Source organism: Molothrus ater, chromosome 8, assembly GCF_012460135.2.
Source record: "Molothrus ater isolate BHLD 08-10-18 breed brown headed cowbird chromosome 8, BPBGC_Mater_1.1, whole genome shotgun sequence".
Classification (NCBI taxonomy): Eukaryota; Metazoa; Chordata; class Aves; order Passeriformes; family Icteridae; genus Molothrus; species Molothrus ater.
The window spans coordinates 16,801,297-16,945,475 of NC_050485.2; the positions used below are offsets into that span (position 1 = coordinate 16,801,297).

Below are 144,179 nucleotides of genomic sequence, written 5' to 3' on the forward strand. Positions count from 1 at the left end.
GGTTTGAGCAATTTTGGAAGATGCAGCAGTAGGTAAAGAGATCTTTGGAAGCACAATGAAGATCATGTTTTTGAAGCAAAAGGTTTTGACTTTCACTTCCTACTGCTGAGAAGATACTGCTTTGGGAGAGACAATGTATCAGGAAAGGCAACTCTTGGATAGCTGTTGGAAATATAAGGATACAGAGCAGCACAATAAGGTCAAGTGTGTGAAGTTTTCTCCCTTCTGAAGTCATGAATTGCATCACAACCCGTATTTTGGGATAGGCTCAAGGTTCTAAAGCCCTAAGGTCCATACCTCAACACATAACCACAATTCAGCCTAAGAAAAAGCTCAGAGACATCACTCAGATGCTCCTGCCCTGGGCCCAAGGGGCAAAGCTGAACAAAGTTCCTCTGTCTGCTGCTCCCGCTTCTAGATAAGTAAAACTTAATGCTCTCTACATAGCCCCCACTTTTTGCCAAAACACACATTGCCATATTTTATCTGAGCTTGCACCTTCACCCAGGCACTGACTGGGAGAATGCAGGAAAACACCTCAAGAGCTTCCTTTGAAACCAGAAATCCTGTTAACATAAGACACAATGGCCAACAGACAGCCCAGATCAGAGCAGAGCACCTGTAATGTGCTTTCTTTCTCGAATAAACCCATAAGGATGAGGGCAACACTGCAGACAAGACCACGAGGAGCAGAGTAAAGCCTGCTCCACCCTACAGAGAGACACAAATATAAAATAGCTACACAAATATAAAATAGCTACACTGACTCAGAAGAGTGACATTGTGCTGTGCCTTGCTGCATTCAAACAAAATGGCAGGAAAAACCTGCTGGAGGAAAAGTTATTCTACTCTGCACTGATAAGGGCTTAGTGATTTAAAGGCTCATCAGAAGGACAACTGCTGAGGTTTTGAATTGCCTGTTAGAAATAACTCGAGGAAGCTGTGATTTACAAAGATCCCAAAACTTGCCTGGATGGGCTTTGTTTTATTGTTTTGGTGATTTGCTCTTTTTGTTTGTTTGGCTGTGGGTTGTTTGTTTCAAGACAGTAGGAATTTAATTTCATTAGTTATTTTAAAATGCTGCTTTGAGGGTGTTTTTTTTAAGTCTGATACTTGCAGCTGCGGATTTTTTTTGTCTGTTTCTTTGATTGGGTTTATCTCACCTCCAAAAAAAAAAAATAAAAACAAGCCAGCCATACTTTATGCTTTATACAGCCTTATCTTGCAACCTAGTATTTATAGCATTTACATCCTAACCTTTTATACCAGCAACTGTTGAGTTATCTCTCTGCCCTTTACTTGACTTTATTACACACGGTGAGAACAGGGTGGATCCCAGAGGTATTGTATGCTCAGTAAAAAAAAAAAAATAAAAATCACAGGTTTTAATCTGCCATGGGTCTCATCTCACATCACATGCAATGATTTGTACATTTCTTATTTTTTGATTCAAAACTGCCTAAAGTGAATAATCCACTGACTTTGCTCCCCACTCACCCATTACCCACCACCAGGTGATTATGGTCTAATGGTTCTGATCCATGGAGCGTGGCTGCTGAGCACACTGACATTCTTCACAGGCTAAAACTGTTTCTGTGAGGTTAAATCCTGCCAGTTTAGCTCTTGGAAGCGAGCCCCACTGCACATGTAGGACAAGATTACCACCTGAGGGAAGGGGGAAAAGCTGTGCATTAGGCCAGGTGTGTAATCAATCTGCACCTCTCACAACAGCTTTATTACAGACACAGGGCCTCAGGAAGGCTCTGCTGCACCTCCTGGAAGGGCTCAGTCACTGAACTCCAGCTTCCCCCTGCTGTGGCTCAATACAGCACTTTATCTTCCATCTGAGGTGCTCACAGCCCTCAGGTGGAAGACAGCAATGTGACCAAGCAGATACTCTGAGAAGTACAAATTCTGTGGTGGTCTGACCTTGCTTATCAGCAGAACTGCTTAGGCAGATTGTGCCTGCTTGATTCCAAATGCCACCTGAAGGGGAAACCAATGGGATCCAACAGTCCCAGCCCAGCAGTAAGATTACATCTGTACATAAGCTTGAGCAGGAAAGATAACTCAGTGGGGTTTTCTTTCCAGACTTCATATGAACTTTGATTAAGCACTATTATTTTATGTTTTATTATTTCAGACATTACCTTGAAAAACTGCTAGATGGTGCTAGAATATATACATATGCAATACTATGCTAATACAGGGGTTTAAGCTGCAATCCTGGCCCCTGGAATTAGCCTTTGATGCAATTGCCTTGTGACTGCTTGTTGTGTATGAACAGAGAGCTGTGCCCAGGATGGCAGAATCTTGCTTTCTCATGCTTTGCAGGAAGTGAACATAGAGAAACACTCAGCTGGACTCACATCAGAGCCCAGGTCAAGGAGATTGACTCATCCCCACGCTGCTCAGTGAGAAAGGGCACAGTTCTGCACACATTTAACAAATATGAAGCTCTATGGATTCTGTATTCCCAAAAACAAGCCATCCTGCATAAAAAGAACATCTTCCAGAGAACACTGTGTTTCTTTCTCAATGCAAATATTCTTGGAAAAAAGAGGCAAAAGAAGGGAAAAAGAGGAAACAAAGGCAACCAACCGAACAGAAAAATAAAAAAAATCTGTTCCTAAGCATGTTTACAGCAAAGGAGAATTTGGTCAAGACACCAGTTGTCTGCAACTGGTAACTGTTTTATCAGTCTAGCTAATATTGATTTTTTGAGTGGTTTGTATGGGGAATTTTAAGCAGGACATGTCATAAATATATGGGATTATAAATGAGATATGCAGTTAAAAAGAAGTATGATAAAACAGAGGAAGTATCACTGGAGCAGTTAGGTTTACACAGTGCAGGCTTGATCCATCATTTACTAGAGTTTTCATATGGGGAAAAAACTATACAGACATTTTAAAATGGTATTAATAGACTTGATTCTTAGCATTAATGGCTAAGCATGTGGACACTGAGTGAAAAGACAGCCCCAAGCAGACTAAGACCAGCTTTAATTACTGTTAATCTACAGAGACATTCACATCAGAAATATCACCCTGGCATTTTCCTGTTTACCGGCTGTAGATCAAGCTCTGTAACATTTAATCTTTGTAAGTACTTGCCCTTTGAAAACCTCTCCTTCCCTCAGCTTTCCCCCAACAAATCACCTCCTGTTCCTGCCAGCTTCTCCTGGCTATTCCCTGCCTGGGCAGCTTTCCTTCCAAGCCCCTCTCTCTGCTCTGAACCTTTTCCTTCCTGGGAGGGGAGTATCAGCTTTCCCCTGACAAATTAAAGCCCCGGGAGCCCAGGGCACTTCTGGGCACTGGAACAGGAGCCAGAACTGACCCAGCAGAACTGCAGGGCTGCCATCAAAGACAAAGCAAGCTCACCTAAGGAGCTATTGAGATTAAAACAACACCCGGGCCAGCCTAGAAGCACAAGAGCTACTTCAGGAGATCTAGAGCTGCTTTGTTCCTAGAAAAAGGCAACATTTGCACCACCTCGACCAACAAACCTACGCTTCATCGTTGGCAAGCACCAATGACCACACTGGAGCAATGTTTACCCTTCAGGCCAGCAGCATCTGAGAAACCTAATACCTAATTCTGCCAAAATACTGCATCTAATAAGTTGTAGTGTAAATTGATTTGCTTTCAGCTTCTTATGTTTGTGTGGTTCTCCCATATGCAAGAGTTTTTCAGCAGAAAATTTCAGGCATTCCTGAAATCTTTGAGAATAAAATGTCAAATAAGAACTGAAATTCTTCAGTAAAGTGAATCCACTTCTCAGAAATCATAGTGCAAGGTTAATCCATTTGCTCCCAGAAAGTAAGTCTGTCATCACACATCCCATCTCTTGCACTCTTTCAGACCCCTAGATAACTGGACCCACTTCCAGGGGAGTGCTAGAAATTCCAGTTGTGCTTTGTGCTTTCCAAGAGGAAAATTACATGGAACCACTTTTGCTTGACCTTTCCTTTTCCAACATGTTATTTCTACATTTTTTGAAGGAGTCATGTATAATAATGGTAAGAACATCCATAAAGACTTCTTTCTATACGACTTTCAACTCAAGATTTTATAGTAGGTCTGTGTGACATTTCCAAGAAAGAAAATTACTGGCATTGAGGCACTGAATTTATCAAGTTCTTTTTGTACTTTCAACATGAAGCATAAGACAAAGTTTTCCTTTCCTGGAGGAAAAAAAATATCTTAGTTGCCATTTTGCTACTTCAGTTGAGGTAAGGATTTCTTCTTTGTACTGAATTGGAAAAAAAAAAAGGGGGAGAAATAGTCTGCAAGATTAACATACTTTATCTAAAAATCACATTAACTTTCTTGACTCTGTGATACTATTATTATCTGCAAAACACCCATTAAGAAAGATTTTAATTATTTTTCCTCTGAAAAAATAAACTCCATTTGTTCAAACAAGTGAAATTGAAGATTCAGGCAAAGCATTCCAGCACATTTCCAGCTCCTGTTCCTTACCTGTAATTGTCTATGCAGTCATGCTGTACCCACCACACCAGGCAATGGATATTTCCCATTGGCACTTTTTAGATAAATGGCTGCACCTTAGAGAAATGATCCTTCTAAAGACAACAGAGAGCTCTCCAGTACAAATAAAACATCCAAATCTGGAGAACCACAGCCCTTGAATGGCTAACAGAACTTTCCAGCTTATAAATGCCCAGGCCACACAGTTGATGAAATTAGCACTTGATTACCTGGTGCTCCAAATCAGCAGATGAGGTTCAGGTGGCAGGTGGGAGAAAATCAAGATCACCTGATGCTCATCAAATGAAGCAGCTGATTACCCAAACAGTCTTCATGTGAGGTAATTTGCCATTAATGGCATTAATGACATTCACATGTCACTCATTTTGGTCAATTCTGCCCAAAGTTACCTCATCACCTCACCATTCACTAAGCACAACTTCTCTTGCTCCTACCCCTCTGCACACCCCATGGCTACACTTTTATTCCAGATAATTAAAAATAAAATTTAAAAATTCATTTTTCCACTGCAGTCTCCCTATTCTTCTCACAGTTTCCCCTAGGAAAAAAAAAAAAAAAAAAAAAATCCAAATAAAAACCAAAAAACCAACTCTTTAACATGGATTTAACAGCATTATTAGGCTGCAAACATTATGCTCTGCAGGCATTACATTTCTGCTCTGGCTCTGCTGGCTCAGAAGCCTACTGCCTTAGAGAGGACATTTCCCAAAACAGCTCTCTCCAGATCCATCAGGAGCTGGGAGATGCTGGCTTGCAGGCAGCAGAGAACTGGCTGTATCCTGGGTGCCAGCAGTCAGTGCCTCAATGGAGCTGTGTTACCAAGAATGCTTCTCCCAGCAGCTCTGGGCCTCGCCAGAGGCTGGCACAGCCCTGTGCAAAGCAGTAATTTCCTTGTCTCTATGAACACATCAGGAGTCCTACTGATTCTGGATTCCTCCTCTTCCCCTATTCCACTTTTAATGCCACTCTCTTTTCCAGACCATGCAAAGAAACTTGCTTTCTCAGGTCACCACCTTCCAAATCCTGCCTCTCCACTGCCCCAGCAGACAGACTAGTAGCAATTACTTGTCACTGGGCAATATGTAACTACAGGTCTGTCAAATATCTGACAAAAGCTGAAATATCCACATATCAAGTTTGCTGCTCTCTTGTTTTCTTGCAAGGAAACATAATGTATTTTTCCCCTCTGACAGCAGTAAAAAGATGAGGCAAGACAGGATGTCATGTTATTTTCACTAAAATGTTCTTACCCTAGTGCTTATGCCATAAATGTTCTTACTGCCTCATCACTAAACTTTATCTTGCTGACAAAAGTTTCCATAACAGCCATAGGATTCCCAGTGGGAAGTACATGGTCTGAATGCCAGCAGCTCCCCAAGAGCTACTGAAAGGCCAAGTCACCTCCTTCAGGTACTGACTCAGAGACAAAACCTGAGCTGCAGGAGGAATGCCGGAGCAGTGGAGGAGCTCTGGGTATCAAAGGATGGCAGATGTGTGAGGGATACAGACTGAGAGACTGGAAGGGCTGAAAGCTGCTGCCAGTGACCAGGAATAATCTCCTTTGCACAGGAGGGGTCCCACAGGGGCTCTGGACTGCACCAAGGGGACAAGGCTGAGCTGCCATAGATCACCCCACCCTCAAGAGCAGGAAAACTGCCTGGGGACACAGGGACAGTGACTAGGGCAGCTGCAGGCTGGAGAGGGCCCCAGCCCAGACATTCACATTCCTTTGGGTGTCTGCAGCTCCAGCCCTTTGGTTCTCTGGCAGGAGCTTTCACACAGTGCTGGCCTTGTGACAGCTGTGTCACATCACCACCACAGAAAAGCACTGACTCACCATAAAGACCCCCTGCCACACATAGCCTCTCACTTGGGAAAGGGAAAAGAACTCATCAACACAGAAATTAATTTGACAGTAACCTTGAGAGAGTTTGGGGAATTCTGTGGCTTGCCTAATGGCTAGAGGAGGACTTTTTGCACTGGGATTTCATGTAATCTAACTGTTTGCTATTTAAACAAAAAATAATCTTTTAGAGCCTGCAGCTACCTCTGACTGAGTCCCCTTGCAATTACAAAAATGATTGTGTTTGAATAGCTGGCTTTCTCCTTCACTGCTCCGCTTCTCTCCACTCTGGTGACTTCTACAGGGAATTATTTCTTTGGACATGGTGGGTAGATGCTCCAGGCATTATTGGATTGCCCAAATCTCTCAATGCTAGTACTAGTCAGGCCAGAAGAGAATTGAGCTGTTGCAAAGCAGGGCAGTTGTTTAGACATCTCTTAGAATCTTTATGCACACTGGAAAAGTCTCTCCCTATTAGAACTCATAACTAGGAGTCACTTAACCTTTGACTGTATAACACAGTCAAATTCCATGATCTATTGGGTTGCCACTGTAGAAATAATTAAGGAAGACAGTGCAGGAAATAATAATTTACACTGGCATGTCTGCAATCCCAAGTTCTCAGCTTGTTCTACAACTGTTAATGAAAAATAGGCAAAAGAGAATGGGTTATGTGATTAATGTTACAGTTCTTCCCCGTGCAAAAGTGTCATGGAGGGAGGGCAACACTGTTCAAACCTGACAGGAGAAGGGAGAATGCCTGGGGTAACAGAATGCACCTCTCCCCCTGCTTGGTCTCATTTTAAAAAGGTGTGGGGCTGTTATAATTTCATGCAAGCTTGCAAAGTTGACTGTCCTTATAAAAGGAGCAATTATACACACACCTTAAGCACGAAGCAGCACAATAATTAAATTACTAATTACCTTCCCACTTTTAAGCTGTCATGCAATTAAACTTAATTAAACATTCTCTATACTTCACTAATCTTATACAAACAGAAGAAAGTAAGAAGGGTGTGGCAAAGAAAGGGCATTTGGCAGAAGGTTGAGCCTATTATTCTGTCTATAATAAAAAATAACACTCTACAGTCAGCTCTAGGTTCTCATGTTATTGCCTTGTTCCTGGCCAGAAGATAATCTGGTCTGAGCTGCAAGATGAGCAATACACTGAGGCAATTCCACACTGTTTATTTTGGGTGGCATTCTTCCACGTAACATTGCAAAATGCTCTTCAAAAGAAACAAGTACAAGGAAAGGGAAATGCTGGCGTTTTAGAGCAGAGGGAGTAAAGAATTCCGTACAGAAAAGCTGGTGCAAATGTGAAACAAAATCTTTAATGCAAACACAAGTCCAAGGTTTCTCTTTTCCCCAGCAGAGGAACTGTTGTAGGCACACAATAGAGGAAGGGCCAAGAAAAGACATGGGAAATTTGTTGACAAGGAGACAGAGCTATGGTGCTAGAAAAATTGTGAACTTGCTCCTATCCTGGTCTGAAATACAAATAAGCTTTGTAGAAGCACAGCCCACATATTTCTGCTAATGACTTATTCATTCCCAGAAAGCTGTATCACATCTACTGTCTCTAGTTGCATGTTATTATGTTAAATGACAAAATTAAGACAAAACACTCATTCTCTCAAGTAGTAATGATTCTGTCTTCCATTGCTCCTTGAGGCAAAGGCAAAAACAGGCAGCAAAACAGGTACATCTAAAAGCAAAACCTGACCAAACTCTGTAAATATAATGTTTAACTCCAGGTGTCCTCAGATTTTGGCCCACCCTCACAGCCCACATGTGTGCACACACCTTTCTGCTCCTTTTCTTTGCTACTGAGCCCTGATCCCAAGTGCCACAGAAACAATTTGAGCACATCACAGCAAAACGTAGCTGGGAAAGTCAGTTTTGCCCTTTTCCACCCTCATTTCTTCCAGCATGCAGAGCAGTTCCACAGAACTGAAATCTACCATTAATATTAGCAGAGGGGTCTTCACATGATTTGAAACTATCATCACAATGATGGGACAAAGGAGGCTTGAAGATAAGGTGCTATTATTAAAACAATGGAGAAAAACCCAATAACAATATTGAGCAGCTTTCCAAAATGCTGAGTGTGTCTGAATGCCGAGAAAGTGAAAAATGGATGAAAATCACCACGCTACACACCAACCCCTGCTGCCCCATACTATTTATTTACCATTGCCTGATGATAAACTGCAGCTGTGGTTAAAATGTGTCAAGAAAAGTTTTATGTTTGGTTCTCATTCCAACTCCCACAGCAAATAAAACATCACAGGCTGATAAAGTCTAAAACACAAATTGTCCAAAACACAGCTCTGTATCAGCTACTGAGAAGAAATTCACTCTATTCCAGCTGAAAACAAGACAGAAGCATTTCTTTCTGGAAGGTGATACTGGTTTTTATGCTTTGTAGACCCAAACAAATAAATGAACATGTTGAAAACATTGGCAGTGCAGTGTTTAGGAAAAGACTCTTACAGCCAGTCAGTGTCAGTTTGCAGACAGCCAGCAGCAACACTGGTTTTGGCTGCTTCGCTCCTGCTGTCAGCCCTCTGTGCCACCAGAGGTGGGCAGGGCCATGCAGCCCCTGCCAGGCACACAGTGACAGGGCCAGTGCTCCAGATCCCTTCCTCCATGGCTGATTTAGAAGCTGAGGACACTGAATCCAGTGCCAGCTACCTCACAGCTGCAGGGAGCCTTCAGGAGAGCCAGCCTCAGCTGTTCAACCCAACCTGGCAAGTTCCAAAGGATGTTTTATTTCCTGTCTGGGACATTCTATCTTTTTTGTTAACGGCCTAGAAGTCAACAGTCCTCTATAGGTGACAATGATTAAGTGCTCTGTGATTCGAATTCAGAATCAGCAACATAGAAACCATATTAAAATTATGGTTTCTGCCTTGTGATCCATTGCCCCACCCATACTAGCATGTCTAAAAAAGAAATTCCAGACCTGAACTTGTCCTCAACTAACCCTTTCTTTCCCACTTTGATTTAGGCTCTGGTTCATAATTATTGATTTTCTCTTTCCTCCCCCCTCCTCTGCTTGTTTTGTTTCCACAAATCTTTCTGTTAGATTTGGTAGTATTACCTCAAGTCCTGCTGCTTTCTGACACAGAGACAGCACGCCTCCTTCCAGCCCCACGAGTGAGACTCTCACCTGCTGCTGAGGAGCTTTGTTCAGATGGACAACTTCCATGTTACCTTCACTGTGGGAACAAAGAAAACAGTCATATAAAACTCATTTCCCAATAGGAATGCTCAAGGAAAACAGTCATATAAAACTCATTTCCCACTCAAGTTCCCCCATTACTGTGGGACAGCAATGTCAACTCACCCACACTATCCTGCTCTGGCTGACATACCCAGCCCAGGCTAGTTTTAGCAGATCCAGAAAGCATGTGATTGTTTCTGTGCCACAACTTTCTTTTTGCATGGTTTCCATGATGGTCCTGACATATTTTACTGCACATCTGCAAAAAACAGAAAGCTCCCCTCTCCTGGATTTACAGTGTGCAGGGAGTGAGGGCACAGGCAGACAGGGTTGTGTTTAATGCTGGGGAAGTTGCCTCAGGGATGTGTTTAACTATGGAGGTGATTGTCTCTTACTGGTAGGGGCTAAAAATGCAGTGGGATTTGTTATTTGCTGGATTTCAAGGATTTATATCAGCCAAATTTGGAATATCACTGAAATACTTAAGGAATGAACAGCTGGGGCCTGTTCACACCAGACTCAGCATGAGGCCTCACTCTCCTGTTCCCTCAGGAGTGCTCAAAAGTCACAAGCAGCTTTCATTAAAGATATATGATTGTTTTCAACTGGGCTTTCACATTACTTCTCCAAAAGGCACAAGAACTCTCAAAATTAGAAGCAAAAAACATAGAAAAAGTAAGGACAGGAGGAATCTTGAGCTCCTCTAGGTGCAATCTCCCCCTCAACGCAAGGTGCTCTGAGGTCAGCTTAGAAGCTGAGCTTGCTCTCAGGATAATCTATTTCAACATTTCACCATCCTCATAATCCATTTTTCTTTCCCAATAACTAATGAGAATTTCCCCTACTGTAATTTGTCTCCATGCCTTTCATCCTTTCCTTAAACGCTCCCAGGAAGATGTTGGCTCTGTCCTTTGTACACTCTCCCTGCCATTACATTGCAAAATGGTCTTTTCATAACTGAGCCCACAGCAGGGCAGACTGAAAGAACCCTCAGTGCCACTTCCATCTTTACAGTGAGACGCCATCCTGCCCACCATCATCTTGTCTCTAATGCATCTCTTTTCCACTGCACATTTAGGCAAGGCCAGGTCCTTTTGACAGCTCAGACAACCTCAGGTCTTCAGGTCTAACCAGTAGAGCTACAGCTCTACATGTTATGTATGTGTGTGTGTGTGTGTATATATATATATATATAATATATATATGTGTATGTGTGTATATATGTTATATATATATTTATATATATATATTTATATATATATATATATATAAAGTTAAGTACAGGATATATATATGTATATATATTATATACATGTATGTATGTATATATATTATATACATATATGTATACAATATATATATATTTTATATATATATATATATATATATATATATATATAAAATATACATGACCTACCTGACATTGCAACTTCACAATTAATAACTGCACTAAACATTGAGAAAATAGACACATACGGATATGCCCTGCTGGAAACAGCCTCCCTGCCACTTTAACAAGCAGAAAAACAGAGTAATAATAACCCCCTCTAGCTTCACTCTGGTGCAGCAACAAGATTATTGGCTGTTCTCACAATCTTTGTTACTGCAACAATAAATATGGAACTGAAAATAAGAAGGAAAAAGAAAGCCACTTGGCTCAGAGGCTACTTCTTGGCAATCAATACATTTTGAATTGTGAACCAACAAAATTGTGGTCTAGAAGAGGTAGTCAAGTCTCACTGTCTACTTCCTTTAAGCACTGATGTTCATAATGGTCCCTCATTTAAAAGTGTTCGTTTCCATCGCTGCTGGAGCTCAGCTCCATTCTCTTTGCCCAAAAGAGAAGAAAAAGGGAACAGACTGAGGCAGCCTTTGACTACACACTTTCACTTACCAGGCAGTTCTTAACCTTGCCTCTCTGACGTCTCCTCTAAGCTGATTTGCAAAGATCTGGGGGTACAGAAAATGGAGCAAAACCTGTAGAATTACTCAGAGACTAACAGAGCTCAGTGAGGAGAAAAAATGTTTCACAGATCTTTCTTTTTTTTTTTTTCTTTACACCTGTAAATTGCTATAGGGAAGAGTTCTTTCTTTGCAAGTCAATGCAACTGGATCGTGAACTTTCATACTTCAAACCCAGCTCAGGATATTAGGACAGAAAAGCACGAACCCAAAAATATTTCAGAATAAAACCTAGGGAGATTTACCTTTTATAAACATGCATCCAGAACTCTTTTGTTGGACAGTGTTTTTCCTGTGGAGAAAAAAATGCCCCCTTACTAGCCAAAACAAGGAGATGCAAGTGGGTAAAACACTGTCAGCACAGTCAGTCCTAGCACAGGTTAAGATATGCTCTAAATCTTCATGCAAAGCATGAGACAAGGCTTGTGAAAGCTGTTTCATACTACCCAGAAACAGAGAGCTCTGGTTTGTATACTGCACTTCTAACTCCCCCCAAGTGCTCTCCTGTATAACATATTAGGCTGTAGGAGATAGTTTCAGACATGCTGAGGGTCACTCCCTTCCACACATTGAACCTGAACCTTCACTCCACAAGGCCAGCTCTCCCAGAGCACTCCCTCCAGTCCTCCAGCCATAGCCCTGGGCACAGATTTCTCATCTCTTTTGGCAGTGCCTCCCACAGAGCCCCATTACCAAAGCTATGAAAGAAAGCAGCTCTAAGCTCCTGCACAAAGCTCTCCAGCAAACTCAGAACTGCCCTGCAGAGTTCCTCACCAGGGCCATCAGCCTACAGCAGGAGTCAGAAAGCACCCCCAGGCACAGAGCAGCTTCAGAGCCTCTCAAAGCACCTCACAAACACAGAGGCCATTGCTGGATGTGTGCCCATGCCAGCTGAAAGTGCTTCAAGGAAGGCACAACAAAGGAAGGCTGGAGAGTCAGCTCAAGGCAAGGAGAAAGAATACTTTGAGAAGCTTCCAACAAAAAGCTGTAGACAAGCAGAACTCCCTCATGCCTCCTGTGGCTGCTGGGATCTTAAGTGACTCTTCTCTCCACCCTTTGAAGGAGTGTGGGCGTCTGTGGACAATGAATGCTCATTAACATTGATTAATTAACTTAGAATTAAGGATGTTGTCCATCACAGCAGCATAAATGCTACAGACTGAGAGATGTTCTGCATTAGGCAGCAATTGTACTGATCAGAAAGACAGGTTTAAACTGCAAACACCTGTCCATGACAGGACTGGCACAGGTGATAGATCAGCATGTGGACTCAGGCCTCATGCAGCAAAACACATTCATGAGTGACCCAGGCTCAGTTCATAACCACTTAGGGTAGGAATCTAAAGGTGGCAAGTTTGGTGTATCACATTCTAATCCTCTAAGGCAGCTAATCCACAGTTAAGATTTAAATTCAGGGGAATGGCCCAAAATGCTGTTAAGGCTTCTATTCAGTTGGCAGCTTTTCACAATCAAAAACTAATTCACAAGCCTGGGTCCCTGAGCATGATTTGGTCAATTTAGTTTGCAGAAACAAAACTTGGGGGATATAGGGAGCACTGGCTGAGGGCTGGTGAAAGGAAAGGGAAAGTAGACCCAGGCATCTGAAGCCATTTCAGACATGGGTCTGACAATGCTGTCAGCCCTGAGACACAGATCAGCCATGCAAAAGTGGCAGCAGCTGAAAGCACAGAACAGCTACTTCCCAGAGCAGAGAACAACCAATTTATTGTTCATTGGTACATTGAACCAAATCCAGGACTAAAAGCAGAGGGAAGCATAGGTAGCAGCTCACACAGAGTAAGGTACACCCAATTGTTGCACAGAGTGGCAGAGTTGTAAAGTCCAATCCTCTTGTTTGGTTGGATGCTCAGCTCTGAGTCCCTCAAGGTCAATAGCAATTGCTTCTTGTGAATGAAAGAGTGTATCATCAGCTTGCTGTTAAGGGGTGATAAAAATTAACATTTCTTGTTTTGACCCTTTAACCTTCTTCAGTCATATTACTTTGGCACACTATTAAATCTCTATCTTATTTGTGCCCACTATCAAGCTTGTAAAAGCTAAACCCAGCAGCAATACATTTTTTCTTTAAAGAAATGTGCATGATTAAAACCTAAAGAAAGCTGCTATCTCCTGTCTTATCATTCTTTATGAAAGTTCTCTTTATGATTTCAAAATGGCAAGAAATATGCAATGAAACCCAGTGATAAAATATCTGAAAATGTCTGAAATACTGGTAGTAACTAAAGTGCTTCAGCATCCTCCTCCTTTAAATATCCCCATCTATGAGGGGATATATCATCATATTTCCACTGAATTCTGTGAAGTCCATGAACAGAACAAACTGTATACACATAAAAATAACACCAAATAAGATGGACTAAGATTCTAGCACTTCTTTTTACTCCAGAACTGAGAATAATAACAAAATCAAACAAAGACTTCACTGGAAGTACCCAAGTATTCAAAATCCAAAAGGAAATGGAGTAGCTTTTGGAGATAGGAAGGTCTCACAATGTCCATCACAAGATTTGACCTGCCAATACAGAACTGACCACTGATGACTTCTACACAAACTGAAAATATTCATAATATCAATCAGAGGGAGAATCCTTTAAACACCAACTATCACTTTTCAGGCTGTTTTTATTGCCTTACATTGATAAGTACACCTCACACAGGCTTGAATTAGTTATACTGCAATTAGGATGCTGAAAGCAGCCTCTGAAATGGGCATCTATTAACTCTTTCAATAGTCTAATTAGGACTGCAAAACAAGGAATACATCACAAGGCAATACACATTTCAGCAAGTTAAAAGCAGTAAGTAGCTGAAATTGAGATAAAATTACTACTTGTAAAAACCTTGGAGAGAAATTCCACAGGAAGAGTAGAATTTAAAAGCAACTCTTTTAAAAAAAACACTTAGCAAATTAAAAAACTTAAAGACATAAATTCCTCACTAAAGTCATCTGTCTTACTTGACCCCTTACTTGACCCTTTCACATAAATTCCGAAGGGATTTATTCAAGTGCTTCTGCAATCAAGTCACTCCATGCTAATGAGGTCCAGCTTTAGCCTGTTAATATTCTTCCCCTAGTAAAGTTGTTTTCCAGCTTATACCACAAAATAGCCTCTCTGCCATTCATCCAGCAGCTGAGATCTCTCCAGTTCACCTCATATTTGGTTAAGACACTTTTCAATTAGAAAACTGACTGAAACCAAGTCCATATTCAGTTGTTTTCAGAAGGTGGTCCTTGCTAGGACCACGCCCCCCCTGATAAACTTGTGTTGAGCATTCTGTGCCCGCAGCAATGAGGTTGGGACTTTGAGCAGCACGATGACTGATGGCCCTGCTAATAGATCAGTGTCACACAGGCTTAAGGAAGGGCTCAGCAGAGGCAGCTTGTGCACTAAACACTGTCACCACTGCTCCTGCAGGCACAGGGACAACCTCGGAACACCACACACCTGGAATTTAACTGCCTTTGACCTTTTCAGGTTTTCAAGTTCAGGATTTAACTGCTTGGCTCCATTAGGAACAGCAGGAAGTGAGCAGTTAAAACCCCTAAAAAGGCTTTGAAAGCTACCTGCTAAATGTTCAGGTGTCTCTCTGCAATTCAGCAGCTGCAGGGGGGAAGGCAGGCTGAGGGATGAGGGAGCAGTTACCGTAGGAAAGGGGACAGGGGGAATAGATGAGCTAAGTTTGGCCATTGTAAAACCAGCAGCTCTAAAAAGACATTGAGGAAGAGTCTGGCAGCTCCCCCTTCATGCCTCATTACACAGGGCACTACTCTTCTGCAGGGCTTCCCAGATGTGGGAAAAGTTACTGAGGCTTCCGAAGCAGCAGTTTATTCTGCTCTTCCAAGGCAGCTTGATTTGGGCTTTTTGCAGTTTGGCTTGGGCTCTTTGCCCACTGCACCCTGCAATTTAACACTGAGCCTGTACAACTGCCCAAGCAGCTTCCAGGGCAGGCTGGATCCTCCAGGCATCTCTGGCAGGAAAGCAGCAGCTGGAAGGGCTGCAATGCATGGCATGACTAAGGCCATCCTGTGAGCTGGGTCAGGGCCACTTAGAGCAAGGAGGATGCCTTCCAATGTCACAATTCTTAAATCCTAGAGAGATGGCATGTCATTTCAGTGGGGTAATTATCTCAGTTATAGACAAGTCTATCCACTCCCATACAGTACCTGCATTCCCCCTGCCACTGCCTTGGGGCCTGATTTGTCTCTGGCCAATACAGCTCAATTATTTTCTAAACCTATTTGTAAATCAATTCTCCTGATTGATGCAGAGTTCTGCATGCTGGGAACAACGTTGTAAAATTTACATTTGTTCAAGTACAAATTCAGGTTGTTGTTGCAGCAGCAGGTTCCTGGAAAGACCACAGAAGAGACCCCACCATGGCCACTCCTGATGAAAAGGTTGGCTACTCTCTCAGTTGTTCAAGGACCACTGAGAAGGCCAGGAATGATTCCCAACACAGGAGCCATTTGAACCTACAAGCTATGGCTCCTACAAATATGTAGAATTTGTTTGTGTCTGTTGCAAAAAAGGAAGAAAGCCACCAAAATATGAAAAAATTAGGCATAATTTTCATGGTTGTTTTACAGCTTTTGGGTGTTTTTTTACAGTGATTTCTAAAGACCCTTGGCTTAGGGTCACATATATGTACCCCTTTGAGAATACAAATGGATTTTATTTGAATTACTATTTTAGTAGCTTTTCTCATTGCTAAAGGAAATACACATGTGTTTAAACCAAGGATTCCCTCCCACAAACTATATGTTCTTATATCACTAGAGTGGCAGTCTCAGATACTTACAGGTAAATGAAATGTCTGGGATAGTTAAAACCCTTAATGAGTTCAGGTTGCTCCCCCTGGTATGCCAAGACCCACTGGCTATTCACAGGGCCAGGTACAGCTGTGACCCATGAGAGCTGTAAAAGAAAACCAGCTACTTGGCAGAGTAAATCTTCACCACCAGAACAGAGCTCAAATTGACAGGTTCCAGTTGATTTCCCTCCCCAGTCCCCATTAATTAGAAGCTCTTTTAATTACTACATGCATGCAAGGGGTGGAAACAACAAGATTTAATTACCAAGCTCCCACCAAGAGTGACCCAGCTTGGGCACTGCAGCAGGAGCTCTCACAAAATGCTGCTCAATGACAGGGCAGGTCTCCAGCATGGCAGCATCATCCTCTGGCACTCAACCCAGGATTGCAGCTGCTGCTGGAAGCAGAGAGGTCTCTTTTCTGCGTGTTCCTCCTCCTGTTCAAGCAAGGGGGTGGCACAGCTGGTCACCCCACAGCTGGAACACTGCTGATGGCAAGGACAATCCTTGCAGCTTTCCAGATGGGCGATGTCCATATTGATTTTCTCTCCCCCAGTTCTCAGACTCTCTTTCCTAACTCCCCAAAAGGTAGGGTAGGAAGTTCAAACGTTCCAGGAGTGTGCTTTTCCCCTCCTGAAACACACCCATGGCTGCTGCCTGCAGGGAACTTGGGCAAGAGCAGAGACTCTGCAGGGAGCTGAGCACCCTGGAAGCATATTTGGGAGGGGGGCAGACAGGAACCCACACATCCCCAGCCATTTCACTGTAGGACATCATGCCCAGAGCCCTGAAGAAAAATGAATAGCCCTGGTGGGCCCACCTGCCCTGACTCAAAACAACCTGTAAGTATTAATAGTGGAGGAGAGGGACCATCTCAGTCCACATCAAACATAGCCAGGCATGCAGAAACCAGAAACAATGCAAACAGTGTTATTTTCACCTTTACACATGCACGTGCACACCCTGCACTCTGCAAGACCAGTCAGCAGTAACAACCCCCAAACAAAAGGCAGGATGGACTGAAACAGGACTGAAACAGGGACCCAGCACTGCTCAGCCCCTCTGAACGGTGCCTCCAGCCCAGCTGAGGTTGTGTTGAGAAAACTCTGCTGTGTAAGAGCTCCAAGTGAGCTTCAGGTAGCAGCTTTATGGGTCCCAAGCTGCAGCGTGATAAACAGCGTGTACAGAAGCCACCACAGACTATCAGGAAGGATATTAAGACCTTCTGGTAAAGAACTTCAGCACACACTTAGTCAGCTTGAATTTATGATCTGATCCTTCAATTCTTGGCTCCAGAAGTGACTCACCCTTGGCTCCTTCATACAAGATGTGCTCATTCCTGAGTATGGCTTCTGGAAAAGACAGACAGGAACTCAGCTGAGCACCAGCTCAAAACTTTCAGCTGCTGCTTTACTTAACTATTTTCTATTAATTCATTCTTTAAACAAGAAAAAAAAAAGTGTTAGCTTCCTGCATGAGCGAGGAGAAGAACCAGCAGTAAAGGCTGATAAAAGAATAATTTAGAGCTGTGAACTCAAATCAATAAATAAATTGGAGATTGTTCAGTCACCACTTCCCAGAACTGAGGAGAATTAAAAACAATTAAAAACTACACATCTGCCTCCAAATCAGTCAAATGGAAAGTGAAGGACTATTATAGGGCAATGATTGTCAAGAGAAAGTAGATCTTGCTGGACCACCTTTTATGGCTGATCACATAGCAATAAACTTACAAATAAAGTAACCCAATATTATAAACCAGTGGTTCCAGTTTTAGAAAGCAACACTCTTATTGATCAGCTCAGAACAGCTTGCATTTGATTCATGAAACTGTGCCTCAGGTTGCCAAGAACAGATCTGCTCCTTAATTAATAGTAATGAACACCAGCTCAGAAGCCTCACACTTACCAGACCCCAAAGGGGCAGCAGCTGAAGCAGGAATCTCAGTGGGCAGCTTTTATCCAGCCAGAAGCAGAAGCACAGAGATTAGTAAGAGACAGTGTTTACAAAAGATGCGTTAATGATCTTTGATGTTCTTTCATAACGTCTCTAGCACTGCCAAAAATAACATCTTTTTGGGCTTTAGCAAAGCACCACCCCTCATGAACCTGCCCAGAAGTGGCTGCATCTCTAATTTTCACAGCCACAACTCATTAATAAGATACCAGAGAGCAATGAGCAAGCTCATTGTACTTGAGAAATAAAATGCAGCTGTTTATCTGTGGCAGAACCTTCTGGAAAAAGAGGAAAAAACTGTGGCCATTCATGACTCATTAACATGATGCAAAAGCATTTACACAAATACAGACAGCAAATCCACTGCTCACATTAGGCAGGAATCATTCCACTTTGGTTTAGGACACCCAGCATCAGCTATTTGCATAGAGCAGATCACTTGCCTGCAGAATTAAATCCACTAAAGCACAAGTGATGATGTCAGGTCAGAACTTTGTCCCCAGCTTCATCCTTGGGAGTACACCAGCTAAACTCCAGGTCTACCACCGAGTCTGACATTCAGCAGCTGCTTGGCTCAAAGTGCTGGCACCCAAAGAGGGAAAAGGAGCATCTTGTAGTCAGAGCACTCACGGCAGTGAGCTCCTTGAGAGCCCATAAGGTGCTGTTCAGCTGGCAGTGAGACAAATGGAAATGTCACCTGAATGACTGATGCTGTGCAAAGTAAACAGGGACTGAACCGGCTTCCATGGAGCACCTGAGGCACCAAGACAAAAAAAGGTAAAGCATTTCCTTTTTTCAAACTGAGCAACTCTTTTCTTCAATTGCCCTATTTAGGGGGAAAAAGTAACAGCCATTTCAAAGTGCCAAGAAACCCTCTGTACCTTTCAAACCCCTCATGAATCACACCCACATACAGTAACACACATTGCTAATCCTTTCCATGAATCTGGCCCAACACCAGGTGCTCCAGCTGCAACCTTTTAGCTAAAAACCTCTGCACAGAGCACCATGCACCTCAAGACCCCAGGGCTACAGAACCTCTTCCAGAAATTTCCCCAGGCTGTTATTCACAGCCTTGTCTGCAGTGCAATGCAGGGAGTTCTCCCATGCACTTGAGAATCCTGGCGCCTGCCCCTGGGGATCACACATGTGAAATGGCCAAAGAGGAGGGAGTTGGGACCTGTCACCCACCAGTATGATGCCTGCCAATGGCAATTCCCCTTCCAGAAACCTCCAGAGATTTGGATTTTTGCACCAAAACAAGGCTGCCTTGACCTGGCTGCAATGTGCACTTCCCTCCTGGTCTAACACACTCCCAGGGCGCACAGAAATCTCAGGGCTGCCTTCAGCAAAGCCACAGCATCAGCCCCCAGACCACAAAATGAGCCAGAGAAGCACAAAATTAAGAGAGATGCTGGGCTGAGGAAGTGAGGGATTCCTTAACCCCTGGCACTGGTACTGCTGGCCACGTTGAGCATTGACACTCATCAGGTCAGTCATGACAAGTGGTCACTGTGGTCACCAGAGAGCCAAGGCATCAGTCTGCATCCAGCCCAAACTTTACAACTGTTGAACAGGCAGGTAGCAAAATCTGCAGGACATCCAGCACTGGGCAAGTGGCCAGAGATTTCCATGTACATTCCAGCATGGCAGGAAGGCACCTTAGCATTGTGCAGCTAAAAACCCAAACAAAACAACAAAAGAATCCAAGAAACCCCCAGAAAATCAACCACAGAGACCATGTCAGAATAAATGGTCCATTCTGGGAAATTGTCTTGTTTGAGCCATGGCCATTACCTTCCAAAAAAAAAAGAAAAAGACAAGGCACAACTCTGTACAGAGCTGCCAGCAGCTGGGCCAGCTGCTCTGGGAGTCAGGGCTGTGCATTTCCATCAGATCTCACTCAGGTGCCTGGCCATGGCAGCAGGCTTAGCTGCAGCCAGTCAGAACACAGGCAGGTGCCAAAGGTGTGCTGAGAGGTCAGGCATGTCTTGATGGAGCAAATTAAAGGAAGAAAACAGAGGAGGAATCCTTATCAAAGCTGCAGCTTCAAAAAGGCTTATAAAAATAGCATACTTAATATGAATCCATACAGTGTCTGCTTCATTTTTCCACATAGCCACCCAAACCTCAAAGCTGAGAATTAATTATTCCCACACTTTTGATAGCACAGAGGCTGACAATAGGGCTTTGGACAACAAAGAAACATCTCTGAGGAGCAGACTCAGGACACATCCTTGGTTCCACAAGTAAGAGGTTAATTCCCTGTCAGTCTGCTTTCTGCTGTTGAAAGGTTTGTGTTCTCTGTAGTTAGGCAATGAAAAGACAAACTCAGTAATGCCCATGGCTCACTGGGGAAGAGAGGAACAATGATGTAGCTACCAATAATCAAATCACAAAGTACAAAGACCAAATGTAATCTACAACTGACAGGAAAAGCAGACAAGGTGACATGGAGATCAAAAGCTGGCCTGAGTAAATTAGCTGCAGATTGATTTAAAGCACAGAGGAAGGGAAAAGATTCAGAATTACTTAAGTTACTGGGCTGATACAATTACAAATAAAAGGAATCCACACATGTAAGCAGCTAGAATACTGTGCAGTTGCATGACAGGAGAGTGTGGACATGTATGAAAATATCCCAGGGAAATAAAAAGAAAATTGTGTGTTTGGTTTCAGCTACTATGCATTGTCATTGAGCTGGGACAGGGATAGTTATTAACATAGTTGCTCTGCTACTGGTTTAAAAGTTACTGCAGTCTCAGGTAAGTCTGCACTGGATCCTGCTACCGTGTCCTTCCTCCAAGAGATTTTACAGGATTTGATGTTACAGCTCCTCTTACACCTCCACTAATGTAGCATCCTCCTGCCCCTCAACAACCACTGCCAAACCTACACTGCCATAAGGCAGCAGCACCTTCCTGCTCTTCAGACTGGTGGGAGATACCAGCAATAACTCATATTATGGTATCTGTGGAACATAGGAGAAAAAGCCATCATTACTTTAAAAAATGTAAAAAATATGTAAAAAAAACCCAAAACCCAAAAAAACTCCCTCTGGTGGATTCAGTATGCAAAAATAAATTATTTTACAGAATGGTACAGAGCTCAACTGCCCTGAAAGGTGACACAGATCCAGCTAAAATAAATAAAGCTCTGCTTGCTTCCTACTAAAATGAACATAAATCATCATTTAAGCATAATTTGCTTGCTATCGGTTAAAATAAGGGTTCCATCTGAATGTAGCGATGAGGAAAAATTTTTTAAATAAACATGGGAAATGGAAAATTGTATGTGAATATGGGGACAGGCTAATGTGGACTCAGTTTACCTGAAGGGTCAGAGAGACGTTTTTAAACAGTTAAACTTCAGGGGTTATTAAGAATCTTTTCATTGTGTACTGGAATAGAACAGCTAGAAAAATAAAAAAGTTGAGTCCAAGGTTTCACAGAGCTACAGCTCAAACAAAGAAGAGACTCCCAATGAAAAGATCCAGGTCTAATACATCACTAATTAAATTCCTGAAAAATTGCTTGCTTATATCTATCTCAATTCAGGTCAGTAATGTGCAATTGCTAAGTTCTTCTAACCTTAGTTCATACTTGCTCTACTTAAAGAAATCTTTTCTTTGAATTAAATCTGATCACAGCAGGTTTCATTTTTCATATGAATAAAATCCCAATAAAGTTTTGACCCCCAGCACAAGTGATCACTTCCATTGCTGAAGGTCTCAGGAGGAAGTTTTACCTACTGGATATGAAATTCAAGGAACCATATGAGCAAGTAATTATTTCTTTTTAAAAATGTAACAGAAGTATGCTCAAGAAATCAGGCTTATTTAAAACACAGTGAAAACGGGACCCAATAGTGGGACTGATTTCTACTTATTTCATCTGTTTTATGTACAGGGAATTTTATACACAATTAAACATGAAAGTAAATACACAGAGGTTCTCCTTGAGTAGTTTTCTAACAGTGACCATCAGCACAACAAATTGTGTTAGTGTAGTGAAATGATCATTTCTTCCCAGCAGGATTTGCTCTACAGGGTTTGTGCACTGAAAGAGCAGTCAAAGATTTCTACAGGGGCTTGGAGTTGCCAACACATTTGAACATTTAGTCTTTATCTCCCATCTCTCTTGTGGACTTTCCACCTGAGCAGTCAGTGAGCTGAATGATAAGTACAGCAGGCTGGAACAAGACAAGCCTGCCACAGAGACCAAGCAGGGAAAACAACCAATTTATTCCCATTCAAATTACACAGATTCCTCAGCAGAGGTTTCCAATGTCTGCTTTACCCCTCCACCTCCTGACAGTGGATTGCTTCTCTGCACTGAGCACCAAACAATAAATCAGCAGTGCTTACTTTGAGGCTGGTCCATCAGAGCAAGGAGGAGAGGCTGAGGCTGCTCACATGGTTAGAGCTCCAGCTGTGTCTGGGAAGGCGTGTGACACAGGGGACAGGAGCTGGCAGGGCTGGCTGCTTGCGTTGCACTGCCCTCTGCTGTCACAGCAGCCTGGCAGGAGCCGACTGCTGCAAACACCCGCTCGCTTTGGGCTCACCTACAGGGAAAGGGAATGCACCGCAGGATTTCTCCACGGCGTTTTCCCCACACAAAGCATTTCATCTTGCTCACTGTTATCCACCTGCCTGCTATGAATTTACAGTTAAAGTAATAATCTTCATTCTTGTCTTCTTCTGTTAGTCGAGCTCCAAGTGCTTTATCTAAAAAAGTATACTATTAGATTTTGGGGTTAACCCTTAACTGCCTAAAACATGTTTCCTAAGGCCTGGGCAGCTGGTACTGAGTTTAGAGCACTTAGCAGAACACAGAGACCCATGCCCCGACCTACTGTTTTCAGTAACAGCTGAAAAGCCCTTCTATAACATTCAATGTGTAGCCATTAGTGTGCTCCTAACACCCCTCCTCAAATTTGCTAGCTTGTTCCTGCACTAGCACACTGCAGGATGGGACACAAGAAATCATATAAAAAATTATGTTGTGTTCTTTTGTGTCAGTAATATAAGAAGTGTAATACAGTTCTGTGAAATAACCTCCATGACCCTTTTTTCCCTATAAAACAAATAAATTTCTATGAAATCAGACAATACTACTTGGCAGAATAATAACTCACCAAGATAATCCCTTGAGGAAATGAGCACCCTCAAAGCAGCTCAAAAAAGTGTCATTAGAAGAACATTTTAAAGGAAATATGTATTTTTCATGCCTAAATACAAACTCCAAATATACAGTATTTTTTCAGTGCCCTGCATGTGCCAGAAATGCCACACACACAGCTTTTAACAGCTGTGAATATAATGCTCATGCACAGATCTTAACTAATTCCTTTGAAGTTGGGAATTGAATGCTGGGGTGAAAAGCACAGGAGCACGATTGGCAGAGAGCTTGTGCATCATTAGGCTTCCTGCATGGGAACACCAGATCTGCAACAGCTTAGAAGCATATGGTTTGAACATCAGACTTGGTAGAAACATAAGCTCAGATGCTGGCAGATGAGCTCAGCCTGACACCCTTCTGTTGTGTCTTGTGGCAGTAACTGCTTCCCTGCTCCAGCAGGAGGCTGTTCCCTGTGACTGGGGGCTGCTGCCACCACCGGGGGACAGGAAACACAGCAACAACCCAGAGAAACCACACAGCAGAGAGCTGTAAACCAGGGCTGTGCTCAGAGCTGCCTGCAGCAGTCTCAGTGACATGGAATCACTTGGCCAAAGGTGGGTGGAATTAAAAAGGAAGGATCTCACAAACTCACAGCTGTTTGCATAAATGTGATGAACACCTTAAGGATCCTCCTGGAAGATGGGGCCACAGGTTCCTACCACTCCCTGAGACTGCCAGTGCTGCTTGGGATACAGATTTCTATAAGGACTTCCCTACAGAGCTTCAGAGAACTTTGCTGTGCTGCACGTAACTCACACAGAGAGACCATTCCCTCTCATTTACACTTCATGAATTCCTGCAAATAACTGCCATGGAACTCCTAAAAGATGGAAATTCACTGGATCTAATAAAAGAGTCTCAACAAGGTCCACAAAATTTGTATGCAAGGAATTTCTTAAAAAAAAAAAAAATTAAAGACTCCTGAGCAAGCAAATGCAGGAAGATTAATAAAGAGTTCAAGAAAATAAGGGTGGATTCGTTACCTCAGGGAATTTTTTTCATGCTGTCAGCATAGAATCTTGCAAGCATTGACTTTGCTAACACCAGTACAACTCTGATTTTATTTATGAGGACACTAAGGCAGAGAGATTAAAGGTAGCGTGGGATAATTAGTACAGTTTGTCAAACTGAGTAGCAATTAAAATGGAATTGTGGGAATAGCTGGATTTTTGTATTACTAAGCATTGAAACCTATCACACCAAATGATCCAAGTCTTTAAAGGCTCATAGGTTTTATATACATATGCTTCTGATATAGCTAAATTAGTATATTTAACACCCCTAGATTGACCACTGTGTACACAAAGGGTGCTCTGGTATCATGAGCAAATGAGGGAATGCACAGGCTGCTTTTCTGTAGCACCCAAGATAATGATATTACCAGGTCTCTTCAAAATAAAATCTAAATAATTGTTTTGACTGGAGAGGTGCTGAGAACCCCATGTTGCCAGAATGTGAAGCTCCACTGAAATCTAAATGCTTCTCCCAAATTGCTGCATTTCTATGGAATTTTCAGGAAAAACACTCAAACCAAACCAAAGTGAAGTAAGTGTTGGAATATCCCATGTCTACAGGTGGTTTTAAACACCTCTCATCTTGGACTATTTCAGGGGCTTGCACTGTAACAGGCTTTAAAAGCCAACCTGCGTCATGAAACACTTGAGGCAACTGAAGAGATTCTCAGAGCCTGTAATGGAGGGAAGCATTTTAAACAGCTCCGAAACTTTCAGATTGTGCTCTGGTTTGGAATAATCAAATTCAAAATTCTTCTTAAAACAGGCTTGCTGGTCAATTACTCCTGTCTTCAGCATCTTGCTAAGAACTCACTGGGTTTTCAGTGAGGACTTGGAACAAGTCTCCCCACATATTGTATGAGACTCAAGGGCCCTTACAGCCTGTGGCTTCAGAGAAATTGATCAGAAATCCTAACAGAAACCCACAGTTTCAGCTTTCAGATTGACTGATTAGCACTAAATATCTGAGCAACTAATTCTTAGAGCTGGAGCATTTATGTTCAGTGCCTTCTACTACAAGCCAATTATTATTGAAACAGCAGCTAATGCCCATAACTCATAATGGCAAGCTAATACCCATTACCCACAAGGGCAAGCAGCAACTGCACAAATCTGGTTGATGTTACAAATAGTTGGATATTAAACTTGTCTTGTGGTTCAGCTTTATTCAATGGTGCTCATGAAACCCCCAGACATTTCTGTCAAAAGGAAGGTGCCAGGGGTGTTCAGTCTGGGTTGCAGAGGAAGGGAAATGTCTGACATGCCCCACCCTCTCTCACCTTCTCCCCACATGTAACACTCTTGCCCAACAGCAATAAAGCAGCTCTGCTCCAGAGTCAGGAAACCACTGTTCTCAGTTTGGACAGCAGCAGATGGAGGAAGCCTTTGTCTCTGGAGGAGGAAGACAGGGAAGCTGTCAATCACAGCTTTTAGGGACACTACTTCCATAGTCATTGCACCAGGTGTTTAACACCTGATATCACACTGATAAGGATTAGACATCACAGTAACACAGTCTGGGCCACGAGAAACAAAGAGCACACTCACCCAGGAGGACCACAGGAGGAGGATTCATTCCCACTCCCTTTCTTCCTTCCCAGTTTGAACTTGGAAACCCTGTGCAGCTCTTTCCACCCCCAAAATCCATGCAAATTTTCAAAGGCCATCTTGAAGCTAACATCAGGTTAAAGATTACAGGTGCCCGCCTGCAGTATATTTTAAATGTTCTTACTTCAAACTACAGGATTTTCCTCCCTTTTTGATCATAATTTCAAACTTGAACTCCCATCCACTGAAATAGGTCAGATTAATTAATGGAGCAGATTTCCTTTCATCTCAAGAACAGCAAACCATTCAAACCATGGGCAAAATACTGACATGCAATTAGGACTTGCATATTTGCCCATGCTGTATTCATTTGAACTTCTGTGGGGAAATAACTCTCTCAGAGTATCCTATGATAAAGATGTTAACTCATAAAATACTTAAGAAGAGTATTCAATAGTTCTCTTAACTGCATTATAGGTGCCAGAACATACCTTTAAGAATAACCATGTCAGTCCATGTTCATCTGCAATCAACACATTAAAATGTTTAGCTCTTCTAAGACTTTTTCCCCTCCTTTTCTTTCTCCTTTTAATAACAGTCTCATGCTAAAAGCCTGCGATTTCTGCTGGAGAAAGACAATTCCAAGAAAAAAATCCATTGTAAGTGTAAGCCTAATCTCCCTGTTCCCCCAGATTTTCTGCCTACAGTTCTGTCTGCATTTTGCACAATGACTTGAAAAAACATAGACATGAATAGTCAACAGAAAGAGATACTTATTAGAATTATGACTTTTATTTTTATTCACTAGAGCAACATTGAGGAAAGAATTTTTACATACAGGTTTTTTAATCAACTTTACAAGCAAATTCCAATATACAGTATTTACTCTGGCCAGGGTTTAAAAAACCAAAAACAACAAAGCAGATAGTAAGGGTACCTCTTGTTTTAGCTAGGATTGAATTGAAGATTTTGCTACACGGGAATTATGTTGGTTTTATGGTGGTGCTTTTACAATCAGTAGGCAGTGAGCAGCTTTACCATAACAGTGACTGAATTTCCTTGAAAGCACAGTTGTAAGATGACTACACTGAGCCCTACCACCAGGGTCACATTAAATCCACTCTGCTCAGAAAAAGCCTCTGTAACAAGATAAGGAACAGCTACAGAAGCCCAATTCAAGAACTGATTTCCATTTGTACGGCAAGAAAATGTCCATATTAAGAGGATTATGTGCTGTGCAAAACCAGAAATACTTCCCCCCCCAACATGCAACCTACCCCAGTATGAGACTTTAGAATGTGCATATGGCTGTGACATGCAAACAAAGGAAATCACGCAAATGGTATTCAGTTTTCAGGCATCGCTACAGCAAATCAGCATGTAGATCAAGGCTGAAATGAACTGTACTGACCTATAATGCAGTCTGGTTGCTATGCCTACTCTCACTGCTGTAAAATGGAAAGTTGAGGAACCCCTTGGTTTTTTTCCAAACTGTATCAAAATTGTGCCATTTTGGATTTTCAGGGCCTTCGTAACTGTTTCGAGAAAGTTGGAGAGATAATATTGCACTTGTTTTCTCACAACCATATTCTGGGACCATTATTCTTTAAGAGCTAGGCTAGTCCTAGGGAAATTTTGCCACTGGCTTTGACTGGCAGTAGGAAGTGCTAGCTTCAGGGAAGGGAAGGGTAATAATGATCTGGCTGTTTCATCAGTGTTAGAATTCCACGGCTGAATTAAAGTCATTGCACAACAAAAACTCGGTACACTACATGAATGCCTTTAAACATGCTAGAGTGCATATCGATCCTGTGAAAGTGATGTGAAAATACCTTGGAAACAGCAACACTACCGGGGAAATTTGTTTCAAACAAAAGCCACACACAGCAGGAGGCATCTAGATTATTTTAGGCACAACTCCAAGCAATAAAGCTCATTTAAAGTGCAATTCTGTTCTTTTCTTTTGTGTTTATTCACTTGTTAAAATGCGTAATTGCCTCTGTACACACATACTGAACAGTAGTTTAATACTTTTGTGAATATTGCACAAAAGAATGAGAAATCAAAACAAAAAAAATGGCAATAAATCAGTTTTATAAATCTAAAAAAAAAAAAAAACCCTGAAGATATCAAATACTTAAATGTACACATTTTGGATAATCTGCACCAGTACTGATGATATATCTGCACCTTCCATAAGGTAGATATGACACCTGAAAATACTCACTTAATCCCATTTGACAAGCACTCTCTCAGTGCCCTCTCATCCATCACTCCCCAAACCCCATCTTTCACTGAGGTGAAGCTTCAAGCCTCACTTCACCACTTCTCTCCCAGCTGCCCATCTCGTGACAGGCTTTGCCATACTCTGGACTTACTATACGTGCAACAGAGCCTTCCCTGGTATAGTCTGAAGAGCCCAAACATGCAGTTGTCCTAGAGGGATGCCAGGTTAGCAGCTGAACACAAACACAAGCCAGGCTAGCATCTGTCTCATCCATGATCAAATCCTGCTGGCTCCAGCTCAGTGTCTCACTAACCTGTCAGAACAAAATGGGGAAATGCTATAAAAAAGGACTATAATCTACTAATGTTCCTTTAATACATATATACATGCCCATATAAATATAAGATCTTCTTCTGGAAAGAAAAATTAGGAACTGTCTCTTTTATGAAAACCTTGATCATCTTGATATTCTTTGCTTAATTTGCTTTGATTATCTCCTTAATTTTCAGTAAAGGCGCAGATATGAATAAAGGTATAGATATCTATACTTTTAAATGTAAACATAAAAATTGAAACATCACTAAATCAGGCTGGCGATACCTCCAGAATATGAAGCAGAAGATGATGAATTTCTGTCAATAACATTAAGTGAAAACTGTATTTTTACACAAAACCATATACAACTAACAATAAAATCAGCTTCTCTTCAAGGAAAGTAAACTTAAAAAACACACCTTCCATAGAAATCTATATGGACCAGAAAATGAACCAGGAATCTGATCATTGCCTCAGCAGTCTTTAAACTCCTGAGAAACACAGTTAGCTGCCAGGAGCTAGTTTTGGGGAATATAAAAAGTGAGTTTTATTTTCTTATTGAAAGTAAATACGTACACTAAATACCACTAATTCAATGCTTTTCGTGGAAATAAATTATTACCAGAGCATAATTGTTACTGCAATCTCAAGTTGTGGTTTCTGATCCTATACCAACTATAACAACAGTATTTGTCTTTCTATGTCTTGCTTACATTGTCATCACCTCAGTTCACAGAAGGTCCTGCAGGTCCCTTATTTCAGACTGATCTAAGTTGCTCAGAAAAAGAATCTCCCCCTACCTATTTCCCTCTCCAAACTTTTCATTTTTCCGCTCTATCTTCAGTTAAATAAAATTACAGTGTAAGAAATGCAAAATAATTCTTGAATATCAGTGATGTACTGAAAACTCAGGTGAGATGACTCTTTTTTCCTTCACCCAACTGAGGTATCCACCAGGATACCCCGAGTTAAAGGGCTTATATTATAGAAGCTGAATATTGATTTCATTTATGAAATGTCTACTTCTACTCACTTTAATTCTCTCAAAGAAAATACTGTAATATGTCAATGTCCTACAGCCAGAGCCTAGAACAAACTAACACTGTGTTGCATTTTACTGACATTATGTGCTCTTCAGGAACAGATTTTGGGCCAAATTGTTGCAGCAGCCTTCTACTGCTGATTTTAAAACCAACTTGAGAACAGGAAAAAAAACCAAAACCAGTAACATCCAAGAGAGTCATGGTAAAGATGGGAAGAATCGGAGATGGGACATAACAATGAATTTCTGGAAAGCTTCACTGGATACGCACACATGTAACTCGCATCATTCATGTCATCATCCCAGAGTGCACCAAGACTACTTTCAGAAAGAATACTTCTCCTAGAGAGCACAAAAATGTAGATTTTTTTTCTGCTTAGTTTCCCCAAGAAGCTCCTTACCAGTTATGCACTTCTTCAGAAATTACAGAAAAGAAAAAAAAACAAAAAAACAAAAAACCCAAAATAACACATTTTTGAAAAACTCTTAAGAGTACCAGCTCTGGATTAGGACATAACAGGATTGCTCAAAGCAAATAAGAGGATTAATTTTTTTCCTTTTTAAAAAATAGTTGCATTTTTAATATAACTTTTATTCTGTAAAATAGTTTCAAATTCTTACACATATGGCAAAGTTTGTGCAAAATTTCAAGTCAGGTACTTCAGAGCCTTTCAATATTAAGCAGAAATCAATAAATACAAGCAGAACAATAAAAGTTTAAAATATTAATTAAAATGCATGTTGTGCAACCTCATCATAGGTGTTCTGGACCCCTTATTCCCAGAGGCTCCCTACTTACCAATTCCTAAGAGCCTGCATTGGAAGGTTTGGACAAACATCCTTAGCACTGCATTTCAAGAATCTACCCAGTAATGTGTCTATTCAACACAATAAAAACATACCACAATCATTTACCAAATGAGGATGTTTAAGCGAGAAGATTCATTTCACCCTGTGAAATCTGCCTAACGTCTGTGAACAGTGAAAACGGGATAAATAAAGAACAGAGCTACTTCAGATAACAGCAAAACAAAACAACACAACCCACCCAACCCATGAGATTAAATAACATTAAATATGTCAGTCTTGAGAGAATGATAAATACAAGGATTTTTGCATAGGCCTCTGGAATACAGAGTCAGAATTATGGCCAATAAAACATCTGCTAGTCAGTCTAATTTTCTACCACTCTGACCTAACGAGTACTCAGAACCAAGAAGTTCAACAGAACAGCAATTTCATTGTCTAATAACTCAAACAGAGGTAAGAAATAATTTCTGCCATCCTGAAATAGTGCAGCATTCTGGCATTTGTGGTCATCACAGACTTCAGTATTTGCTTAACTACAAAGATTGCAATACTATCTTTATTACAGACCAACAATAAAATAAAGCACTCAAGAGAAACTGCACAGCTCGTAACATCAGCCTCAGAACACGGCAGGATGGAGAATGCAAACCCTAAAGAAGATGCAGTTTGGAACAGTGACAGGATTTGCAGGCTGCAGGTACAGCAGGCTCCAAGGCAGTCACAAGAGGGGAAGTGGGACACGGCGTGGCAGCGGGTGAGGTGTGGGACAGCCTCAGTGTGTCTTTGGTTTTGGGAGGCGGGACTGCCGAGCGGAGGGCATGCTGTCCCCGGAATGCGCACCAGCGGAGTGCGTCTGCACGCCCTCCTTCCTCTGGACTGGTGGCCTTGGGATGTTGGACTTTAGGGAGGTGTTCTGAGGCTCCGGAGGTACTGGTGTGGATTTCTGACTGCTCACTTGCTTGGATTTGACGAACGATGTAGTTGGTGGGCGAAGTTTAGACACTTTCTGACTCTGTTTACCCTTCAGGTTATCCTGCCCAGATGTTGGCTGTGGCTGAGTCGAACTCCTCAGTGGTAGAAGCTCACGTTCCTTGGAAGCAGCAGAGTGATCTGCAGATCGTACGGGAATGGCCATGGTAGGAGGCACTAAAGCAGTTGGGGGCTTCACGATTCTCAAAGTCTTTGGCTGGGAAGCCTGGTTTGTGAATGAGGGTTGAACTTTCACAGGTAATCCAGTCTGCACCTCTGGAGCATCAGCTCGTGTAGAGGTCTGATAGTGGGAACGAGGTGGTAATGTACCTTTCTTATTACTAGCCACCTCTCCAGGGTCTTCAGTGTTTTTGTTTTTCAAATTGTCCAAATATGATGCATTTTCATCTTTTGTGTTTAACTGTACACTTGTTGATGAGTTTACGTCATTCAGGCTATTTGGGAGAGAGACATTTGCAGCATTTCGATTCTGATGATTTCTATTGTCATGCAGATCTGGTTTAGGATATTCACTGTGGGCCTCGATATGTGGAGTTTTTATTAGTTTTCCCTGGGCGAGGTCTGTGGAATTGGGAAGGCTGCTGGAAGGCTGTAGTACTTGAGGCTGTTAAAGAGAAAATAATACAAGAATGTATTAGGCACAGAAGACATCAGGTACACTCAGAATCCAACGTGAGCTGACTGGATGCTTGATAAGGGCTTGTATATCTGGGTTTTTAAATCAAAACTTTGACTTCGGCAAAACAGGATGAGTCATGGGACGCACACAAATGGAACTCATAACTGAAGTGGAAAAAAATATACCAGCACTGAAATAAACAATAACATAAAGACAAAAAGGAAACCGACCGGCTTAAAAAGGAAAGATGAAGAAGGCATGGTTGATTGATGGTTTCACCCGAATCTGCAGGACAGCGCAAGAAACAACATCGGTGCAGATCAGTTCTAACCAAGTGCTTAACCCAACACAACAGCTATGTCCAGCTTCAAGTACTGCTCACTGCTTACTGACCTCAACTACACCAACCCTTTTACTGCACAGGCAGGAAAGGAGTTGGATGGACCACAGGGACTTACAGACCATTTCCTTGCCTTACTGAGGCCAGAAAGTCTGGCAGAACTAAGAGCTTATCAGGCTAGTGGCTAAGCTTCGGTAACTGTTTTATCTTGAACTGATTTTAAATGGGCTGATAAAGAAGCAGAGTTCATGTGAAAGTATAGAGCACACTCTACCACACCGATAGCCATGGGATAAAGAGAACTGTAGAAGATTTTACATTTTATCAGAAGATACAATCTAATCAGACACGCATCAGACAAGAGAATTGCCAGTACCTCTTCCGCTTAATTTCTATTCTCTTTGCTCTGCCCTGTAAAGAGACTTAAAAGATTAATGGTGTACTACTTTCACAATACATCCTAGACCTGCAACTTGGATACAGATCTTGGAAGCATTACTAAAAATTCTGCAATTTGTGGCAAGACCCAAAATCTATTAAAACCTAAACTACAGTTTTAGCAGGATTGGATTATTTTTCTCATTTTCTTTACAAAGGAGGGGAACTGAACTCCTGCCAACTAGCCATCACTCAACTACCTGGATTCTTACCAGTTGACAGGTTGCATGTACACAGTAAACAGGCTTATTCTGTTTACTAGTGAAATTGAGTAAATAAAAAAGAAGCAATGTTTGTGTTTTGGAGATTTGACTAAAAGTGTCATTTTAGTCACTCTCCTGAATTATTCACAAATTCTAAAGAGAAAACCCATTATTTGTCTGGTCTTTTTAACTCTTCTTTGAATCAGTAGGAAGAATGCAATGATTGCTGTGTATGCCAGATTCCTGTTACACATTTAGGGCCACAGCCCATCTCAGGACTCTTTAGGCTTTTCATCTTTTCCCTGGCAGGATTACTACTGAAAACAGAATCCTCAAAATCCTTCACCAAGAAGAAAAAATTTAAAGGTTAATGAGAGGAAAATCAAGGTTTCTCAGTCTATTTTTTTATTTACGCGCAGTTTTTCCCTCTAGAATAGAATAGTTATCTCATAAGGAAAGGCAAAATCTGGACCAGTGACATCCACTGTCACTGACAGACATGTAAGGCAAATATCCTGAGCAATCAGAACATGATTGTTTTTGAAAGAGGGAAAAGATTAAAAAAAAGGCAAAAAAGCCTCCAAAATTGTGTCAAATGAGTACAAAACCATTATTCCTTACGTTACCCAAAACTAGCTTAACTTTGTAAATCCTTCTTAACCATACAATCCTACAGGAAGGAAATGCTAAACACAAGGAGAAATTGCATACACTGAGAGAATTACAGCTTAAATAAAATTAGCCCTCCAGATATTTTTTCCATTTTCCAGTGTTTATTACAGATGTTATTATCCTTCCAGTCTAGGAGCTGACAGCCAGATGTTAGCCAAAATGATTTACTGTTTTGAGATCTCACCTGCAAAACCAAAACTGCTAATGAATGCAGAAACCAAAGCAATATGTACCCAATTCCCATGCAAATACTACAACAAATAAATCCTATTTTCTAATCCTACTTGAAGTAAAAAAAATTAAAACCTTTATAGCCCACAGGATTGTGTCAAATGTGGGAAAAATAATTGTCAGAAAATTTTTCTCCCTCTAGGAGCTAGAAAGTGTTTTTAAATGCTACTCTTCAAAAACACAGGTAAATATCAAATATAATCAATAAAAATTCTGACTTAATATCAAATAATTCTAGCAACACTAATCAGCAAAATTCAAAAATTGGTAAATTGCAGAAAAAGCTAAATTTGTATTGAAAGTAAAGTTAAACACATCTGAAGTACAACAAAGCCATCAAGGTTTCAATAATGCTATTTTGAATGCTTCTGACAAAGGCTAGGTAGTATTTGAGCTCTTCCCTTCAGGCAATTTTGCATTTTACATATAAAAATAGCTAAAATACATGTTTTCCTCATTATCCTTCATAACCTTAAAAGGTATAAGCAGCTTATTAGCCAGAAAGTTGGTGATACTAAGATAGAAAATGGCTACGTGCTCAGAATTATGAGGACACTAAAGCTCTGGTATCATCTTTGCCCTGTTGTTTTAAATACTGTACTGCTTTGTAATTGTGTATTTCTACCCAAGATCTGTCCAATTACCACAATGACAGATTTTAATATCATCAAATATCTACATGCATTAACATTCAAACTGACACTAAAAGCAGCAAAATGCCACTTGCAAAATATGCATGTAACATTTCACAAGGTATCCAACACTGACATTGTCACGCACAGCTCATATCTTTGTACTAAATACAAGGTCTCCTTTTACAAAGAAAGTCTTTGAAATTCTGACCCTGTTATTGGTAAAAACAATAAGCCAGCTGAAGAACTGAAGTACTTGGTGAATTCCATCACATGAAGGAGGAGAAATAGATAAAAAAGCATTCTGCCTTCCAGGCACAGTATTTTATTTCACACAAGTCCTAAAATAGGGTTTCATCTGCATTGTTTTGAGTGCACTTCTGGTAATATTTCTGGAGTGGAACACACCATGATTTGGAATTGACTGCTATGCTACCTAGACTTCTATTTATGTCCCATGAAGAAAATGTGCAGGCAGACAAACACCTGCACTCCTTTGGGATGCTCCTAAAATGCAAAGTTGGACTCAAACATTTCAAGTACAATGGAACTGAAGACACTCCTTCTCAAACTGGAAGTACATTTGACGAAGGGCTTTGTGCACGTGCTCCTTTCTGCACAAAGGAACTGATTTTTCTGTACTGGCAAGAGCTTGAAAGTCTTCCAAATACTGATGTACTAACCAAAATTACTCAATTCACTCCCTACTTCATTAGGCTAAGAGATTTTTCTATTATTTCTCTCCAGTACAACTGGCTGTTACATCATCCAGAGAAAGATGTCATCCACGGCAAGGATTACCACTATTGTACAGTTATCAAACTACAGAGGTTGTATTAGCTTTGTGCTGGAAAACTGAAACATCACGTTGTACTGTTAAAAAAGTCAAATGGACTGTTAAAGAAGCTAAAAATGTGGTCATGACCATGATATTCATTCAGTAGCTGAAAATTCCCTTCAGTTTTGCTTTGGTTTTCTTGATCCCCATCTCTATTCCCTTTACAATAACTCTGTAGAATGAAATCATTTTCTCCCTGCAGCGTCTTGAGGAAGGAGGGAAGCAATGCAATGGAAAATCTGAGAACTGCATGCACATCTCCCACAGACATGCATCATGCACAGGGCAAAGAAAAAACCCAACGGTGAAAATGCGTGAGGGGGAGATGGGAATAAATCTGAAGTTGTACTGTACCACGCTTTATCACAGAAGTAATGGACTAACTTCTCAACTCCTTGCCAATGGCATAATGGAAAGCAGAGACAAGAAAAAGACAAGGACAATGATGTCAGAGGACCAAGACAGAACAATGAGCAATTGCCATGACAAACTCCAACTTTTCACCATTTCAATTGCAATTACCGTGTCCCCCATTGGTTTTTAATCCTCCTTCAAGAAACAAAGGAAGCAACAGTATTTAAGTAATGCAGTACAAAAGCATTTACAGCAAGACCTGCATAGAATACCTTTGCTCTTACAACTTCAAGGTTTTTAGCAGTTAATCTCTCATACTCCAAATACTGCCACTAGAATTTGTCTGTATTATTAAAACTGTATAAAAGAAAAATCTTTGCATCCATGTATATGCATGTTCAATATCTAACCCTGAACAGCAAGATCATTAAATTCACAGCATTGCATCCTTGGATTATATTGACCTCATTTTTCATACTTCAATCTTCCTAGCAACTCACTCACAAGTTGGAAGAGACAACTACCACAGGTTCTTTTTGGAAAGGGGTACAAGGGAAGGATCACAAACTCTGCTACATAATTCTTTCATTTCCTCATCAGTTCTACCATCCCTTCTCTCACTGCCTTGGACAGGATAAGCTGTCATTTCAAACCATGGCCTGTGCAGACAAAGCCCTGCTGAAAGGCTGCACCAGAGAGCTCTCATTTTCCACCTCTGGAAAACATCAACATTTCACACCTTAAATCTGTAGCATTTGCTAATACCTTCTTTTTGAACTTCTTTTTTTTTTTTTTCTCTTTGATCTAGCTGGTTTATATCCATATTTCAGCATTAAATACAGGATTCTGCAGTACGGAGAATGACCTCAAATAATGACACAAAACAACTATTTTTAAGCATCATTCACCACAGCCATGAGGCTAGTAAAATAACTGGTAACGTGGCAAAGCATTGTTATTCTTTCTGCATAGTCTGTACAGAAACCCCAACTTGGAAAATTTTAGTTTTTCAAAGAAAAATTACTTTGAGTAATGCATAACTACATCAAGGCAGGTATTTCATCCACAAATATGGATATATGTGCAGCAAGCAGATAAATATGACCGTATACAAAATCAAGAGGTTTTTTGCAAACATAAACTTAGTTTAGTACAAGAGTCCTTTCTCTTGTAGCTGACTCTGCAAGTACTGAAGTTGGAAGGAAAGGCATTTTTCCTAAAAAACTCTTTCTTCATATAGCTGAACACTCTTGGAGTAAAAATAATTACATAAAAAGGCAGTAATGTAATGATTCCAGGATGTTTTTAATAATTTGTCACAGAACTTCTCAGCTAATGCTCTGGAGCAACTTGTTTCTGCTAACACAAAACTTTGTACACCCTACAAAGCTGTAGCAGTCCATAAAGCTTTGGAAACATTTCAGCAACGCGTCTTTGTTTAAAAGAAAATGTGTGAAAAACCACAGCCTGGATCTGATTTATAGTCACTGGGCATAGAGCAGCTTTCTTCCTGGTGATAACAAGCTGTGTGCACTGCTAGCATTGCTTAGATTATTTCTACCTGTAATACTTACATGCAAAAAGTCTAAATACTTCTTCCAGGACATGCACAGTAAATGGAGATGCAACAACTGCAATGCTTGAATAACAAAGTGGTTTTGATCAGCATTTCTGTGTGGAGAAGCACTTGGGGTGAGGGGCCTAGAGAAGGTGGTGTAATATTCTTGTATTACAACATAAACTCATGATCGCTTCCTTACCAATGCGTTCTCTAAATCTACTTCTAGAGCCACAGAATTGGTTCATTTCCAGAACACAAACAGAAAGGGTTTAACTGCATTGAACAAAGTTTGAGATGTCATCAAAATAGATCCCGTGATCAAAAGAAAAATAAATGACCTTACATAGGAGTTTAGTTCAAGACACATGGGAATTAGAGGAACAAAATTATTTGGATTTTTTTCCTAAAATGAAAGAATTAATGTACTGTTATCAAAGTGTTTATGAAATGCAAGCTGCTGAATTGTTTCCAAGGCTGGTGAAAAAACATGAAATTAATAAATGTGGAAGTATTAAAAATTAATTGTCATTAAATTGAAAAACATACATCCAATGCTGAAGTGTGCTGCAGTGCAGTGATATGCTAAGGCAAGTTCAGCAGCAGGTGTGCTGACATTGTGACTGGTGTTTAGAGAGAGCCATAAACCTACACTAGTGTAATATTACCTAGCAGGGATATATTTCCTGTCCTGTACTGCAGGAGGGAAATTATTTTTAGTTGTTTACACACTGTAATATGAACAGTTTACAGATTTATACCCTCATAATCTACAGAGCCTGTAAATGATCTATGTATCCATCAGCTATCAACAGCACAGTGAAGAAACCTGCAGAATTCACATGCAGAGATAGGTTCAGGATCCAGAAGTTAAGAAAGAAGTGCTTGACTTCCAAGTCTATACTGAAAACACAACCAGACAAAACCTGAGACTACACTTCATGTTTCCATCATCTCCTCTGTATTAGTGCAGAAGCACACTGACATTGGTGTTTCAGGCTGTCCTACACTCAGTGGTGATGCTCAGCTCAGCATTTGACTTAAACCCCCCTATTTGGCATTTCATATCAGCTGCAAAACCTGACCACTGAAACCACTGAACCAAATGGGAAAGAAGGAAAGAATTAGTGACTGTTTCAGTAATGTTTTACTTCACAGAACCGTTAACACAGGGATAAATCATTAACTTTTCAAGAATTTCATTAAAATGTCTCAGGAACCTCCTAATTAACACCCTATTTTTATTCCTGGTGTTGCTCTATAGAGTAAACCTGAGGCTTTAAGAAAAAAGCTAAAGAACACTCCACTAGTGGAAACTTACTTTCCTAACAATACATTAGTTATTTGGTTAACTAGTAAAGGGCCCATTTTCATTTACTTAGCTTCCTTTACTAGCAATTCATTGAATTCAATATATAAGATGCATACTAAAAATTCCAACCTGCTTTAGTAATAGAAGTTTACTACAGAATCTCAAATAAGAGACCACCCTTGTTAGTGAGGGATGAGGTGGAGGCTCAGAAAACCAGCAAGATTAGCAAGCAAAGTTTTCTTCTTCAGCTAAGCAGCCACTGTGAATGATGCGATACCAGAGGCTCACAGGGCAGCTGGGACACCATCCTCCCATTCTGACTGTCCAGTCAGTCTCCAGCTCCCAAAACCATAACATTTATATGATCCTCAGGTCAAAAACTGATCTCCTTGAAGTCAGTCTCTGTTGATAGGACAGTGAATCACTCAGGCTGTGCTACTGCTGGCTCCTCCATTCAGCAACAGAAGGCACAATCATCAGATTTTGGGGTTCTATGTTCATTACACACACAGAGTCCCACATCAAACACCACAGAAAAATGAAGCACATCCCTTATGCACAGAGAAAAGCCCATGAAACAGGCTGTGCATTCCTGATGAGTTGTTTACATGAACATTGTCACAGAAGCATCAAGAGAGTATTTGAAGCACAGTTTACAGAATATTAGATTTTTTTCCTGGTGATTTATCTAAGTAAAGATTACTGCAGTGTGAAATATATTTAACTTTAGTTCTCCAAGGTGCAGCTTACTCTTCAGATCTGCATTGGCTCTGGAAATCTTACTTTCTTTCCATAATTTTACTTTGCCTTTATTTCTTGTCAAATACACTCTTGAGCTTTACTAGGCAAACACTGTAATTTGCAAATTACAGTACATTTAAAAAATATAACTTTAGCGTTATGAAGTAGTTATATTTCTTCAAACACTTATCTGTTCAAAATGCAATATCAAAGCACAAAATAAGACTTACCATTTCTCTATGTCTACGTAAGCACACAGTTTTAAAATCAGCAATTGTCTTTTGTTTTGCAGATCCAAGCCAAGTGAACAAATGCATCTCATATCAGCCCACATTGTAGCTAGCACATAAGGAACGTTAATAAATCATGCAAGTTGTGCAACGGCCACTTCAACGTAAGAGAAGCCTTTTTACAACAAATACCGAGAGATGGGAGGGTAAAATAATTAGTTTGAGGGAAGCCATTCTGAAAAGTTAAAACTTTTTGTGAGAGACAATGCAAGTGACACTTTCCCAGCAACACTTTTCTGCACAACCACGACGCGTTGACGTGAACGCGCGCACAAACGCGCGTGAGCAAACAGAACACGCACACACAGACAGGAGAGTGCATCACAGCCATGGAAAACAGGGAAATGCAGCAAGCACGACCGATGTTAAGACAGGACTGGAAACAAGGGCCTACTCGGGTTTGCCTGAAGAACTGCTGAGGTCTATTGGCGTTTAATGACTGTTACAAAGCTATAGTGGTAGCTGCTGGTAGGCTGGCCGGAGGAAGCGCTTTGTTAGGCACAGACTATGGTGTATGCCTGGAGATCTGCCTGAGAGAGGAGGAGACTACGAGATGAACGGTGCGTGCAAAGGGGAAGCTGCTACTGGAACACGGTGAGGGAGATGAGTGAGAGGGACAGACTCACTCTGTCTGCGGTGCGGTGGAACACTCCGAGGGATGCCCTGGAATGAGCCCTGCCAGGGAGAGAAGGAGGGAGCAGAATACCCACCCTGTGCAGAAAGAGAGAGGGGGAGAAGTATAATAAAAAAAGAGAACAGGGAAAAAACAAGACACCAAAAAGCCACACCATTCTTTTTCTTTTTTCCCCAGAAAGGTATCATATTTCCAGGTGTTCTACTTTGTAAAAGCAAATGTTACACACTACCAGAGCCCAGATGTCCTAAACTAGTTAGAAATCTTACAAAATACCTCCATTTTTATTCAATATATAAGCACACATTTCTATCCTAGGTAGTTTTAGGGGACGAGTACAGAAATGGAGCTTTACATGATTCAAAATACATGATAAAATTGTATTTATACAGCTTTCAAAAGTATTTTAGAAATGCCTCACCAAGTAGTAGCTTGCTCAGTTCTAATCTACTGGAAATCCAGTCAACTTTAGTTTAGAACAAAAATTTCTAATGCATAGAAACAAGTTTTCCAGCAAGTCCTGGTGCCTCAGAGACCACTTTACTCCAATTTCATCAGTATTATTTATTGTGGAAGAGAAGAGCTGACATAGAACTGTTTTCCTTGCACCTTGCTCTTGGAGCTTGAGTCTTCCTTGAAATGATCATGGAACTGTGTAGATCCATACAGTGCAGGTTTTGCCTGTCAGAGCTCTCAAATCACCACAAGTGTTACATACTGTGGTTGACACATCCTCAAGAGAAGTAATTTTCTTATTACTTTTCCTTTTTCCCACATCCTTACCTTTGCAAATCCAAGCTGCACTTTCCCTCTTAAACAACACAATCTTGTTTTCCTATTTCAGCAGGGCAGGTTTAAGCATTAACAATCCTTTTGCCATTTAAGCAGCTGAAAACTGCTTTTCTAAGTCCTGGAACACTGGTACTACCATAATGACTGCCCCACTGCCTCCTGACCAACAGCAACTAACTGTGGCTACCCTGTGAGCCAGCAGGCTGAACAAACCTGAACAGCACCCACATCACAGAAAACAGGAACCCAGTTTGGCCCCCCTCCTCCAGATTCTCTGCTGCAGACCATACTTCCACAGGTGGGCAAATAATGGAGTATTTGACCTCCATTCTTCTTTTAAAACAATGTTAAACATCACACTATTTCTATAAATAAATATTATGTTTTTATTTGTCTTAGGAGAGTTTTAAAAACCTCCCCGATCTTCCAGTTATCCTTACCTAATCAGATTTTATCCAGCACTATTCCAGGTTTCAGTGCTGCTAAGATGAAACTTAACTTGCATTTAACCAAGTCTTAGAATCTGCTAGTCAGAACACTTTTCATCTAGAACAGGAAATAAAGAAAAAAGCCTGACAAGACTCCTTTATTGTTCTTCAGAAGCTGAGATAAAACAATTATTGCAGCATAATCTAAGGGGAAAAATGAAACAAGTTCTTCAGTCTGATTATCTCTAGATGGAGGTATTGATTACCTAATGTGTTCTTACAGTCCTCCATCAGCTGTCATTAAGATCACAATTTTAAGACTGCTGCATGAAAGTACTGGAAAAGTATTAGCTTCAGTCAAGCAATGTGACAAAATAATATAATGTGCTGCATCAGCTGAATAGGTACATACATTAAATACATAAATAATTCCATAAATTATCACTCAATGACTGATGAGAAAATTATCAAACGCTTTGGATTTTGATAGCGTGGTACAAAAGAACACTACATTTTATAGGTTTGGTCACATTTCATCCAAAATTGTGTCAGGGTACTGGAACACCAAGAAAAACACTTTCCATTCCCTAAACATAACTGAATCTCCACATAGTAGAAAGCAAATTATCACCAGGCACAAGTCTGACTTTGCAGAGACTCATCTGAGTTGGCAATGGGCTTTTTTCTTTGAAATTCTTAACATATTAAGAAGGGAGGTGAAAATTATATATCTCTCCCTTTTACTCTCTGAAAAGAGATTAAAAGAAATGCAAGCTATCTGAGCTACATAACAGTTAAGACACTATTGTAAAGGCAATGAAATATTTACATGTCTTGATATGTTCCAGAAACTTTTAAGCATCCATATTAGCACTTCAAAGCCCTGCACTAAGTACAGCCAATTCAATAATTCTTCATGCTACTTCATCATTGCTCTTACTAGAGAGGCAAATGAAGAAAGTGCAAGTAACTTCCTTCAATCTTTTGCCAGCTGAACTGGTCTCCAGGCATATTTTAATCCCCTTCTTCCAAATGCTGCAGTTGAAATTGTTCCATAGAGGTAAGTTTCAAATAAGTGCCAGATTTCTCTTTTTGTAATAGATGAATAAATTAATTTTTTTTTTCTAAAAATACTCCAAACCAGGGTTGCTTAATTGTACAACAAATAAGGTAATAAAATCAACATCAATTGAAAAAGTAAGAATCAGCAGATACAGCACTGGGAATGTATTAAGATGAGTGTTATGACTTAAACTGATTATAAAAATTATAAAGGATGTAGCAATCCCATTCATATAGCACATTAAGATTTAAGTGTCTGCATATATGCCTGGCTTACAAAAAGATTAATTTTCTTTTAATAGTAATTATTGTAGAAAATTCCAGCAAATTTACCAAGTTTTCTCCTTTAAACATCAACTCATATTCATCTCCTATTACTCAAATGTGCACTAAGGTTCCCAAAAAATTGAAAGACGAGGAAAAAAGAAACACACTAAAAACCACATCTCCTCAGATGATACTACATATTCAAAATGCACAGATAATGTGGCAGTTTCCTACTAAAACTAAGAAATAAAAAAAAAACTGAATCACCACTTATTTATTACAATGTCTATAAAACTCATAAGCAAGGAATTCTAGAATTGAAAGATGAGAACATGACTTACCTCAATTTAATTAAAAAAAACCCAAACCCAAACAAAAAATGTCTGATGGGATTCTTCTGGGTTCTGAAGCAACTTTTTCCTCCACAACTTTAATGTTAGATAGCAGTTTGAACAGTCCCTCCCCACAGCTATTATGTGTAGCCAGCCACTACTCTTAAATCCCATTCCTCTTATTTTACAGACACTAGATTTGTGAAATAGCAAAGGCATCCCCAAAGAGAAGTGAATCAGAATTTTAAAACAACATGAGATTCAGGAGCGGAAAACTAAGAGCAGCTGGGATAGAGCAGACTACAAACCAGAAGGACAAATGTTCTTCTGAGCTGCTGATGAACTGTACTCCTGCTTTATGTTGTACCAAATGCTATATGAAGTTCTGACTCTAACTGCACTGGGAAAACCTGGTGGCTGTTTCTTCTTTTAAATGCTACTGTGAAGACTAAGGCCAGAGTTTTCCATTGCTAGTTATGAGCAAACTTCAAACTTAGAATAAGAAATCACATGAACAGAAGCAACTGCTTCTGCCAGAAAAGGAGAAGCAAAATATTTCTAAGCTATTGCCCCACAGTCATTTTAGCCCTACAGCCAGATACTCCAGTTCTTCTCCCAAGGATAGACCAAAATGCAAAACTGCTACTGCTTTAAAAAGTCTTTTCTGCTGCAGAAACAAATACAAATACAGCCAAGATCCTTTTTTTGCATGCATACAACTGGAGCCTCTGAGCACTTCAATGAGGAGGTGATTTTTGCTGCCTCTCACCAAGCACTGCCAGTTGTCTCATACACACGCAGAGCTCCACATCATCAACAAACCTAGAATGACAGACCTCACTACTGAGGCAACCAAAATGTTTCTGCAGCAGTCTTCTCTGACTGGCCTAGCACCCAGAAAGAGATCAGGAATAAGCAGTTCTGACATGCAAATAGTCTTTCTGAAAGTATTCAGATGAAAAACTTCACCAACCCACTTTTATGTGCTGGTTTACACAAAACCAACATGAAATGCTTGTGAAGGGTTCAAGGACCTCTCCTCCATGTAGTCCCACATGTCATGCACAGTCAGCACAAGAGACAGGTGCACAATATGACCACCTAGCCCAGCTATGGTTTTGTTTCACCAAGTACATGTATAAGAACATGAAGCAAACAGCAGAGCATTGGACAGTGACAGAAACAGAGGCTGGCTGTGAAGATGAACATATACAGTGACTGGACCTCAAAAGCTGCAAGCCTAAATTAATGGTTGTGACACTGACACATACAGGATGTTTAAGGCTAAAGATAAGGAAGATACTAAAACCAGAAGGCCAACAGTACAGAAAGACAGACAAAGGATTACAAAGCTTTATCAAAACAAATTACATGGAAGGCTTTGGAATGACAAAGTGGAACAAAATTCAAAAGGAAGGCAAAGAATATCTCAGTGCAAAAGTAGAGAAAAGATGGAGCAAAGAACAAGACCATGCACGCTCCCATGCAAAGTGAGAGGTTCTTTTGTCATTTCAGCAGAAACAAGAATGAACTTGTATGCAAATTTAGGCAGCAAAGCTCATCTCACCACTGTGAGCTGTTACCAAGGGGAAATAGCCAGCTTTTACTGTACACACTATCTACTCTTGCAGAGAGTGGAAGAGTAGACTGCCACCAGCAATTAGGAGGAACCTGTCCTCACAGGCTAGAATCTTTTGCAGGTATCTTGGAACAAATTCAGGGCTTTGCAGTTTGCTTGCTTGTCATTTACTTCTCAGCATCTGCCAACATCCTTTCCAGTCCAAGAAACCAAATGATTTATCAACAAAAACTTGACTTCTAACCCCTGTACCCTCAAAGTCTTAAAAACATTAGTATTTACTATTAGAGAAAGAATCCTGCAAGTGTGGCAATGGATGTTCACATTTTTCTTTCTTGTAAGTCGTCCATTAACATTAATTTCTTCAGGTAATTTTTATCTTCTTCCATGATAGTAAAATCATAAGACACACTAACTGGAAGGAATTCTGTATAACAGACCTGTAAGAGATCCTTTCAGAAATGTCATGGTCTACCCTGCCAGCAAATATCTGTACCAGCCTTTACCCCAAGGATGGCTAACCAAACATAAAATACAAACCTAACCTAGAAGTTACCTACATTTTGAGCATTCTGCTGGGACACTTACAAGAATACCATGTCACAGACACAGTAGACAGACAATAGGTAGCTACCCATCAATTTTTAAGAAGCCAAGTTTCCCAAACATTTCTTTCCAGCCCCTAGTTTTTATTATGTGAGTACTAAGTTCCAAGGATTAAGTTAAAGTTTTACAACTTCTACTTATGTACATATTTACCTTTAAATATGAAAAAACCTAAAAGTATTTTGAAAAACTGTGGTCCTTGAAGAGAACACCAGACAAGTTTATAATCACATCAGAATGGGCCATTTTCTGGAAATATTTAGTAACTAAGAAACTATGTGACCATGACTTTTAAAAATTAATATGTTTAATGATATCAATTTATTTACTTAGTAGCAGAACCATGAAGTGATCAGAAATACCAGCTATTTCAAATGGCCAGATGAATTGTTGCAATTCATATGGTCTTAAATTCCTAACTGAAATAGCTGCTTTCCACTCTCACTGTTTCCTAGTTTATTCCAGCATCTATTCTTTATGACACACTACATTAACAATGTTTGTTAGACATGTTTCAGTAAGCATTTAAAGTACTCCTTGGAACACTAAGTCACTGTGTTCCCAGACTGGTACTAAGTCCTGAAGAATAAACACTTTGTATCAGTTCTGATTTGTATAGAATATATAGAATTTATAAACAGTCACATTAATTCTTAAAATTTTGACACCTGAAGTACCTAAAATCCACCATAACTTAAAATGACTGGCAGGTCAATGCTAATAGGTAAAACTGAAGTAGTTAAATATTTGTCAAAATTGAAAACAATTAAGAAGCTTAAAGAAGCAAAAAGCTAAGATGTCTCAAAGGAACCACTCTGTCATTACCAAGACTTCAACTACAATTTCGTTTAAAAAAAAACAAACAAAAAAAACCCCTAGTCTATATAAAAAAAGCTAGTCTACATAAAAACCTGATAATTTCATAAACATCAACAATATTTCAAGACTAATACTGTATATAGGACCAAGAAACATGATTTTTCTTAGTCTTTATTCTTAGGTCAAGACCATTAAACTAAACTGAACAGGAATGTTAATAAACCAAAAGAATTTATTTAAGAGATTTTTAGGATTTGAGTAGTGAGAATACACTTTACTTAAGTGTCTCCTTCTGTTTATTGTACTCTTACCTCAAGAAAATAAGAGCTGATTGTGTCTCCTTTCTATTACAAGAGATGTTTTTTGTTATTAGATTCAAATCAAAAACTATTTTATACATTTATATGTCTATTAAGCCATGCAAGGAAACATCCAAATGCATGTTAGCAGAGGAAGCATGAAACCAGAAATTTGAGGTCTGACCATTAGAACTGAAATTTGGCTGCACCAGCCAGACCACTGTCCTCCTTGGAGAAATCCCATTACAGAGTTCCTGCTTCTGTTGGCTGAAAGAAAGCCTGCAACTTACAAATATGCACATGAAGACATTGAAAAAGAACTAAAAACATGCCCAAAACATTCTGCCCAAAACTTCCCAGCTATTAAAAGGTCCTGAAAAGCAGCACAGTTTCAAAATTTGTTAACACTTCATGAATTTTTCTAAGTCCTTTATCAGTTTCATGAGAAACTTTGCACATGGATAAAAATACCAATAAGTTTGGATTGTGTGTGCAATGATCAGATACCTAGGAATATGTATGGGTATCATATACACATATCCACACACCCAACCATGAATACAGCAGAGGCTCCTTTAGTTCTTCTTAAAGGTACTGTCCCTTAACCCAAACTTCCTCCAAAAGTCTTTTTGAACAAAACTACAATATAACTTTAAATGTATACTGGCCAACCTGACCCAAACCAGACAACTGTGCTGACTGACTCCTTGCGCTTGAGACAGCAACTCAAATTCCCCATCTTCTCCAGTATCTCTGTCTTATCAATTAACACCACAAGTTGCACAGACTAAAACTCCTGTAGGTAACAACTAACTTTCCATGACTATTAATCTTGACTCTGAAGCCATGTGATAAATGAGCTAGGAAAAAAGGAAGATGGAAACAAAAGCTACTAACCTTGTGACAGCATCAATGCACAAAGACATCCCATAAACAGCACACACAGGAAATTAAATTGGGAAAAAGAAACAATGCAAGGGCTCACAAGCTCCAAAGTAAAAGGAGAAGAAACACATGGGGTGAACCAAGAGGCTACATGTACATGGGGGAGCAGAGGCGTCAAAGCAAACCAAAAGCTACTTAAGTTATAACCTTTTGACAGCCTCTTATGAAGCAAGAAAGAGGATGGAAAACATGGGTAAAGCTGTTTGCCAGTAACTGGTGAACACAGTGTGGTGCTGCTTCTGCCCCATAGTGCCATATATTTAAAAGAGCAATTTTAGAAGGATAACAGGGGTGATTAATCTTTATTACAAGCTTACATCAAGTAACTCAATGTAGGATAGAAACAAAGAAACAAAAAAAAAATCAAACCCATTTTTAACCTTGAATAAAATGTCCTAGGTTTTCTAGCTAGAGCAGTAGCTTCAAGATCCAAATGCTATTTGGTGGTGACTAACAAAAGCTTTGTTTGGCAAAGGTAATTTCTTATGATTATATAATATCAAATATGTTGTCCCTCCCCCCCATCTGAAATAGTCTATTGGTGTTTAATGAAGAACATAAATTTTACATAGTGAAAACAAATGTGATCCATGCAACAACATATGGGAATGAAGATGTCTTTTGTCAAAGTGATTTTCACACAATTATTTTTTAATGATTCAAGTTATTAACATGAATTATAAAAAAATAAACAATATTAACTTTTGTTTTTATACTTCTGCAGCAAAATTTAGAATATACTGTTTCTTTTCCTCAACAAATATGAAAACATCAACATTGAAAATTTGACCAGGAAAAAACCCAAAGAGATACTTTGAAGTCAGGATATAAGAAAATCTCTTAAGTATGACTAGATATACAGGATTGACTTGGATTTACTGTAACTTAAATACTGCAAAGGGTGATTATTTAAAGAGAAGATTTCTAGAGTTTAATTATTTATTTTGAAATAAATGTTTGTAATATTTGTTTACATAACAGGGCTGCAAAAGAATGCAAGGGTTGCACAGCAGGAAGGACTTCACTCACACACAGTACAGAATCTCTTGAACAGGGCTGAGTTGTGTGAGAGCCAAGGTTATAGAAGTGGGAAATGAAAGGCAGAAAGAGGTACCCGAGCATGAAGGGCCCACTTTACTCACAGAACTCCTCCTCCAGGAGGTTTGTGTGAATTTATCGGCACGCGCGCGCACTGCCCCTGGAGGCTTTTGACTGTCCTTCTGGCAGTTACATCTAGTGGCCTTAATCACCCCCAAAAAGAGAAAAACAAACAAGAATTAGTTAGAAATTAACCAAGTGAGCTGTTGAAAAGCACAGTCAAGGCCCAGTGTTCAAATATCAAGCATGACTTGACTGTAGAGCACAATATGATTAAACTGCAGAAACTGCTATTTACAGTGCTGCACAACTGCTGCTTTTCCCAAAGGATACTGAGAAGTAATCCAGAATAAATACTGACTTTCGGAAAAAGTTTTTCCACTTCAATTTCTGAAGCACTGAGTTCTTCAAGTCATCTTTCAGTCGTTACAAATGTAAGTTTTACCCATCTCTACAGCAGAGTTCCTCAGCTGCAGCAGGTACAGGTTAGTCCAGCAATTCAGTACACGACCAAGCAGTGAAGGAGAAACTTCCTTCAAGGAATTTTGGCTGACTGTTAAGAGCGAGACTAAGTGTACCCAAAACCCAACACTTACTGCTAAATGCTAACAAACAAGCTAATTTGGTTTGGTATTCTGTGATCTGGGATTCTGCTGTTTAAACAGCAGAGCAAAGGCCAAACCTTCATCTTTCAGTTTTGTTTTAGAGGGATCGTTCCCAAGCCAGAGAGGGAGAGGATGAAGGCCACAGCTCAGTTTTACTGCACACACCTACAAAAGCACATGTTTAACATTTCATTAGAGCTTATGGTCACACAGGTACTGTCTCCACCTATGAAAAACATATATGGTGTGCACGTCTTGGCATCTCATCTACCCTGCCTGTGAGATCTTGATGTGGCTTAAAAATGTGTGCCTGTTTTACAAGAATGGTCACAGCAGGCGAATTTAACAAAACCAAATGCAAAGATATGCATGGAAATCCAAACTCAGAACAAGAGCAAAAAGGTAAAAGGCACATGTAACTTTTGTTCAAGGCTTTGTGCTCCCCTGAACCTAATTTATGATGAAGTGACCCCATAACTTGTTCCTAGTTGGCAGATTTAATCTGAATATTCAACTTGTTTTGTATTGTTTCCTTAAAAAACAATCAACTTAGAATACTAAGCTTAATTCTAAGTTAGCTTTCAATTCTATGGTGTAATTCTTTATTAAGTAGAGGAAGAAAAAAAAAAACAGTAACAAAAACTTCAAGGAGAATGATAGGCCCAATACTCGTGCATTTTTTAAATACTTCACGTGTAGCCTTATCTTTTCCTCACCGTTTTTTCTAAGCAGCTTCTAGAATTTTATGTTCAAAACTGTTTTGGAAATTAAATACTTTCAACAGCATTACAAACATCCTTGCTTAGTGCCACACAAAATCATGACCAGATTATGGAATTAAAGATCCCAGGAGTACAACTGGGAACGCAAACCTACCTTTGTTACAGTGAAAGTGCAGGGAAAAAAAATAGCTAAGGTCTCTTAAAGCCTTCATCAGTACTGCCTATTGAAGTTGTACTCTGCAGTACACACCTGGGACTTGGCTAAACATTTTAGATTATACTTACAAGCTGCTGCTCTAGTTGGTTGATTGTTTCATCCTTTTTCCTCAGTTCATCTTTAAGCTGCCTGATCTCGTTCAGCAGATCATCCATCTGCAACAGAACAGTGGTTTTGTGTAAGGACTGCATGATCTAAGGAACACCTCTACAGGACATGAGAGATCAGACATGCCTGCAGGAATGGCAGTGACACATGCTTTCCTCCTCCTAGTCACACAGAGAGAGGGGCTGCAGGCTTAAAGAATGTTAAAGAATGAAGAAACTTGACTAAAAGTCCCTTTAAGAGTCCAAATTCAGCTGACCCACTAAATTTCCAGGGTAAGTAGATCAGCTGCATTTTTGAAGCAGTAATTCATCTGTTGTGCAAACAAGTGACATTATGCAGATGAAAATGTCTAGTCAGCAAACACTACCTAGAGTCCTCTTTATCAACAACAGAAATTACTGAACTCAGAACAAACATTAGACTTTAAGTGTTCTTCAACTTTATGAAGTATTTATAGCCTTGTTATATTTCCAGTAAGCAATGTTTCCCTCCTATAAATACAGAATTAGTGATCTTTGTATAGTGATTTTACAGTAAGAGTCAAGTAATGCTACAAAACCTTACCAACACAGAAAACACAATATCACAAGTCTCCAACTAGAAAAGATTATTCTATTTGCAATACCTACTGTGACTTCTTTGGCCTTTAATACCCATTCTAAAAAAACAGTAAACTTGCCACTGACTTTGTGGGGTTCACCTAGGTTAGCATTTAAACAAAGAAAGAAGCAAGAAGCAGTACTTCAGTAACATACAAGCTTTGGGTGTGTTTTGCAAATATAAACAGGTTTGCATCTCCTATTCCTTAGAGTCAATCAATGTAATTTACCTTAAAAGTTGACTCAGGTTCTTGTGGTTCTGGACTTGATGGAACTGAGACTGTGATGTCCTGGAGTGACACATTTTCATCATTCTACCAGGGGACAAAGACAAGAGTACAAGTTTGAATCACTTGTTGAAACATCAAGTTTCCTTTTTTCCCTCCTCAGGAAAGCCACCCTTGCTGCAGCCTGTGTACAATGCCCAGGTGATGCCCAGGCTACAGACACCTGCATTTCATTTCTATAACTTGACAGAACTTATACCTCAGTTTTTGGTGCTGTTTTGGTTTGGATGCTTTTGGGGTTTTTTTGTTTCTTGGGCTTTTACATAAATTGACAGTTAATTTTGACAACAGTCAAGTTTACACTGTCCAGTACTCAGTTGTCATCAGTTTTCAAGTAGCTGCTTGTCCCTTCCAGGCCCATGGCCAGCAAATGAAAGACTGATGAAGCAGCAGTTTACACACCATGTTACAGAGAAGTTCTACCAGAGTGCTTTGAAATAATTTGCATAGTAATACCATAAAACACAAACATTAGTTCAAAACATTTGTAAAATGCTAGATGAAAAGTGAAGCAATTAGAATCCTAGGATTACTTTCAGTTTTACAAATTATTTTTTGCATATTTATATTGCATTTTATATTTATTGCATTTTATACACAATATTTATTTATATTTTAAATTTATATATTTTATTGTACTTTATATTTATCTTATATCCCCCAATTAAAAAGTTTCACCAACATTTTATTTTAAGCACTGATTCAAACAAATACACTCAGAAGTGAAGTCACAGATGGTCACAGTTACAACTGTGAAAGAGTCATCATGGGAATGGGAAAAAATAAAAAACAAGACAAACTATTTCAAGCAAAAGTATCTCACATGACTTTTCAAAGCTCTGTACCTCCAATATAGCTTTTACTGCTATTAAAACGCAGGGAAGTGGAGCAGTAAGACATTCCACAACAGCAGATTAAGGGCTGATTGCAAAGAAGGTTAGTATGTCACACACTCCCTGGTGATTTAAATCAGTACTCCAGGCCTGTGCTCCACCTGACCCATTCACCAGCAAAGCAGGGACAAAGGTCATTGCAGCAATTCCCTCAGTACATAGGGAGAGAACACAGCACAACTGGAAAAGAAACAGTTCTAACTCTATCACTAGGAACTCAAGCCTCCATTTGAACACATGCTAGGATTAATCTAAGAAATATGCCTTCTTGTGCTTTTTGTTTCTTTGTCATTACACTGCTAAAATGAAACAGGGGAAATCAGCAAAATAGAGCCATCCCTGTACAAAAAAAGATATTAGAATTACCAAAAAGATGACAGAATTAGCAAAGAAAATGCACCTGGTTATATGCATACGCTATTTTTGGTAGGCTAGAAATAACACTAAGAAGTATACCAAGATACCATCAAATTTGGAAACTTGGAGAGAATATCTGCTTTCAATCTTTTGGTGAAGATGCAATAAACTTTATTAAGCTATCACCACATTGCATATCACACTACAACAGGAAATACAGAAAACTGCTACTGATAACATTCTTACAGTAACAGAACATATTATTTATTTTGGTAAATCACTTACCCAGAGCAGTGGCAAGTTTATCAGGGTCTACTGAATTTTTACCAAGGTCTAGGTTTTGATTCCCAATTCCAAGCTTTATTCAGTACAAATCACTGATCTGAACAGACTCCTTTGCTAAAGGCATTTCGATAATGATGTGAGCAGAAGCTGAGTTAAGTGTTCATCAAGCAGAGGGTGCTATTCACCTGCTGCCTGCCTGGCATTCTGAGTGCAGTTTATCCAGGCCACGTCCATCTCACTGCCACTGTCAAACCCTGTCACAGCAACAGTCTGACAGTGAAACAACAGCTTAAACCTAAAATTTGCCAATTTGATTTGCTACTGTTTGTTCATCTCCTTTGGTTCTGTTTCTTTCAAGCACAATTAAGTCACTGAGGTGAACTATTTTGTGGCTAGTAAAAAATAATAATTGTAGAGGCAATTTATACAACTTAATGCATGACACAAAAACATCTTTTTATTTTGTAACTCTGTTTCTTTCTCAACTTCAGGCTTCTCATAAACAAAAATGAATCTCTCCTGTGGATCTCACCAGATACAAAAAAAAAGAACACAATGAATATGTATTTCAAAGATATACAAGTGACTTACTGATCTAAAGCCTCAGCAAAATGTACTGATGCATTTAACAAATCTGCACTACATGGTTCACATTTTCATTCACACCTCTTCATACAAATGGGCCATATCTGATAAGCTACAGTGAAGAGCTGTGCTTGAAAAATAGAATTTCATTTCCATTCATGAAAGATAAGTTGAAATGAAACATTTTTTATAAAACCTGCCTCCCACAGAAAAAGAGAGCTTCACAGATCTCACAGTTCTGTGAACTACTTCGTGTTTCAGTCCTCCCTACAGGAACAGCAAGTGCAAGCGATGCAACCAAGTTGCATTGGGTTACTACAGAGGATGGTCAATCCTTGCAAAGATCAAAGGCCCAAGGGCAACAAAAACAGAAAACCTTTATTTAAAACAGTATTAACACATTAGCCTCCACCCAGAGCAGCAAGTTTATGAAATTAATTGAGGAGGAGGAAGAAACTGTTAAGATTAGAAGAAAACTTATTTCTTAATAAGCATGCAAATGAAGTACCTTAGTCAATGTTTAAGAGGTATTAACATTTACATGTCAATTATTACTAGAATTAGACTTCCAAAACATTTTCTTCTTACAATACAAAGCTAGCACTCCAGTTAAGCGTTAAAGAGAGAACAGTCTCCAGCAGTACACCTCTCTGCAAATATGGCTGCATTTAGTACAAGAACAAGCCACATTTTTCACTCCATGTAGGTTGTTTTACATCACATTACTGAGAAGTCAGAGAAGGTTAGACTCACTACTGTGAAAATCTTCTAAGCTCTGTATGAGAGAGACTCCTATTGCTGATTTCACTGTCTGAAGGCACAGGAAGATGGCAGTGAGTGAGGAGTAAGCAGCCAGCACGTGTTCCTGCTCACACAGAGCTCAGCCAAGGCTCTGTTGCTCAAAGAACTATTTCTTTTTCCAAGCTGAACTGGGAATGCAGCACCAACCCCACACTGCTGCAGCTAGGTTGCTAGCAATACTCCAGCTAATTTATACCCAGTCACAGCAATGAATCCATACAGCACATTAAATCTCCCCAGGAATCTGCTAGCTATACATTCATTACGTGCTGTGCTCTACACTAAGTCATGCTACAGCTGATTAGATAATTGTATAAAACTGAATGTAATTGCTAACTCTTCCTATTTTACTGTAACTGTTCCTCTCGGACTTTGAGCCCAAGTCCTGACTACAGCTCTATTTATACCTATCCAAATTAAATTTTATTGCTGAATGTCACAACTGGAGAAAGGCAACACATACATTTAAACTTGTAATACTGGTCGGGCTAATAGAAGAACTTCTGATTTCATAATAAAACTGGAGTTTGAAAACAATTGACTTTGTACAATTTTTTATATTTTGCAAGAAGCTGCTTGTGATCCAGTCCTAGTTCAGAATGCTAAAGTTCACTATTGGTTTTCAAAACTGTATTTCTGTTCAAGAACTAAAGAAGAATTGTAGTATTTTTACTCATTCCTGTTAGTATGAAGCATGACGTTTACAGTAAAGGCTTAACACTTCAATATAATGAAAATATATTTCATACAAGTTCTGCCCTAATTGTTTAGCAATTTAGGTAGTAAAGGTCTGAAGTTTCCCCCTCTGTAGCAGACTAATTTACTTTTACATTACTATTCATGTTCTTTGATTAAAAGATTGGATTATACACAGGAGAGTAGAATAAACATTCAGAAGTCCAGTGAAGAGTTTTGGAAGCAGTGAGTCAAAACAGGGTTGGTATAGGTCAGGAAAATACAGTCAAGTATGCCTGACAAAGTGTGAAGGGAAGAATAATACCTGTTACTCACTGTTACAGGGAAGAAGGATCAGGCACTTGTCAAGACCAGGAGCAAATTTTGAAAAACTGACATATTAAGAGTAACTGCTTCATTCTGTGCATTTAAGTTCTTTTAAAAAAGTTAATCTGAGCTACTTGAGGCAAAGTTTTTATTCTGCAACCTGGCTATTATAAACTAGATCAAGATTTTACACATGATACTCTGCAGGGCCATACATTACTTGGCTATAATGTGCAGGCCTTTACACCCTGAACCACACACACAGTTCATCCGTCAAGCTGCCAAATTGTTAAAGACATTATGTTAATTATTGACAATTATGTTAAAGACATTAGAAGTCCTAGATAAAGGTTCCTTGCCACCTATGTATTAATGCCTGGGGCTGTTGGGGGTCACAGTTTATGCAGCCCACCACTCAGACATTAGTTCTAAGAACACCCCTTCCCCTTCTGGCACTGCATCATTTTTGTTACAATTGTTTTTCCCCCTGACCAAATCAGGAATACATCTCAGCACAGGAAGAAAATGCTGTCATTTCTAAAAGGCACAATCACACCCATGAATTAGCCTCAAGGTTGATTTGCTTTTTGTTCTGTTGTTTTTTGTTTTAGTGCCTGACTTTTAATGTATTTTCATTACATTATCCTATTAGAAAAGAACAGCAATGAATCTGGTATTAAAAGACAATATCACACACTTTACAATGCTCATCTGTGTATGCCTCCAAAGAAAGCCTCATGGACTGTTCTTTATTATGGTAACAAAGAAATTTTTGTAGCTGAAATGCCACACTTCTGCTGAGTCATCCAGCAGTTTACCAACTCCCACAACTTGCCAAGTTTTGAGGTACATTAAAAAAGCTCCTTAAAAGCTTATGACAATTTCATAACATAGGAAGGGTAAATTTGAACACTTCCAATAGAGATGATGCAGCAGGATTTGTTAAGCTTCTTGTCAAAACATAAAGCTGAAAAGAATGAGGAAAACAAAGCCTTAAGAAAAAGCTAGTAACATTGACATGCTGAATGCAAGTTTGATCAGTGGGATCAATTTTAATATTTTATTTTTTTTAACTCCCAGATTTTTTGAATCTTATTGGATAAAAGCTGGCATTCACATGTGCTGATTTTTTTTTTAATTTGACATTTCCTCAGAGAAGAAAATCTGTGAATAAATTAGTAAATAAATATTACTTGTCAATAAAATGGTGAAGAAATATTAAAAATTTTAGTATCTAGCATGTTTTGTAGTCAGTAAAGTGCTGACAAGGCAGAAAAGGCACTACTGCAAACAGCAATAAAAGGTATAATCACTTTCTGGAACATAGTAACTCAATGTACAAATGAAATGCCAATATCCTAATAAGGCCAAAAAGTACATAAGCCCACCTAGGCCCAGTGCCCAGTTTATTTAATGCCTTAGTCCCTGTGTGTAAGAGTCTTAATGAGACATGTGGGACTCTAGGAGGCTCTTCAAAATGCAGTTTATTACATCTAAGATGTTACAGCAGTCAAGGGTCGTGGGTGACAGAGCCTATGCCTACAGCTGTCAGCTCCATCTGCAGGCAAGCTTACAGACTTTTAGTTTAAGTTACAAATACATTATATACTTTGCTGAGCATCTCAATACAGTAGAACTAATCTATACTTTAACTTTTCTCTATAGCTAATCATAACTACTGTAATTACTATATTCATATTATTCTCTAATCACTGAAAGTTAGTACATTACAATTTAAGCTAGAAGTTGTTTTTCAGTTTTCTTGCAGTAGAAAATTCTGAGAACTTTTTTCTTCTTGCAACATTTGCTGACTTGTTTGCCTGTGCTATCTTTCTGTTTAGTAAAAACATCTTGTTTGAAGTGAGTTTATCTTTTGTTCTAAGTCATAAAACCCCCTTCTAACTAATATACTCTTTGCCTGTTTAGTTATCCAGTAAGACTGGCTCAACAATTCTTTTCTTCTATATTAACACTTGCTTCTATCTCCATTCTTCATTCAGATTCTACGTTCAAAAACCTTTCTGCTAAGCACACCCATCTGTGAGACTTTCTTGCCAAACTCTGATGCTTGCCAGCAGCTGTGGAGAGCTCACCTGGTGCAGCAGCCTCTTGAGGCGGAGGAGCTGTGTTTTGACAGCGGTGCAGTCCTGCACCATGTGCCGCAGGGTCATCTCGTCCAGCATCACCGTGTTCTCCGCCAGCGCCCGCGGCGCCGCGCAGCCGCCGCCCGCCCCGCAGCTCTCCAGCACACCCACGCCAGGCTCCAGGTAGCTTGAACCCCTAAAAACCCAAAACAAACACACAGAGGTGACAAACTGGAGCTACACAGCGGTTGGTAAAAAGGAAAGTTATGCAATGTGGGCTATACTTACGTATTGTGGCACACAGCAGAAAATAAATTAATAAATCAGAAAATGTCAATGCTATTTCACTAAAATACAGAGTTTTCCTTTCCACTCCCAGAGTCCACTCAGACTATAAAGCACAGTGCCCTAAAACCAGTTACTTCAGCAGAATTTCTATAAACTGTCATTCAACCCTTTAAGGACTAAAAAGTTACATTGACTTTACCAAAAAATTAAACTGCAAAAAGCTGCTCAAAGTTTAGTAAAGTAGTAAAACATTGCAGCGGTTTTCCATGGAACACATAAGCTATTTTAATCAACATGTATAATATTGTATCAACACGAGCAACAAGTACTTGGACTGAAAACAGAAGCATAAGTTTTGAAAAGAATTTGTTACAACCCTCAGTGGTGCTTCCACTCAGACATACTATTCAGAAAATGTTGTACTTGTACTCAGTATCACTTGAGATCCCTTAGTGCCAAAAAGGAATTGCTCACTGGTGCTTTAAATGTTTGTGAGGATATAGAAAAGTGCTTTACCTGTTCAAATCATTTTTACCATGGATATAATGGTCAGTATGGCCAAGATGATAGTGCTCCTGTGTATTCCATCGCTGTTGTGGTGCTCTTTTCCAGAATCCCTCTTGATGCTGTCTCGCATTTCTGTCTTGTCTCTCATAGCGGCTCATATTTTCACATTCCTCTACAGAGAGCATAATGGTAAAAAAAAATCATAAGACTTGTTCCCAGGACATTGCAAATAAAATATTAACTATGTGCTGGTAACAGATGAAGTGTAAAGTCTGTGGGGCTTGTTTTGGTTTTTGTTAACTGATCCAAAACAGTATGCATTTTACAAGTGTCAAGTGGACTTCTGCAACAATGTCACATTTTTATTAAAACATAAACTTGTTACAAGAAAAAGAGCAACCTGTAGCAGAAACTGAAGAATCCAGCTTTAACAGTATTTCCACTCTAACAGAAAATCATTTGAAGTAGGTAGAGATTATAGAAGAAAATAAATTTAAAAAATAACAATTTCCTGTCTCTCTTACTGATGGTATCTCCAGGCCTTTAACAAGTTCTAACAATGCACAAACACAGAAAGGCAACATTGCGAAAAAAGGCCAGGATTGCATTGCAAGAACAGCTTCGTTACTTAAAATACAGATATACCTCCTTCTATTCACATGGCTTGGTTTTCAGATTCAGAGACATTAAATCTGTATTTAACTGGACAGCCAGCATGATTTAAAACAAGGAAACCAAACAAGCTCTTTAAAACACCAACTTCTGCAAAGCCACAGGAATTCCACAAACGTCTTAAGGGAACAAACGCTAAATTTGGCAACAGCCCGGAAACGACTGAGAGAAAGCCAAAACAACTTCTACCCAGGAGTCAGACCCGGCAAAAACAGTCCTAAAGTGCTATTGTGCCACCACACCTGGCCCTTCACTTACCCAAGGAGCTTTCCCTCACATTGTCAGTGCTTTCCTGGCAGCAGCTGCACGCAGGGGAGCAGCGTTTGCCCCCCGAGCCCTGCTGCGCACGCGGCTCCGAACGGGCCCTGCTTCCCGCTGGGTTCCCAGCCTGCGTGGGGCTGCGAGCCAGCCCGGCGTCACCCTGTGATTTACACGGCCCTCCTCACTCCCTGCATGCTTGTGCAGCTACCACTGCTGCTAAAAATAGTGGCCAAGCAGCATCCCAGGCTCCAAAGTGAAACCAGGAGAGTTTCTGAGGACCTGGAAAGTCTTAAAAGGCTGTTGTCAGTGAAGTCACACATAATTATGGAAAAAGTGTTGGTAAAAAGTGCTGTCAAACATTACTAGAACAAGTACTCACACCTCCAGTTTAGTTTTTATCACCTAGCAAATAACCAAAAAATTGCATAATAAAATAAACTTATTCACCTTAACTAACAACATTTATTTTCCTTTAGCAGTGTCTTTCTACAGCTCCTAACATATGAAAATTAATAACAAAATAAGCGCTCAGTAAGTTTACAAGCAATTATGATTTTCAGCTTAGGAAAAGTAAATACTGAGACACTGAGTAAAGACAGGTGGAGGTTAACCAAGAAGTTGTTTTGCTTTTTGAAGTGATCATGTTTACATAAGGGAAAACCTGGAGGTGGCTTTTGAATTCTTATTTTCAGATCCTCTTTGCTGAAAATACAGAATTTTCAAGATAAGAAGCAGAGATACCCTATTTATGCCAGGCTAATTTTATAGGGAAACCCAACCTCTAAAAAAATGTCAAAAGTGGCAGTAATTAGATTTTAATGTTTTTGTGGTAAACATTTACCTTTATAAACATGCCCTTCTAGCAGTTTTCAAATTAATAATTTGTAATGGAATTACTGATGCAAATGCAGTGTGTGTTTCATATAAACAAGGAAACTTAGGAGAAACTGATCTACCCTTTAAAATTGTTTCTTAGTTTTTCCCCAACAGAATTAAATTACTCCCACTGAAAGAATATGCCTTAGGCTTGCATTGTTACCCATTCTGGAAAATGAGTAAAAAAGTAAAAATCTCCTACCTGTCAGGGTTGAAAAGTTGCATACTTGCAATGTTCTCAATCATTTCACACAAGCACTTTGAACAACTCATTCTGAGATTTATAAGATTATGTACTGCACTTCACACATGCACAACATTAGAATACAATTTGTCACCATCATCATAGATGGAAAACTCTGCTTTATTTATTGCAAATTTGGCTTCATATCTAATATACACACAGGAGTCTTCATCCAGATAACTCAGAGGTGCTCTCAACAACCCCTGAATTTACTTCAGCAAGCAGGTGAATGTTACACAAAATAAGTAAAGCCCTCTTCCTTTCAGGGCCTGTTTGCACTGGGTAGGGCCTGACAGTGCTCCACATTCAGTGTTTCTGTATTTGAAGACAGACTGCCCTCCACTGAACTTGCAGGTAAAACTAATACCCATATTCACATAGCAACAGCTCATAATAACAACGGTACTCATCAGTCCCGTGAGTAGCTCAAGAATAAACAAAGCCTCAAACCTTTCCAGTCTGAGATTTGGGAAAGTGCAGCCATAATTTTCTTTACCAAGTTCATTGTATTCTGAATTTGTCCTATTTCAGGGGCATCTAGGTACCTCTACCTTCTCTGTGAAAAGTCTGCCAGCACCCTCACTGAACACAAGAGTGCATAAAATACAATTTGAAAACATAGATCTTAAATTTTACATCTTCTGCTATCCTGAAGTGTATGTATATCTATTAGGAGATATTGTCATTTTGTAGAAGAAAACAATTATTTATCTCAAAGAATTACCCTGTCATTCACCAAAGCTAAAAAAAAAAAATACTGTCCCAGCATTTTCAAATATAGCTGAATGATGAGACTGAAGGGCTAACTTAAAAATTTGAAATTTATTCTATAGAAATAATCCTAAGGAAAAAAACAGTATGAAACAAGGTTGCATTTTTATTCAAGGTAGTACACTTCTATATTCAGAATTTCTCAAATATAAGAGTTGTATTTGGGAAAACAGAAATATCTCCCTTCCTGTATTTCACAAAAGAAAGAGTTGCTACTTTAAAAAAAACACCCCAACTTGAAGAGTGCATTAACTTATTAAGCCAAGAGTCAGAAGAAAGCAAGTCAAAAGTCTCTTAAGGCCATGATCCAGTTTCACAGTGAGACTGCCTGGCTGCCTTACTCACCTTTGTCACGAGGTGGGTCCTCAGGCAGGTCCACATCAAGCATGAGATCATCATCTTCAAGATCACATGAATCAAGATTATTCAAGATATCCTGCAAGAAAGGAAAAGTGAGATATAGCTGGTTCCACAATACTTCATACACCCTACTGTCACAAAAAGCTTTGTTACACTTTTATTGTGCACACATTCAATGTTACCAGCAGCCTCCTCCCCTCAGGGAAGATCAGCCCTATTTGAGACCATCTATACAAAGAACAATCATCACACCTCTGCTAATACAACACAGTAACAGTGCTAGATGAAACAAAGATGTATTAAAACATTTTTCGGCCTGATGCCTATGGAACATTCCAAAGACTTTTTTATTCATTAATATCCTGCTTTCTCAGCAGTTGGGAGCATTTTGAAACTCAACAACTTTGTTTACTTGGAATTCAAAATCAGCTTTGTGAAGAGATGATGTTAATTCCTCTTATTTCAGCTCTCATATTATCACAAATCATTGAAAGGAAGTGAGAGAAACCTATGTTATCTTGACTTTTTGGGACAACAAAGATTCAAACATTGTATTATGAGCACCAAACTCTGCTTCTTTTTGCCTTTCAGATTGTGGTTCATATAAAGCTGTTCCTGAAGGGACTAATAAACCATCAGATTGCATGAGTATGCTAATGGCACAAGAAAAATGTTATTTAGTGCTAAATGAATTATACATACTAAATATAGCCAGGTATATTAAAGGACTGCAATGAGGGCAAGCCCAGTCAGTGTTTTAAAAACAGAGACTGACCTCTCTTGCTTTAAGAATACCAAGAGGAGGAGGAAGTGAGGAGGTCAGGGCCGTGGAACACCCAGCTCATGGCTCAGTCACACACTGCCAGTGCTGCTGGAAGCCACAGCAGCCTGGGCAGAGAGCCCAGACACCCTTTCACTCCAGCACTCCAAGGAAACTAAACCCATTAACACCAGGTGCCTGTCACACACGGCAGGCCTGAGCAAGCTCCTAGGGGTATCCAGCTCCAGCTCCTGAGTCCCAGTCAAAGTCATGCCTTTAAGGCCTGAGACCAGACTCAGGCACCACACATTGGCCTCTTTCCTAACAGCAGAAATACAGATTTTTCTTAGGTTTACTGGCTACTCCTAGACGTGATGCCTGGCACCAATACTGTATAATTTACCAAATATTAAATCAAATAAGTGTTTTATAATTATTTCTCATAGTAAATTGATCATGAACTACTTACATAAATACTGGCATACAAGCTATGAACACACTGCCCAACAATATTCCCTAGCAAAGCCACCACTTTGCTGGCTGTCATTTGTTAGATTTGCTTTGTCACAGATGCACAGGTGAAAAGGAAGAACATTAACAGGCATTTGTCTGAAATGTTGCTCCAGCTGTTCTTCAGCAGCCTTCCTACAGCACTCACAAAGCACTACTGTATTTTATTATAAATGCTGACAAGAGCTAAGTATATTTTAAGATTTTTGCGGGGATTTGGGTTGTGACACAGGACATTAAACATCTTGCATTTCTGCAGGGCAAGTTATTTACTGACTTAGGAGGGAGAGTGTGATATGAAAATAGTTACTATGCACTTTGTAAAACATGAGCAATACAAAAGAAAGATGAATACTTGAGACAAAACCACCTGCTTTTGTCATATTTCAAAGTCCTATCTGAATTGCTTTGTCCACAAATAACATTCTATGCATTTACAACAAAAATCAGGAAAACCCACACAGCAAGACATTGGAAATAATAATAAATCCAACGATGAAAAAGCTTCACAAAAAAATGGAAGCCATTTAAATGAAACATGGATTTAATATTTGGGACAACAAAATGCCTGTATATTTTTGCTAATTTTGCTTCCATTTATTCAGGAACCAGGAGTTTTTAAACTAATGCATATTTTTTCAAACAATTCTGCAAAATACAGGCATGCTTGAGAGGCAATTTCAGTTTGCTAGTTGATAAATTATTTCTATGCCATGCTTTCATCTTCCAAATTAGTGTGAACAAGCATTATTTTTTCCTACTGCAAGAACTTTAATGAGCATGACAAATAAAATGGAAATAGTGGCCACAAACACAAAAAGTGGAAAAGCTTTGCCATCAGTGTGCAAATGCATTTAAAAATGCACAATATAAAAGCACAATATGCCAGAATTTTCACTAGTAAACCTAGATAAGCCACTTTACTATCTTTGAATGAGAACTTTGGAAGTGTAATGGTGTCATAGAAGGTCAGTATTTGAGATTCCAGACATACTTTCCTGTCAACAGCACTCTTCATTATGCTTCCCTAATTACACATTCTTCACCACACTGAGGAAAGGAAACTCCATGCTACAAAAAAAAACCCCACAACTGCAAATACCAAGACTTTGTAATCACTGGGCCATGTGTGAATGCACTTTGAGCATTTCCCCCTGTGAGCTACTTGGGAAACACAATATACAAAGAGGTGTCAGCAATGTCATCCTGAAATAGCCATAAGATAAAGTACAAGTTTCATCAGCACATTAGTGCATGTAAAAAAATAAAATTTAGATACTCCCACTATTATTCTTTCTACTGCATAAGAAACTGCAGGTAATTACATGGGAATAACATAGTTAATAATGTGTGCTTAACAGCAATTAGCATCATGAAGTGATTCAGGGCAATGAGCTCAAACAGAACAGGAAATAAAGAAATTCTTTCCAAGTGTATCAGCTCCAACCCTAGAGAATATTACATGTTCCAGCAATTATTACAAGTCACAGAAAAAGAATCATCCCATTCTATTTGTATAGGTGAAAAGAGTAATGTGTATTAAAAGGGGTATGATTTTCACAAGGCTGATTCAGCACTAGATTTTCAAGCTGGTACAACCTAGGAAGAGATTGAGTTTGGGACTGTGAAATCCCAGGTCCAACTACAGTGCTGTCCCCAAGCTCTCTCTCCACAAAGCTTTTCCACTGGACACAGGCAGCAGTGCTTTGCTGGCTTCCTGCAATAGAACAGGGAAAGCAGGAGGTGAGACAGGTCAGCTGTGAGTCCTGCTGTAAGAGCTGAGGAACTCGAGCACCCCAGTGCAGGGAGCCCTCATACTGCACAAGGAGAAGGGAAAGGGCTAAAAGGGCAAGGCACACCACATGTGACATACCACTCTCAGCAAGTTCATTTCCATATTCTGCAAATCCTTTCTGGAGTGGTTGTCCTCAGATGCTGTGTTTTACCACAGGTTCAGCAAGCACACACAACACAACAGCTCACCCACCACAGCTTGGGATTTAACCCAATTTGTTGGAGGCATGGAGCCCAGCAGCCCTTTCTGGAGAGGCATACAACATCAAGACCTCTGCTTTGAAGGCTGGGGAACTCTATGCAGAAGAGCTGCTTTTGCTGATGCAAAACTTCCGACGTCATTATGAAGTTCACCATAATGAACTGGAGTGCAAAATATTCTTCTCAAAAAGTTCAGTTTCCAAAAATTCCTCATGCAACATACATCATAAGCTTTTTCTTAAACTGAAGAGTGCTATTTTTCAGTCACAACCAATCTGAGTTCAATTTAGCTTAACAGCTGAACCTAGGTAAGAGGTCTGATTCTCAGCTTTCCCACTTCTTGCACTAAGTATTGTAAGATTATAATACAACCACAGTAAAGCACAAAGTGCCCAAAATAGAAGACAGATATATATCTGCATTTTCTCCCTATTTAACATAAAAATGTTGACAGTGAAAGTTTATAACACAATGTATATTACAGTGCAATTAAAAAAAAAATGAAGCCAGGCATTGAGGTTAGTGCAGAAATGCAAAGCCTTCAACTAATTTCAGAGAGCATTACCAGAATTGAGAAGAGCCTGAGCTCCAAGTACCTAAGCCAGTTTATGATACTCTGCAGGAAAAGCAATTGCTTTGAGGGAGTCATGAACTGGTGGTGAGCATTAGGAACAACATTTTACCTGTTTCCATAACTCACAATCTCAGACCTCACTTGTTTAGGAAGCAGACAGCTAAGGAAAAATAACTAATTGTTTTTATCACTGATTTAGTGACTTAGGTCTTGCTTTTGATGATGCTGAAAAAAGACCACAGTAGAAGATAAGTGTGAGTAAAGGGAAAGAACTACAGGAGAATCAGGCCAAAAAGCTCAAGTGAAGCATTTGAGAGCAGCACCAGCACTGAAACTAAGAAACCATCATTTCAGGTACTTGAGGACTGAAAAAAAGGAAGTGGCTTTTAAAAATAGACAGAAAACAGACTGAGTAAATCAGTCATCTGAAGGGCAGCTAAAGATTAACTGCCAAAGTCAAACACGAGGCAAGGCTGACACAAGAAAAGAAGGAAACCTCCAGGGTCTTTTTCAATGCTATTTTCAGCATTTGACAATATCTGAGATAGAGATAAAAAAAGAAATAGGAAGCCTCCAAAAAGGCAATGTTATATAGGAACTGAACAGAACTCTTAAGTGAAGGCAGAAAACACAGGCAGAGGAAAAGCACATAGTGTACTATAGGGCTGAAGAGAGAAACCCACTGTAAATGAAGGCCTGAAAACAAAGAAAACCACCCAGGGAAGAGGTGGGATAGAACTCTGCAGGTTACCAAAGACAGGATAGGAAAGGAGTACACATTGAAGATAAGTAGGCCAAGCAGCCAAACAAGTACTTTGTAATTTTGTCCATGCTCTGTAACCGAAGGTTGCTGTGGCAACACATGTAACAACAACTTGGTTTGGAAAATCCAAAACATTTTTGGTTTAACTGTTAAGTAGAACGGTCTTAAAGATTTACTGTTCTTGAAAACATTTTTATAGAGACATTGTATGTTCTACTTAGGTACACTGAAGGTATAGAGGAATTCATTATTAGTTTAAATTATTACATGTTGTATCTAAAGCATCTGTACTTGCTGGGGTTTTAATTTTCTTTTAAATATATAAAATGAGATGTCAGACTGTGTAAAAAAATCTGAAATTCAGTAACACAATGAAAGAAGAGAAAGAGGAAAACCAGAAATATTAGCCATTCTGTTGAGACTCGACCAATTCATAAGCAACAGCACTTTCAAGCACACAGCCCAAGCAACACCCACTGCCACATGCAGCATTCCTTGACTGCCATCTAGCCTCCAGCAATGAGGAAAGCTGAAAGGCGGAAGCATTGTAACCATCCTTCTATAGAATTCCAGCAAAATTTAAAAAGATTTTCTATTTTTGGGTTTCTATTGGTTGTTTTTGTTTTTTTTTTAATAGGCTGGTGCTTTTAAATAGAGAGGTTTCTGTTTACTTTTAATCACAGAAAGCAGTCAGCAGTGAGCATAAATAGTGACAGAGGAAGAGCAGGGGAGGAGGAGAAGCAGTTCTTCCTACTCACTGCTTCCAGTCTGTTTGCACAAAAAGGCTACCAACACCAGAGGTTCAGCATTGCTTTTACAGTTTATCTAACCAACAATGGAGCATTTTACCCTATTAAGCAATGTGTAATTGCTACAGCTACTCTTAACTGGCAGAAATGATTGCGAATGATTGTCATTCCACTGACTTGCACTTGTATTAAATGTATAATGTTTGGTTTAAGGAAAATATAGATGCCTCAAATAATTCCCAGCTGAGAAAGGAACCAAACAACCTCAGAGGAACAGCATGGGCATGGCTGTACCAGGAGCTCAGTTGTTCCCTCTGAGCAAGAGTTTTAATTCTACCCTAAGAGACTTTGGGAGTAACCTGACTATGACACGTTACACAGCATTACTGGGTTCTATTCTTACACAGCCAGCTTAATATAGCTTAATATACTTGTTTCTAATTAAAACCAAAACAATCCTCAAATATCTGCAAGCTACTTTGGGTGATTCTATTTTGACCAATCTCTCCATGAGCTGCTCACAACATGGGAAGTGTTCCCTCACTTCCTGCACTACTGCAGAAGTGTGTTTATGCCACATCATCCTGATGCATTTCCACAGCGTCAGCCAAGGGCACAAAAACTCAGAGCCAGCTCACACGTGGACATGCAGAGTTACCAGCTCATACACAAAACATCCCTTACAAGCCTAGGAAATGAACCCAGTGCTAACTTCTACCAGTGTTTGCCCTCATATTTCACACACCACCACAGCAGCTGCCACACTCTCTCCACAGCACAAACCCAAAGGTGTAATTAATGGATGCCACGAACAGAACACGTCAGTAAAAGTGAAGTTGCCTTCCTTGGTTTTTCCAGCCAAAACAGCCTGAGAAGATCTACTGTGTCAGTTCTGAAGGAAGCAGCTCTCAAAGGCATATAAGCTTTCCCAAAGGAAAAAAGGTAATTTGCCATAAAAGGATGTTCACCAAATGTCATGTCTCTCACACCAGCATCACAAGAGGTTTGTGCACTGTAATAAAGTCATATTACCTCCTAATAATGTTTGACAGAAGGGACACTATATAACACAGGACAGACACAAGTGCCATCTCATTAAGTTATTCTGTTTCTCACCACCTCTCCTTGCTGCTACAGTTAAACTAAGCAGTTAAAGACTGGAGCAGAGGTAGGACAGTAGATGGTGGCTATTTTCCCTCTAAAATCAGTCTCTAATGTAATGACATTTCCTTCTCTGCCATCAGCAGAAAACTGCCTGCCAGCAAACCCCACCACAGGAATGGCTGAGGAGCTGTCAGAACACACTGAAATGAGTTTGTGCCCTTAGCTCTGTATTGACAAGCAACAATACAGACTGAATTCTTCATAGCAGTTGCAGTTTTCTACTAAAAACTTAACAGTGAAATATTACTCAAGGATGTTCTCCCATTACTTCAGTATATTCACAAATATTATCTGTTCATAATGAAGATTAAAGACAAAAAGATGACACTGATTTTGAGGCTTTGAAATCAGAACCAAGCTGTCTAGTGGTTTTCCAAACATACATTTTTAGGCATAGGCTTCTTAGAAATTAAGAAGGTAAAAAACAATTGCCACAGATTTCTGTACTTATATTATTGGAAAAATGAAAACTATGAAGTTAGAACAGTACAATTTAAGTAAATCTGAATAATTTTTATCAGATTCTGGAACATGACATGAAGATATTGTAACAAAATAACCTGGAACTTAGACATGAATTTAGGAGCCTAAACAGAGGTTACCAACTACAGCAACTTCCAATAGGCAGCTTCCAATGAAAAACAGCTGTCAAGGCTGACATGTGTATTAGAATCCAATCCCACAATCACTATATATATATATATATATATATATACACACACACACACACACACCTGAGCAGGAAGTTTGATCACAGAAATGGCAGCTTCCCAGACAATGTATTTCCAATAAATGTATCCGTATCCCAAGTAATAAATTCACACATTGTTTGCCATTCTCTAGAATGCATCAGTAAAAGCTAAAACCTCATGTGCTACTGTGATATCTCTTGCCAAGAGATAAGATTGGCCTAACCCAAAAGCCAGGCTTTCAGGTAAAGGAGGGTGAAGGACCAACAAATTCAATCTGTCAGCTACTTCAAAATCCAAATCACCCCAACATAAGTATATAACAAGATTTCCTAAGACTAGAACAATTACACTTCATTAAATAATTATACCACAAGAATAATGCCTTCTCTCTCTATCCAACTTCACAAACCTCACTAGAGTATTGAGCATCTTATAGTGTCATCAGTTCTCACTGTATCACATTCACTAGCGAAAAAAAATTTAAAAATCTCTAACCATATACAAAACTGGAAGTGTGTATTTATTAATGCCATAATGAATTTTAGTCAAAATGCACTGACTGAGGTGAAATCACCCTTTGCTTTCAGGTACAGAACAAACTCAGACACTTCTTAAAGAAGTGCTAAACTGAAGTACACAAATTACTTTCAGGAAGCATCATGGAAGCACAAAATGCAATTCATTCTCTTTATTAACTTTACCTTTTGTATTCTAAGAGAGGAGGAAATGCATTAAGTCAACACTGCTCATTTGAGTACAGCCTGTCAAGAAATATTTTAATGCTCTTCTCTGCTTTGAGTAAGACCTTCGTTGTTCTTTGAAAGATGTAAGGAGAAAAAAGAACTGAATTTCAACCGGCTCATTAGATGAAAGGCTTTTAATGTGTGCTTCTTGTACCTAGCTTGCACCTGAAGGACTCATTTAATGACTACTCTTTTAGAAAGTTCTAGCAAAAAAAGAAAAGTTTGTGTTGAGAAAAGATTACATACTTTTTACATAGTCTTAAGCTTACTTGCACTTTTATTTTCATTATAGCTGTAACCAAACATCACAAAGTTTATAAAGCCCAGCTTCTCAAAGAACAAGAATTAGTGTTTTGGCATTAACCTCCTGAAAAGAAAGTTCAGCTAAAGAAAGGAAGATGGGTAGAAGGCAATATCAAGAAAGTATAATAAATGGAGATAAATAAAATAAAATAATAAAGGAAATAAATGTATTAGAACTACACACATTACAAGTCTGAATTCATGTTAATAAATTACTCATTCAAGAAATCAGACTGGCAATTTAAACCTTACTACAGAGTCATTTTGAGAAGTGAATTATTTAAAAAATTAAGGTAATCAGCACTAAATTACTTGTAAATAACTACTGAAATAAATTAATAACTGAACTAAACAACTCTATTTTAGCAAGTTCATTTTCTACTAAGAAGTAGAGCATATTCCACTGAGCACCAATGCTTCAGGAACCAGAAAGCATTTTGCCCAGTCTCAAAAACTAATTCAGAATTGCCCTTGCCCAAGTTACAGTCACAAAGGGGAAAAAATATAACAAAGAACAACAACAAAAATCTTACATTTCAAAAAATTGCCTGGAAGAGAAATGGATGAGAAAAATGTAACTATTTTATACTGTGGCTAAAATTCTGGCCATGTGTCAAACTGATTCATTCCAGTGAGATCCAGATTTCATCCCAAGAGCAATTAAATTCTCAGCAAAGCAGTTAAAACCCATCTGTCTCCTCAAGCCAGATTTCAATTATTATTCCATAATCCTATGCCTTATAATTACATTGATGTTCACTCTGCACATACCCAAAAATACTGGCTTTATTTACTTCAGGAAAAATGAACCCAGTGCAAAGATTCACATTGCTACTGGAGCCTACAGGAAAAAGAGTCAATCTGACAGTACAGGGAACACTCTGAAAGCTTCCTGTCCAAACCTATTGGCCCAAATGAAATTGCTTGAAAAGAAATGAAAAAAAAAACCCAAATCACATAGCAAAAACCTCTCTCGAGAATATTACAGAAAGGAGCCAAAATTATTGGAATGCTTTCAGTTTAAAGTTTTACTTCTTGCAGACTTTGAGCACTAGAATATTGTAGCAGCTTTATAACAAGCAGATACCTCAGAACAAGTGCAGCTGTACTACCTATCCTTCTCAATGTAAATCAGGACTTGCACTTGCCAAAAACATTCAAAGCTTCACTCTGAACAAACACACATTAAAGCTTCTGTTTCTCATGCATCTACTTAATGTGCTGGAGATGAGAAAACACCTCAAACCTTGCTACAGCAAGAGAGGGCAAGCAAAGGAGCCATGAGACTCCAGTCAGGATGCCTGTTTGAGAACACATTGCTTACACGTATGGTGAACAGTATTTTCAGACAAAAATTAACAAAAACAAAAATTAATGGAAACAAAATTCTAGCAAAAGTAAACTGCAACCAGGAGTTGTACCTGGCACTGCTGAGCAGCTTTCTGCCATGAAGCAGCAAAGGAACTAGGCACTGCTGTCAGTGACTAAAACCCAGGACAGGAGCAAACAGCACAGCTAAAATCAAGTGAGAGCACCTATGGATAAATACTGCCCTTCCTGCTAAGCTACAGAGCCATCAACTGCTCAGCTAAGCATCAGTCTGCTCACACAGCACTCAACTTGGTGCTCAGCAGCAAAGACCAGCTGTTGAAAAAACCTTAAAGGGCACCAACAAAATCAGTGCTTAGAAATTTAAAACCAGTCCAGCACAAGAAAGTTATCCAAAATAACCAAAATTTCCATTCAGAAGTGGAAATAAAACAACAACAGGGATAGTGGAATTAGTTACTTTCTGTTATGCAATTAGACAATAAAAATATTTTCATCCTTCCAAAAAATCCCACACATTCCTAACAAGCCCTAAGTCCTCCCTGTGATATTCTTTAGATTTGTATGATTCTTAAACCTCCAACACTGGATTACACACTTTCTCTGCAGCTGCTCACTCAGTTAGTAAAAAACAGGAGGACTGTACTAAAAGAGGCCAAGTTTTCTTTTATTCTTCATCCCCATGTCTTTAAAATCAAGATGCACTGAGAATAGCAAAGATATTGGCTTTTCTTCTCCCCAGAAAGGAACAATGAGCTTGAGAGGCCAGCAAGCTCCTGCTGTTGCCCTCCTATGCTGGTTCTCATTTCAGAAGCCCAGTTAAAATCCCCTTTGCAAAAGCTGCCCTCCCAAAGATGGTCCAAACACTCCTGAACTACTATCACCCTAGTGGGGGCTGCACTGCCATCTATGGAAAAGCGTAGGAAAAGCATTTAGCATCTAGTGTTCGTTGATACTAAGAAGGATACAGCTTAAAAGACTACCAAAACAACAGTGGGATGGAAATGAGGAAGAAAAAAGCAAATTGTGCAGTAAACATGACCAATTACTCAGCACACAGTTCCCTGAACTGTCACTCAGCCACACTGCTTCTACTCACCCAGCCTGGTGCCACAGGAACTCCAGAACTACTGCCTTGGTGACTGCCCTGGAAATACTAAACCCAAAGGGCAGGCTGGCTGGCATTAGTCCAAGCACTCCAAATTCTTAAATCTGACTCTCATCAATTGGATTTTGACACACAGATATGAACTGCTTTCAACTCGCCACACTAGAGGATAGAAACTGCATAATTTGATCACGTATCTGCCAGCAATCAAAACATCTGACGTGTTGACTAATCACAATAATTATTCTCAATGCCTTCACTTTTTTGTCTTTCTACTCCCTGCTTGCAGAGAAAAGGAAAAACATGGAAGAAAAGCTTACAGTAACCTACTCAAGAGTACTATTTTTCAGAAAGAATGAAAAACTGCATCAGAAATTCTTCTGCATCTTCAGATTAGAAAAGATCACTGTTTAATCTTTAGACTAAAGATATCAAATATATCATAATTTCTACCAAAACCAACAACTACAGGGAAAAAAAAAAAACCACTACTAAGAGTCAATTCAACACTTCAGAGCTCCATTTTTCCCCCTGAAAATCCAAGCTACTGAAAATATATTTCTGCCTTGCAAAAATAAAAGGTGCTATTGATGCTTTTCTCATTCAGATAAATGTCACAGTACAGCAGTAAGCACTGAATTCAGGAAAAGCAGTAGCAGGATAAAAAATCAAAATGGGTAGCAACAATACATGATCTTCTAGATTCAACATCAAGTCTTAAAATCTCCTTTCTCCACTTCCTCAAAAACTAGTAAATACATTCTTCCATTCTTAAGCCCTCTCTAAAAACTGTTTACTTTCAATAAACAAAGAAATAGTCCAAAATAGTGAACAAGAATATCAAAGGCTCCTAATGTACCTCTCATCTGCTTACAACAGCTTCTGTCAATCAGCTCATTGATTCAGTAGGAACTCATACCCATGCACAAATTAATTCACAGGGGCTACATGTATCAAAACCTAGATATATACTCTGAAAGCACAGTAGAAGTGTCTTCCATTTGTTTGTTACTTTTCAGTGTATGTATTAAAATATCTATGTTTAAAACTTACCAAGGACAAAGTTTAAAAACTTCCCTCTTTTCTTGGCACATGCATTCATGTGTCTGCAACAAGGGTATTTGTCTTTGCAGTGGCCTCCATGAAACTTTTCCCTGTAAACACCAATAAAGCTACAAAACTCACACTACAAAAATCCCTAACAGCTTCTCCAAGCTGGCCACAATTGCCACAAAAATTGTTAACACAAAATTAACCACAAAATGTAACCACTGCTAAACTCTTTCAAGCACTAGATCCCAACATCATAATTTAAGACAGAGAGCAAACAATACCACAAGCAGCTGAAAATATATCAGGAATTGATATTAAGTTACACACAAAGAATGTAATTACCTATCTGTGCCCAAGTCTGAAAGTGGTATTTACATTACTGAATTGGCAGTGGTGACACAGTACCCAACACGCCTGAAACTCATGAAGCATGACACATCAATTAAACCAAACTGGTTTTGTCAAATGCTCTGATTGTTAGCATCATGTTAATAAAATCCAAGTTGCTTGATTCAGAAGTCTGTGCAGATAAAAAAGTATAAACAAGGGCAGATAGACAGAATTTTCTTCAGGCCCACTAAAAGTACAAGGTTGGCTCCCTGATTTCAGATGGGGGATCACCACATAGCAAAAACTCTCCATCCACCCTCCTCATACTTCATGATGCTTCTTGCACATCAGTTTGAGTTCAGCAGCAAGAAAAAGGTTGTGCTGCATTTGTGTATCCCACTGGAGATGCACAAAGAGCCCTGCTACAGTGAGCTACAGCCAGGTCTCCACCTCAAAGATGCTATGACCGACTGAAGAGAGAAATCAAATGTCTGCTTCAGCTCACAAGGGCCCTATGAGCACAGAGTACAGAACAACAAATGCAAGAAGCCACAGAGGTAACAGCTATTTTCTGGCTTTTTTACTCCTATCTTTAGAGATTGCTAGAAGGTGTTGAACCTATACTTTGCAGAAATCAAATTCCTTTACTCTTTGTGAGCACTGCTGTGAGACTGCATAAGGAAGGACCTGTTTTGTCCTGACTTTAGAATAAGGAAAGAAAAAATGTGTGCAAACAGCCTGATCAAGGCCACTTGGTCCAGAAACAATTATAGCATTTTTTTAAAAAAATAACTAGTATTAAAAAATATACTTAATAAGCAATAAACTCAACACATTGTAATAATTCAAGTTATGAATACAGATACATACTATGCTGTTCATTTCTGAAGAGTCGTAACTTCCACAGGGATGGACACTTCCTATAGGTTCCAGCCCTTCTTCATCCCACATGTATGTGCCATCAGAGCTGTCAGATGGAGAAAGCTCAAAGGAGGAGCCAGCTCTGTAGTTCATCTCTGAAGAGATGACATTCTCAGTAGTGTGTTTTGTGCTTTCACTGTTGTCATCCACTGCTTAAAGAGAACAGCATCAGTTAAGATTACCAAAACAATCCAATAATCAAAAAATAAACATTAAAATGCCTGTTACTGGTGTGCTACCTTTGCTGGAGCTGTACTGTAACAGAAATACCTGAAAGCTTTCTACAGTATTGTTCCCTGATCCCAGAAGGGGGAAAAGCTTAAGCTGGTTTGGCAGCTACAAGCAAGGAATCTTCCAACCTACATCATTGCTAACCTTTTACACTGCCCTAATTCACCCACTGTGGAAGCTATTTTCTAGAAATCTGCATCTCTTTAACATATTAGAAGGTGGGTCCAAAAATACATCCTTTGGATCTAGTCTTGCAATTGCAACATCCCTCAAACAAGCTTTTATCATGAGAAGCCCATCAAAGATTTGAAAATGTGACTTTCAAAAGTATCTTCTTGTGTCTTCAACTAATTTTTAAAGAATTAATATGCATCAGAAAAAACAAAAAAAGACCCAGTAACAATCCTGTTTATAACTGAGCTAATTCAATTACACATCCTACACTTATTTCCACTACTTAGAAGCAGTTACAGCTGTTCTCTACCTACAGAGGTGGAGGGAGCATGAGGTGAAATTTTCTTAAAATATCACCAACCCAGAAAATGAATGGCATAGCAAGGATACAAGGAATCCCTCAACCACAACACAAATGTGTTCAAAGGAGGTCAGCTTCATTTTTATCACAAAGAGCTCCTCAAAGTAATGCTTGGGAAAAAACTATAATGCAGAAAAGGCAGAAGCAAACGCATATGTCAGCATAGAGCAGTTCCATTCTGAAACAAATCATAAGCAATGAGCAATTAGATTAAATAACTTAATTACCATTACAGAATTTTGACTTAGCATTTAAAATTTCAAACAGAACATAAAAATGTATTTACCAGACACATTTATATCAAGCCAGTCATCAGCATTACAGTGAGATCCTCCACCTTCCTTGAGAGATGTGAAGGGCTCGATGGACGTTCTGCCCCCATGCTCTAATTCCTGAAGGCAGCTCTCCTTCTGCTGGATTTGTACAGTTCTGTTTGCCTCTTCTATATCTATGAAATCGTCACTGAAGTCTTCACTCAAATCGTTTTTCTCAGAGGACGACAAAGAAGATATCGATATTTCATCTCCATCATCGCTCATACACATCACTTTTGACCCATGTTTTCCCAGACTTTCATGCAGGGCCTCCCCAGGTTCTGTTCTTTGAGCCCTGCTCTCCAGAATACTGTTTTTATCAACGGCTCTGTTGATGTTTGCTGAGATCTCCGCACTCTCCACCAGGCACGCGTCCGGAATCGCGCTTTTGCTGCCATCCACAACGGCGTTACCAGCAAAGCGCTGCCTGGTTGGCTTCAGCAGAGAAGGCCGACTTAATCTGTATCCATAGGAAGGTGCTGACCCAGATCCATTTGACAGTGGGGGTTTCTTGGAACAGGGAGCTGACACAGCCGAGTACGGTCTGGTAAATCCATACTTCAGCGGCTCGTTTCCATTGGGTACATCCAACTGACACGCGTTCCTTGACAGCAGAGCAGACCTCTGAGACGTCCTGGCAGCGAGATTTTGACTGTGATAAGGCCTTGTAAGATCCACAGCTTTGTTAAAGGAATGTGACCTGGTTAGAGATGCAGTGGGAAGGAAAGAATTCTGAACGGAATGTGAGAAACTTTGTGATCTTACCATTTTGTCACAGGAAAAAGCCTTGCTGGCATTGTCTGTAGATTGTGCCAGGCTTTCTCCTGAACTTGTCCTTGTGGCACCAGAATTAGCTCTAGGTCTCTGCAAACCTACCACCGGCCGATTTCCATAAAATCCATTTAAATTTGATCTTGGAGCATTGAGTCCAGAGTATGTCCTTCCTGACAGGGTACCTTTGGTGAATTTAGCTGAACTAGAGAGTCCAGGTATAGACTTTGGATTTAATTCCTCAGTAGAAGATACAAACATATTGGTTTGCTTTGCTGCTTTTGACACAACTGAAGTAGTACTGTTCAAACCCACCCTGAGCTCATCATTGCCCAATGCTCCTTGAGATTGAGGGTACTTCTCAGAATCAATTAATTTTTCATTAGAGTTGCGTCTGGTGTTGGCTTCTCTCCCATCCTGATTGTTAAGCTGATATTTATTTGATTTTTTCCAGCTGAAAGCAAAGGAAGACATTCCAACAGTGCCATTGTGCTTGTTGAAATTTTTGCCACCATTACTCCCTGCTAAGTTCACGGCCGTCCCGTTTGGCATCGGTTGCAAAACAGCCCCCAAAGTTTTCATTCCATATTTCGGTAGCCTGGAAACCAAGGATGTCCTGTTTTGATTTCTTTCTTCCATGAGCTATTGGGTACATTGGTCCTTAAAGGGTGCTTGAATCTAAGAAAGGAAAATAAAACAACATTAAACCTGAATCAACCACACATTAAACACAGTTTTCTATACATTTGCAGCTATACACTTCCTAGATTTCTGTGCCGAACTCCACTATGCTGATAAAAAGTAACCCAGACATTTTGTGAACTCCAGATTTCAAGCAGTTATCTGGCAGTAATATGTTCTTCAGATGACAGGTCCCTCCCCCAACTTTCATTCTCAACATAAACCATCTCTTTTGTTTTGTTTTCCTTTTGTAATCAATAAAATATACTTCAGAAGAGGTTGGATGATTTTTTCTTGGATTTTTTTTACTCATTCTCAGCAACAAACTGAGCTTTCAACTGTCACAATTATTAAGTCATAAACTTAAGATTTAGTCTTTTTAAAAAGTCACAAATATAACATAGCAAAAACCTGTGGTCAGCAACACAAACCTGCAAAAACAATAATGTAAAATTTGACTAAAAGCGAATTTTTTGAGATTATTTTCTGTTTCCCCAATGCCTCAAACACAGGAAATAACTACTCATCATCCATCTCACCACAACATTTTTTCTTCCCAGACCTTATGGATCTCCCCAAATCAAGATTCACATTCCTAGTCATTGTTTTCTCTTGGTATGGAGACTGTAGTCTATTTTTGAAATCATCTTATTCACACATAAACCTGAGGTACAGTGCAACAGTTGCATAAGGTCAGCGTTAGTAAGTGAATTCAAAAGTTCTACTTATTCAAAGTACACAGAATATCTTGTGTAACCACAGCAAGCATTACCCTAAAGTGACTCACTCCCCAAGCTGCAAGGCTCACTAAGAAACATTTAAATTCTTAGTGATACAGTTGAAGATAAAATCAAAGATAAGATCGAAGTGGCATTAAATTCATGCAAACTGCAATACCCTGAGGATTTGTAAGGGAATAGGATGCCCCAGAGCAGTACTTCTGGAAGCAGATCTACATTACAAAGATAGAAAGAGAAAGGTACTGCAGACAGGGCATTTAGGGGCTCCTAACTTGTTAGAACACCAGAATCCACATTCTGCACCTGGTGTGTGCACTTCCATTTCAAAATACACAAACCCTGACTTTTCAAAGACTCAGTGAATTCTTGCACAGCAGAGACACTGCCCTCACCCAGGTGTGCAAAGAAGGACACAAGTATTTTCTCCCTGGGACAAGCAGAACATCTCATTCACCATGTATGACACCTGCCTGCATGTGGATTGAAGTGTCTAATGTTAGACTTCTTGCCTACCTGCATACCTTGCACAGGAAAATAATATCATCAGGCTTTATTAGCAACATCAAAGATCTTTACTTCATGTCAACTACATGCAATAAGGTACACCTTTTTTTTTTAATAACTCTATGAATAAAAAATGGCCTTTAATATGCTGATGAATTCATTCCCAGCAAGCATCACAGTGCAGATCCCTCAGAAGATAACCTAACTCTAAAGAAAAGGCAAGTCTTGTGAAGAAATCTTCCAAATTGAAAAAGTTAAATTAGAAAGCTGCTAATTTAACTTGCATGCTTTATGGATAATTCCCTTTTCACATCTGTCTACCATCTCTTAGGTGACTGCAAAATTTAAATGAGGCCATTTAATTAGATTACTTTAATCCTCCACCAAGTGCTGCAAATTAAACTTGAAAAGGAGACCTCGTAGTTCTCTAGGAAGGGCTCTTGCTCATTTATCCTTGATTAGGAAAAGACAACACATTATCGTCAACAAAACCATACTGATAGCCCAGAACACTTCTGATAATTAAATTAAAAAACAAACAATACTTCTCTGTATTTTATTAGCTATGTAACTGTAACTACTGTGCCACTTCCAGAACTCCAAATGTTTCATTTGTTTCATTGAAACACAATGTCATCAAAAAAAACCACTAAAACTTAACAGCACCATGTCTGGCAGATGTTTTCCAGAAAATGGGGAATTTTCTTATTAAGTTCTCTAAAACTTCCTTACTCTTTAGCTATGTTTACTAGGACAGATTAAACCAGCCTCACAATTAAACTCCCTTACCAAGCAGCACTGTTACCACTTAGAGTAAGATTTCTGCATCCCAGAAGATTCAAGTTCAATACAATTTAAATTGCAGCCTACTGTACTATAAAGAAATTCAAAGTATTTTTAGACTTAAGTAATCTATGGATTTTTAAAAAACTGACATTTGGGCAAACAAGTTTTATATTCTTTGCTTTGGGAAATACATTATCTAGTGCACACAAGCCTAACCAGGAATTAAGCTAATTATAAAGAGCCTAGCCTTAAATAATGATCCAGGGAAAAGGAGTTAAAATCCACAGACCCCCTCTGAAGTATAATCTGAATTAACTGAAAAGCTGCTACATCCTTACCTTCAAGGATATTCAAGATCCTGGTGATAAGCAAAAGGATATTAATTCTCACCCTCCTTGGTACCTCCTCTGCAGGATTATTTACACCTCAAAAAAATCCTGCACTCTTAGTTTTAACTGGCAAGCACAATATTCACTGTAATTTCATTCACAGTTTGTTTCAGCACCACCAGGAAGACAGTTTCCTATACATTAGCTTCTCAGCAAAGTCCAGCTTTGCACCTGAGACTCTGCCCTACAGAAGAAGACAGCTTAAAGATTCACACATTTGAAAATATATTCATACATTTTAAAATCCTGCAATCCATAGGATCCCTGCCACCAGGAAGATAACAGCATTTTCCAGTTCCAGATTCCTGAATGGGACTGAATTCCCCTCCTCTTGTCACAGCAGTGTGGAATACCCAGCTGAGGGATGGAACACATGTGACAGGCTGGTGACAGGCCAGAGAAATTCCCCTTGCAGTCCTACTGCCATGGCAGCAGTTTCAGATCTGTGTTTCACTCACAGGAATTGAAGTGCACATGTATTTCAGCTGTGCCCTGTGCACAGCTTATAAAACCACCTCTTACACCTCTGGGTTATTAAAAATGCATTACATCAGTTATGTGAAAATATCTTATTTCCACCAATGTAGGGAGGCATTGAATGTCATCAGGGAAAAGTATGGGAGGTCCTTGCAACAGAAACAGCAAAAGGTTTCTTTAGCACTCACTTAAGAACATTCCAAGATGGGCAGCATGACTGCAAGTCAATTTTCAGCTTTAAAAGGACCATGGGAGCTTACTAGAATGGAAGAAACTGGCAAGAGATCCAGCTGGCAAACACCTGCTCTGAGCATGACAAGCCCTGGGGAATTCAAGATCATGAATCCTGAGGAAATCATGCATGCTGTATGAACTAAAATGAATCAGAATGCAACCAGAAATTCTGATGGCTTCAAGATTGAACTTCGAGTATTTACAACTTTTTGTGTTGTTTACTCTGCACAGAGTGGTTTCAGTTCAGTCCAAAGTGCCACTTTTACTCCAAGATCCAGTAAGATTTATCAGCTCTGTAGTAAAAACCTCCAAGCCTGCTTTCCTTCTCCTGTCTTCCATTTCTCCAAAACACCTGTTCTTGATTCAATTCCCAATGTTTTATGAAGACATCTCTGAATTCAGCCACTCTCCTTTTCCTATGTCCAAACTGCAGAGATTAACACCAGCTTCCCTGACACTGCCTTCTGAAGGTACCATAGCCAGGAAGCACAGCAAGAAATTCCAATACTGTAAGGGCTTCTTGTTCTATTTCTCTGAAATTGCCTTGCTTTTCTGTGTCCCAAATTGTGAGATTCTGTTTTCAGGTCTCAATGCAGCTTAGAGATACGCCCTTTTCTGTTTTTCAGCCCTAACACTAACGAGGTTCTACCCACTTTGAAGGGCTGATCTAGCAAACACCAACCAACCAGTTACCCAAGCTGCTCTTGTGCTCAATTTCCTGTCAAAATACACTAGGTCAAAGAACAGGAGCAGAACATGATAATGAATAAAGGGAGAAGGAAGCAAGAAATGCATCATAAAGAGTTTCAGTATTTTTAACATTAAGCAGCCTTTTTGGTCAATAAAGCAGAAAATGTGACATCCCTTGTCAACTCTAAAAGCATTCTTGCTATTCATCAGAATTCTTCATGTTTGATAAGGCAAGAGGACATAAGCACTTACTGGAGAAAAAGAAATTGGGAAATGCAGCTCTATTTTGTAGAAGAAAGCTACCACAATACTTCCAGAATCAAAAACTCCCTCTGCATCCCTCAGGGCCACACTGTCAGTTCACTGTGCCATTAATGCTGTTTACATGGAGCATCAGGCACCTCAAAGAAGCAAAAAAGGGCCAAGTGTTATCTGCCCAGACAAGGATACTTTGTAATTGTTGTCCACTTGTGCTTTTCATAATAGTCAAACAGAAACTATGCATTTTAAACTCCAAATTTTTACACCAAACCTAACCAAAACATTGAAACAAAACAGGGTATGAGTTATCAGAAGCCCCTTTAGATTTTATGGAAAAAAGTCATGCAAATTTTATCTACAAGAAAAACTTTTGATAAAAATCTGTTTCTCAAACAAGTAAAGTTGCATTGATTTTTGGCATTCTTACACAACTGACAAGGTGGAAGGCAGTCAAGGTCCAGATGTTTAGCCAGCTGCAGCAAGGAACAGCTTCAGCACAAAGAAAAGAAGATGGAAGAGGATACCTGAGGGTACAGACCAATTACTCCCAGTAAAAGGGACTATCAGGGTCTCTTGTAAGGAAGAAGAAAGCCTTGACAGTGCCATTTCAGGTTCCTCATAAGTGTTAATGCAGGTTATTATGGTTTGCTGATAAATGAGACGTGAAGTGCAAGGACAGTTACTCTTTGCTGCCTTAGTGCTGACAGCCTACTGCTGTCAGGGACAGGTCAGCCAAAATTGGAATAAAGCACTGGAGATGCACAACTCCTCTCTGAACCTGCTCTCCATCTGATGCATCCTCTTGCAGGAAGTCATCAATTCCTTTCTTCAGCAGACCCTGTTCAACCTGGATGAGCAATATCAAGCCTGTACCTGCAGATACAAACACCAGGCAGCCCTTGCATAACCAGCTCCCAAACACAAGACCCAGAGCACAGTGGCTTTCACTGGCATCCAAGGACCACAAGGCCCAGATGATAACAGATGATAACACCTAACACATTAGGGGTACTGACCCCAGGAACGCTGCAAGAGGTGGGAGGGATATATTGTCCTATATCAGAAAATTATCATCATCATGGCCAATACCTCTGGCTCCAGTGCAGAAACACCCCTGCCAGAAGGAATTAAATTATGTGGATTACTTCACTCCTTATGTTGTGCAAGGAACAGCCTCCTGTGGACTGAACCAATGCAGGAGATTCCACCCCAGTGAGCAAGTCAAGCTTCTTCATTAAGGTTGCTTAATAGCTCCTAAATAGCAAAAGATGCAGATGTTTTCAATATCTTTGTTGGAGAAATGAAAAGCCTTTACTTGTTTCTCTTGTTGATGATACTTTAAATTGTTACCAAATTTGCAAGGATAACAAACAGAAAGGTGAAAAACTGAAGTAAGAAAAGAGAGACATTGTCTGCCTGCCTTACAGATCCAATACTCTCTGCAACCCAGAGACAAAGTGACACACCTACAAAGAAGCCAAAATCTGTTAATCATTCACCAGCACCACCTCCCAAGCCCTTCCAAAAACAACCTCAAACAAATATACTGTGACTATAAAGCACATTTATATCTAGGTTCCTATGCTGTCTTAATACTTCCCTGCATTTAGCAATTTCTGTCCTGGAAGATAAGCCATAATTGTGTATATGCTTGTGTGCAAGTACATAGATTTTGGAAAGACTCTCCTCTTTCCCATCAGAGTCTTTTTTCCAAGGTTTCTCAAACATTTTTGGCATTCTTACATGAAGAATAAGGCAGAAGGTAATCAGAAACCTGCCTTTCAGAAGAGTTTTAAAGGTGGCATCACCAACATAAAGGCAATTTAAATTTTATGCTGTGGCTGAGATTGACTGGAAGAATCCCAAACATCAATTGCAGTCTAGAATTAAAGCTTTCTACCAGTGAAATGTCAGATCCTGATATCTCCTTAAAACATTTTGTGATTATGTCAGCATCAAAGCAACTGACAGCAGAAACAGGCCCCTGCTTCTGCTGATGGTATTAGTCCTTCAGCAACAGCATTTCACATGGGTAATTTAATCTGTCTTGTAAGAACAAATCCAGAAAGATTGCATCTGTCTCAAAAGCAATGTCCTACTGCAAACAGCAGGAATGACCTGCTGTTCTCTAGCAAATATTTCACTTAAGAACAGAGGAATAACCCTTTTTTCCTCAGCACTATCCACTGTTACCTAGTGATTCAAACACACTATTCCCACCTCTGACTCTTCTGGGAAAGATTTACTTCACCATTGACTCGGTAACAAACTCAAAGTGCTGGTCACCAGTTACTGTTTTCTACTTCTTACATACAAACATGTTAAGTGGAGCAGGATTTTCTTCTTGATAAGAACAGGCAGGCTGAAAGCCAAGTGAAACTTGGTATACAGCTAATTATAACTGGAAATATCCCTTTTTAGACTGCCATGTTGTCCATCCTACTCCTCTGGTTTGTTTATTCAACTGATGCATGTTCTCCATGTAAAAACACTGAGCTGTCTTGAGCTAGAAGCCTCTCACACTGGCACTAACATATTTTTCAATATATATTTTGTAATGATTAAATAATGACTAATAACAGAAACAATACTTCCTGTCTGAACTGCTGCTGAACATTTTTCTATGTGGGATCCTAAGATTAAGAATTTCCATGGGTTTAAATCTTCAATGAGGCTGAGCTTTCAACCAGTATGTAAGTTGGTTTTTTTCCCCCCCTCTAGCCACATACACTCATTCTTTCTTTTTCTCCTGCTGCCTGAGTAAGAATTGCAGTTATAGGTTAAGCTGAATGACAAGCAGAGATAATTGGAAGAGACTGCATGTAATTCATAGACTCACTGGCACTGGGATATCTTCAATAAGCCTGAAGAGGTTCACACGTGATAACTGAGCAAGATTAGACAAGATGAAGCAGAAAGAAGATAGAAAAAATAGTTTTGAGATTTTCTTTCCTACATACTGCAGTGCTATTTCAGCATAGTTCAGTTTTTCACAGAAGATCATGATCTTGAGACAAGAACACATCAGCATATTGCTACATATCTAAAAAAATCATATTGTTAAGTCAGCCACTGCTGGATTTCAAAAAATACTAGAAAAAGGACTGACAGAGAAAATCCTTAACACTGCTATCAGGAAAGACAGACAGTGAATCCTGCACAAGCTGGAAATATTATATAAATCATGGAATTTCACTGTGTGTGGATCATGGCACTTCAATGCCCAGTTCAATTCTCCAGTCAATTCTATTTTAGAGGCGAGGAATACAAAAATCCCACTAACTCCTGTGGTTGCCTTAAAACAAAAATGCACCAGGGAAGGGATGATTAGGGCAAAGACAAAATGAGACTTCCTCAACCTTCAACTGCTCTCAATTCATAGTATTTCTTAAATTTGATGCAGTTTGTTCAGGAACCCTACACAGATCTCTTGTCCACTGTCTTGTGTAACCTGTCCTGAACCCCCAAACTTTCTGCATCCTTGACTGCCTTAAGCAAGAAGTTCCAGAGCCTCAATAACAATTCTTTCAAGGTTATTTCATTGTCTTGCACAGATTCTCAAAGAAAACTACTAAAACTGCTGCTTCTAAACCCCCTACATGGCCAGAAGAGGCAATGTGTCATACCTACTCTCCTTGCTACCAAACACACCAGTTTGTTTCACATTTATATGTGTTCATGAAGATACTGTATTATTTGAAGTCTGACTTCTTAACATTCATCCTTGATCAAAAATACTGCAGCCACACACCTGTGTATTACAGCTTTCAGCTGAAACTTGGTTATTTGTAAAACACATCTTCAAAGTATCATTTTCCTGCTATTGAGTTTCATTTCATTAGTACTGGACTCAATACAGCTTCTGTCTACAATTCCACTGATATAAATCAGTTTCCAGTCTCAAAACCAGTCTCCCTGAAAATGTCTGAGTAGCAAACAACTTTGCAAGTTTCCCACAGCATAACAAATACCAAGATGTTTTTGACAACAGACTGGCAGCCTCCAGGATTTTAATGTGTGTTTTGTGTTTTCCCACCAGCTTTCTGATACACCAGCAGCTATACTGGATTGTACTTCTCAAGGTCAGTTTCCTACAGCATGGAAGACACAGATATTTGTTATGTCCCCAGAGGTTTGAAACTGAAGGAGAAAAAAAAAAACCAAAACAGATTATCTGAGAAACTGAGATGTAAGTTCAGTTAGGAATGACAGTTTGTCACAGGATCCCCTTCAGAGTTAGTCATCTATCTGTGTTTTATTCAAATTTACAGGAAGCCAATACATATTGCTTGTTTTGCTTAATCAGTGCTCAATGGAGTCATAGTAAAGCTACACATATCCAAATTACCATTTCAGAAAGCTTCCATGATTAAAAGACTTACACAGAGATATTTTTTTTTCTGTTTTTAACTCTGTTTACTGATGGATAAGGCTATGCAGGCTGACAGATTGTGCTCCTCCCCTCAAGTCTCCTGCTACCAACAGCAGCAGCCTGGGCCTTGCCAAGTTTCTACCTATGCAAGTTTGCCTTACTGAGATGAAGGTAACTCAAAAGCCACAGCAACCCTCAACCAATCAAAAATATATATCAACATGACTATGTAATAATTTTAACATATAAGATCAGAAAAAATAGCATTTAAGTAAAGCCAATCTTTAAAACAACTTACAAAAAGAGTGTGAATGGAATTATCAACTAAATCCACATTGTAGTGATAAACTGCATCTATCTAGAAGAGATCTGAATCTCCAGCTTAAAGTAGGCATTTTATTGAGTCAAGAGGAGCTGGGACATTCAGTTCTCCCTGGATGCTTCCCTTGTGCTGTGTGTGTCACAAGCCATCTGGGCTGATTAGCCTAAAAGCACAGAATTTCTTAGGCTTCAGGGAATAATTGCAGAAATTATGTACAATTTAAGGGCTATTCCTGATCTGTAAGTTGCTCAGCCACCTCATCAAAGTAAATCCTTATCAGCCATTTCCTCTGGCAAAGAAGCCAAGCCTCCTTGCAGTGAGGACATTGCCAGCACTGCCAGTACCTCTTCAATAAAGGCCATTAAAATGCACTCTGCAGAGCAGGACCTCAGCTCAGCACAGACTAAGTGCTCGTGAAAAACCCAACAATCTGCAGTGAATCAGGCAATTTAGCAAGAACTTGCGACACCAGTTCCCCATGTGACCAGGGATAAGCAAAACCACCACCCTGAGACTTTCTTCAATTCCTATAGGATATTGTCAGCAGAACTGCTGCAGCTGAATCCTCCTTTCAGAACAGAGAATGACTACTGAGCAAAGTCCAGAACTCTGCAAATCCAGCTACTTTTGACTAAGGAGGAAACAACATTCTCAGAATATCTTCCAAAATGCACCTACTTGGTAGCAGTTCAAGAGTGAGCTGGGGTGTGTGTCCAAGAGCTGGGAAGAAATGCAGAGACCTTTCCTGACCAGCCAAACTTCAACCTTGGGATAACCATTTAATGCTCTTGGGTTTTACCGTAACATACATGTGTGCAGGTATCCAGAGATTGACATAATCTGTTTTTATTGCTCCAACTGAAACACAATACAGGATTTTCAACCTGATTATCAAAAGCACCATTAGTATTTTGATCTCCTTAGCATCCCTGTTGGCACAGGACTTAACCCTGCCTGAAAGCTTCTAATTAAGAAGATGGTGCTGCTGTTTACAGTGAATAGTGGCTGAAAGAGAACACCACAACCACTGTAGATATATTTCATCATATTAGTTTCTGTAACCTTTTATTCCTTCATCTCCTCTCCATTTTGAGAGATCCACACTTTCTAAGGATTCCAGGCAAGCAATGTTCATCTCAAGAGTGATGGCACGATGGCTTTTTATCTAAAGAGCCCGTGCCAACATTTCCTACTAACTGGTTTATTCCAAATAACCAATCCCTCTTAAAGGATGATCAGGTCCAAAAGTAAAGGATTTTACTCCAATGAGCTTCTACATGAACAGTTCCATTAAACAGGATTACTCATTAGTATAACAATACATTAAATGAGATCATTATGTTAATTGAGGCTATTTCTACCCTTTCAACAGCTTTACAGTTAAAAGACTATACTGGGCACTTTCTGGAACCCAAACATTGATACTTTTATAATGAAAAATACTATCCATGAGCAGAAATTAAACCTGAACTTCAAAAACAACTTTTCTACTCTAAGTTGTATATTGACATAGATCCTTGGTTGACATTTAGGCTACTCATGTCCCATTTGTTAGGCCATCACCTCTTCAGCTTGGAGGCATGTAATTCAAAATGGGCCCATAGAATTTAGAGGCATGTGATCATTGCAAACACGATAAAAAGTCTTGCCAATTTCATTCATTATCAGCAAACAATGTGAATATTTACTGCCTCAGGCTAACCCAAGAGTTTTGTGTATTTCTCTGGAAGAGAGAAATTTAGTAAAGTCTCAGTAACCCAAGAGTTTTGTATATTTCTCTGGAAGAGAGAAATTCACTAAAGTCGCAGTACATATGTGAAGTGGCTCTCAATTATAAAAATGTAACAAAACGAGAACTTAGATTCAACTTCATTTCACTTTTAACACCTTCGTCGCAAAAAATTCTATTCTGCACCAAACCAAGGCTCAAAGCCCAGACACCAAGATCAACCTGCTGTAGACATGAAGCTCTAACCCTGCAAGATGCACCAGTTCCCCTGAAAAGTGCTTTACATCTTCACACAGCATACCAGATGGACAATCCTTACCTTAATTCGATGTCTGGCCTGGACACTAACGCTCTGCTAGAGCACAAAGTTCCCATGCAGTTTTGCTTTCTTAAACTGAAGATAAACAGCTCGACCTCCTCCAGCTCAAAGTTAAAGGCTGAGGTTGCCTACGTTTCATTGTGTGCCAAAGTACATTTGACAGAACACGAAGTGAACAGCAGGCTCTGGGTGACGAAAGCAAAGTCTCAGTGTCATTAAAGTGAAATCACCACAACGTACAGAACATCCCCTTGCTATAAATCTCAACAGATCACTGCTAAAGCAGAAATGCCACCATTATAATTCTTTTCCGCCGTCACTATTTTTTTTTATCGTTATCGTTACACACACTGGGTGCTTTTGCTTCTTCCCCTTTTCGGAGATTAAAACCCTCGAGATACGACACCTCACGCTACAAGACGTCTGCGGCCGGAGCTCGCAGCAGCTGCTCCCAAGGCACCTGCAGGTGCGTCTGCCCGCACACCGCACACCCAGGAAGCGCCAAGCACCGCAGAGCCGGCACCGGGGCGCTCCCGGCGCCGGGCCCGCCGTGCCGGGCTGCCCCCGAGTCCGGCTGCCCCCGAGCCCGGGCACGGCGGGCGGCTCGCCCGTGACATTCAGCGGGCCCGGAGCTGAGCGCTGAGGCCGCCCCGCCCGCCCGGCCCCGGCCTCCCGCGGCCCGCGCGGCCCCCGCTGCCGCAGCATCCCCGGCCGAGCCGCGACCCCCGCCCCGGCGCAGGGCGGCGGCGCTGGGCGGAGGACAGCGGCCGCTCCCCGCGGGCACAGAGCCCCCGATGAGGGCGCGGGGGTGGCCGCTCCGCACTCACCGCCGGACGGCGCGGGCCGTGTCGCCTCCCGGGGCAGGCCCGCTCCGCGCCCTCGGGTCCCGCCGGCCGGCCCGGCCCGCGCAGGGAGGGGCGGAGGGCGGGAACACGCAGCCGCCCCGCGCCCCGCCGCCCGCCCTGACGTCAGCGCGGCCGCCCCGCCCTGCCCATGGCGGCGGAGCCGCCGGGAGGCATCGCCCTATCTCCCTCATCTCCCTCATCGCCCCCATCGCACCCTCAGCCGTGCCCCGCAACCCACCGGGAGCCTGGCCCAGCGCGGCCGCCGCAGCTCGGCCGTGTGGCGCTGCCGCCGCGGGCCGCCTCTGCCAGGCTGCCCCAGCTATGGTCGAGCTGGCTGGCAGAACCAAGGGCAAAGAGAGTTGTTAAAAGCATTGCAGGAATGGGCCTGCAGGTGTCCCGGCCCTGCGGCATGGAAAGGTGAAATCATGGCACCGTCAGGGGTGGAAGAGACTTTAACATCAGCCAGTGCGGTCATCCGCCCAACACTGCACTCTGAGCCCTGAGCCAGCACCCAGCGCCAGATCCCCGTGACAAACCCATACCACCTCTGCACAACCTACTCCGGTGCCCAACCATCCAAACAGTGACAAAATTGTCTTCTAGGATCTAATCTGAACCTCTCCTGTTTAAGGCCATTTCCTCCTGTCCTCTCTCTGCAGGCATGGCAGAAGAGACCAGCCCCACCTCAGTCCAAGCTGCTTTCAGCAAGCTGCAGAGAGCAATGATGTCCCTCACACCGAGCCCCCTCAAGACTAAACAACCCCAGCTCCCTCAGCTGTTCCTCACAAGATGTATTTTCTAATCTTTCACAAGCCTTGTTGCCCCTCTCTGGACACTCTGCAGCTCCTCAATGTCCTTGGTAAAGTGAGGGCCCAGAACTGAAGACACCACTCGAGGTGCAGCCCCAGCAGTGCCCAGCACGGGGATTGGGATGGTCCCTGCCTTGCTCCTGCTGCCCACACTACAACAGAGGCACTCAAAGGAGAAAGGTGGTGACCCTGCTATACAAAAATCCTGAAGGACTCACAGTCATCCACGGGAGACCAGGAATTCTCCATGCCAGTGCTCACAGTACTAATTGAGAGTTTAATTTCCTCAAATTTTCCACCTGTGCTAGGAATTAGAAGGCACTGACAGAAGGTTCAGGAAGTTCCTTGCCAGTGAGGTGAATCACTGAGTCATTATTTACACCTCAGTGTTCTGCCTTGGGGCTTGAGTTTCTGCATCTCCCCTGTTTGGGGGCCTTCATTGGCACAGCATTTCACCATCTCCCACTGCTGTGCTTCAACATCGAGTGTTCTAAGTTTCTTTTCTCTCACAAGTTTTGATAGCCAATTTTTCTAAGCTTTTGCCTGCCTGCTTTGCCAGGCCTCCCAGAGGGAGGAAGCTGTGCAGTCACCTCAGGCTATGTTTGTGTAGAAATAAAACCAACACTCTGTAATTGATAAGCCTTCTTCACCTCTTGACTAGGAGCTGGGTGTGCCCAGATGTCAGCCCAGGCACCGCAATGCCTCCTCATCTTTTTAGACACAGGGCATGAAGACTTTGGTACATTTGCCCCATAGGCAGCAGAAAGGCCTTTTTAGAAAAGAAAAGAAGGAATGAGAACTGAAGCTTTTACATGGGGTTTTTTCTACTAACTTAAATGTAATGGCCACATTAATGTATTTATTCTTAGAACAATCTGAAGTAAAATGACTCTCCTGTGGTAAAGGAAGGCAAAAAAAAAAAAAAGAAAAAAAAAAAGGCAAGCAGAGAGATTAAATCTCTTGCTCAAAGCTGAAGAGATAGCAAAGCCAGGAAATGAACTCAGATTTCCTCAGTCAGGCATGGGTGCTTTAACCACACAATCATCCTTTCTTGCCAGTCATTCATCAACTGCATTAGCATAGATTTGATTTTCCCCTTCTTTTTTCATCAAAACTTCCCCATTCCCCGTTAAATTTCTTCCTAATAACTTTTTTCTCTGTTTCCTTCCCCAAAATTAAAGAAATTCTATTAGAGCCTCACTGGGAGAGTTATATTACCCACTGCCTTTCTGCAGGCACTGGTGGGTATTTCTTCCACGTCAATACTTGAAGTTCTCTCTCATAAAGCAATTGTGGAGCTCCCCTGGTGCATCTCTGAGGCACAGTGGGCAAGATCAAGGAATAAAGATCAGAGAAGCAGGAACACTTGTAACCAGCACAAAGGAGGCACATATGCTGTGTGTGCTGACCTGGAAGTGGTGGTATAACCACATTTTTTAACTCCAGCTCATGCTTTTATAATCTGGAAATAATTATGAAACAGAGCTCTGAAAGAAAGCTACACATGTAAAAGAAGAAGGCAACCTAGAGATATTTTAGGACAGATTTGAGAAGCTCCACTATCTGTTTAGGCAGTTAACAGATTTCCATATGCTTATATAGGCTAAAGATTAAGATCCAGTCTTGAAGAAGAATTCAGAGTTTTTGAAAAAGGAAGCATTACATACAAAATTCCAGCTTCTGACTGCTTGCCTCAAGAATTGGTGTTAACCCTCCTACAGACAGACTGCAGACTGAAGGCCAGCTATGATCAGCTGCACTATCTTTTCCTACCAGTTTATTATCAGATGTTTTCAGCTTGAGGTCTTCACCTTGAATTGATTTTCTATGAAATTGATTTAAATGGACATTATATTACTTTGGGAGATGGACTAAAAGCTTGTTATTATCCCCTTTGCTCACTGACCTGGCAGTGTGCTGCCTCCAAAGCTAGAGACACAGCAGTGGGTGACACCAATGACCCCAAGAAGAGCTGGATGTGCAGTCAGTGATATTCACACAAATATTCTCCCAGCCCCAAGAGTTCACATGCCAGGGACTCCACTCTAGTGGAAAAGGAGAGAAGGAGTTCTCAAATTTGGCCATGTAGCAGAGCCCTATACTCTAGAAAATATGTACTAGATATTCCTAATTCTCTTCATTACAATGAAGCTGAGTGAGTCTGCTTGAGTTAAAATTATCCTCAAAGGACAGTCTGCTTCCTGCATCACTTCATAAAAATTATCTTTGCCATGATGTCCACTTAAAAAATCCTTGCTCCTTAGCCCATATGCTGTGACTGCTGCAAACTAATCTGTTCATAATAATTTCACTTTTACTTTGTGCATTCACTTTCTATCACTGCATTCAAACACGTTCTGCTTGAACTCAGATTCTATGCTGTCTGACAGATGAGATATATTTTCTTGGTTTGCATTCTTTCAAGTTCAAAAGGGCAAAGCACCCAGATGCCACCGTTTTTTTTCCCCACATATAAGTAATAATGTATTCATTGTGGGCATTTTACTTTTACAAAATACTGCAGCATGGATTCTCCCTAGCTCACCAACATTCAAGAAAAGGAAAACAGATGTTAACATTAGAAACCATATGCTTCTTGGGGTCTAGGTGCCCTTTTGATTAAATATATGACAGTACATGCAGTTGGATGGTTAGAGGTTGTAATTCTTCATTTCAAAATGTCTCATGATTCTGTAAAGTGCATCCATCAACAGGCATCAAAAATGAACTTTCAGCTGTCTTCAGAATCCAAGTCTCTACTTTTTTTTTTTCATTAAGGAATATATCCCTTATATTTTCCACATTTTCTTTTGACATTAAGGAGTCACTGTCTCCAAAATTACCTATTTACTTTTAAACTCCTTTTTAAACTATACAGGTAATTTTGGTTTTGTACTACCTTAAAAACATGTACTAAAATGATTACTTCAAGTTTATGAACTTTTAGTGAGTTAATAAGGAAAGCAATGGGCTAATGTCACATAGAGAAATACTTACCATGAGTGTGATCATATGTGTATATATGTATTATTTCCATTTATAGTGTCCACAAGTATTGAAACTTCATAGCATTCTGCAATAAATAATTGCATAAGAATAAAAGAATTCAGTTTGGTGCAAGTTGAGGTCTTTATAGTGGTTCCCCATCAATTATCATCTTCCCTTTTTACTTAAGGGAAAACACAGAGGTGAGCTCAAACTCACTCTGCTGAAATACACGTTTACCTTGTCCCATTTAAGACTAAGTCCTTTGTTTTTCTTAGCTTTGAAAAAGAATCCAAATGAAGTAATTGAAGATTTGGTATCTTTTCAGGCCTTAGTGCTATCTACCAGTTTCTAAGTAATATTTAGTTAATAGGGTAATATTTAAATGAAGACCTGTTCATTGCAGTTTCGGCTGCTTTGTTATTTAAATAATTGTCTCAGATGTCTACCTTGCAAAGACAGTGTTGCTGTATTTATGGGTTTGGTGAGCTTTCATACCCTTCCTTCAGAAAGTTTTTTTTGGTCAAACTTTTATTCTGAACATTGCTGAAAGAATACTCAAACATCAGTCCAGGATGTGTTTTTAAAACTCTGATGTGTTATTTTGTGGCCAGCTTTGCTGACGTTCAGAGATGCTCAGGATGCATTACACTGTCTGTTCATGTGGGGAAAAGCAGTGAATTTACACAGGCTTAAACTGCTCTTGTTTTTCAGTGGTGCTGGAGTAGAAGTAGCCTGGACCAGTTCAGTAAAATCTGCCATTGAAACGCACCTCAGGAATCTTTACACCTTGCTGCTGCTGTGTTCTTTCTTCTAAGGGCTGACCATGCATGATGTTTCAAAACACTACATTAGTCTAAATAATTTAGACCTACTTAGATCTAAATTATTTAATCAGACTAGTTAAACAATTTAGGAAGCCTGGTTAAAGCTGCTTCTAAAATACAGTCTTTGTTTTCTGCACCGTCTTTGGCAATCTCATTCCACCCATCCACCCATCCACACCACTTTTACAAACACAGGGAAGCTTTTCTGGGCAGCCATTAAAATGGTGTGGCACATTTCTAAAATCCAAGTGTGCTGTCTTTCATTTCTTCTTACAGAAGATACTTCTTCTCAGTGTCTGAATGCTAAAACACATTAGTGCATAATGTATTTCATTTAAGTCTGATACAGTTTCCTCCTTATTTTTCATTGCAACTTAATTTGTATTCATGTAGGCTGAAAGGCCAAAGGAATCCAAGTGCCTGTTGCTTCCATTATTCAGTAGGATTTTGGAGGATTCTGGAACATAAATAGAACTCCTTATTTCAGCTTGATGTACAGCTATGGAAATTATTTCCTTTTGTGTAATTAAAGTTTTTTTCTAAATCAGGACAGATTAATCTTTTTTGTTGCATTTTACAACTGAAAGGTTGACTGATAATCTCAGAACTCAAAAAATAGCCTTTTACTAGTGACATTGTTAGGGGACTTTATCTCATGTGTTTGGGATTCTTTCTTTATCTGTGAAGGCATTCATTTACACAAGAGTCATGTTTCTAATAATGGCCTTCGAATTTAACAGAAGGAGAAAAGTTAACTGGAATTCAATGAAATCTCAGTAGAAATCAGTAATAAAGATGAAAATTTATTTGCAGTTGTATGGCTTATCTTTATGTAAACACTGTTACATAGGAGCCTGCTTTAAATTAATGTTAATCCTGAACTGATTGATGTGGATAATTTGTGGGTTTGCTAATTTTGTAATGTAATAACATTTTAAATTCTACAATCCTTAAAATGCTTAATGAAGATGAAATGATAGCTTTTTTGTTTGTATAGGCAGTGTCCTGCATTTTATGGTATCATTACAGTTTTTAATCCTGAGATTTGCAGAAGTTGTAATCTATTTATAATCAGCACACAACACAGTGGATAATGGACCAACAGAGCTGTACACATTAAAAAATGTAAGAGGAAAGAAAGCCTCTAGGAGAAGAACAGAGCAAGAGCATCATATTTATGTGTTTTCATTTGACTGCTCAAATGCATGTTCCTGTTAACATGCATCCACAGGGAAGATTCACAGCTGGAACTGAACTAAACATGATTCTTCTGGGTCTTGCTCAAAAAATATTTAGAAAGGACAAGACACCTGGGTGGTGTGGTGACCAAAGATTCCTACATGCTGATAGCACGCAGTTAAATGTGATACACAGAGAGCAGTTTGATTCTTGGCAGACTCACTGTCACCTTCTCTTCTAGGAGTGCCAGTCATCTCACCAGCCCTAACAATACCTTGATTATATGATGTTCTCTAAAATCTTTTTTAAAGTAAGATACCTGCATTGTCTCCCTATCTGTTTTACTGTAACCTTTGCTATTTTGCTAGAGGGGTTTAAGAGTGCCCAGAATTACCTTTATGAGCTATAATTTTGTTTCATTAGATACTGTACCAATGACAGATATTCTGTGATCAGTAAGAGACTACATAAGGATGACAGAGCGATATCACAGAATGGTTTGGATGGGAAGAGACCTTAAAGATCATCTCATTCCAGCCCCCCTGCCATGGGCAGGAACACTTTCCACTAGACCAGGTTGCTCGAAGCATCATCCAGCCTGGCCAAGAGCAGTCCCAGGACTGGAGCATTCTCTGGGCAGCCTGTTCAGTGCCTTACCATTCTCACAGTAAAGAACTTTTTCCCTATGTCTAAACTAAACCTGCCTTCTTTCAGTTTAAGAATCCTAAACCAGACAGATTTATAGATTAACCCCACCTTCCTTTCCTAGGGAAAATTCCCACCCACTGATTAGGGAATTATATGAGAAAACTATTACATGAGATGCTTTTGCAAATTGTAAGAGGCACTAATGATTAAAATATGTCCTCTGATCAATTTAATTACTTACTTCTCATTGCAGATAGATAAGAGAGCTCACAGGGAAGAAAACAGATCCTGCACTGTTGCTGTACTTCACAGGGATTCTGGCCACAGCAACCAGAAATGATGAGGCTACAAATCCTCCTGGAGAGCAAAGTCACAGCTCAGTCTCTGGCCTGACAGATGCAGATCATGTTCCACCTCCCTGAGCCTGGCTCCCCTCTCACTCCACTGAGGAGGCCCTACTGCCTGTGCACCAGGCCAGTCCTTGCCTGAGCCCTCCCTGAGCCTGGCTCCCCTCTCACTCCACTGAGGAGCTCCTGCTGCCTGTGCACCAGGCCAGTCCTTGGCTGAGCCCTCCCTGAGCCTGGCTCCCCTCTCACTCCACTGAGGAGCTCCTGCTGCCTGTGCACCAGGCCAGTCCTTGCCTGAGCCCTTGGTGTGTGAGCAGTCAGGCCCTGTGCAGAGCAGGATTGCAGCTTACCAGGAGCTGGCACAGGAAATACTTCCTGCCAGCTCAGATGAAACATTAAGATGTTTCAAAAGGGTTCATATATTTTCAAGTCTTGATTCATAGCTGAATCAGACTGCAGAAAGGAGTTGACTCTAAGTGATGTTGTTTCCATGAATACTACTCCAGTCCTGCTATTTTATTTTTTTATATGCAACTAATTAGTTTCAATTAACTTAAGGAAAAATACAAGTAGACTGCTCCAGTAGCACACAGAGGTTTCAAAATACAGGTCAGGACTTTAAAATTAGTTTTATTCTATGTATATATTTGATCCTAATCTTTCTTGTCTGAACATGTCAAAGCATCAGAAGATAAAAAATGAAAGCTGAAATTCCATTACATTTGCAGTATTAAATGGCAACGAAAACCAAAGATCAGATTAAAAGATGCAATTGCTTTTCCTCTGGGCACGTGGCAGTAGCATGTGCACTGAGGAGTGAGCTGACCTTAGCCCAAATCATGTGTGACCAAGCAGTAATTAACTGAATAACAGTGTTTCAGAGCTCCACAGGAACATCAACAACAGTCACACTACATGCCCAAAATCACCCTAGCTTGGAAAATCATGAGATCTCACAAAATGTTTTATAAAAATTCTCTTCTTCTTTGATGTTTACTCCATCCCTCCTATTTTATCAACCCTGGTTACTCAGGAAAACAGTGCTTATATCTGGACATGTATACAAATAAAAATATATTTCTATAAAACATAAATTTTACATATACCTTCCTTTAAATGTATGTGTATATGTCTGTATATACATACATCTGTGTGTGTACATACATAGAGATATAAAAATATAAAAATGATTTTTAGGTATTGGGAATCATCTGGAAAATGGTAGTGGATGTTTAGATGATTGATAAATAAGGACCCTGGGCAGCTGGAGATACAATTTACTGGATCATCAGTGGCTGTTCCTCCACGTGGGGCTGGGAAGCCCAGCTCAGCATGGGCCAGAGGATGAGCCCCAGTCTGTCTCCAGGGTCCTTCCTAAACACTGAATCTTTCTGGGCACTGTTTTCAAAGTCTGACATAGTTCAGTTGCAGTGAGTGATAAGTGCTTGCTTTCCTGTCAAGAAAGCTGGATTCTCACAAAGACAAACCAGAAATTTTATTGCTATACCTGCCTCTGATACATGGACTTCTGAAGGAATTTATCTCCAGAGATTCTGACAGCTTCCTGAAATACTGGCACCAGAGAATCAGTCACTACTCTGTCTAGGAAGGCACGTAGCAAGGGTCTGCTGTGCTTTTAAATCAGGAGGTGTGGAAGGTGTTTTTCTCTGAGTTGATAATTTCTAACTGTAGATAGTGGCAAGCTGGAGAGAAACTGAACTATTTTACAAATGCATGCATTAAATAATAATGCTTTCCATGGTTGTCACAAGGCTCAAGGACAAATTCTTAACAGCGTGACTCTGGCATTTTAATGGCTAAAAACATGTTTTAGGATTAATAAAAATACATTTTATTTTATGCTTGGAAATAGAAAATGCTGGCAGGAAAAAGTTAAATGCAAAATCATGGGAAGAGCTGCTGCTCTTTCAGTCTCACTATCAAGACAGCTGTGAGAAATATTTTGCATTAAGATCTTTTGAAATCAAGGAATTCCTGGTGTACTACAAACTTGAATGTACCTTCAGAATTTGCTTTGACAGAGTTAGGGCTACTTCTAGTAACTGTAAATAAAGTGAGGTACAGAAAGGTGCCAGGATCAAGGTGGCAAGCTCGTGGCAGAGACAGAGGCAGAATGCACCATTCCTCCCTGCCAGATCCATACATTTAGGACTGGCCCATGCAGACCCTGTATGGAACTATCCTGTGCCAAACTGGTGCAGAGAGAGAAAGAAAACCAAACCTGATACACTGGGTGCAAAACAGCTTTAACAGGAACAGCTGAGAGTAAAGAGAAGCAGTATTTGTGGATATTTGCCTAAATGTTGGTGGTTGAATCCAAGGTTCCAGAAGTCCCAGGGGTGCTCCCAGAAGGAGAGGCCAATTCAAAGAAGCTGGGGGTTATCTCCTTACTGGGAGGGCAGTTGAAGTACAGAACTAACTCAGACTGCAATGATGGACATATTGAAAGGATTAGTAGATAAGCACGTAGAAAATTAAAAACCTACATAGGATGCCCAGATAAGTGGATAAACTTCTAGGGAATGCCTGGCTTTCTTCCATTTAATATCACTCTAAGCTGTTTATTTGATTGCAAACATGTTTTATATATTTGCTGGGGTTTTTTGTGCTGCATTTATTATAATCCATCACCATCCTTTTTCAAGACCAGGATGGTACTCTGGAAACCTGACTCTAAGTTGCAGGAAAAAGTGAGGACAAATATTTTAGAGGATGAAATCAGTAATACAATGACAGCTGCTGGGTTTGAATACAGCATCTATGGGAAAAGAAGGATCTTGGTGAAAGGGGCATGTTCTTCTGCATGATTCACTTTCCACAGTGAGAATGGAACTACCTGAATCAAGGCTTTCCAGTGCACGCAGTGACACACATCACTGGATGCTTGGAGTATTTAATTTCTGCTAAGACTCGTGATTTTGCTGCTGTGTGAGTGACACTCTGTGTTACAGACCTTGGCATGGAACATAATCTTCTTGTGCTCATCAGAAAGCAGTTTAGGGAAAAAAACTCTTTTTGGAGCCAGAAGGTCTAACCATAATTAGCTCAAGATGCACTGTGGTGTCCAGAGGGAAAAGGGGTTTGGAGCCATTTTCATTATAAAAGAAATACCTTATTAGTCCTGTGAAAATGGGCCAAGATGACAAACCTCACTGATGTGAAAATTCAGCTACTAAAGTTCTCCTACTGATTCCAAAATACATCACTAGAGAGTAATTGGATGGGAGAAAAAAGAAAAAAGAGTTTATGGTAATTTTCCTTAGGAAAGAATTCTTTACAGGTATAATCTCCTAAATAAGTAACTGCACCCTTCACACTGGCAGAGACAGTGTGACAGTGTGCATTTAAAGTGACTTATTTCAATATTAAGGAAATAGTAGCCTGTGCTGCTGGTGCACCTAAATCATGAGGAGTATTGCAGGCTTTAGCTAAGAAAAATGAGCCTTAGTTTTCCCTGGAGCTGTCTTTCTCCTGTAGTCACAGTGAAAGAATTTTGCTTTGGAAAGCATTGAAGCAGCTGCAGATAGGATCGTGAAGTGTCATTTCTCTAGATGCAGATGGCCCAGAGTGGTCCAAAGATGGGAGAAGACAGATCAGGAAGAAGGAGAATCAGAAAATTACAAAATGAGTCACAAAATAGTTTTTCAACCAGAAGAAGATGACCTTGTTAATAAGAGACCAGGTCTCATGAAATGTTGAAGAGAAGTTGAAATGTTGAAAAAACCAGTCCTGTCATTTTCCCCTGCAGTGGTGGGAGCCCCTACTTTGCACTTGCTCCATGTGCTTTTAATTCCTGAGGCTCCTACAGGGGCACACCCTAATGAGAGAGATACACAAGGGGATCACTGGGGAGACACAAGTTCAATCTGTAAAAGTTTACAGCTGAGCCAATTTCGAGTAATTAGCTAAATATACATTTTGCATATTCAGTGAGTGCAGTGAGTGAATTAAAATGTAAGCATGGGATAGAAGCATGATCATCCTTAGATCTGCTCTCTGAATTCGTGTTTATGTGACTCTGCCTTTGTCACTGAATGAATAAATGCCATCCCATGAGTTCTAAATGCAGAAATGCTTACCTGGCAATGTTGGTATGTCAGTAACCAAGGTTATTGGCTTTTTTTTTTTTTTTTTTTAAGCAAGAATCTGCAGTTCTATGGCACTTCTAGTTCTGTCCTGCTCCTCCAGGTACAAACTGTAGATCCAATATCAGCTTGGATAGTATTTTATTTCAAACATTTTCTTTTCAAATATTTTGAAAATAATTTATTCCAAATATGTATTTCCTGTAGGTGCATAATGGATATGCAAGCATTTCCTCATAAGCTTTTGACTTAGGCACAATGAACATACAGAATTATTGCTTAAAATAATGTGCCCTCATAAATTACTTTTAAACATTAGTATTTTAATTAAGGTTATATTGGAAGACACAACCATTTTTCCTGCATTTCAACAGCTCTTTATTTTAAAAGATATGTACACCTAATCTCTCACTACTGTTAGGGATCATGAAAATCACTGAGCTGTCTGCTTTCTTCCCCAAGATGTTGCCCAAAATTATGTTTATTCCAGCTTACTGTCACCAAGACTTACTACAGAGGTCCACAGCTGATGACAAATGTCAGCTCTTACAGTAAAAGTTAATTTGGAAGAAAAGGAACCCACAGATATTTTGATGGATCTTTTCAGATATTTCCATGATTAATAATTCAACAGAGGATGATTTCAGCTTCTTACAAATTTAGAAAGCTATGATGATAAATGTACCAGGTTAAGGAACTGGAAAACCATAATTCTCTATTTCTACATGACTTTGAAATAGCTTTAGGGAATATATGTTCCACTGCCAACGTGTCTCTCTTCAAAGCTAGGAAATCCTCTTCAGAGGAAAAGACACTTTGGAGCCCATGTCTAATTAATCTGTGGCCTTTTTGCCAAAATGCAAAACATTCAATCTTAGAGAACGAAGAGCACATGGTGACAAGACTGAAATGCTGATAACCACTGAGAAAACCATCCTTCAGTGGCACTTTGAGGACTAGCCTAGGACTACCACTTACTCTGTTGCTCTTTTAATAGCCATCAGACCATACTGTCTGTCAGAAATAATACACTGCCTGCACTGAGATGTGACCCACTTGGTGACAGCGAATTAAATCTCACTATGTTCCCTTTACAGCTCCTTTGAGATAAAGATCTTATTATCCATTACCTCTGTCTTTGTAGAGCATGTAATTTCATATGAAATTTACCATTTAAAGGCTAATAATATGCTTAAAGCTCTGTATTAGATGGTCTTTGGTCACTGCCAAGAAGGAATGAAGCTGGCACTGAAAGTTCATCCATGTGGATAGCAAACAGAAAGAGTAAAACCAGATCAGGGAGAATGGGGTTCATATTTGCTCTACAACACTGACTTCTGTAAAATAATACATACAAGTGAGAATATATTTCTGTATCAAAATGCAGACAGCAGCAGGAGACTGTATTTTAAAGAGTATAGTAAATTCTGTATTGTTTAGCTTGCAGATAAACTGGGGGGAAGATAAGAAGGGAGGAATATACTGGAGACCTGTCTACAAAAGTGTTTCTTTTCTTACTGAAGGGGCAAAATATCATTATGATACATCTGGTGCTTCCTTGTTTGTACTTAAGAATAAAAACTAAATACATATTTTATGCTTATTTTTAGCATTCATTTTCCTGTCTCCATTTTGTACATCTATTTATAACTGTAAGAATATACATCATCTAGATGCATCTATATGATAGCCTTGGCAGCTTGTTCTCAGAGGAATGAACTCAAGCACTCAGTCCTGCTAGGAGACTTGGCAAAGGCACACCATTGCTGAACCATTTCAGGCATTGCTCTCAGATGCTTCTCAGCCCAGCAGCTCATGGAAATACTGAGACAGAGTCTCCCATGGCTTGCTAATGCCTAGTTTTTAAGAGAAAGAGCTGGAAGATGTAAAATAAGGCAGAAGACAAAGAAGAACGAGGCTGCAATCTCGGCATTCCTTATCTCTGCCTTATCTCATCGATGTACATCTCTGGGTCAGGCCCAATAAGGATGCAGTTTTGAGGAGGGTGTGGGGGAAGCAGGTGTGCTTCTCCAAATCCCAGGGATACTAAAGATGGCAGAGATGACAGCAGAATTCCTTCCATCCTCCCAGCCTTTCTCAACAGCCACTTCCCACAGTTTTTAATCACTTCAGAAAACATAAGGAGCAGAGTCACCCCCCCCACTGCCCTGCCTGCCAGTTAGTTTTAATTGCCAGCACATCAATTATGGTGCATTAATTTCTGGTTCCATTCCTCCCTTGTGTACCAGACATGATGTCAACCCAGTGCTTGGGTTGTACCAGTAGCTGGTTTTGTTTCCTGGCCTTCAGCAGGCACCCTGTCCACCCTCTCTCACAGACCATTCTTACAGGCCAATAGGACATTCTGTGAAATGCCTCTCACATAAAAATCCAGCTTACAGTCTGGTTCTAGTATGAGAGTGAACTGGCCATCTTTATTTAAATGTTAAAGTTAATGCCATTACAAAGTCAAATTAGTCTGCCCTCTAGACCTGTAATAACATTTAAGCAGGAAAACTATTATGCTCTGTGTTCACTCTGTCAACTCCCGAGTGCTCCTGGTACCAAGAGCATTTCCACAAGGGCAGGGTTAGTTTTATTCACCCACTATGTGCAGCATGCCATGTCACTCTTTTCACATTTTGCACAAATTAAAAAATAAGCATGTAGCATGACAAGTTAAGTTCAGAAATCTCTGAAGGACAGACCTGCATACAGCACATCAGCTGATACTCTGTGCCCTCAGCTATGACTTATCCCTATTCTCTTAAATTACATTCGACTGGCTGATCAGTTCATAAAGTAAATGGACAGCTGCAGCAGAGAGCAGACATTTTAATAGCAGAGTGCTGTAGACATGGCTGCCTGCCAAAGAACACATTGTTAAAGCAAGCAGCATAAAATGAAAAATTAAGATATTGGCACCACGACCTACTGGTAAGAGCTTAGGGGCAGTAAAGGACACAGCTATAATCTAAAAGATTTCTTCCACTAGATTAAATTTAGGACAGGCAAAGCATCCTTGCTTTGGAGAAGTGTTCAGCAGTGCTGGGAACTGCAGCAAGTCTCCAAACAAACATAGAAGCCCCTGTTGCTGTCCTGGCCACCTCAGCTTCTCTGCTTGACAACTGGCAGCTCGGTACAATCTCCCTTTATAGCACAGCTGTCACAGCTGGACATAGCAGCACTCAGATCAGCTCTGAAACGTACATTCTCAGTAATCAATACTTATTTTAAAGTATGTGCTTCATTTCATACTCTGCTTTGGCTATTGTTTATTTATTTGAAAAAAACATCAACGGTTTCTTGAAATTGCCTTTTGACTGAAACAGATGCAGAATAACAGCAGAGAGAGAAAAGAATGTATTCTGATTCTGTGTCTGCCACTGTTATCACCAGTTAACACGCACTGCATAAAAAAAAATGGTTTGGAGAAATTCTCTAGTTAAATGGCTCAGCTTTCATTATTCAGGAGCTCCAAGCATGAGTGCACATCCCTTCCTCTGGGTGCACAAACATTGTGCTCCAGTCTCTGCCTACTTCTCATCATGTGCTGCTAATAGAGTTGTGATTTTTTTTATTGCTGTCCTATACAATGACTGCAGTATAGCCTGTGATGTGTCTTTATTCCCCTCAGTAATTCTTCTGTCACTGTGACCTACTGCCTCTTCTTTGATTTCTTTGCAGAGTTGTGTTTTACCCCACAGACACGTTTAAATAGCTTGTCAGCATCTCTATGCCATCCCATTTATTTCTGTGCCTGAGAGTACTCTTTCCTTTGGAGCAAGTTGGACCTAAACAATTAAGCAAATTGCTAAAATTCAAATTATGAGACCCTTCAATAATGTCTTATAGGACCTGTGACAATATTACAGTATAAATTGAAATATTTTTTGCTTGTTTGTTTATATGGAGTCTCTCTAGGAGTATTTTCAGTGATCCCTGGAGAGCACAGCTAAAAACTGGAAATCTTCTTGACCTGTGGCTGTTCACAAGCAACAGGCAAAAGTATCTACAGATTTCATTATTTGCAATCACTTAGCCAAAACCAGAGCTATAAAATACAGCCTGTGTGTGTGCCAGGAAATCTTGTCAGCTCAGTACAGCAAGATTTTCCTCACAATGCAGAACAGCTCAGAAATTTCTAAGGTGAATCACCAAGAGTGAATTTTTACAATAAAGCAGGAGCATTACTAATGCTTTCAACATTTACAAGGTGTACAGGAGCTGAGCCTGAACATCTCCAGCACAATATTCATTATTCATCTGTGTAAGTGGAGCAGTGCTCAGCTTTCCCCACGCTGCACGGAGCAGGGAAGCAGTGTGTGATGATCCAGAACGGCAGAGCCAGCCCTGCCACGTGAGGTGGTGAGAACAGGAGAGGGAAAGGCAGCTCTGCTCAACCGCGTGGTGCCAAACACATCCAAGGACGTGGGAGTTCTTCTGCCACATCCCACTGTGCTCACATGGGAGACCAGCAGGTGTAGACCTCCCTTGGGATTTTTTTCCTTCCTCTTCAGCCCACCTACATTCAGCACATTTACCTGTGGGTTCAGACCATCTTGTTACAATTCCTGCACTTGAGGGTTAGGATTTTAATGTGAGGTGTTTTTCTGACCTTGCCTCAGATTATTTTTACACACCAGGAATGAATTGCTGTTATAAATAATGGTGCTTTCAGATATTTTGGGTTAGGAAGCTATTCAGAAGACCTTGAGAAGCTGACTTGTTTTCAGTGGCTTAATAGAAGCAGATGAAAACAGGAAAAAAATAACTTTTTTCACATCATACATTTTAACAGGAAAGCATGTGATGTTTGTACCATGATCTAAGTGTTCTGATGCAAATCATCTCAACAGGGTGTGAAATGAAGAGTTGTAGATTCATTCTCCTAAGCTTCCTCCATCAAAGTTTCAGCTTGGATAACCCAGAGTCTCCCACCCCAATCAAAGCATGTTTAAAAAGGCAAGTGTCTAACATACATAATCTATAATATGCATCTATAATATCTATAATACATCTATAATATACATCTATATTATATATATTATATATATATACATCTATAATATAATCTACATATAAATCTATAAAAATAGATGTTTTATAACTCCATCCATAGGGATTTTTTGGGCTTATCCAAAATAATCTATAATATACATCTATAGATGTATAAAATAGGGATTTTTGGGGCTTATCCAAAATAATCTATAATATACATCTATAATATCTATAATACATCTATAATATACATCTATATTATATATATTATATATATATACATCTATAATATAATCTACATATAAATCTATAAAAATAGATGTTTTATAACTCCATCCATAGGGATTTTTTGGGCTTATCCACACCAGCCCCAATTGATTGTGACTCTCCACTCACTTCATTTTAGAGCAGTCAGATAGGTTGGGTCAATTTCTTGAAAATTGAATTACATTTGCATTATGTTAACACCGGGTGACAAAACAGGCTGGATATAAGGAAAGGTGAAAATCTGGTACAGAAAATTCAGTCTGACCCTGCTTACACCCAACTTTGCTGTCCCAAGCTGTACCACTCAGCAGTACTACAAACACAGATACTAAGCTCCCTTCCACTTTAAGCAGCATTATTAGGACCTGGAAAAGTGGGACAACTGAGCAGCTTAATATCACTCTCACCATGTGCAGGCTAATCTCTCCTGTGTTTATTCAGGATGCTCCTTCCCAGGGTCTCTGCTGACACCTTGCCCTGTCTGGGCCAGGGAAGATCTGGGTCCTGCAGTGATTGAGGCCACTGGGGCAGCCACACAAGCACCAGGCTGCAAACCACAGGCACCTGACCCTGCAGACACAGCCACATGGGCACAGGGACACAGCCACAAGGGCTCCCAGCTGAGCCTCACATCCCAAAGGATGCCCCAGGGCCATGGAGCTTCTCACTGATCCTCAGCTCAGTGAGGGCAGGCAGTTTTTCAAGCACCACTTGTCACTAGGATCTGCATTAAATAGGCTACAACAACACATTCCTCACTGAGAGCTGTACAGAACAGGGAAAGTCTGATCAGGGGCTGAAGACCCAAGGCAAATATGAACAATCTTTATCCCAATGGCTCCTCCACAGCAGACTCCTATCAGCATTTCTGCTGATAAAATTGAGCTATGAATATGAAAGGCAATTTTAAGGAGAAAAACCTAAAGCACAGCTGTAAATTAGCGAGGTTGGAGTCAAATGTAACAGTAATGAGTGCAATTTAAAAATTGCCAATTTGTTGCATCTTCTAGAGATGAGAGTCTCAGAGTAATGAAAGTAATGTACATGCTAAGTATGATCAAGGTTAAAGTGACAGCAAGGCTCATTTGTTTCAGTTCCTCTGCCTTCTGAAATCCTCTCTTAAATCTTAAGGCTTCAGTGACATCTGCTGTTGAAGACCTATTTAATTAATTTAGTTGTAATTTAACAGATATTCCTTCTAAGTGAATTCTCCTTCCACAGAGTTTCCACTCTTTAACTATATTTGAAAAGATTCCTACCACAACCTTTTAATCTAATCAAAATGAGCTCTTTTGTTGTCCTGCTCATCCCACCAGGTGTTAAATCCCTTTTGCCTTTTTAAAGCAACAGAATTTTTCTCCATGCCTTGCTCCTGACTTCCCTCCCAATTTTAATACATGGAGATTGCATGAGCACATGTTTAACTGCCAACAAAGCTGTTGCCAATGTGTTCAAATCCATTGGTGGAATACCAAGATGGAGTTCATGATCAAAAAGCATCCATGACAAGAGGAAACATGATCCTAAAGCTTTGTAAACTAATGCTTCTGTGCTCTCACAGTAGCCTTTAAAGAGCAGAGAAGAGGAATTAATCTGTGGTTCCCTTTCATGTGTGACTTTAATGCTTCCAAGAGTATAACAGAAAGCCTTTAGTCCAAGCAGTTCAAGAAATGCTTAAAGTAAGGCTAAAAGTCAGTCTGATTCTTCACCTCAGGGCAGAGAGAGAGAAATATTCAGAATTAAACTCCCTGCACTGCAGGTCACACCTCCAGTAATGTGATATAGTGATTGCTATCCTGGATAAAAGGTGTTGTGTCAACATAATACTCCAAGAACAAAATATGGCCTAACAGTAAACAGCATGCTGCTGTTTGATTGCATCTTTTCCTTGATATTCTGACAAAGAACCCTTTGTCACACTAAAATTGATGGCCTGTGATGCACTGGAGTTAAGGCCACAGAGTTGGGCACCAAAATTTTCCACCTTGCTTATTGGTGTTACAGAAACTGTTGGTATTGAGCTGTCAATAATACAAAGTAAAATGTGATGTAAAATCTGAACTACCACAGCCCAAAGCAGAAAGGGACTTTTAAATTTAATTTCATCAAAGTATTCCACAGGTTAGAAGTGACACTTGAAGGAGTGAAATCAAGCAGCCAAGGGGAAACCTGCCACTGCCCCACCAGGCTTTCAGTCCCCCACATCACTGTAAGCCACTGTAAGTAAACATAGGACTGTGTTATTTATTTCTGATCTTTTTTAAACTGTGGCTGTGACTAAAACATCCTTTCTCTTGAGCACTTTGACCTTGGATAGAGCTATAGTAAACAGAACTAGATGAATTTAATGTTTTTCCCTCACTGGAAGGGATCCAGGTTGACCTTTAGCACCATTTGGAGATGCTTAAGACTTCCTGTACAGCTGCCTAGGCAGAGCAGGGTCCAAGGGTGTGAAAAATAATTGACTGAGGAAGAGAGACCTCTCTACCAAAGAGGTAAGCATCAGCAATCCATAAATTGAAACAACTGAACTAAGTGGGGTAGGGAATCTAAATTCCACTTTAGCTAATCCTTTTAGGAAAAAAATTGATGAACGGTGTAGAACTACATAGATTATTTTTATAAAAAGGGGAAAAAAAAAAAAGCCTCTGTCTTCCCAAACTGGTTTTACAATGTACTTTAAAGTTGGCTACATTATACATTGCTACACATTATTTCATTTAAAAGCTGTGTTTTTTGTAAGACTTTTTGCCAGCATTTATCAACTGAAAAAAGCTGCTTTAATATGGAAAGCTTAGTCCAAGGTTATTTCCCTATTTTTGGAATCAAAACCATGCAAGTGTTATACCAGTGTGCCAGTGTGAGGTTTCTCTTACACAAAATAAGCAAATATTGCTCAGTTTTTATTTTGGACCTTGTCCCTTCTTTTACTGATTGTATTTTTTACTTATTTGTATTTCTGTTAGGTTTCTTAAGCCAAAAAATACAAAAACTACAAACTAATATTTCAAAAAAGGATATTATTTCTTATTCTTTAGTTTAAAATTTATTCGTATTCTCAATTAAACATTATATTCTAATATAAAATGTCCAATTAGCAATATTCTATTAGCATTATTTAACATTCTGCTAAGTCATATGATGCACTATCCAAGAAATTTTCTTCCACATTTGGACTGTATGAAAAAGTCTTAACTAATTTATTTTTCCATTTCAACAGAAGAGGGATATGGACAATAAAATATACCTCTTCTAAAATTCCTGATACTCCAGAATAGCATATAGATCCCCCAAAAAACCATATTTCAGCTTATATGGCAGTAGATTTTCATTATTGAATAATTTACAGTGAGTTCAAGTCAGACTTTTCAACATATGTTCTTCCTTAAATAACTTTCATTAGCAATTAAAGACTTCATCCATAAGGGGAATGCTTAAACACGAAGTCTCTGACTATCACCAAGACCTTGACTGCTAATCACACATTTTCATAAAAGTGAAACATTCCAAGGTTGACTTGCAAAAGCCACTGCAAGACTGCCACACTTGCTTGCTTTCATTTTTTCAGGACCCCATGGAGCTCCAGCTGGGGGTACCTGGTGACAGTTCTTCATCTTCATCTTCAGCCCTGATTTCAGCCCCCACAGCCTCCCCAAAGGAACCCAGGCTGCTCCAGTCCTTGCTAAGAGCTCGGAGTGCAATGGGACACTGTCCCCTGAAAGCTGGGAAGGGGCTGAGTACAGAAGTGGGAAAAACTTGAAATACCCAGTTTTCTCAGGTTTGCTGTGAACCCTTGCACTTATTTACCCAGCTGGTTTAAACATTCCTGCCCCCTTTCTGCATCTGCTCTAGTCGATGTGAAAAGCTTCCATTCACTTTTCCATTCCCCTGCAGTTGTGCCCCAAAGTTAGCATCTCCTTTGAAATAGCTTAAACACTCTTTTTCAGCCCTTTGACTTGTAAAAATATGAGATCAGAGAGGAGGCTACTATGACTGTACGTGTTCAAGCCCAAGACCACCCAAACCAATCCATGAGTTTGAGCAATGAAGACTGGTGTTTTCATCTGAATGAACTGTTAGCTCCATCTATTACTTTCAAGTGAATATGAAATAATACTTAGCTGAAGTTTCCAGCTAATGCATTCATGATAATTCTGAGCTAAAATTTACCCAAACATTACAATGACCAAAAGGAGAATTAAAATCCTTGCCCTGCAGAAGCCCAGCTCATGCCCATTTGTGTGATAGACTGCAGTTTGAAACACCAGAGTCCTAGAAACACCCTTGAGCACACTTTTTTAAAAGGTAGGAAGGAGCAGATGGCTTTTGAACCCTGATGCTATTGGTGCTGTCGGCATGATGAAGCACTGTACCCTCATTTGTACTGATTGGGGTCAAATCAGCTCTAGCCTGTAATTTACCCTAACCACTGAGTCCTTTTTTCTAATTAGAATATCTGTCATTACCTATTCCTACAGCAATGATAACCTACTGAACTCTAATGATTCAACCCCATCTGCCTTGCTGTGCACATCCTCAGCCATTTCCCTGCTCAGAGCCAAAAGAATTCACTGTGGCCCACAAGCCAGCAATCACAAGTGCTGCTCCTTGTGTTGGGATGTAAATGGAGCACTTATCCTGGGTTGAGCTGTGATTTTCTGCAGGATTTTATTACTGGAGGGTTTCTAAGGTCATTCCTGTGAGAACCTTTGACAGTCTGCATAGCTAAACACAAAATACCAAAGCCCAGGTGCTGCTCTTCAGCTGAGAATTGATGTCTTGTGTGAAGGAGAGAGGTGAAGGGCACCCAACAGCTGCAGTTCATCTGACCCCAAACTCCAGACTCCAGCCAGTTCATCCATTACAGCTGGATTCCCCCAGCTTTGACACCTGGGTTAGATCAGAGGCATCTGAGCATCACCCAACAGGTACCAGATGTGATCCTGGCAGCTCCCACACAGTGATGTTCAGAGCCCTCACAGTGCAATCATGTCCTGGAACGCTGCTGGAATCATTTTATCCTACCAAAGATGCCTTCCAGGCAGGAAAGCTGTGGAAGGCCCACGTGCCATGTGTTAAGCTCAAAAACAATTTGCAAACTGCTGCTTATTTAAAGAGGATTTAACTACTGATTCCAGCTCATTCTGCCATAGACAGGAGCGTTTTGCAGGATAAAGAGGACAAAAGCAGTTGATTACTAACATGGCATCCAGTTTAAAAACAGTTTTTACAGGTCTACATTTTGGGGAAGAAGAGATTTGCTGTATTTTTTCTCCCTGTAATAGTGCATATTCAATGTACTTTATTGCCTTACAATTTCTCCCTTCATGCTTTTCTTCTTGCTTTCATGCACAACTTGCTGTTTCTTTCTGTGTTGAAAAAGGCTCATGAATGAACCAATTGGATAAAAAAATTCCAGAAACCACTGTATATTTGCTACCTGCACTGACTACAGTGCAGGAGGCTGCATTTTTCATCCCCATTGTTTTGCAATAGAACATTATCAACAGCCACCACAGCCACCACGAGAGAGTTTTAGAGAATCTGGAGACCATGGCCATGGTTCTTGAACTCAAGCCAGTGGCCATGCATCTGCCTCCTGAAAGGATGGCAAAGAAAGCCCATGCACTTTTCTAAATGATGCCTTTATATTTTTCCCCATTAGCAGTGTTTTTCCCCATTGCAGCATTTTACTGTAAAACTGTACAGCAGCTGTAGTAGAGCAGGGAGGCAACTTGAACTGGGAAAATTTAGAAATAATCCTTATCCTTCACATTATCCATTAGCTCAGAAAAAAATCCTTATCCATTAACTCAGGGAAGATCCCAGGTGCCTGAATGAGTTACAACAGCACTGCAGAGCTGCACAGAAGTTGCTTACTTGTGCATATCAGCAGTGGCAGAAAAAATCTGCTTTGATCAGCCTCACAAGACCTTTATGGGAATATTCTCTTTCTTCATGAGGGTGTTCTGTGACACACAGCCTAGTTATGCTGGCAGGAAGATTTGAAGTCTCAAATTGGCTGTTCTGCTCTGGCCTGCAATTACACTGGTGGCTGAAAGCGAGGATTGATTAAATTGTTGCAATTTCTGGCTAAAACACAGTTGGGCTGACTTTATGTGCAGCTCAAGAGTGAAAAGAGATGCTTCTTGCTTTTTAAGTTCATCAAAATTCACCCTAAATGAATCACCTCTATCATTTCCCAAGGGAAAGGCTTAGGAAAATTCAGCTTGACAGGTGAGACCTTTCCCAACCAACTCTGGACTGCTACATCTGGGCAAGAAACTCAAACTTAATTTCCAGGTCCAGATATTTGGTTCTGGAGCACAGAGAACAAAAGGCTTGTTTCTGGATTTCTCCACTGGCAATCAGTGATCTGCCAATACAATATAAATATATTTGTATTTTATTGCAACAGCTCCTAGATATTTTGTCAGGATCAGACTGATGAACGACTGGAATTCTGTAGTGACAGATTCCATACCCAGTTCTCCAGAAGGGAGATACATTTTTATAGGGAGGGATATTAGATTAGTGCTGTCCAGCTGGCCTGAGCCTCTCCTGGGTCCCACAAGCCCAATGGCAGCAGGAACACCAATATCCCATTAGTATTAATTATGAAAAGACCAAGTGGCTTTCTAACAGCTTGATAAACTATTTTTCTTTCTAATCTTTCTAGTGTAGAGTTAGCAAAGGAATGGATGGCAGCTACCAGGTCCAATACAACAGGATGGCAGCTCCTGTCCAATCCTCAGGACAGGATTTGGTGAGGTCTGTTGGCTTCTTACACAACTGCACCAAGCAGCCAGAGCTCAGGAAGTGTTTGTACAATGATCTAAGGCACGGGGTGTGACTCTTGGGGCTGCCCTGTGCAGGCCAGGAGTTGGACTTGATGGTCCCTGTGGTTCCCTTCCAGCTCAGGGTATTCTGTGCTTCTCTGACATGAACAGCAGGCTTTGCCTGGGACTTGAATGCTGTGTTACCCTTTTTCATTTCCTGGCTTCTCTGAGATTCTAAAATTCAAAAGCTGTGCTTAACATGACTTATAATATAATCCAGTTCTATTTACTGTACTGTAAGGAAATACATTCATGGTCACAGAATAATTACCATATGACTTAAAATAAAGCTTGACCTATACTTAGTTAATCATATAATGGAAATCTCATTGTACTTGTACATCACTCCCATTTGTACTTCTCAAACATCTACATAAAATCAATATTTTTTGTGGGGCTGAACTATTTTACATATTGGCTATTTGATACCATAACTGGGACAAATTCAGGCAGAGAATTACCACACTGTACCCTCTAAAACAAACAAAAAACAACCCTAAAGAAAAAACTAACCAAAAAACCAAGACCTGAGTTTCTCTGATGGGTTGACCAAGGCTGGAGATGAGGTGCCCACCAAAGCCCTTATTTGAAAAATATTAATGAGTTATTTCACCATAACTGTTATTGCTATTATTACACATACTATTCTCCCTTTTTTATCAATGATAACTCATCTATGGTTATAATGTTTCTGCTTCACCTTGTCAGATACATAGATGCTAACTTAATATTTTTGCATTCCATAATTTGCTTATTAATGTGGATCTTGTAATCACTAAACACTTTTCAGTCAATGGGCTGCTTGTCAGCAAAGCCGGATGGCATGGAGTAAATCCAATTCAGCCAGTCACTCTGGAGAAAAAGCTTCAGGTGGCTCCTGGCAAATACTCTGGCACCAGTGATGAGACAGGACAAATTCAGCATGGTCTGGAAGTACCCATTTGCACAATACACTGCTTCAAGCTGCCCAAGCAGAACTGGAATAGCTCTCAGGGTCTGTCTCCCTGGTGTGAGAATGGCAGTAACAGGAGTTGCTGTCATGTTTTATCTAAAGCTGCTGAGCTACAGTTTTCAAAGGAGCCTATGAAAACAAAGCATAGTGGAACACACCTATGGACACTTATTGAAATCTCTTGCAAAAGCAAAGCTTTAGAGAACAAATAAGATCAAGAAAACCCTCCTTCAAAAGCAAGAAATCCTATTCCAGCTCTTCCCCCACTAATCTCCAGGCAGTTTGATATATAACCTCACTATTAGAATGCTGTGGAGCTGCAAGTATTAGCAGTTACTTCCAGTAGGAGCATGGACAAACATTTTCCAAACAAACCCAAGGGCACACTTTGACTGCAAAAGCTTTTACCTCCCATCAGCTTCAGGAATACTCCTGATGTTTCCCACAATGCCAATTCCAGTAAGACTCTTTGTTTTCACACTTTTCAATTACCATAACAGCATATTAAAGTGCAGAACACAAACTTTTCTTTCTAGGCCACGGTAATGAATGTTTATGGAAGGTCTAAACTATTATTTACAGGACTATTTGCTTATGAATGTGAAAACAGAATTTAAGCACACCAAGTCAAGCTCTGCAGTGCAGCCTGTGTGTTGCTCACCACTGGTACATTCTGTCCTTAGCAGGGAGCTCCTCTTGTACCATTGCAAGGACAGGAAAAGCTTCTCCATGTGCTAAGGAGGTACCAGAGCCCTGTGGGTTAATGGAATGGGCCAGGGAATTGATTTGTCTGCAGTGATACAGCAGAATGATGCACCACAGGATGACACTGCAGAATGAGGGAGTTGCACCCCAAGGGATCAAAGAGGAATTTTTCTGGTACCTGAGCACTCTATATAACTATCTAAAATAGATTTTAATGTGTTTATGATACTGAAATGGACCTATATAAGAACATCCAGCAAATTCTGCAAATTCTGCATCAACAAAATGTTTGCCACACAGAAATGCTAATGCTACAGAATTCTTCTTATAGTTAATACAAGAGACAACAGCTACAGGACATTGATAGAAAATTAATTAAAGTTCTCCCCCACCCCAGACTGTAACAGCTCTACTGGCTGCAGGCTGGAATGCATTCAGCTCAAATACTGCCTGATCCAATTTCATAAACCAGCTTCTCTTTTTTTCTCTCTTTTCTCTTTTGTCCATTGTATGTAAATAGCTCAAAAATTCAAGAAGCTATCTCAAATTGGATCAATGGGCTAATCTCTTGGGCTTTTGGCTCTTACCATCACCATAATTATGGCAGTAATAACAACAATCAGAACAGTAATAACAGTCATTTCTGCAAAGCATTTACCCTGTGGCATCCTAAAACCTCTGCGGTCTCAAATGGGAGCACTCTCAAGGCCGGCTGCAGAGAGGCAAGGACACAGCCATCTTCCAGGGACCTGGCCAGCTGCATCAGCGTCATTTGTTTTTTTGTCTTAGTCATTTGTTATCAGTCTGGGAGCTCCTGAGCCAGCAGAGAAACAGGCTGCTTGTGCTAGAAGCCTGACCCTAGCCACTCCAGAATATTACATGTGTTCATCTGGCCATGGGGGCTGTCATTTCTGAGACACCATGTTCAGGAAGAACACAGTGGATGCTGAAGCTCCCTCCTGACCACCCAAAGAAAGAAAGAGCAAGGAGGGCAGTTTGTGCCCAGCAGCCCTGGGAGCTGTGTGTACAGTGAGTATGTTGTTACCCTGTGAAGGCACTCAGCCTCCCAAAGGTCGCTGCCCAAGGGCACAGTGCAGCTCTGGAGGAGAGCAGAGCATTAGTGCTGCTCACCCCGGGCTACAAAGCAGATTAAAGCTCCCTCTCTTTCTCCAAAGCACCCTTTATTAGTTGAAGCCTACATGCAGTATGAGGAACACATTGCAGCTTAACTCTTCCAAGTGTATGACAGCTCATGGGAACTGACTGAAAATACCCAAACACCAAATCCAGCCTAAACAAAAGGGAAGAGAAAATTTGAGGAGAAAAGGAAAAAAGTTTCAGCAGTTAGCACATGAACAGAGCATGCTGTCCATCTGCTCTTGAGTTACTGCAATGACATTTGTAGCTAAATTGCCAGATCTAAATGGTGATGCAGTAATTACAGTTTAGGAGTTTTTCTATTCAGAATAGTCATTTTCTTCCTTTTATAACTGTCTTGAGCTGTACAATAGCCTGAAGTAGATCATATAAGTTCTAGCCCAGAAATGCTAAATGAACAGCATAGCTATTTTTAATTAGGTGAGTAAAAAAAGGTTTAATTTTAAAGTATCCACATGCTCCTGTTGGTATGTCCATCTACCTAACCCAGCTCATAGGCCTGCTGATTGCAGTGCCTGGGCATGGGAGATTAATACTCCCCACTGCACCCAAGCCCTTTTCTCCTGTACAGAGGCAATCTTTAATGACCATCCTGATCACAAACAGCAGGAATCAGTGCAGGACATTTTTATGGACTGCCCCACCAACATGGGGAACTGGTGGAATGTGCAGGTTTTGGAGATTTCTGGGTGAGTCACTTCTTTCTATTCCAGTCACAAGCACCTCAAGGACAGAGTTTTTTTCCTCAGCTGACAGATAAGCTGCATCAATACCTGGTGCTGTGATGGGGTTTATGTACAGAGGGATGCTAGGATCTATAGCATCCTAGCATATGATGGATGGATGGACATAAATATAAATCCTTGGAACTCAGAAATTAGAGCACCAAAAAGAGCTCCTATAATCTGCATACCTGAGACAGAGACTGCACCTGCAGCAGAGGGGACACAGCCTGGGCTGCACTTGCTGCCATGTCCCAGTGATGAGGGTGCTTTTGCCCCACAAGAGCTGGGGAAGCGCTGGGGTCAGGCCAGCTGGCCCCAGAACAGCTCAGTGCCTGCCAGGTCCCTGCTCAGTCCAGCCCCACCCTGGCACTGCTGAGAGCTGTCACTGATAGCTGCTGCTGTCCAGTCACTGCCCTGCAGCTGGTGGCGAGCCCCAGGTCCCTGTGCTGGGGGCTCTGCAGAGCCAAGCCTGGTGTAACCCCTGTGCTGGAGGCTTGCAGAGCTGGTGGTGCAACCCCTGCATGGGGAGAACAACAGCTGGGGCCCATTCCCACAGCACCTCCAAGAAACTGAGACCTGCTCACTGATCTACTCCTTCCCTGCTTGCCTTCTTTCAGCCCTGCTAAAATCAAAGCCCTACCCAGCCCTTCTGAAGCCAATGGAAAACTCCCATTGAAGCAGTAACTTTGAAAGGTTTTCTCCTCATAGACCATTTATATTTTAATTAACGTTATGAATTTTCTACTGTATTAATTTAATCATTTAAGTCCTTTTATGAAGTTCAGTAATTAATTTCAATTCTCAGAAAGCACTTTCATTAAAGTATTTCTATTGTTGAAACCTTATTTCTACAAAAGAATGGGGTGTTCTCTGGCAAGATATTTAAATGGTTCCTCAATTTTAGATAAAGTTACAGTGTGACTTCAATTACTCACTCTATACTATTCAATTGAAGTTTTATGATGTTTCCAGGCCCATATCTAAAAATAAAATGAAGACTGACTCCTTTCACAAGCACACACAGGAACTGTTTTGTTGCTGGCTCCTTAGTAGCCAGTTGTTTTGATTTGAATACACATTGCACACTATATTGCAGACATCTATAACAAAATAATTTAACAAACTGGTATGCCCTTCTTAATAATTTCACATTTTAAAATAAACAAAGTAAGAGTGAGCCAACATTTTTTTATATTGCCTCAGCAGCATGGGATTTAATTATCCTGTTGAGTTTTATAGATAATTGAAATCTTTTTTCTCCTTTTTATGTGCCTATGAGGCACTGACCAGCACTACAGCATTTTATGCATATGTATCAAAGGCTGTGAAAAGCCAGCGTGTGAGATCCCAATTCTCCAGGCTCCACACAGGGAAAGGAGCAGGGAAAAGAGGTTGCCCTGTAAAACCTTTGTGCTTTTGAAGTTGTTATAACAAACCTGGTCTTCACCCAGACTCTGCACAGCCACTACAAACTGGAACAAGCTTGGGGCCTCTCAGCATCCTCTGCTCCTGATGTGCTCTGAGGGGGTGAAGCACAGCAGTAGCTCAATGTGCTGACTTGCACCCTGCCTGCCCAGGGCCAGGCTCAGAGATGCTCACTCAGTGCCTTAATTGCAGCTCCAGGCTTCCTCTGTTCTCCCCAAATCCTCTGCTACCTCCTGTGAGATCAATGAGAGGGAGCCATCAGGAAAGGGAAGGGAGAGGGAGAGAGGGAAAGGGAGAAAAGAGAGAGAGAAAGAGAGAGAGAGAGAAAGAAAAGAGAGAACTCTACCCTAAGGTATGGAGCAGAGGAAAAGGGGCCCATTCCTAAGGACCATAGGAAACTGGGATAAATCTTAGTGCTTACTATTTAACTTCCTGTGTTGCTTTTCAGAAGCAAGCAATTACTTTTTTTTCCTAGAGAAAGAGTGGAACAGGTATTTATTCTGTAAGAACAAACATAATTTTTTCTTGTCTGAGTTTTGAGAACTAAAAGGGCAGCATTAAGCAGCAAAGCTTCAGATTGAATAAGCTACTTAAAGCAGCTGTGCTGCTGCCTGCAGCCAGCAATGTGCTCATTCCAGCAGCTGCAGGCACAAACAGGAGCTGCTCCCTCTTCTCTCCCAGCTAAATCCAGACTATCTATGGGGTTTAACCCTGTAAAAATGCTGTACTGCCCCTTCAGGGGAGAGGATTGTTTCTTCCATCAAATGCCTCCAGCCACATAAACAAGACCCTAAATCACCAGAACTTGTATAGCTTCCTCTTCTGCACAGAGTGAGAGCCCCCAGGGTGGGCTGGGGGCTGGGGGCTGGGGGCCTGACCTGTTTATCCCAGAGTGGGATCCCCCAGCTGTGGAGCACAGGACAAGGAGGAATCAAAGGATGGCCGCAAGACAGAAAGGGGCTTTGCCCACAGAAGCCTCACATCAACAGAGCCAGACTTAGGGTCTGATGGAAAAGGACCATGGCTGGGTACTGCAGAAGCAGCTAAAGCTCCAGCATAAATTAGTTTAGACTCTTAAGCATTACACCAACAAACTAAAATGCAAAATGTTACTTCTAACACTTACCTATTAAAAGAAATAAGCAACATATTCCAGCTGCAAAACAAAAGTGTCCAGAAGAGTTTGCATTCCTTTATGCTAAATAAAATATTTTCAGACATAAGAAAAACGTTTTCTAAATATAATTTACACAGTCATCTCCCATGTCTCACATAAATTGCTTTCCAATTTTTGTTAAATGAGATACTTTATTGGATAGCCAAATCTTGAATGGTTTCTGAGAGTTTCCTAGAGAGGTGTACAGAAAAGCAATAAAATGTGGAATGACTATTGTGGAGTCATTTCAATTCCTGCCTAATGAAGGGAGCTGTGTACCAGCATGCACTGGGATGGGGGTTTATGGCCTGTATGAACAGGGGTGTCAAGTTCCACTTCAAGGGGACAGAATCTGCAGTGCACCTGGACGCTACATCCTCAATACAGAATAAGGTTACCCTAATAATACAAAAAATACTTTGTAAGATGTAGAATTTTATGTGAGAAAAATGAAAATACAGCTGGGGGATCTTTCTTTCTCCTATCTGCTGAATTCATGATATTTCAGAGTATTGAACAATGCCTTACAATCAAAAGTTGATGCATAAACTGTGAAAGCTTCTTTTAATAGCAAAATCCCAAGGGACTGTTCACACATTCTCTTCTCTGTGCTGCAATCTATAGCTTTAAAATCTGACAGTGTTTTTCAAACTGGAAAATCATGGCAAAAATAGAGGTTAGAAGTATTTCCAGATGCAGCCTTGTAATTAGCATCAACAGCTACTCAGAGCATTTTGGTAATTATGTCACCCAAATACATGCAAATAATATGAAAAATGATGAGGGGGACACATGCTTAGCTGCCTTTACAGCACAGGGTGATTATCCAATTAGACTAAGAGATGCCTCTGGGCTAATCCCTTCTTGGATGCTCAAGACAGCCAGGCATTTTCAGAAACATTACTGATGGTCTGGAACTGTAATTTAGTTGTGAGGCTGCCTGGATTTTAAGCCCAGGGATGGGGAGAAGTCCCCATCCAGCCAGGATGTGAAAGCAGCCATTGCAGAAAAAGCTTTCCCAGTACAGAGAGCTGGTGAAACAGGAGCTTCAGGGGATTTTTAACAGGAGAGCAAGCTTTTTACCTCCATGTCACTGGTTCAAATCTGTCCAAATGGCAATTGAAAGTAACCAGAGGCCCTGACAGCTGGCTAAATGGGTTTGTATTCTCAGACCAGTGTTAATGGATGAAGCCTCACAGGCACCTGCTCAGAGCAGGAGTTCCTCCTGGGTGTACTGCAGTTGTGAGGCATTAGTTACTCTAATTACCAGTGCAAAGCCCTTTAAGAGACTGAAAAATGTTTTGCAGTGCCTGGGATAGATGCTCTATAAACCTCAGCACAGTAAGCAGCTCCTTGTGCTTCTCCTCACACGAGCTCAGGATGTGAAATCACAGCTGAGCCAAACTCACTAATTGCTGTCTGGGCCAGCGTTCTGTTTGATTCTGATGTGAGCAGGACAAGGCTGCTTCATGTTTCAGCTCCTCCTCAGACAGCAGACTAGCTGTAAAGTCTAGCCCAAAGTGAAAAAACAAGCCTGGGGCAGCAGGATCAGTTACAGGGCTCTCTGTGATCATGTGGCCCTGTACAACACGATTCCTTCTCCTCCTGAGCTCCTGGCACATGAAAGCTCCCAGTGTTGGCAGCTGAACTTTGCTGACCTACCAGGCCCACAGCAGGGCCCTGGGAGGGGTTTACAATGAATCTTTATTTTGTGTGTAGCTGTGTTCCACACAAAACATGAAGGAAGGGTGCAGCTGGCAGGATTTATGGCACGCTGTGTGCATGGCTTCGTGGGCTCTGTCCTCAGTGCACACACACACAAGCAATTTCTGTCACAGCACAAGGAGATGTGGTCACCAGCCTTATTAATCCTGAATAAATAATGGTGATAATCACTCACTGAAAGCTCAGTTTAGAGTTCAATTAACCTACAGCTGTTCCCAAGAATCGAAGGTAGAAAAATACTGTTGAAGTATTAAATGATAGCTGCAGTTAAATGATAGCTACAGTTGCTCTTTCAGGGCACTTACACAGAATTGAAGACACACAGCTTCTACTGATTTTAGAGAGAATTGTGTGGCTTAAATGCTAGAAGGCTTTGAAAAAAAATATGGGAATTAGAAAAATCCATCTGACTTGCTCAGCATGCTGAGCATCCAAGAGCAGAAGTGGGCACTTAGTGCAAGTAACTGAGGCAAAGCAGGATTGAAAACTATTGGAATTCCTAAACTTCACTTAAAGATTTGAGTTGTATAGAGACCTCCAGACAAACCTCTGAAAGAGGCAAAAAAACCTAGGAAATTCAAGAATAAATCAAGCAGTACAAGGAGGTAATAGCAGTAGGATTGTGTCACAGCCTAATACATAACACAGCAGCCCTATTAGGTGATACCTAAACCCCTTCAATGACTCAAATCCCCCTCTGGAAGCAGATTTGTGCACCAGCTGAGCATCTGATCTCAGTCACAACGTGGCATTGTGGTGCAATCTATAGCTTTAAAATCTGATAGCGTTTTGCAAACTGGAAAATCATGGCAAAAATAGAGGTTAAAAGTATTTCCAGATGCTTGTTTTCTAAATCAAGCACCCCACTTTTACTTTTCCCATTGCCAATCACCTTTCCAACACAGCAGGGCTGTTCTATCCCTGCAGTGGAGATAATCTTCCCAGCTCACACCTCAATGGAGTGTCTCCAGGGAGATTATGCTGCAAACAAACCAAGGCAGCTATGGAAATTAGGCTTATAAGTTAAACACCTATAGTTTTTGTTTAGGACCTCATTTTAGGAATAGTAATGGGGCTCATTTTGTCCACTCATCTTTTGTTTTCTATCAGTTAGAAGGAGATAAAACACAGAGAGAAAACCTGAAGCTGTCTGTTTGCCAGAGGCTCACATCTAGTTCAGAACAGGACAGGAGTGGCAGGGGAAAGCACAGGAGTGCAAACCCAATAAAGCAGCACTGGTCATTGTAACAGGCAGCAAGCCCAGCACTGTCTGACTCTTAAACCCCTCAGTTTGTAGTTGAGACACAGGACAGCTAGGAAAAGATTCAGATGGAAATTCATATAGATTTTTTTTCAGTAGAATTTTTGCTAATATTTGTTATGGAAAGCCCAGAGGAATTAAACAAATTTGTTGTACTGAAATCAAACATAACAAGAACTTTGCCATCACCAAAGGGCTGGTGAAAGCTGTTGTGGGTCAGTCAGAAGAAAGGTTTGGCATCTCACTGCCCAGGGATCAGGGGCACTAGACTGTAAAAACAGCCAAAGGAGAGATCAATAACATCCCATGTGCTACAAGAGAGCAGGGGGAAGGCAGGAAACTCAACCAGACTGAAATCAAGACCAAGTCCTTCCTCAGCCTTCCATGAGTGTGCAGGAAGGTTTGCTAAAGATGGAAAGGAGCATAGTGCACTCAGAGAGATGGGGAAAGCAAGGACTGGATCCTTCCCAGCTTTCCCTCCAGGTCAGCTTGTGAAATAAAGGCCCTTTTTGTACATAATGACATCTACACACAGCAGACACCACCCTGAGTCACACCAGGACATGGTGGTGCCCATAGCAGCAGAAAGGAAGAGCTCAAAAGCTGTGCTAAGGTGGACACTGAGATGGAGAACCTTCCAGCAGACTTTGCTGAAGGGCTGACAAAGGGCTGGACAGTGACAGGGTCACAGAGGCCAAAGGACAGACTGGGGGAGGAAGAGCACAGGGAGGGTGGTTGAAGGCAGCTGACTGACCCAGAAGGATGAAGAGGCTGTGCTTGATCAGAGCTCTGTGCTGTTCAAGAGGCTTTGGTGGCATGGGGAGAACCACTAGAGAAAAAGCCAAGCCCCAGGAGCAGGCTGGAGGAAAGGGGCTCCAGACAGCAGGGACAGACAGCAGGGACATCACAGCACTGAGGAGGAGAGCAGGCAGAAATTGGAGAAGCAGGAAGAGATCATGAGAAGGTCTCTGAACATTCCTTCCCATTTTATGTTGCCAGCCAGCAGACACATGCTTCCCATCATCCAGGTCCAGTTCCAGCTTCCATCCTAACACCTCTTTCACACCCTCTCACTTTCTGATACAAAATCCTTAAAGGTTGTGGCTTTCCACGGGTTTTTTTTTGGTTTTGTTTGGTTTTTTTTTTTTGCAGCTTAGGGGGTGAAAGGTGCAGAGTGCTGAGACTCAGCCAAGGGCTGTGGCTGTTCCACCCCCTGTGCTCCATTTCTGAGGGTGTCTCCACACAGCCATGGCTTGTCATGCTCCCTGTGCTGCTGGCTGTGTTTGTTTGACAATTAACATCCAATAGGGAGCTCGTGTCACAAGTCAGGGGAGAAGTGGGATTTGAACCTCACCTGGGATTTTTTTAAACCTCAGTTCTCCATTTCACTCCCATTTGATTAAAACCTTAAATTGCATTTCCTGATAAACACTTCGTTGTCACTTTTACTATTCATATTATTATACATACAAAACAGGAAGACAAAAGGATAAACACATTTATATATGAAATATACCTAAAAAGTACTGTTGAAACGCTAGATGAAAGAATTTCCCAGATGCAATATAAACTTGTATTAGAATTCAAGAGGGAAAATGTCACCATTATTTCTTTCTGGTCTGTTTTTCTAACAATGTATCCTGAAAGCCCTACCTTTTCCTGGCAAATGTTATATTTCATTCCTCCACATGTAGTTACTCCCAGATGGGAATACAAGGTTAGACTGGAGAAGGTAACAAAATGGCAATAACACATTAAAAAAAATAAATTAATGCAGGTCACAACTTTGCAGTGAAATATTACAGCATTAACCTTTGTTTGGCAGAGGTGGCAGGGCAGGGGGAACTCAAACCCATGGAGATGCCACAGAATGAGCTAAATCAGGGACACTTGTCTGCATCCCTGTGTCACCATGCTCCAGATGCCACCCAGGCTGCATCAGGTGTGGGGACACAGAGGGGACACAGAGCATCCTCCCAGGAGCTCCATTCTGCATTTCCTCCAGCCAGGAGGAAGCTGCATGCTGAACAGGGACTGACACAGTGCCTGGGGCTCCCAGAAATGGGCAGCAATGGGCAGGGAAAGGCAGAGCCTGATCCTGCTCCAAGCTTGTGCACAAAGCCTGGCTGGAAAGAGGCAGATAGGGGGGGTCTAATGCCCCTCCCAGTGCAGGACAGGCAACATCTGGCAATGAGAGATGGATTACACCAGCTCTGACCTAAGAGGAAGTGAAGTGGCAAGAGGATAAAAATATCAAGTGAAAATTCCATGTTAATCTTACAGGATAAACACTTCAGATTGATGCTTTCAAGCACTAGTTTGAAATATACATTCTTGAAAGTAAATTCTTCTTTCTTTCCCCCTAATGAAATGACTTAATGACTGCTTTTAAAGCTTCATTTTTACAAAAAGCCTTCTTATTATCATTTATTAATTTCTACAAAAGATGTCATCAAGGACATGAAACAACATGCACTGGTAATGGAGTACTGAATAAAACCAGCATTTACATGACTAGAAATTTTTTAATTCAAATGTTTTAATCATAAACCAAAGCAAATTTGCATAGAAAGCCAATTTGAGGATATCAGCATTTCTGATTGGGTTTTGTCTGTTAGAAGGCTCTCCATTATCAGAAGCACAGCCTTTATTCTAAACTTTGAGCCCAGCCTGACAGCACGAGAAAACTTTTCCTGTATTAACCTTTCATTTAGTACCCTCTGCTGGCCAAAACAAGCACAGACAGGGAAGCCAAAACCCCAACCTCCAGCCAGGAGAAAGATGCTGGAAAGCCATCGGTGACCTTGAGCAGGGATGACCTCATCTGTCACAGGGGAGAAAGCTCCTAGGCACACTGATCCCGAAGAAGAAAAATCAATACAGCACAGTGCAATGCATCTCCCCCAGCCTAGGCAGATTCTCCCTATGCAGGAAGTGACACAGGAGCTCTCAGATGTACCATCAGCTCTGTTCACTTGCCTAGCATTAGCTTTTGTTAAAAATAAAATTGCTGCTTAGTCACCTGGAAAGAATGGTGAGAGCCTGAGGCGTTTGCTCCTTCCTCCTCCTTCCCAAGGAGAAACCTTTGTGAATCACATCACAACCTCCTCTTCCCTTCTTCCCCCTCCACAGCAAGCCTTTTAAGTGAGAAAATGCTCTGCAGCTCTTGTTTATGAAGATTTCTTGCCGTGAGCTGCACTCCTAGAGCAGAAGATGAGTGAGCAGGCAGGAAGCACCTCCCACCCTGCAGGCTTTGGAGGGACAGGGACAGGCACCTCTGTCCACACTGACTGAGCAGACCCAAGGGCTGGCTCTAATTAAATGTACCACAAACATATGATCAAGGTGAAGTCCAAGCTGTTGCCCTCTGTCCTAGACTTCACCTGTCCCTTCAAACTGCCAGGACAGCTGGCTTGACTCATGAGAGAGTCACAGCCAAGCAGAGCAAAACATTCACCAGGCTCAGCTCCTGATCCAGGGCTCCAGGGCAGCCTCCCTGCTGGCTCTGGCAGCTGATGATGCACAAGTGTCTGCTTGCCCTTGAAATACCCATCCCTGGCACGAGTGGGTGAAGGTAAAAGCAGGACCCCTCCCCTGGCATTCTCCCTCCCATTTCAGGAGAAGCTCTGCAGGCTCACAGAAAGCAGCCAAGCTGTTGGACAGTCGTGTCAAATACAGACAAGCAGAGATCTGAAGTGAATGTGTGCATTCCAAGCTTGCCCCAGGCCAGGGGTGTGACACACAATCCAAACACTCTGGGGACACTGTGCAATGATCCCAAAAAGCTCTGTCTGCTCTATGATAGGATATGCAAGTTATTTTCATTTTCTAATGCACCTCCCAGGGTGCTGAGGACCAAATGTGGCATCAGAACTCTCCCATGCTATGGCACATATCCAGCCCCCTTGTCTGTCCTGCATGTGTTAGCTACCTGTCTTTTGAGCATAGCAACATTCAAGCCTTTTCCTAAGCCCTTCATTAATCAGTTAACAACTCTTCAGTGCTCATGTTTTAAATTAATTAATTCTTTCCTTTGGCATTAACAGCATTTATTGATTCTGTGTTTAATTTGCCATTGGAAAGCACTGAGGTCTGAAATCCCCTTGGAGTTCCTTTCACGTCCATCTCCCTTAACCTCAAAAAAAACCCAGTTCCTTGCATACTGTGCAATTTCACAGGGGTCTTAAGATCTTGAGCTATGTCATAGTTAATGCAGCTTTGTGATGAAATTTAACTAAAAAGCTTTTCATCATTTATCTTTTAACCTGCAGGTAAACCAGGACATTGCTTTAATCCATAACAGCTTAGTACTTTGATAAGCTCTTAGAAGTGGTTTTGGCAACAGAGTTTTTCTGAGACCACAAGCAAAATATGCCTTTTTCCACTGTTTCAATGGGGTACTTGAAGTTCAGCAAATTAGAGGATCATCATTTCCTTTGAATTAGCCATTATTCAGCCAAGGTTGTAGAATCACTGAATAAGCTGAGCTGGAAAGGACCTTCAAGGATCACCAAGTCCAGCTCCTGGCCCTGCACAGGACAATGCCAAGGGTCACACCAGGTGTCTGAGAGCATTTTCCAAACACTTCTTGAGCTCTGTTGGCCTTGGGGCTGTGACCACTGCCCTGGGGAGCCTGTTACAGTGCCCAGCCACGCTCTGGGTAAAGAACCTTTTCCTGATATTCAACTCAAACCTGCCCTGACACAACTCCAGGCCACTCCCTCGGCTCCTGTCACTGTCACACAGAGCAGAGATCAGTGCCTGCCCCTCCTCTGCCCCTCAGGAGGAAGCTGTGACTGCAGTGAGGTCTCCCCTCAGCCTCCTCCTCTCCAGGCTGAACTGACCAAGGCACCTCAGCCTCTCCTCACACAGCTTCCCCTCAAGGCCCTTCCTCATGCTCATGGCCTCCCTTGGACACTCTCTAACAGCTTTACATCCTTCTTATGTTGTTCTGCCCAAAACTGTGCTCAGCTTCTTGAGGTGAGACCACCCCAGTGCAGAGCAGAGCGAGACAATCCTTCCTTGGACCAGCTGGTGATGCTGTGTCTGATGCACCCCAGGATCTGGTTAAAAATATTCAATGACTCCTTCAGGCAAAACAAAAGGTGGTCAAAGTCAGACTTACAGCTCTGAACCTTTACATCACTCTTGCTTTGTTGCATTCTTAAAAATACCCAGAGTATATCTGAACTGCCACTGCTACTGCTTTGATTGCCTAAGTTTTTTCTTCACTTCTGGAAATATTACAGTGGAGAGTCCACACCTCACAGCAGAAGAGAAGCCACACATGTAGCCAACAAGAGCTTAAAAAGCTTCATAATTGACACCTTGCCCTGGCACAGCATGCTGAAATACTTTTTCACTAAATCTTCCAGTGAAGATCCCCTCCTGTTAAATAACAAACACATCATTTGGATAAATTGGGCTGGCAGAAAGTTCTGCTTCCTTTTCCAGGTGTGCTTCTCTGCTCCTCAGTGCAATGCCTTTCATTTCCAGGTGTGTTACCTGAGGCCCAGGGATGGGAAGTCACCTCCTGCAGGTGAAATCTCTGGAGATCTCCCCCCATGCTTCTCCCAGAGGATCTCAAGCCTGACACAAAGAGCTGCTGTGCTGAGTGCTCAGCAGGCAGCAGCACCTCCTAGAGCTCCAGGTTTGGCAAAGCACAGCAGCAGGGACCTTTCAGCAACACATTTACTCCCTAAAGGCTCCTACAAAGCCACCCAGGGAGGTGCTGGGGACTGGATTCTGGTTACAGCTATTCCAATTAAAAAAAAATGTCCAAAGTCTCATGTTTAGCACCAATTACCTCCCATTTGGCGCAGTCAAGTCAAATTCATGAACTCTAAGACCAACTATTCTCTAGCAGCAGAAGAGCCAATATATCCTTGGCCAAATTTCCATGCTGTTAATCTATTCTAGTTACACAAATTCCAACCTGGACCAGGAGTGCCTTAAACTTGAATCTCTTCTATGCGTTTCTGCAGATAAAAAGTAGGAACAAATGTTTTCTATCAAATATTTCAACCTAAGCAGGTGAGGAGAAGAAGAAAAGGAGAGCAGAGGAAGGAGTGGAAAAAGAATCAAGGAAACACATGAAAAAAAATACCAATTGAAACATATGAATGACATAGGAATAAGGTGATTTTTCCCCCCTCCCATCTGTTTCTCCTCTGTCCCTCACTTCCCTTCCAAACACCATTTCTGTTACTTTCTGCTTCATTCCTGGCACTGGCAACCCTAAGGACTCCTAAACTGAAAGCCAGGACCTCAGAATAGCTGGAGTGACTTACAGACCACAGAGATCTGGAAACCAGCCCCACTGCCTCGTGCCTGCAGAGTTCAACCCTCCACACACAGCATGGGCCCACCAAGAGATCAGAGTAACAGCTGAGACTGTTAAATCTCATTTATCTAATGATAAATAATACAGATTAATAATACTAATAATACTGATAAATAATGCTGATAAATAATAATAGGGAGGAGAGAGAGAGCGCTCCTTGGTACCCTCACAGCTCCTGACAGACCACACCAAGGCCACAGTGTTCTAGAGACTTTTGCATTTTAGCTCAGATCTTAAAAGACAGGCCTGCTTACCTATACTAAACCCTTTACTCTGCTTTCTGACTTTGCAGTTATTAGGATTTGCTCAGATCATGTTTCTCTGCAACCATATGGAATTCTCTCTCTCTCTTTTTTTTTTTCTTATAAACACAGAAGCTGTAAATAAAAATCATGAGAATTCCAAAGGAAGTCAGAGTTAGCAATCCTCTGGCTTTTTTTCAAAAGTAAGCTTACTTTAATTGACATTTAGCTCAGAGGCATGTTGCAAACACTCAGGGCATTGCAGTGTTCCCACAATTCTTCAAAGAGAGCAAGTCTGTTATTTTCCTGTTACTTTCCACCCTCTGAGTCCTGTGACACAGATGGAAACAAGAAGGCTAGCCAGGATGAGTGGATCAGCTGTTTGGTAGATGGCTCAGAACCCTGGTACCAGGATTTCCCATCAGCAGCAAATCCCCAAAACCTTCTGTTATCAGGGGAATTGAATAAATAACCCTTGTGGGACCCCTGGGTCAACCAAGCACATGCTTGGAGTTGCACTCTACAGGGTAGATTTGTTGTACATACATTTGATTATCTCACAGCCAGAAGGCAACAAAACCTGGTTGATGAGCTATTTAAACACCTAGCAGTTCATGGCTCCAGAAACCAGCCTTGCTCACTGCCAGCAGCACAAAGACAAACCACAGGGAACAAAAGAGTTATTGAGTAGCCACAAAACAAAATGGTAATTAAACATGTGAAGGAGACCTCTAATTACTTGTAGCAGTTGTGGGAAACTTTACCAGTTGCATCACTACCACAGATTTGAATTTCACAAGTCATCACTGTAAGGCTCAAGTCAATCTTGCATTTGTTTTGCAAGCCAGTTCAAAGAAAAGTTGAAATATGGAAACAAATACTGTGTCTTTTCTATGGGAAGAAGAGAATATTTATTTCTAGCAGTTTCACGCTTCCACCAGATTATCTTTAAAAAACAAATCTTTTAAAATGCAGCTGCAATCATCAGGCTTGAGAGGTATTACAGAACACAGGACCACGCACAGGGATTAACTCCTAATATCATCCAGCTGAACAGCAGCAGCTCATCTGGGCTTAACCTGCTGAATCCATTCCATTTGTAGGACCCAAGCAAAACCAACAAATCACAGCTAACAAGCAGGCAGATTTTGTTTTAAACATTGAGAAGATTGGAGGACTTGCCTTGCATCTCCATTAAGGAACCCAGTATTTACTGGAGAGGGCACATTTATTCATTCATGGCTGCTGTGCTCCCATCAGTGCCAAGCAAGGGATTCATGAGGGATCTTCTGGTGCAGCACATGCCTTGGAGCTCCCAGATTGGCCACGAACACCCCACATTTCTCTGCAGCTCATCTGTGAGCACAGGGCTGGCAGGTGACACGCATGGCATCAGCACATGGATCTGGGGACACAGGGCCCCTGCCTGGCCCCAGTGGCACACAGCTTCAGCAAATTCCTTACAGCATTTTGGGACAATGAGCCCCATCTCTCACTTGGACTTTGGCTTTTTTTATTAATAAATATACTGCTGGAGCTAAAGCCCCTATGGAGACCTGCTCATAGCAGAGAGATGGAGACAGCTGTGAACCCCAATGAGGGAGGAAGAGAACCCCACAGGAATTCATCTGTGTGGATGAGCTGCCAGAGAGTGGAGAGTGGAATACAGGAGGTAACAGGCAATGCCAATGGCTGAGGTATGAGCTTCCTCTGACTAGAAAATCTGAGGTATTCAAAAAAACCCAAACTGTTCTCTACTCTGTCTGCAACCACGCTGATAGAGTGAATTAAGAATCAAATTAGGACAGCAGGGCTTAGGAGAGCTTTGTGTTTGGTAGAAAAACAGGATGATACCAGTGGCACATCTAAAAAAGCTCTTTTCTATTCTCCTGTGACTGCTGCCCTGCCCAGTGCCTGCAATGTCTCCATGTCCAGCTGGGGTTAAGTGAAAGCCTCACAGAAGTGAGACCCAGGGTTCCAGTGGAGCTGGACCTGCCAATACTCATTTCTGTGCATTTGGGGCAGCCTTTGGCTATCCCACCCCCTGAAGGAGCTGCAGTGCCACCCCACAGGGAGGGCACAGGGGAAGACACTTCAAAATGCCTTGCTGTCCACCCATCCTACAGGAAGGGCCAACACAGGACTGACAGAGAAAAAGGGATCTCCCCCTGCCCTTACCCAAATCCCCCATCTCCACATCTGGGAGCAGCCTTCCCACCCCCCAGTGCCCTCCAGCTCTCCCTGCCCATCCCAGCTCAGCAGCAAAGGCAAGCCCAGCCCCTGGCTCCCTGTGCTGCTGCTCAAACCCCTGGCACCAGCCCTGGCTGCCCAAGTGCCTGGGCAAGAGCTGGGAGGACTGGGAGAGAGCAGAGCCTGAGCTCTCTGGCACCTCCTGGCCCTAAGAAGCTTTGAGGAAATGGGCACAATGCTGTCAGTGGGGAAAGGGAATTAGTGCTCAAGGCTTGGGGCAGAGCTAGTGCACCATTTCATGGCTCTCAGGAGTGCAGAGCCAGCTGGCTGCCAGACTCTGAAAGAGCTACAGGGCTTTCCTCTTAATCCCCTTTGCCCTTTCAGCAGGCTGGGTGTAGGAGAAGTGGCCATGCAGTGGGACACTGGGTGGAGGGAAGGCTGTCAGGATGCACCAGAGGCAGCAAAGCAGACACTGAACCGAGTGTGGGATGGGACTGTACAGTCTGACTGCCCTGGCAGCTTCCTGCTCACCTTCAGCTGAGAGTGGGGCTCAGTGCTTTAAAAAAAGGCAGAGAGACTCTCAACTCCAGTTTCTAAGCTCTCCCAGCACGTTCCTCTCTTGCACACAGGGGAAGGACCAGGCAGGGCAGGCTCACTCCACACCCTCCCTCAGGCCTATCTGTGGGAAGGCTGCTTTTTGGCATAAATACCTCACCTCCCTTGATTATTTTTCTTGGCCCATCCTGAATTATACTTTCTGCATCCTGCCTGAACTTTGTTTGGAAATCAAGGCTCCCTGAGGAGGCACCATGACACAGCTGCATGCACAGACCCAGCCTGGGCCATCCAGGACAAACCCAGGCCAAGTGATATCACTTGAAGCTAATTAATCATTTACATCACATCTGACTTGCTGCAGAAGGCAATTGAAAGGAAGCAAAATGCTCAGCATGGCACAGTAAATAAAACATTCCCTGTTTTAGCAGCCTGCTCCCACCCCCATACAGGGGCTTAGGGAGTCCAGGCTCTCCAGGGAGTCCAGGCTCTCCACCCAGCACACTCATCCTCTCCTACTCTTCCTCTGCAGCCTTCCTCACCACAGGCTTCACAGGAGCCTTTTTCAAGCATGTACTCTTAATTACAAACCACACTGGATAATTATGCAATTTTTTACTGATTAAACCAATTTGGTTGTTTGGGATGATTCAAACAGACCACATGACATTAGATCTCATGAGAGATGAATGCACAAAGACTTTTAACATGAATGCATCCATCCCTGTGGCGTTTGAACTGCAGATATTCAAGTGTGACTGATATTTTTTAGTTTAAAACATTTTTTTAGAAAGAACAACAACAAGCTTATAGAAGAAATCCTGGACCTGTCCGAACAAACCTAAAAAGGAGGAGAAATTAAAACCTGGTCCCTGTTTAGAGGTGTTATTACATTCACAGCTGATACGGGGCAGTATTTTCCTCCCTTCCAAACAGTATTATTAGCTCCATGGAGGAACACTATCCCACTTGGAGAAAATTTCAAAGGCAGCAACCAAAACCTGTCTCCAGTTAAGAGCCAAGACTCTGGCCCTTCACTCCCAATTACTAAGTATATACCCAAAATAAGAAGCATACAGAGTAAGGCAATTTAGGAATAACATTCCCTAAACATAAAAGGCAGACAGAGACTTGCTGAGCACTTATCAAGTAATTCAAATTCACCTCCAGGACCACTGCCTGCTGAGTTTTTGCACAGTTGCTGCAAAATTACTTTCAGCTGAGCTAATTTGGCAAGCTGGATATCAAATTTAACTGCTGCTTTGCTCTGACCATAGCAGTGCATCTGCTCGTGGAAGCTCTGCTCACTGCTGGTTTTCCCAGTCAATCCCACTGGAAATGGTGAGTGTCTAAGAGCAGGGGCTGGCCCCAGGCCTCTTGGGAAAACAGCCTGCCAAGGTCAGTGGCCCTGTCTGCTCCCTTCTGCCTGTTATTTGTGTGCTGTGGCAGCCTGACAGGGACACTGACACGCCAAGGGCGAGCAGCAGGCTCCAGAGCAGCTCTCCCTGCCCTCTCCGTCTGTGTGTGTGCCAAGTTTTGGTGACAGGCAGGAAAACAAGCAGCATTCACACACCTGCTGGGCTGGCTCACAAGGCACATGCAGGGATGCTGATGGACAGAGAGACTTTCAGGAATTAGCTCTAAAGACAGATGCACAAGAGGTGTCTCAGCTACTTCCAGACACTCACGTGTGGACACGTTTTCCACATCTGAGCTGAAAGGGAGCCCTGCACAGTTGTAGTTGTGAGGGCTTATATAAAATTTGATTTTTTTGTTTTCTTGCTTCATTTAAAGAATGGTTGAATTCTTCTTTTTCCTCAGCTGTCAAACTGGGACCCAGCAGTCTGCCAGATAACATGCAGCCAGCAATAAGAAGTTGTGAATCCACAGAAGCACAATCCAATTCCTCTTCACCTTTAAGGAGTCAGACCAAACTGAACTACAGCTGCTAAGATGTGGGTACAATGAGTACATTACAGAGCCTCATCTTTCCAGGCTCCATGTCAACAGCTCTCCAAAGTGGCATGGAGCACTCCTGGATAGTGCCTGGCTGACTGCAAACACAAAGGATGCTGCTTTTGCAAACCTGGTTCTGCTCCACAAGCATTCCTGGCAGCACTGAGACAAAGCAGAGCAAAATTCACATTGTGGAGTGCAGAAACCCAAACATCCAGGCACAAGCACAGCTGAGCCAGAGACCAGCATTCCTGCACCAGGGCTCTGGCCACAAGTGCCAACCCCAGTCTGAGCCTAAACAGAGCACCTGGGCATGGCAGGGGCTGTGGGTGAGCTCATCACTCTGAGGCTCACCAGGGCCATTAGTGGGACTGGCAAGGACTAGTTTCCCTACAAAACTTAGTTAGGTATCCACCAGAAAGACAAGTGAACTCTCCAGAGACTTTGTGTGTGAGTCTCAGAACAGCATGGATAGAGAAATAACAGCACAACACACCAAGCTAACTCCCTGACCTTATCTCCTGGTGCACTGAGATTGTTCTCTAGCCTAAAACTTTGGTGAATATCACTGAAAGTTATTGATTGGCAGCTCGGCAGATAGACATCCTCTACCCACCCCCAGAGCAGACACTGCACAGAAAGACATGACAAATACAATGGCACCAGATGCAGCAGGAATGTGCCCATCCCTCCCCTGGGCTGCCAGGACAAACTGCTCTGGAGGGTGGCCTCACCTCCACACAGAGTGCAAGCAGTGTGCTTGCTTAGGTTTTACTCAAGGCAATGAGACTGCATAGCCTCACTGTCTAAAATCTTCTTTCAAAACTACTTAAACTGTTTATACAAGGTGATCCTTTCAGAGTCCTCAGGGTACTTCCATGCAGTTTGCAATAACCTCCTTGTGCCCTTTTCCTACATGGCAGCAGGTTCTGCACAGCCTCTGACTGTGCTGATGGGCATTTGTTGCTATCCTTATCAAAAACACCTGACTGGAGTGAGAGGTGTATTGGGAGGAGAACAGAAATACAGAGATCTCTCACCCAGACAAGTGAAGAAGAAAGTGAATGAGAGGGAAGAATGAAGTATTGGGAACCCAAGGCCTGAATTTAAGGCTTGCAGTGCAATGTGCACTCAGGCATGTCCAAAATAGAGATTGGATTTGTGACCAAGACGCTTACCTGAAGTCAGAAAAAAGATCAAAGAGGTGAGGACCTGAAACACAGCACAGAAATTTAGGATTTCAGTGGAGGTCAGGAAATTGAGGAACTATTTTTTTTTTTTAGGGCACTACCTGACTTCTGAGAAGCAGCAGTGTAGTGTAACAGTGAATCAATAAAGGGAATAAATGATGAAAATCTAATGGACTCTCAACATCAAGCTGTGCTGTACAAACCTACCCACCAGTCCTTCTCAGATAACACTGATAAATGCCCTGAGACAGACCACAGGCAGCAGCAGATTAAGTGATTATCATTCATTTCACAATGCGTCCAAAGGAAAGCCTGAAGGAAGCGCTCTTGCCTCCTACTTGATCTTCCCTCTCCTGAAGAGCAGAGCAGTGGCTCAGCTTTTCCCAGCTGTGCCTCCCCACAGAAGAGCTCAGCTCAGTGTCTGGATCCCCATCCTGCTCCCATCCAGGAGAGGAAGCACAAGAGGGCCATGGTCTGCGAGCAGACTTGACTGCAGTGTAGCAGGAGCTCAGTCACACAGGCAAAGTCTCCAGACCAAGTGATGAGGGACACAGGCAGCCTGAGCTCTCACTCATATCCACTCTGTGACACAGGTGGAGTCACTAACTGTGCAAGTTCTCATCCCTGTCTACAGAGTGGAATTTTTCCCCCTCAGTGTAGTAAAGAGAATGCTTCCCAAAGGCTCTGTGGTTGGACACACAAATATGAGGAATTCCCCCCCAAACTCCTTAGTACAGAATTAGGTGTTACATGCTCTGCATTTTCTTAGGGCTGACTGGAGGGGGCTGAGATCCCTGATGAAACTGGAAGCACCATTATTCCATTCTACTCAATCTATTCTTCTACCACCATCCCTAGCACAGCTCCTTTACAGCATTACAAATAATCCTGTTCATCAGTCTGCAAAATCACATATGACAAATGAAATTTTCATTAACAAAAGGTTCCCTCTTTCCTCATACCTGTGACAGAGGAGACAAGAGTCCTGCTGGCTGCTGTTTTGTCCTTTGGATAGCAGCAATTCTGCAAAGAGGGAATCTCTTCATTCTAGAATACAGAGACACAGCAGGTGAGGCAAGAATGCAGGCTAAAATCTTTTGAATGACAGGCTAGCAGGGAAAGTACCAAATTTGTCACCAAGTAGTACTGCCAGCGTTCAAAGAGCCTAAATGCTCTTCTATTTTAGCTTAAAAAGCTGCTTTAGTTCACAGAGTTGGCAAAGATTTGCCACACAGCAAGGGTCACAGGGACTTCTCATGAGGAGTGTCCCCATGCCTGGGGCACCTCTGAGCTAAGTCCCCACCACCTGTACTCACATCAACACACTGCAATGTCCCATCCTCACACAAAGGAGGTGCTTGGAAAGCTGTGCTGGGAGCTGGGGGAATGATCCTGCTGCAAATAACCCTGCTGGAAGTGTTCACACTGGGAATGGCTCTGTCCCTGCAAGAGGGGAAAGGGTTGTGCATGCACATGCGTGGCACTGAGTAAAAAAAGTCATTCAAGGTGACCTAGTGAACAGGTCTGATCAGTCTTTATTTGATGCTGCAGTTCTCTAAGTGCATGTTAAATATAAAGGCAGGCTACACAGAAAATATTGAGGGTCCCCTTTTGTGGGCTCACCAAGTCACCAAAGTTTGGGCCTTGTCCCAAAACCCCTTGAGCTGCTTCAGGCCAGTGCCACAGCCAGGGTTTGTCTGTCAGTCAGTCACTCACAGCCTCACTGCCTGTGTGCTTTCAAACCCCACTGGTGCACAGTGTTAGAGCCAGGGCTCACTGTGCCACCTCCTGCTCCCAAGGTCAAAGGCACACACCCAAATCCAGGCTGAGGAAACTAGATACACCACAGTGCAATTGAGAAGTTGATTTACCACCTCACATGCTGCCCATTACTGACAGACAGAAATAGAGGTATTGTCACCACACAGGACGTCATCAATTGGCTTTTTAAAATATGCTGGATGGCAGAAATTTCAAGGGCAAGACAAACTGACAAACTGCAGTCTAACCTCTCCACATATGGTTCAGAAATTGGTATTTTAGTATATAAGCAGCTCCAGCCATACTATGACTATTATAAGTTAACTGTGAAACTATTGTTATTATTTCCAGATGGTTATTCAGTTGTTTTAATTTTTGGCACCTAGAACAGTTTGTGGTTTTGCCAGGGTTTGTAAACATTTCTTAAATCTTCCTGACACAATGTTTAGTAAGGAGGTAAAAGTATTGTATTTCTCACTGAACACAAAGGGCAGACCAAAGACAAACACCAGCCCAGAGTTATAAATTGCCTGAACAGGGGAGACAAAATTAGGAATAGAAGGAAAATAAAATGAGATTAAGAGAGGTGGGAATATGTAGAGAAAATGGGAAAGGAAAAGTAAGAGGCAGGGCTCAAAGGAAATGCAGCCAAAGTACTTGTCCTCCTCTGTTTTGGCCAGCTAATACCAGGCCATCACACTTGGCATACCCTGTTGCCCACGGAAGGAGAAGCCCAAGAAAGGCATCTAGGAGAAAGCAGGCTTTCTATCAAATAAATTAGGATCAGCAAAAGAGGCCACAACAGATTTTAATTAGACAGAGGACCTCAGTGACAAGACTTTAAAGTCACACACAACTTGAAGCCTTTGCACCTGTATATTTAAATACTGGTGTGCACTGATGCTTGGGCAATAAAATGAGTGCACATCCCTCACAAGAGCCTGGACCAGAGCAGCTGAAAGATCCTGACACAAACTGAGCTCTGCACCCACAGCAGCTTGGCAGGAGCTGATGACTTTCCAGAGCACCTCCAGGAGGAAGGAGAGCTTTATCCTCTACTTTCAAAGAGGGCTCGCATGTCTTGCAAGCCACATTTGACATGCAGCTTCTCCTACAAGGAAAGAGCAGCTTCCAGCCTTTTTCCTGGCTGTTAAGCTGGAAGGGACATGGACATGGCAGTGGAGTGCAGGCTGCTGGCTAGCAGGAACGGTCAGGGAGAGAAGTCACAACTACTGAGCCACTCTTTATCCCCAAAAAGGGCAGTCTTACAGCTGGGGAGCTGAGAGGGAGCAGGGTTTTCACCGAGGTATCAAAGCAATCTCCTTCTCTGAGCATAATATAATCTACACCTGTGCTCTCCCTGCATAGCAGTAGTGACTTACCTCCCCCTCAGGCTTTCCAAATAATGAAAGGAGCTGCAGCCTCAGATCCTCCTGTGGGAGCTGCCAACGTGGGAAAGGGTTTTCAGAGAAGTGGAAAATCTCAGGGAAATCTCTTATGTGCAAAGTTAATAGGTAGGATACTCTCAAGGCAGCTGGGAGAAATGGTCACACACATTTCATTTTCAGAAGTGGAAAATATGTGGTCAGACTGCCAGATTTCTCAGCCCCTCTTGTGAGGTAAGCAGCTACATAGAGATGATGAAAATGTGTGCATTGAGGGGTTCTGTCTCACAGGTGAGGGGCCCACCTCTGGTCAGGCTGTGCTGTTTGTGGCACTAATCATTTTTTAATTGGCTTTTTAAAATGTGCAATTACCAGCACATTCTAAGCACCTTTCCAAGGCAGAATGGGCTTCCTGGGCCAAAGGCTCAGCTCCATAACTGCTCACCCTGTGCATAACTTCCCTGGCAGGAGAAGCCTTGTTAATAATTCATGAGCAGCACTTGCAGATTGAGGCCTTCCAGCGCTTTTTACTGTTGTTGGGAAGAAAGGAAAATGGGGTCACTCTGTAAAGGTGTGACATTTATATTAAAAAAAAACCCAACAGCACTTTGAAAATACCTTGTTGAATTGGTTCATAAGAGCACAGTGGAAATAACCTGATCATCTGCTTCCAGGCTGAGAGAGCTCATGTGTGGGCTCCTGAAAGGCAGGAGCAAAGCCAGCTTGGCCCAAATAACAGCTCATTTGTCTCCACCATTTAGACTGCTGCCTTTCCTCAGCTCCTCTTGGTGTTCATGTCTTCAGAGGGCTGCAGCAAGCATTCCCTGGCTTTGCTTCCATCCATGGCTGGATCAGGTTGGCATACTGGAGTGTGAAGGTGAACTTCATTTCCTTGTGGTCTTGAACTTGAAATATGATGGCAGAGAGACATTATCCCTTGAATGCATTTCACTGACACTTACTTTGTATTTCCAAGTAGATCCTTGAGAAAATCCACTTTTATTTCCCCACCTTTCTCCTCCAACTTTCTTTTAGCATTTTTCTCTGAGCCAAGATGCATTGTCAGATTTTCTTCTCCTCCATGAGATAAGTCAGGTGCATAAAGTAAAAAAAACATTTTTCATCTGTTAGCAGAAGTTCTCTGCTGGAAGCAGTGCAATCCCTCAGCTAGCATGATAAAGATGCTCACTAAAGATAATTATGAAGAAATTAATTCCTCTAGGAACTGGCTGTGGCTTCCCTGACAATACTGCTGGGAGCAGTTTTGGTCAGCAATGTTTCCTCCCAGAGTGGACATTGATCACTGCTTTCCCAGCAGTTGCTAATTCTACTCCTCTGACTCTTCCTCTCATCCCCTGGGAAAAGAGGATTTATTACTATAAATCTGGGATGCCATATGCCCAACAAGCTCACCCCAGAAGCCAGGTGAGAGGGGACACCACATTTTTATTCTCTGGCCTTTGTAATGCCAGGCTGTGGGAACAACAGAACAGATCACACAGCCGTGCACATTGTTCCAGCCAAGAGAGTCCGGCTGTCAAAATTCCTCCCCAGCCTTTGGAGGCAGTGACCTGGAGCTAAAATGGTGTGGGGCTACTCCCACTCCCTCCTCTGCCTGACCTCCTGGCTCCCTATTCACCCCCTCATCCCTTGGCCCTCAGAGAGCAGCCCCTCTCCATGTCACAGGGAGTGCTACCCCTGCCATCTGGAGCAGCATTTTTGTTCCAAACCTAAATGAATTGGAAGAGAAGCAGGGAGCTGCTCCTGAGGAGAGACACATCCTGAGCCTGCCTTATGACCCTGACTCCTCCTAGTGCAATGTCTGCCTGAAAAATTAAACACCTCCTGAAGCTCTGTTCCTTTTCCCCCTCCACAAGCTCAGGGATTGCCTGCTGTTTACCCTGTGGACCAGCACATCTTGGAATGATGCCTTTTGTGGCAGCTAACATGGAAGTCAGCTGGAAGAACAGGAGCCCCTTCTGTGGCAGGAACATCCCACCATGAGCCCGGTCCCAATCCTTTCGAGCAGTGAAATCTGCTTTTTCCCCATGTGGAAGGGCAGCTCCCCTCTCACTCCAAGTTGCAACATAAAAATAAAATCCCAAAAGCCTGAAGGAAAAGCAGCTAAACACCAACAGCCCTCCACATGAAAGATGCAGAGAACGTCAAAAAATGGGTTTGCTTCCTATAGCACAGGGTGAACCATGCTTATGGATAAGCTGTTCTATGGCTGGTGAAATCCAGCAACAAGAAATCTCTCATCATTGCTCAAAGAAAATACAAGTGAGTGTCAACTGACACGTATTCCAGATGTGCTTACAGATGCCAGCACTCTGGCAATGTCACAATGTTAGGTACCTTTTTCTTAGTATCCATCCTAATGTTAGACAGACATAAATTAGAATCAAGTCTGGCCCAAGCCAAGAACAGTTCCATGTAGGGAAGGACAAGGCACTAAATTGAATTCACAGATAGAGGAGGAAAGCTCAAGGATTTCTGATGATCACTCCTCTTAGACAAACTCCTCTCCAAACCTTTGAGGAAACTTCTTCCTGAAACGGTTTGGCACTACATTTCCTGAACCCCAAGAGGAAACTGGACATGGGAACAAGAAGCCAATGGCTGCCAGTGCAAGACACCAATTTTGGGACAGGCTTCTCACAGCACCCTGTGCTGAGGCAGCCTCAGAACACCAGGATATCCTGAATTGGAAGGGACCCACAAGGATCACCAAATCCAACTCCTGAGTCCTACTCCAAGCAGCTCCCAGGGAAGCTGTACACTCATAGGGAGCACTAACAAGGTGGTAAAAATTTAATTTCACTCTGAAAGCTGAAGAAGAGTCTCAGCAAAAACAGCCACTGGCCAAGTGGTAAGATAAATGAGGTCACTGTTAGGAACAAATCTGAATGCCACCAGAGCTAACCCAATGTCAGGGACAGTATTTTAACACAGACCCAGTGTGACACATGAGTAGCTGTGTCAGCAAAGGGAGAGCACTGAGTGAGTCCCCCCTGAGCTGGTGGCGGCACCTTCTCTGCACACAGAGCTCTGCTTCAGGGCAAACCCAGCCCCAGGGAGCATCATGTGAAAGGTCATCATCTGGGGCTCCCCACATCCTCCGTGGTCCTGCCTTTGCATTGCCATCACCTCCTGTCAGGGGACCTTGGCCATGGGGACAGGGGGTCACTTGAATACAGCAGGGGCACAGGAAAGACAATCTCTCCTACCCCTGCCCTGGACAGCTCAGAATGTGCCACTGGAGCCATCCTCATTTTCCCTTTGAGCTGCAGAGGCCTCGTGGGGTGATTTAGTGGGGTCTTTTCAGGGGGGTGGAGATGGAGCCACAGGGTGCTGGAGTCAGACAGAGTCACCTTTGCTATCCAGGCTGTGCTGGGACTCTGATGGATAACCTGCAATCTGCACAATGTGAGGGTCAAACTCCTGCCATAGGAAAGAGGGAGCACCAGGAAAATGCCAAGGGAATCCCTCTTCCACCAAAGGGCTGAGCTGTGCTCAGTCACTGCTGCTAGGAGCTGCATTCAAGCATAAATGTCCATGTTATGCCAGATCCAGCACAGGCAGAGAGATTCATTCCATTTCATTATGAAATGATACAAGCACCATAAAGTGTCAGCTTTCAAGTTCATAATTTATAAATAAAGTGTAAATAGCATATTCTGACCTCCTCCCCAGCCACTCATTTATCCTTCCCCCATGAAAAATTAATGAGTCTATAAAGTAGCTTGTAAATTTAAAGCAGTAATTTTTTAATTTTTTTTTTTTTAAATCAACAGTGTGATTTTCACAGAGGCCCTGAAGCATTAGCTGGCTGCAGCCACTGCTGTTAATCACTGGTCTAGGTGTGCCACCATGCCATAGGAAAACCTCCTGCTAAGATGTCTGACACAGGCCAGTGTCAGGGGCCAGATAAAGCTCCCTGAGGTTTTTAGGCTGTCCTAGGAGAGCATTCCCCACTTTCCACAGCCTGGCAGGCTGCTGCCTTCAGGGGGTGCTTGAGGACTTAACATCATATCCAAGACATCAGAATAAGAATTAGCAAGACAATTCTTAAAATAAAACTTTCTAAGTAGAAAACTCACCCCAGGCAAAACTTTTGGTCTATGGGAAGCAAGCAGAACCAGACCAGCTAGCTCCCTTTTTTCCACTATGAGGATTCCCCACAGGGTTCTTCTGCTATTTAATGACCTTTTAAGCTTCCCTTTGCACAAAAAGCTGCGTTGGTCCTTTTGCAAGGCCCTTCACAAGTTTGAGAGGACCTGTATTCCTGCCCCTTGGTGTGGGCATTTACCAACCCCATGCAAAGCTCAGAAAGGAGCAGGTGACAGCCAGGGAGGAAAAGGAGGCAGGAGCAGCTGGGGCAAGCACAGCATTCCCAGGAGCTGGAGTCATGGAGGACCACAAGGAATGAGTGTAAGAACAGGAAACAGACTGGCCTGGAGGGGCCCACATGGGTGTTAAGGTGCTTTCCATGCAGCTGAGGACATTGCTAAATACAAAATTGTTTCACAGAAATTAACTCTTATTGGTAAGGCCTGCCATGAACTATCCATCACTTTTTAATTGAACAGAAAAAAAACCCCACACACTGGAGTAAACAAGGCAGAAAAAAACCACTGAGATTACATTTCCCCTCCAATAGACTCAAGTATGATCCTGTTCAGTGTTCCTTCTCTGCAGTCTGATTATCAAGAACAGAATGATGATTTATGACAAAAGTGGCAGATTTTATTCAAATTCTTCCAATCAAACATTAAAATCAATACTATTCCCCTGGGGACAAGATGGAGAGACAAACCTCATGACTTTATCTATGCTGCATGTAAAATATTTGTAATTGAGCAAAAAGCCTGATCCCAAATGCTTAAAAGTATACAGCTAGGGCAGCAAATGTGATTGGATTCCTTATAATCTAATCATTTTCATCCATATGTGGCCCCCAATCTGTTTAGGATTGTTAAAATTCCTGGATATTGTCGTGCCTTCCCCAGAGGACACTGGGAAGAGCTGGGGACAGCCTGGACCAGATGGGATGGCAGTGACTCCAGCCAGCACAGCAGAAAGGAGGACAGTGCTTAACTCCTCCCCTGCCAGCCACCAGAGAGGAGGTCAGCACAGGGAGATCACTGCAGGCTGCTCTCCCATGCTGCAAAAGGCAGGTTTGGGTTTAAAGCTCCCAGGAGCAAACTGGTGTAGCCCATGGGGACAAACAAAGCAAGGACCAATAATCACATCCTCCTGAAAAACTGCTCAGTGCTGTAGGGGGAAACTGGAGCTGTTTGCAAACTGCCCTGGCTATGCAGTGGAGGGAGGGCTCCCAGCAGCCCAAGAGGAAAGTGAAATGCTGTAAATGAAACCAGCACCTAGGAGATGAAAGGCCTCCTGGTCAGACTGAAGGTGTTTCTAAAAATCTTATGGAGTTGCACAGGATCAGAGAGCACTGAAAGATGCATCAAAGTCAGCAGGCCCCTGCTTGTTTTGAGAACAACAGTCTGGCTGCTCAGCATTCCCTGTCCCTCTCTCACCTGACACTGAAAGGAGTGACCCAACACTTCAGAACCTCCACCACAGGGAACACTTGGATGCTCCTTGTCTACCAGGCTGGACTAGTTCTGTTTATACAAATTTAATCCTATGTCATACAAAGCAAACAACACTGCAGCTCAAAACAGAGCACAGGATTACTCTATTAGAACAGTGCACTGATGACAGACAGCACTCCATTCTGCCTGGGACTTTCTTAGCTGAGATAACCAGCAGTTTTCAGCCAAGCTGCAAACTTCACCTTATTTTTCCATACCTGCCCAAACTGTTATGCTGCTTGATGACTTCTAGGGAATTCTGTAGGTGTTTTCTAAGGAATTATTTAACAGGACTTAACCTAAAATTCTGGAAGCCTAGGGGCTATGGTAAAAGGAAAAGGAAATTAAAGTAGCAGCTCAGGACTTTCAATATGTTTTCCTTTTTAAATCATAGAGAAGCTGTCAGTGTAATACTGACTCCTAGGTGAGTACTTGGAGTTCTTTCTATTGCACTGAATTTACACTTTTCTAACAAGTATACCCTAAAAATAAGGAATTTTCCCATAAAATATACTGACCTCAGAAGGAATCCCTGCAAAATAAGATTTGCACAGGAGATATCCCTTACATAACTATCATTTCTTGACAGACTCATCAGAGCAATTACAACCCTTCTTGAAAACACAGAATATGAGAACAGTGAGGAGCAACCAGGTGTCTGTAATATTTATTTTGCTAGTCACTAGAAGACCCTTCAAGACCCTTTTTAGTTTCCACAGCAACAAAAAAAGATAATTTTTAAGTGCCAGCAACTTATCCTGGAGAGTGACTGTTGAGGAAAAACTCAGGTAATGTTAGTAGATAACAATTATCACTGTACTGTTCCCTGGAGAACTTTTCAACACAGACATGCCATAACAGGATCTACAGGTCCACAGGGTAGATCACTGTCCTTTTATCCTACAAGCCCACTATGAACTGCCAGGACAAGCCACCCTAAACAACCTATTCCTATATTCTCACCTGAGTACAGGCTGCAGGAAAAGTTCAAGTCTGCTTTTTACTTACCAATTCCCTGTCCCTCCTGCTTATTAATGCCTCTGAATAGGAACAGACTTGAGCTTCTCATTTGACAGTCCTTTGCATTGCCAGGATTTGACAAAACCTGGAAGAAATGAAAGCAGCTGCCCCAGTAAAATATCCTCAATAGGTTTCAAGTGCCAGACTTTTGCTTAGGATTGACTTTCACAGCTCAAAGGAAAGTGTGATTCTTTCTGGAGCCCAGCTGTGTGTCTAGAGTGATATTTTTTGAGCAATACTACTAACAAGAAGTACACGAACTCATCAAGGACATACTGGCGCCAGTGACTACCAAGCAATGCTTTGGACAACCTTTCCACTTGGGAGGGGATTTTTACAGAAATTTGCATCCCCCAAACCATAGCCATCAGGGCAGGTCAGATTCTTTTGCTGAGGGAAATAGATTGCAACTTGAAGCTGTTGAAAAGGCAGAACATGTTTGGATGCTATAATTCCCCCCATCAGACATCCATAGCTACTTCTGCTCAGGGCTATGAAGGTAGTTTATACAGGAAGATTAGTTCAAAAGGCATTTTGCAGGCAGACAGGTAGCTGGGAGCCAAAGACTAACAATTCTGCCTCAGTTGTTGATAGAATACATATGTGCACGTGGAAAAGACAGAAAGAGAAAATACTGCTCATCTCATAACTGACAGATTAGATTTCTCTTTCCCCATCCATTTTTAATTTGCTTACAGAGTTTCATGAAACAGAGCTCCCTAGGCTGGGCTGGGGGCACAGGGAAGCTGTCTGTGCTTGGGAGCTGCCAGAATGAACAGCCAGGGCTGATGCAGCTGGGTGATGGATGGAAGACAGGGCAGCCCTGCTCCCACTCCCTCCTGTAGCACAGGGAGGACTGCAGCTCTCCTTGCCCTTCCCACAGACAGGTCCCTGATGGAGGTGACCAAACCAGCTCAAAGAAGCATTGCCAGGCAGGGAAATTCTTCATCAAAAATACCCAAAATCCAATTTTTGCACCTCCTTGCCAAGTACAGCAGTGTGACACAATTCTCAGAGCTGTGCTCTGTGGGGTGAGCCAGGGTGAGCCTCTGAGCATCCCCATGCAAGGCATGCCATGAAACAGCAACCAAATGCTGCAGGCAAGGCCTGCTGAGGGACAGGGCTGCCAAAACTGCAGAACCCCTCTCCTGAATACACAACTTTGGACTGCAGGTCCAGGAAGTGAACACCTGAAGTGTCTTTGAGAGCTTCAAGCTAAACCCCAGAGTCTGGCTTTTTGCTCCCACTTGAAAGCAGCTCCTTTGTTTCAGCACCACTGATTTTTTAGCAGAGCCACTACATAACTGAGTATAAATCAAGTCTCTGGTGTCAAAGGTGCTCCATCTCTCACATTTGTGAAAGCTGTGGATGGGCAGCAGGGTTGGAACAGGAGTAGGATCTCTGAACAGTCCTCCTGAAGTCACCAGCTCAGCTCTGAGGGGAGCACAGCCTGCTCATTTATAGACTTTTTCTACTGAAAAGGCCATTGTAGCAATTTTTTGCCAAATCAAGGACTGATTTATCCCTGTTGTAACTTCACTGAGTTCAGTC

At 41.2% G+C, this 144,179-nt stretch overlaps 1 protein-coding gene across 7 annotated transcripts; it reads right to left on the reverse strand.

Moving 5' to 3' along the window:
- Window positions 1–26,847: 26,847 nt before the first annotated feature.
- On the reverse strand, window positions 26,848–88,332 carry CCSER2 (coiled-coil serine rich protein 2). Of its 7 annotated transcripts, none has more exons than XM_036385279.1 (13): window positions 88,251–88,332; window positions 87,424–87,608; window positions 75,121–76,597; window positions 74,018–74,217; window positions 61,060–61,150; window positions 57,900–58,062; window positions 57,105–57,291; window positions 51,032–51,115; window positions 50,163–50,249; window positions 48,595–48,693; window positions 40,316–40,400; window positions 35,789–35,828; window positions 31,893–32,065 (listed from the first exon to the last, which is right to left on the reverse strand). In XM_036385279.1, exons 3-13 carry the CDS (start codon window positions 76,556–76,558, stop codon window positions 32,002–32,004), a joined length of 2,538 nt encoding a protein of 845 aa, XP_036241172.1. In that variant the 5' UTR covers window positions 76,559–76,597; window positions 87,424–87,608; window positions 88,251–88,332; the 3' UTR covers window positions 31,893–32,001. The 7 variants fall into 7 exon arrangements, with proteins under 7 accessions (XP_036241169.1, XP_036241166.1, XP_036241167.1 ...); XM_054515537.1 differs by having other exon boundaries at window positions 74,018–74,220; XM_036385280.2 differs by lacking the exon at window positions 35,789–35,828 and having other exon boundaries at window positions 31,857–32,065.
- Window positions 88,333–144,179: the final 55,847 nt, after the last annotated feature.

Coding starts and splice junctions, on each gene's coding strand:
- CCSER2 (XM_036385273.2), bottom strand. CDS start 76,558: ATGGAAGAAAGAAATCAAAACAGGACATCCTTGGTTTCCAGGCTACCG. Junction 74,221..75,120: donor GCTTGATATAAATGTGTCTG/GTAAATACATTT, acceptor GTTCTCTTTAAG/CAGTGGATGACAACAGTGAA. Junction 32,066..48,594: donor CCTCCTGGAGGAGGAGTTCT/GTGAGTAAAGTG, acceptor TCTCTTTAACAG/CCTCAAGTACTACAGCCTTC.